This window comes from Vanessa cardui, chromosome 5 (assembly GCF_905220365.1).
Source record: "Vanessa cardui chromosome 5, ilVanCard2.1, whole genome shotgun sequence".
NCBI lineage: Eukaryota > Metazoa > Arthropoda > Insecta > Lepidoptera > Nymphalidae > Vanessa > Vanessa cardui.
In genome coordinates this window covers 4,363,523-4,470,154 of record NC_061127.1, presented here as the reverse complement: position 1 = coordinate 4,470,154, position 106,632 = coordinate 4,363,523, and the positions used below count along the sequence as shown (strand labels likewise).

The window sequence follows — 106,632 nt, the reverse complement described above, 5'->3', positions numbered from 1 at the left end:
TTCAGATTCTCATAAATTTAGCTTTAAAAATTCCCTAAATGAAAACCGACTAGGTTATAATCACTTTTACGTACGGCCATTACAAGCCGGCTTATATTGCGCAAACTGTATGACTGAATTGGGGGATTTATTTTTTAAATATGGCAACATTATTAGTGTTTGTATAGACATCAATCACTTAGCGGGTGGAATATATAGTTTGTCATATAAAAAAAAAAACTAAGACAACTACTAAACACATAAGTCTACGATAAGTATTTAAATAAATATAACCAAATAATAGCTAGCTTCATTTTTACAAAACAAACACTCCAATGTTCAATGTTTTATTATATATAATAGAACACGTTATGATAAGCTACCGAAATTACGTCACCAGCTAACGATAAGAGCGCCATTTTGACGGCATGCCGCCATTTTGTTGACAATCCTAGTTTATAAGTAGAAAAGTGATTTAAATGAAAAATAGCTCAACGGGTTTTGGTCAATAAGGTTAAATGATTAGCTTAAATAAGCTCGTACAAATATTATATTACTATGGATGAACTACATATGTCATTGTTTTTCTACCTTCTTGAAACGAATGAAAAAAAAAAACAATTAATATACGTTTGCTAACGACTGCAAGATATAAATTAAATATTGCTTTTAGATTTCTTGGTACTAGATGTGCTAAGGTGGTAGATTTGACAATTGATAAGGAAGCGTATCGCTCTATATAGAAATTAGCTTTCTGAATTCTTGACATTGATTTTAAAACTAGTTATTTTTTACCAATGTCAGATAGTCGGAAGAAAACGTAAATCAAGCCTTTTTTAATTTAGTTAAATTTTCTTGATGGTAAATGCAGTCTACTCATGAAATTTTACTACCACCAACCAGAAGCAATTACCATTGTTACAGCTAAAGAATAAACATGTCAGTGTCACCACAGGCACAAGGGAGATACCATCTTAACTTCCTACAACAACAGCCTGTAAATTCCCACTGCTGGGCTAAAGGCCTCCTCTCCCTTTGAGGAGAAGGTTTGGAACATATTCCACCACGCTGTTCCAATGCAGGTTGGTGGAATGCACATGTGGCAGAATTTCTATGAAATTTGTCACATGCAGGTTTCATCACGATGTTTTCCTTCACCGCTGAGCACGAGATGAATTAAAAAGACAAATTAAGCACATGAAACAGCGGTGCTTGCCTGGGTTTGAACCCGCAATCATCGGTTAAGATGTACGCGTTCTAACCACTGGGCCTCACGTTGGTGGCTTATCAGCTATATAAGGAATGGTTGATATTTCTTCCAGCGATATTGTCTATGGGCGGTGGTACCACTTTCTATCAGACAGCACATCTACACGTTCTCCTACATAAAAAATATTAAAAAAACCAAAATTTTCAGTTATGTCATTTATTTACCATATTAACTATTAAGGATGTTTTTTGTTAAGTAATTGTAATCATATATGGATTTTTTAAAATCAGTTTAAAAACTTTTCTATAACTTTTGGTTCTATATAACTTAATGAAAAAGTAATTTGTAACATTTAGGAACTTGGTTCTAACTTCTTCTGAATTCACTTACGACATTTCGTGTCTATTACCTTTGCACTAGTGACGTAATCGCATGAGTAATGTTAGCTATATCGATATATTAAAATTACTAATAATCGAGAGCCCACTCGTTCTCCTGTAGAAACGCGTCAACTACCTCCTTCATTGTGAAGTTTGGTATGAGCTGATCTGCTGTCAACTTCACACGAGTAACTGGATCGAAATGCCCAACCCGCTGTAAATATACAAATAAAAATTATGAATTAAAAAATAAACAATAATTGCAGTTGACTCCAATCTATATGAACTAATTAATATTTATTATAACGTTCAGTATAACTAAGAAAAGTAGTCGAGATGTCTAAGTAAATAGAAAATCAAAGATCGCGGTTTCCCAGACACCAGCTAGTTGAACAATTTTCCTCACGTGTAAGAATAATAAAGAAATAAAGAGACTGGGCAAATGCCCAGCAGTGGAATATTTATTAACTACTACTAAACTATTATATGACTAAAAATATACAAGTAAAATATGCATAGCGTAAAACTTACAATGTAAAACTAAAATACTGGTAAAATTGAAATACTCGTACCCGCAAGACAGCCTTGCCTAGTGCGGGACCACTGGATGTTTTGCGACTATGTTTACTTTTCATGTCAAAAAATTTATTTTTATTTTAAAAAAATGTTAAAAAGATTATAACGTACCTCTAAATGTTCCTCGATGTCTTTTTTCTCATACGTTATGCCGCTTGGTGTTATAACCGGCTCGTTGAGAATTTCGAAGCTGATCTTACCGCAAAGATAGTCCGGCACGTCACGTTTCTAAAGAGAAACATCATATTAACGTCAAAATATACTTAACTAACTGAAACCGCGGCTTCCCTTACAGACAATATCTCAAATTCCCTTACAGAAATAAAGTGTTTGTGACGAAAATAATCAAAGAATTTAAATACATTATAAAACCTCACTTGGTGGTAGGGCTTTGTGCACGCCCGTCTGGATAGGTACCACCCACTCATCAGTTATTCTACCGCCAAATAACTGTACTCAGTATTGTTGTGTTCCGGTCTGAATAGTGAGTGAGCCTGTGTAACTACAGGCACAAGGGACATAACATCTTAGTTCCCAAGGTTGGTGGCACATTGACGATTTAAGGAATAGTTAATATTTCTTACACCATCATTGTCTATGGGCGATGGTGACCACTTACCATCAGGTGGCCCATATGCTCGTCCGCCAACCTATACCATAAAAAAACCCCTGCCGAACAATACCTCGCCACCCTCTTTAGGAGGAAAAGTAATGTACATATACCCGTTCTTGGTATTTAAACTTACATCAGAACAAAAGCCTAACAGACATACATAGTTACTTTCGCATTTATAACATTAGTAAATACATTAGTAAAGATTAAAATAAACTCTTGCAAATCCTTTCAAATTCACGTTTCACTGGGTTATGTATGTAAAAATAACACTGATTTAAATAGAATGTATTTAAAAATTATTATACTTGGTAAGTTTGTAAGGGTAAATACAAACCTCTCATCACATATTCAACCACCAAACAACATTGTTGAGTATCGCTGTTTTCTAGTGAGTTCAGAGTGTTTGTTGTTTGTGTGTTCACTATTGGTAGCGTATTGGCGTTGTATGGATGTTTAATATTTCTTACATAACCAATATCTATGAGCGATTTTGACTACATACTATCAGATCATTATTCGATATACGAATAAATCTGCCTGACGTATGTGAAGGGTTCCGTAACAAAATTCATAAAAGTCTCACAAACGACTTAAGCGTAAATCCAACCAGTCGTTTTTAAATTCAAACTCGTTAGTAATGAGTGGATACATATTTATTTCTGCATTGTTGCAATGTTGAATACAAGAGGCTTATATTAGTATTAACGTTGCGACTTGTTGATTGTACTTAATACAATCTATGTTGTGTATTTAAACAGATTAAAAATAAAATATAATTGTTGGAAACTTAATCTTTTTTCTTTGTAAATTATAAAAAGTTTTTATTTATTTATGACATCTAGATGGGCTTGCAAATGAACCACCCAATGGTAAGTGATCATAGTAACTCAAAAACACGTACATATGTAAATCTTGATCATTCTGTATAGAAATAAAAATGGCATTAAAATATCTGTGCCTTCAGACGCCAGAAAACGATTTTATTTTATGCTATGTAAAGCACGCTAGGCATTTAATAGCAATATTTGGTTTTGTATATAAACAGTATTGTAATTTAGGTAATACATAAAAATGTAAATATATATTTTTTTAATTTAATAACTAAACAATAGGTTACTTTCTATAGGTTCTTACTTAAGTTTATTTTTAGAAAACATTTAAAATGTACGGTTTCCTGTATACGTCACGTTAACACGCGCCAAGAGATTTATGAATGTATTTCACAACTTCAAAGTGGGAATATACAATACATAATCCGTTTACTACACGGGGTGTGAACGCGTGAGACCAACGAAATGATCCTATTAGGAGACGTCATGCAACAGAACTGAAATAGAGCCTTATATACTAACGTTATGACGTCAACGCGTTAAAACTAACGCCTTTATCCTTTACAAAATATGAAAAAAAAAATTAACGCTTCTTTTCTTTCTTTTATTAATGAACTGTCATAATATTTTGATAATTTACTGAATCTTAATATGCTTTTAAAGCGCTTTTCGTTTAAATGACTCAAAATTTTAGATTGATTTTTGGAAATTAAGCTCTTGACCTAGAAAATACGATAGTTTTTGTCAAATATGTATAAAATGTCAAATGAAACATCGTGGTTGAGTAAACTTTAAACAGTGTAAAATTTACAGTTGTTATTTTTAATTTTTTTTTTTTTTTACAAATAAAACAGTAGGTGCGGATAATTAATAAAATTCCTATAATTACAACCCATTATCTTTTTCGAGATTGAAAAGTGGATATATGTATGTAGTGAAAGGGAAAATTGTTGTATTATATTTGTAATACGTTACAAACAGTAACGTATTAAAAATCTTCATAATATATAATATATGTAACACTTCAGAAAGTTTAAATTATAATCGTTCTTAGATTAGGGTACGAACGGTCGTTACTTTGTTCGAGAAAAAAAGAGTTTTTCAATTCAGTACCTGAGACCGCCGTCATTTATGAACCGATTTTGAAAAAAATAAGGGTAATATTTTTTGAGGAAAATATTATTATATTTTCTTGAGTATAAAATAAGGGATTTTTGATTGACATATTGTGTTATAATTAATATATAAATCCCCTAAATTTAAATTAACATTAGCAACAATACATATAAAACAATATTCTATAATCTGTACTAAGAGATAAATTGGAATGTAGCTCTATCTGTCTGTTGCTCTTTCACAGCTAAATTAGTATGATTACTGATTACTTTAACTCCAAGGAACTGCACAAATTTGCATCTTAACGCCTTGTACCTGACTACTAACCCATAAAATGACAGCGAAGCCGTGACAACTAGTAATATTATAAAACTGGAGTTTCCTCAGGATCTACCACCGATTTTCGAAAATAAGTAATTATTTTGAATAAGATAGCTATATTTTTAGTGCAGTTACGACTATAACATCACACTTCGACCACGAGGTCGGAACAGTAACTTATAACAGAAATGGAACCATGAAAATAGAAAATTGTAAAACGTTACTATGGTAAACATCGTATAAAAAAGTCGATTTACTTCGAGAAAAAACCAAACAAGGCGATTACTTTTTTTATAATTTAACGACACCCACGAACTCACAGCTACCAGTGACTTTTTTACATTATACTTTAATAAACTTTGGCTTTTTATCTTATAACTGAACATCAGCAGATCTTCACTGGTAAACGCGATACTAATATCTTATTAGTATCTATTAGTAGATTTCAATCAAATAAATTTTATATTAATACTCACCCTCCTTCGTTCGTCCATTTTTGAAAATAGATTATTGAGCTCACTACCATAGTTATTCTGTTGAATAAAAAACATAAATTTTAATTATGGCAACATTTGTATAAAAAGTAAATTAATCGTTTGTAGCTATGACTCTTTGGGGTTATTTTGAAAACTAACGTATTATATATGAAACAAGATTTTTTTTATTGGTAAATTGTTTTAAAAATGAAATCAATATCAATGAATAAGACAATGATCAGTGCAATACCCAATGATATTCTAATAAAGAGATATGTTATACCCATACTAAACAACAGAAAAAAGTGTGCCGCGCCGGGGACCGTTTATTTTACATTTCGTTACAAGTAAAAAGGATAGCTTGATAAAAACAATAAGTAAAAGTGATAACTAGATGTTTTAATTACGCAAAACGTATTACTACGTAATTATGATGTATTATAACGTATTACTACGTAAAAGGACTAAAGGCAAACATCCCAATTAGGACGTTTTCTAGTCTTCACTTTTTGCGCGTTAATAACATATCTGTTTACTACAACATCATTGGCAATACCAAAATATTCCAGCCGACTGTCATTGACTGTCAACATAAAAATGATTTTCACTTCAAATCATAACAAATTCTATTACTATTTATATAGGTTGAAATTTTTGCACAAAACAATCTTATTATGGTTTTCACATACTCACAGTTCTTGTTAATGCAATATAATACTTCAATGCAAATTTGTATAAGTGAATGTAAACTTATGATGAACTTAGATTTATATTATACTAGAGACCGGCCCCAGCTTTGCATGGATGCAATGCTGATATGTGTACTACAGATTTATTCTTATTTCTTTACTTTATTGTCCATTTATTAAATACAAAACTTTCCTCTCGAATCACTCTATCTAATAAAAAAAAACCGCATCAAAGTCCGTTGCGTAATTTTAAAAGATCTAAGGAAACATAGGGACAGATAGCGATAAGCGACTTTGCTTTATACTGTGTAATTATATTATATTCTAAATATAAAGAGCTGAGATGGCCCCGTGGTTAGAACGCGTGCATCTTAACCGATGATTGCGGGTTCAAACCCAGGCAAGCACCACTATATATATGTGCTTAATTGTGTTTATAATTCATCTCGGGCTCGGCGGTGAAGGAAAACATCGTGAAATTCTGCCACATGTGCATTCCACCAACCCGCATTGGAACAGCGTGGTGGAATATGTTCCAAAACCCTCTCCTTAATGGAAGAGGAGGCCTTATCTCAGCAGTGGGAAATTTATAGGCTGTTACTTTACTTTACTTTTTACTTTACTAAATATAAAACACTAATACTCACACATTCCTCTTCAATCTTTGCTACCTTGCTGCCGGTATCCTCTTCATTTATATTCTCTAACTTTATTGATTCTATTCTTCTCTGCATATCTTCATTTATTAACCTGCAATCAAAATAACAATAACTCAAAATAAATATCTATATATCATACTATTTTTCATTCTTGTGTTAGGTCTTCGTCAGGGCCGTATTTAGGGGAGGGCAACCGGGGCAACTGCCCTGGGGCCTCCACATTATTGGGGGCCACATTTTTCAACAAGTTAACAAATACCGAGATATAGTCAAATTATAATAATGTTATTATTTAATATTTTAAAAGTTACCAATACAAGTAAATAAATCATAGCTTAGTGATTGAAATGAAAAAGTAATTGATTCAAGATAATAAAATTATTAGGTTGTTCACGCTTCTGTTTGTCTAGGGCCCCCACTGCTTTGTGGCCCGGGGGCCTCCAGACCTTTAAATCCGACTCTGGTCTTCGTAGGTATTAAAATGGAGCTGGAGGATGAATGGATTCCTCGAGGTTAAAGCTTGCTTTAAACTAAATTTCATCAAATTTAGTTTATTGATTTAGTCGTGAAAGCAAGTTTGCATATATAGTATGAGTATAGCATATGTAACTTCTATATTCATAGGGTAAAAAATAGTAACAAAGTAATTAACAGACTGGTATTTACCAGTTACCTACAAAAGTGAAATAGTTACCGCTAAACAACAGTATCCAGTATTGTTGTGTTCCGGTTTGATGTGTGAGTGAGCCAGTGTAAGTACAGGCACAAGGGATGTAGCATCTTAGTTCCCAAGGTTGATGGTGCATTGACGATGTAAGGAATAGTTAATATTTCTTACAGCGCCATTGTCTATGGGTGATGGTGACCACTTACCATCAGGTGGCCCATATGCTCGTCCACCAAACTTTTCCATAAAAAAAAAATAGTTTAATTAATACATGTTAAATTTGTTTAAATCTCTTCCTTCCTCAATTAGAATAAACTATAACATCGAATATCAATACTTTGAATACCTGCAATCTCAATTACTGTAATCAACGGCACTTCTGAATCAATCTAATAGAAAAATTATTACTTATTAAGTAACATGATGATTCGGTGGCTCAGTAGTCTATCTTGCTAAATTTAAATATATAAAAATAATGCAACATATACTTTTAAACTTCTTTGAATTGAACTTATAAGATATGTCAGGCATAAAACAATAACAAAGGCTTATATTAATAAGGCTTATAACATCGTAGGTCATGTATTATTAACCAACATCTCAACTTGAGGCTTCAATCATGACTTTTAGTGTATTCCTTTTGTTTCTTATAATATTTGTAACTGTTAAATATTTGTAATTTTTTTTAAACCATTTTACAATTTATAAACAGATTATGATATATTACCGTAGTTAAAACTTCAGACAAATTGACTTTAATATATCATTTGAAATCTAATAAAAAAAAATAGTGAAATATGATCTTAATACTATGAGGATTAAACAATAGTTGATAGCTCTAAGCACTCAAGGTTGCTTTGATTTCCAATTTAAATAAGGTTATGAAATTATCACCCGGCAAATTTAAAATATCTCATTAATAATTAATAAGCACTCAAAGACTTGATTTTAAACCGTTATACTTATCTACTTCATTTTATTTTGTTTTCTCAACATCACAACAATGTTATATAATCATTACATTATGCTATTACCTATTTAAATATGTCTGCAATTCAATTTCTTGAGATATTCTCTTTTCCTCCTGAACATTCCATCTCTTCTTCCTAGCAATCCGTATCTGTGCTGCGATGTCATCTCCAAAATTAAGTTTTTGTTCACGAGCGAGATCATTTGCTGGAATTAATATCATAGAAACACTATATATCACCATATAACTACACTCCAACAAATAATTTAACAAAATGTTATCTCTCTTGCCATAAATAAAAGTAAAAAATATCATTACAATAAAGTAAGAGATACAAGAAGCAGCCTTATGACTAAAACAGCAATCTCTTTCGAGCTACTTAAGGCAGAGAAAAGGGTGTCATAATTAAACTAACAATAAGTTAACAGTTTTTCTCATTCATCTGTTCATTTAAATTTACTATCAAATATAATTACTATCAAATAGGTTATTTTTTTATTTTTCCATAAACAATTTTTCTTTCTGTGTATTCTTTGTTCTGTTCTTATAAATTAACTGCCTATAGATATTCTAATATTTTATCATGTTTGTGTTTTTTTTTTGTAACTGTTTTGTTTTTATGTGTAATGAAGTGTTTATTATTTATTTCAAAATATAACTCGAAATATTAATAAACAAAACCCATACTGTAGTAGTTATGTAAATTACCTCTATGTAAATGTTTAATAGCCTCATCATAGCATTCCTGTTCCACCAAAGCCTGGCCGAGGAAAAAATGTCCCTTCACTTGATTGTTATCTATGTCGAGAGCCCTTCGACAATCCTGACATGTAGCCTCCCATCTCTTCATTTTTAAATGGCATAGTGCCCTGTTTGTATAGTATGTTGATACTGAAGGATTTTTTATCTACAATTAAATGAAAAATATTTATAGCCATTTTGGAACAATCCTCATTCCACGATTAGCAAGAATTCTCATACCTATAGTATGAGAATTAATAAATATTAAAAAACATAATCAATATATGTCAATGAAATATCAAACAGTTAAAGGACAAGAATAAAGTTAAACTCAATAAACAAAGGTTCATTAAAATTCAAATATTATTCTTGTTTATGAGAAAAAAATATATATGTTAATGTGTCCAAAACTTACGATGGCCTTAGTATAGCAGTTCATAGCATCTTCAAATCTACGTAAGCTAAACAATCTGTTTCCTTGTTCTTTCAGCTCCTTATCGGTTAAGTTTGCAGTAGAATACATATGCTTACTCATTGTTACAGTTTATTTGATACACTTTTTTACATAAATTAAAACACAGATCTCATCATAACACAATTTGAACGGATTTCCTTAATCCCGACTATTACGCGAGAGAAAAAATAAGAAAATGTTTTTCTCGAATCCAAAACGTTCGCGCAAACCAACAGATAAAATAGAATGCATCATAAACTGACAATGACAAATTCATAAATGTCAACGTCATTATTACACTAAAATTATGTATATAGACTAAAAAAAATTTTTCTTGAACTAGATCTTTCTAGACATTCCAGCCACAGTCGATTCAACAGTTCAAATGAGTCAGCTTAAGAAAGCATTTTATTTATTTAATATATTTATTATTCTTTAAACTTGATTATTATAGATATACATTTTTTATTTTATTTGACTATATTGTTGAATACATTAAGATAAGACATCCAAAACACAATGTGAGCCTTCATGTTTCATGTAATATAGTTTTGTGCTTTAAATAAATTCATCATCATTATCAATGGAGTGTAAACAGTAAATCCGTTTAAGTACCTATAAGCGTGTTTTAAACATGCTATTTAAATTTACGCACTTTTAAAATATGTTCTAAAGTCACTCATATTAATATCAACGAAATAAAAAAAATGGTGAATTTGTTATATAATTGTATTTTTTTATTTGTATACACTACGTTGTAAATTAATTTACCATAATATAATTTAGTTAGTAATATCTTCCAGGGGCTTCAAATAGTTACTGTACCACCGTTGTCTTTTTGATACATAATATTTAATTTTCTCTTTGATCCATCGCCTTACGGTTCCAAGGATCTCTATTTATAAGAATATTATATTGTTAAATATTAGTAATTATCAATTGTAAGTCAATGAGATAGAAAGGAATATATTTTTGTGTGACATTCGATATATTTTAAAATAACCATCATTTAAACACACCTCAGGTCCTTTATTATTTTCATTAATCTTACAAATGTTTTCACACAATTTTCGTATATTCTTATCGGCAGCACCACGTATGACCAAACGATTATTTAAATCTGTCATATTTCTGAACGATGGCTAAAATTTTAGTACATGTTATAAATTTACGATTTAGAAAAACAATAATGTTAAAATGTTTTCAAAGTTATATCGTCTTTATTTTTGCGTTTTGTGAACATGACGTATGCAATTGAGTTAAATTACGATCCTGAAAAAGATAACCACTATTAAATATTCAATTCCTACTAACTTTTGCAATTCTTCGTTGCTTTGCTTTGTTCATTTCTAAAACTAAACAGTAAGGATAAGGTTTATTAAAATATGCATTAGTGTCTTTTATTTTGGCGTGGCTGGTGAGATCCGATTTTATTTTCAATTCAGTCAAATCATTAGGCAAAGCTACACTATCTTCGTGACGTAGCATATTTTCCTAAAATAAAATTATACACATTAATTAGTAAATAATGATAAGATATTATTTATATTAAGTAACAAATTATTTTTAATATTTAATAAATTAGCAACAACATGCCAATTCGTATTTTATAATCTGAAAATGTTTTCAATTGATGACCGTCCTTATGTCTCTACTTTAAGAACAATATAGCATTATTTATTACACCTACATATTAATATTGCAATAAAACAAACCATCTAATATGGTTGTGTATAAACAAAGAAAAGAACAACTTTTTGAAAATAGACTCCTGACTTACTAAAATTAGACTTGTCCAATCACTTTTGATACAAATATTAAGTATATATATTTAATAATGAGTCTTAATACAAAATTGCTAAACACGTAATTAAAAAAAAGTCTCACTCTTAGTTTTTCCAGCTCGATATCAATTTTCTGTCTAGCAATTAATTCTGCACGAAATTCATCAACCAAGTATGCCCAGTACTTATTTACTCGAGCACAGTCACTCAATTGACTCAAAGGTAGATGCAGCAAAATACGTTTACTTAATGCTGATGGCAACAATTGTATCTAAAAATTAAGGGGTTATTATTTTTAATTTCTAATTCGTTTTTGCCATAAGTGCCATAAGTTGGTATCTGCCGATGACCATTCTTCCAGTCTGATGAAGATGCTGGTGTTTCTGAGAAATCTTTTCTTTCCACAACACTCTTTTTGTACACTTCTAGTTCTAGTTGAAATTCTTAGTTTTAAGATCTCTAAGCAAAAAATGCAAAAATCGAAAGTGACATTTGCGGAAGAATATCGAATATAGGACAGAATTTAATGCCACCCAAACGCAAAGGTATCTGAGTATGTTTTCAATGCCAATTGTCTGCTTCTAGCGTTAGACTGTTGACTGATGCATCCCAATGATTACCATTCACTTACAATGACGTATAGTAATATTACTAAGCTGGAGAGTTTTTGTTTGATCGATTAAACTCGCTAATATCAGGACCGACTGATACGGTTTCAAATTTAATCAAACAAATACCAATAATAGTCTAAAATTTTGTACATATCTTAAGAAGTATTTATTATTGGTTTAAAATAAATTCGCAACAAAATAGTTATCAAGTACGAGTAAATCATAGTCACCTACTTAATAAAATTATAAGACCTTTACACAAACTTTACATAGTACTTTCACCTAACGTTCTAAAGATATGGTCTTTATTGTACAAATATTTTCAACGTATACGCGACCGAAGTTGCATGTGATGCCACAAGCATATAGCATATAAGCAAAATAAAAAAATATATTAATTTCCAGCCAATAATCACTCAAATACGTACGAAATCTACAGTCTCAGAATTGTCCGGTTTTAATCGATTTACTTTCCAAATTCTCTTCTGTGTCCCATCATTAAAAGTCATCTCTAACTCTTCCAACTTCAAACTATCCTTCATAGCCTTAATCGTAGTGGCCCACAAAGCTAAATTTGTATCCAACTAAAACCAATTTTATTGATTAAAAGTTTCCTAGTATAAGGATTTTTTTTATAGTTATAAAAAATAGCGTCCCGCCTCAGATTCGTTTGGGTAAAATACTGTCAAAATATATGTACTACAAAAGATGTGTTTATTTAAATCACATACAAAACTTCTAAAATTGTTAGGGTATCTTTACTATAGTATCCATGTATACACAAAAACCTTCCTCTTGAATCAATCTATGTATTAAAAAAACCGCATCCCAATCCGAGCGTAATTTTAAAGATTTCAAAGATCATACATAGGGATACACAGCGGTAAGCCTTTATTTTATACTATGTAATGAAAATGATAACGATGACACAACTATAAAATGTATTTTACCTCTTTTTGTCCATTTATTGTGGGATGTGTGGATGTTTCCAAAATTTGTGTTACAGAACTTTTTCGACGCGGCGTTTGTTCTTTTTTAGGCTGCATAAATAAAATATAAATCAAGCACAACTGTGAGAAGAAATACAATGTAGTTGAAACCAAATTATCTTACTGCTTCAACGATAATGGGCTTTTTTTCCTGAGGTGGTTCATTAACCACGACACATTCTACTAAATTTTCCATCTCTTGTTCTACGTTTTGCTCGTAAATTTTCTCAGCGGTCTTAAATACTTCCCATATAATAGGACCTCCAGCAACCGATAGCAATTCCGCTAAAGCTAGGCATTGTTGAGCCTATTCAAAAAGTTAGAGTCTGTATTTTGTTTATTTTTGTTCTTAGAATATTGTTTCCAAAGTTTTGTAATTTAACAATCAAAATTATATGGTAATCGTTTTCCACCAACATAGGAGAATTTAATTTATTATCATTATTTACACAATCTTTGATAACCTAAATATTTGGCTTAAAAATCTAGTCTTTGGTAATTAATTTGCAGTAAGGAAAATTTATTATCATGAATACAAAAATTAAACATTTAATTTCAATTGATTGTAATACTAACTGAATGAAGAGCACGAAACCATTTGCGATAACTCTTTATAGCATCTTGGATTGAGGACATGAGTACAGTTCGATCGTGATCCAAGGGTACTTGGTCATAGCTGCTCCACGTCTTATACCTAAATGGAGCTTGGTAATTACTTCATTAGGTGGTGACTACTATTACATTTATTTCAACACTAGTTGTGCCCGTGACCTTGTACGCGTTTAAATAAAAAAATTGTAGCCTATAATATCAGCTATCTGCCAGTGAAAGTCCCATCAAAATCGGCACAGCCTTTCCAGAGATTAGCTGGAACAAACAAACAGACAGACAAACAGACTAAAATTGTAAAAAAATGTTATTTTGGTATATTTACCGTGTATACATACATATGCATTGAGTAAGAAAGGTCTATTTTAATATTACCAACAAACACTGCAATTTTATTATATGTATGGATAGTTATCAATTTTTAGTAAGGAATGTGATTAAAATATCGACTTACTCGCTTATAGACAATATAGCGTCTTTAGACCGGGCGTTCCATATTGATTTCAACAATACAGAGAGTGTAAACATACTTGTAATATCATCTAAGAGATCAAGCACAAATCTTTTTTTATTCTTCCAGGAAATACGTATAAACCAACATTTGATTTCATATAAACGTTTGCTAAATTCCAATTCATCGTTTGAATGATCTTGATTAGCTTTAAAAATATATAATGAGAATAATCAATTTAAAGTAACCGAATATCAATCTATATTAAAATTAATATTATAAATGTGAAAGTAACTCTGTGTGTCTGTCGCGCTTTCACGGACAAACCACTGAACTAAATTTGATGAAATTTAATATGAAGCAAACTTGAACTCCAAGAAAGGACATAGACTACTATTTTAGAGTCGAGATGGCCCAGTGGTTAGAACGTGTGCATCTTAACCTGTGATTGCGGGTTCAAACCCAGGCAAGCACCGCTGATTCATGTGCTTAATTTGCCTTTATAATTCATCTCGTGCTCAGCGGTGAAGGAAAACATCGTGAGGAAACCTGCATGTGACAAATTTCATAGAAATTCTGCCATATGTGTATTCCACCAACCCGCATTGGAACAGCGTGGTGGAATATGTTCCAAACCTTCTCCTCAAAGGTAGAGGAGGCCTTTAGCCCAGCAGCGGGAATTTACAGGCTGTTGTTGTTGTTGTACTATTTTACCTGACACATGACAACCAACACCCTAAAACGAGCGAAGTCGCGGGTGACTACTAGTTTATTATAACATATAGTACAGTAAGATACTAGTATTGAGCGTGAAGGTAAGTGAACCAGAGTAATTCCGGGTACAGGAAACATAACGTCGCGTATCTCACGGTTGAGGAGCAATGTCGGGGTACTTCTGCATCAGGGTCACGGACTTGGACCATTCAAGAGCTTATGAATACTAATGAGAGTTAGTTTATTTCGCTTCGGGCCCATGTCTTAAGATTTTCAAATTATTAGCAAGTAATCATATGTATGATGTTACTGATTTGATAAAATTATTATCATGTTTACCGCAACCCATTTTTGACAAAACTAAATCGTGAACCGATTGCACTTTCTTGAATAAATCATCAAAAGACATCATTTTGATTGATAATATTACTTGTTTATGTACCAAGAGTATTCAATCCAAACAATTAATTTGACTTATTGAAAATGACATAATGATTTGTCAGATTTTTTTTTTAAAACAGCCAGTGTTAAACCAGAAAAAAATACCATAACAAATTCAAATATAATTGACAAAGTGGCGTACATGATTGCTCACAATTTTCCCGACGCGTACTCCGATCCCCAGGGTCAACATTACAATGGCCGTTGTATACATAGTTTATATACGATGTTCCAGTTACGAATCTCTAAGGATTTTCTGACACCGGCAGTCAGGAATTGTCATGGCGCGTGTTGACACGCATTACCTCCATGCAATTTCGTTAAAGCCAAAAAGTGCTAATTACTGTAATTTTTTACTTCTTATAGCTGTAACTTCTTTCTTTTCTATTGCGTATTTTGTTTTGAGAAATCCTTTAGATACACTGGGCGACCCGTCGGATCAATTTGTTGTTAAAAATATTCCCAAGAGATATACGAAATTGGAAGGCATAGATCCTGAAGAAAGAGAGGTATTTCAAGGATTTCAGACGTCTTTCCTTCCTCACGAGGAAATAACATTTTCTCAACGAGATACAAATAGTAACAGTGAACTTTATAAGAGTAATGACGGAAGTGACATAATTATATGGAATGATGAGGAAAGGAATCAACGCGTTCCAACAAGGATTAAACGGAAAAGTCAATTTACGTTTACGTCTCAAGATTACGGGTAAGTAGTTAGTAATTATTTTCCGATAGCATATTAAAAATATAATTCCTATACTTTGTTTATAGTTTTACCTTCATCCGATTACAAGGTATAAATACATATAAAAATAATTTCAATTTAAAAAATGATTTCCCTTTAAAAGCCTAACAAAATTAGGTCTGTATAAATTCTAGTTTAGAAAATCCAATTTACAAAAAATCACGAAACGAAGAAAATGAAGAAGAAGACGTAGAAGGAAATGTCGGAGAGTCTGAAATTGATTATGACAGTAAGTCTAACGAACAATATGACGAAGAGGGTAATTTACAAAGGTAGATTATTTTTGCTTACCTTACTTTAAATTACTAGCGACCTGTGCCGGCTTCTCACGGGTAAAATACTGATGTAAATAATAAATATACCTAAAATGTTTATACATTACATTACAAATTCTAAAATTCTAGTGTTTCTTTACTACATTATCAATGTACTATATAAAAATAACCTTCCTCTTGAATCACTCCTATCTATTAAAAAAACCGCATCAAAATCTGTTCCGTAGTTTCAAAGATTTAAGCATACATAGGGATATAGGGACAGAGAAAGCGACTTTGTTTTATGCTATGTAGTGATAGTGATAGTGATGATGTTGTTACAGCGTCGAAAATATATCAAATATAATGTTTAAAATCAATATGTGTTATTGCAAATGGAATTCATATTTTATCTATATTTGTTTCTTAAACTATTATATATTGTCTAAGTATGCTCGTTTCGTAAGTTGATTAATTAAATTTACATGAAAGTGTGGTCCATCCTGAGATATATGTGGACCGTGGTCCACTAGATGACGTAGAACAAGTCCGCCGTCAACCAGAGCTAGAAGAAGCAGAAATGGGCTCTGCTGCACATATGTATAAGCCAGTTAAACCTCACGCAGGTAAATAACAAATTACATTCTAGGTATAAAATAATCAATTTATGTGTAACACATACATAATTGTAAATCTATAACCAAGGGGTGCCATAATAGTGAGCTTTAATAAAATAAACTTAAAAAATATGGACTGTAGAGTACTTACATGACATAAAAAATATATCACCATACAATACACACAACAATAACAACAACAACAAATTATATAATAGTTACGCTTATTTCTTACCATATAATCGTGCTTATTCATTGAATTGGCTAAAAATATTGAAGATATATGTAGAGTAATATAAGAAAGAAAAAGAAAATATAATTTTTCGTGTTCGATAGTCGGATTCCCCACTTACGTAATTATAGTCATATACACACTAAACATATACCCGTAACTACCCATAAATTTATTTGAAATGAACGAAAACTCTTAATTTTTCACGAATATGCAGCTATCCATTCCTTTTGGAAAATACAAGGTGACAGGGAGACGATTCGACACACGCAAGCAAGCATAATGAAACAATATATGGACAAAGAAGCAGATCCTTGTCACGATTTTTATCAATATGCGTGTGGAAACTGGCCAGCACTCAACCCTATTCCAGCCGATAAAGCTGGGTGAGTGAACTTTGATAAACAATTTAATTTAATCACGTCTTATAAACTGTGTATCATTATCTTCTTGCAGTTACGATACGTTTGAGATGTTAAGAGAAAATTTAGATCACGTTCTCAAAGAACTTCTGGAATTCCGAAAAAATGAATACGTACCAACTAATTTTCCAGGTCCACATTTGGATTTAAAGGATAATTTTCTGTCAATAACACAACCTTCAATTTGCTCAAGCAATCTTGATAAAAAGCAAGTTGATGATTTCCTAACGAATTCTAAAGAAATTTCGAAATCAGCTGAAATAAATAGTTTTAATAATAGCAAATCTGAAATAATAAATCGCATTCGTAGATATTTAGATAGAAAATCAAAACAAATGAATAAACCCTTATCTAAAGTAAAACATAAATTACACGATCATCTTATTAAAAATAAATATAATAAGAACAAATACTTACGTAGACATAGGAGATACTATAACACTAAAAGATTCGAGAAACGTACTCGTCACAGATCTCTTGATACCGAAATCAAAATTATTGCCAAACCACTTAAAAGAGTGAAAAGAAAAGAAACTATTGAGGAATTTGTTTCGATATACGACTCCAAAAACAAAAACCCTCTTGACCCGGCTAATGGTGATGCCGCTTTGAAAGCTAGATTTCTTTTCAAATCTTGTATGAATCATGACATATTACATGCAAGAGGACACCAACCTCTTTTAGATCTATTGGATATTCTGGGTGGATGGCCGATTTTAAAAACTAATTGGGATGCGAAAAAATTTGATTGGTTAGAACTCATGGCGAAATTGAGATTGTTCAATAATGACATATTAATATCGGAATGGGTTGGACCAGATATTAAAAACTCTGATGAGTTTGTGATACAATTTGACCAAACAAGCTTAGGTACCTACCACTAAGAGCATTTAAAATCAATAATATAGTATAAATATCACTTAAACCTTGCTTGTCTGTTGTAGGGCTACCCACAAGGGATTATTTTCTGCAAGAAAGTAATAAGGTTTATTTAGACGCTTACAAGACATACTTAATTAAAGTTGCCCTATTACTTGGAGGGCAAGATGATCATGTAAAAGCTGACGCCGATAAACTAATTGATTTTGAAATCAAGTAAGTAATTCTTAAAAATATATATTTTTTTATTTTAATAAATTGGTGGAAATGATCAATTTATTATGTCCCTTAAAATAGTAGAATATTATGAAAATTATCAATTTTTTTTATTAACTTATTAATTGTGTAACAAAAGGTAGCCTAGTAGTAAAATAGCATGCGTTAGCCAGTTTGAACCATTACAAGCATACTTAAGTTTCCTTTGGTTTTTCTGTAGAACAACATGCATACGACCGATACAAATCCACCAAGTTTTCGAAAACTTCAAGAAAACCGGGTTTTACCAACTGGCAGACTTTAAAAGCCTTACACTAACCAATGTAAAATCCATAGATTATTGTTTTGGTAATTACAGATTAGCTAAAATAACTTCCGCACCAGAAGACAGACGCAACGTTTCAGAGCTATATCGTCGTATGACACTTGCAAAGCTCGAAGGGTTAGTTCCTCAGGTCGATTGGAGGAGATACCTATGCATTGTAATGAATAGAACTGTAGAGTCTCAGGAAACCGTCGTCCTATTTGCATTAACCTATGTACGAGTAAGTATATATAACTTTTGTTTTATATTAATTGATATTTAAATAGGATGAAAGTGTCATTTTGTAATCAGACTTAAACATTAATTTTTTTAATATATTTTATGTCCGTGTCGTGTTATTCATGCGACCTTTACATAAGGACCTATTATATAAATTTTATGATATCCTATTATAGGGACAATTATAATGAAAGTACGTTATTGTGGTAGTGTGAGTATTTCAATGGGCTTTCTTAAAAAAATTGCCATTAATTTTTATCAGTGTGATAAATAGCTGTAACCAATCATATTTCGTTCATCGTCATCAGCACTTAGTTCAATTGATAGAGAAGACGGATCCGGACACTTTATCAAATTACCTGCTGTGGCGTTTCGTGAGGCATCGTGTGAATAACCTGGATGATCGCTTCCAATCTGCGAAACAACAGTGTGTACAAAGTTTATTATATTAAAATCAAATCAGTTTGAACAATCTTGCTTTTACAGAACTATGATTTCTACAGAAATACGTTTATTAAGCTACAAGGAGCCTTTTATTTTTTCTTATGGTAAGGCGAATGCTTTTCATCAATCGAATATTTTCCAAGGAATTATAAGTACTCGTAACCTTAATCTTCTGTACCTTGTTTTGAAAAAGTACGAATTCCTGAAAGGTAAATGTCCACGAAAAATATACTGTCATCCCAAACAACTTAAATTAACACATCGAAGAAATAATTTTGCAATGAATCATTATCATAATATTAAATATAATGTACAGTCAGAGTAAGGATACCTTCGTCAGTTTTCAAACTCATTGCTTTATCAAGTCTTAAACTATTAATCAAGTCTAAACCTTTTATACCGAGCATCAAATCATTGCGACGTAATATGTCATTCTCGATCGGTAAAGCATCTTATCGCTCATACTGAGCACACGAAAATAGGTCTTAAAGTGACGAACCATTTCTTACCCCGACTTTACATAATTTAAAAATGTTCAGGTTTTACTACATTCTTTTTGGCCGAGAGCAAGCCCCGCCACGATGGAAAAACTGTATATCCCAAGTCAACTCCAACATGGGAATGGCGTTAGGATCAATGTTTGTGAGAAAACACTTTGACGAAATGAGCAAAAATGACACACTCACGATGACAAGGGAAATACAGCAAGCGTTCAGAGAACTCCTACATATGACAAACTGGATCGATGACGAGACAAAGAAGCTGGCAGGGCATAAAGTTGACACAATGATGCTTAGAATAGGCTATCCAGATTTTATATTGAAAAAGACTGACTTAGATGATCGTTATAAGGAAGTAAAAATACACCCAAATAAATACTTCGAAAACATATTAAATATATTGCGCCATCTGACTAAAATGGAACAATCTCGGTAAATAGCTATTTTATTTTAAATTAATTTAAATATATATTTTATAGAAATAAAATAAAAGTATGCCGCTCCAGTAATTCATCATATTGGACGAAAACCTTTTCTACTTTTAAAGGTACAGTTTGGAAGAAACAATAAATACAAATCAGGCGTATCGAAACTTAGTGCTGTTTTCCGAATTTGTACCGGCGATCTTCTATTTAGATTGATGCAATGACACTGTTCCAAATTTATGCAGTTAATCATTACCTTTTACAGTATCGGTCAGCCAGTTAACAAGACTCTATGGAATACAGCGCCAGCGGTCGTGAACGCATATTATAGTCGTAACAAGAATCAGATAATGTTCCCAGCGGGTATTTTGCAACCACCATTTTACCACAGGCACTTCCCAAGGTCTCTGAATTTCGGTGGTATTGGTGTAGTTATCGGTACGTTTTTTACCCTATTTTTTCTCTTTGTTAAATTTTGATTTAGTTACATTCAAAATACGCTACTTATATTGTATCACATATTAAATTTTGAATCTGTGATTAATAAGTTGGATTGCTGGAACAGTTGCCATTTTTATTTTCTGTTTAATTTAGACTATTAATAGAATTAAATGTAATAAAAAATATTCTTTGAACAATTAATTATACATTTCCAACTACTCTTATATATTTTTTTTATATTAATAATAGCTTACACTCAATAATTCATTGTTTTACAAATTCGTAATTTTACATTTAAAATGGAGCGAAAAATAATTTCTCTATAAGTAAAATGATTATGATCTTATCTGCAGGGCATGAAATAACCCATGGTTTTGACGACAAAGGCCGTTTGTTTGACTGTGAAGGGAATCTTCATCGTTGGTGGTCGGACTCAGCGATAGAAGCTTTCCACCATCGCGCACAGTGTCTCATTGATCAATACGGTCATTACATTGTCCCTGAAGTCAATATGAAATTGGACGGTATTAACACACAAGTAGGTGTTAGGAATATGAAAATTAATAAAATGTAGAATTGTCTATGTCTACATATGTCCGTAGTTAGAAATTAATTATATAGGGCAATCCTCATTAGTCAATTATAACGAATTAAAGAAAGGTGATAGCTTCAAAAATAACTTATATGTGATAGGATATTTGAATCTGAATATTGTAAATATAAAAAAAACAGTCTTGTAAACATCTACCGGAAGTCAGGTGATACTCAAATATCGTATAGTCAAAAATAGCACTTAATTATACTTATTTAGTATTTCTGCTCAAGATGTTGCTTGTTTAATAGATGCAACGTAAGATTAGTAATAATTTAGTAATCGTTCACATATATTTCATAAAACGATGATTTTATTGTAGGGCGAGAATATAGCTGATAATGGCGGTGTAAAACAAGCATTTCACGCTTATCAGCACTGGTTGCGTCACCACGACTCTGCTGATGAGACGCTGCCAGGACTGAACTACACACATACACAGCTCTTCTTCCTGAACTTTGCGCAGGTATAACATATACTTATATTATGTATATATTCCTACCTGATTGTTGCCGTAGCGTTCATGAACGCAAGATAAATTATGAAGACCAAGTACGTAAGGGCGGGTGCAGTCTCATAGCTTCCCGCACTCCCATAGTACAATGGAACAGCAAATCCAATCTACTTAAAGTGATTAACGGGCTACTACTACTAACACTCTACAGGCGGCTACTGCTAATGTATTGACATAAAAACTTGATCTGAAATGCAAAGCTGATGATCTACGATTGTATCAACAAATCACTAGACGATGTATTTTAAAGTAGGAGGATAAAGGATGCAACTTGCATGAACATATCTTCCATTTACTCAAGTTTTGGCATCCGTATTAATTTATTTCAGTGGGATGCTAAATTCTATCTTCACTATGTTCTTTATATTTGCAGGTGTGGTGTGGAGCTATGCGTCCAGAAGCAATGCGTAATAAATTAAAAACAGCTGTTCATTCACCAGGCAGATTCAGAGTGATAGGAACACTTTCGAATTCTCTTGATTTTGCAAGGGAATTTCATTGTCCACCTGGTTCTCCAATGAATCCTGTACACAAGTGTAGTGTTTGGTGATAAAATGAAACTGTCAACATTAATCCCTATTAATCAATGAACAGAATTTAGACTGAGTAAAAGAAATAATACTAGAACTGTTAGAAAAGAGCATTCAAATTAATACGATAACATGACAAAAAAACATCCACCAAAAATTTAAATAAAACTAGTTATAACGGATTTTAATCGCGTATATATTAATTATTTTGGACATTAAAATCCGTTATAACTAGTTTTATTTAAATGTGTAATAATCGCGAAAATTTAAGACAACATTATCCACCAAAAAGTTTTACGAAAATCTTAAAGTAAATAATGTTTCCGAAATGATGGGCAACAATAATAGGTAACAGACGAGAAAGCCGTACATTCACTCTATCATCATCTTTGGCTATTAATTTACTTGGCATTATTTGGCACGGTAGGAATTGTCACTTATCGTGCCAATACTTTTCATGTCATTAACGCTATTAAAAGTTTAACACAGATATCGTCACATCAGTTTTCAAGAATTAAATTCGAATGGACTGTTTTTAATGGAACGTTAGTTTTGGAGTATACATCGATATTTTGACTACTGAATATTGATTGACACGTTCGCTGCACCAGTTATTACGGGTAATTATAATTTATAATGAGGCAATAATCGTATCATACTCGATTTCCTTGGCATAGTCAGACCTAATGTAATTCGTACAGTATCATACAACTTACATGTAGCATTGGCAAAATTCGTAAAACCGATCACATCCGAATGAAGTACGCTATCCCAATATTTACTTGTTATGTGAATATGATCTTTACGCAAACGTAATAACTTGTAATATCATATGACCTTAATATATACGTCAACTCGAAACGTCGACCTACATTGCACTTGCTGTCTCGGGTTGAACTGACGCGGGAATCTATAGCGACGAATAGCGTCGAATGGCGCGATAAGGAACTATTTCTATTGGTTAAGTAAATCGGGAGCAATCGGTTTTATTGAATTTGCCGATGCTACATCTAAGTTGTGCCGTACTATAAGCTAATCTTAAAAACTTTATTTTTCTCTATATCAACGGATCATACATTAATTGTATATGTAGTTACCCAAAAATTTTAAAGTAAAAAGGTATCGTACGAGTTTTATTTTGCCTCATAATCGCAATTAACGTGTTCATCGAATAGTAATTATGAAGGGAATATTTAATAGTTCTCTTGCCATCAAAATAATTGATTGTTACAATAAGTAATAATAATTGTTGTAATAAGCGAAGACGGAAGAAGCGGGCCTGTATAATTTATTTATCGGATATACATAAGTTTTTCATATAATTGATTTATCCTTAGATATACATACTTATCGCTTGTATTTTTAATTATTTTTACTTTTGTAAATAAATTGTAATATAATAAAAATATTTTTAGATTATTTCGTTTTTTATTTACATTTAAATACATTACATAAACTCACATTTTAAAATGCAACGTATATTCGCGTAGCCGTTTCATAAGTGTAAATATTAACACGAACATTATTATTAAAATGATAGCTTGAAGAAAAAAAATCAAGATAACCTTTCCAAGATGTGTACTAGGTATTCCAAACTTTTGCAAACAACTGATAGGTACGAATAATCGTACCTATCAGTTGTTTGCAATTCACATATAAATGTGAATTTATTTTGACAAAATTGCCAAATTAAAATATGATAGCTGAGTTTCATGGGCTATACTTTTATATTGACGACCTCCATGGTCGAGTAGTGTGTACACCGCTTTTCATGGGTACGTCACTCCGATGTCCGATTCCCGGCTGAGTCGATGTAAAAAAATCATTAATTTTCTAAGTTGTCTTGGGTCTGGGTGCTTGTGGTACCGTCGTTACTTCTTTTTTTATTATTTTTAGTGTAATTAATTATCACGGTATCGTGGTTGATTGGATTACGTGTTCAATGCATGTGTTTAACATCAAACTTAGTTGGGTCTACCAGACCAAAAAGCTGAGGCGCTATTCTATTCCTGCGGGCATTGAATAGGGCCAATATTAGTCCTCTTCTACAATTGGTGGTAGTTTGTAGTAAATTACGAAACATTTCTTAACTTTAACATGTCATGAAACTATGTACCTATATGTGTTTAACGTGATGTGTAAATAAAAAATTAAAACGCACTATTTTATCAAAAAAAGTTTATCATATTTTGTTCCGAAACAACAAAAAATGAATTTATTTGCCAGTAGGTTCCATTCCAGTTACAATCAGCCCGGAGTCAGGAGGTTGGTAGTGTGTCCTGTCCCTTGGAAAACGGTGTGATACAAACTACTTTGTCAATAAACATAATTCCCAACTTCAACGCTCTGTACATCTTCGTTACTCCAAAGGGTCTCCACTTCATATGGTATGTTCCGGGACATATCGAGGGTATCACGCCTCTCCCATCGTACGCAGACCATCCGTGCAATTTCGAGCCAGAGTCGTGCTTCTAACACTATCGAATAATAATATAATGAATTCACCATTTTAATTCAACATCTTTCTATGAAACAGACGAGCAAATGGGCAATTTTAATGTAGAGTATTACTACTTCTTTATCTGAAGGTAGAGAAGAAATATAGATCACTAAATCATCGACCGTACTGTGCCGTTGTGTTTTGTAATAATGTAAATACACTAACTCACTGACCATCCAAACCAGAATAGACCAATACAAAGTAGTGTATTGGACCCTAGACTAACTTTCAGCTTCTAGGTTTAAATTCGGGTAAGCAAAACAATTTAGAATTATAAATTTCCGTCTTTCAAAATAAATTCGATAGTTCGCCAATATGTTTATTTATCTTCTACAGTTGTATGGAATTTAAAAATTGAATTATATTCTCAATGTTCTTCACTCAGTAGGTCAGTAGGTATATCTATTTAATGAGCCTCATTGTCACTCAAAGAAACATACTGCTTATCAATCAGGACAAAATTGAACTAAACTTACAAAATAGAAAAGAAAACGCCGTCAGGAACAAAGAATTAACGTTCCCTTCAATAACCGCCACGACGTATAGCAATGCTCCTACAGTTGGCGCTTGACGCAGAAAGAAACCGCGCAGAGTCGCTCCCAACCATGGTAAGAATAGATACTCACTAAGTGGAGAACGCTGAAGATTAAAAGCAATCTTAATACATTATTAAATAAAATTAAAAAGTAAAGTAACAGTCTGTAAATTACCCACTGCTGGGCAAAGGCCTCCTCTCCCATTGAAGAGTGGGTCTGGAACAAATTCCACCACCCTGTTCCAATGCAACCCGCATTGGAAATTGGTGGAAAGCACATGAGCCAGAATTTCGATGAAATTAGATGCAGGTTTCCTCATGATGTTTTCCTTCACCGCCGAGTATGAGATGAATTATAAACACGAATTAAGCACATATATATATGCTAGTGCTTGCATGGGTTTAAAACCTAAATCATCGGTTAAAATGCACGCGTTCTAAGCACTGGGTCATCTCAGCTCAAATTATGAAATACTAGCTATAAATTAAAATTTACCTTTATCACACAAACTGTCACCCCCATTTTACTCGGTCAAGTGGTGAATTAAAACGAGAAGCCTTTTTTCTTTCCTGAGACTGATACTAAAGGCGAGACTAAATTTAATCTGAATCGGTCCAGTGGCTTAAGGGTGAAGAAGTAACAGAAGGAGTTACTTTCGCATTCATTGGTTGTCATTCGTTCTTTTTCAAATTCATAACCAGACAAAAACTAATGAGAATTTTCCATCGCTAATTTTGCGATAATCGTTCTTTAGATGCTTCATTGATTTGACACAAGGAAGCACATAGACTGATAGTAAGTGGTCATCTTCAATCTGGCTTCAACTCTGGCTTAATGGATATATAAATAACAATTCACAGCTCTACGTTCAAACACGAAAAACGAATTCTAAAGTTTGTTATTGGCTCATAAATGAGCAGCTGATCATAAATGACCACCCAGACGAGATTTCACAGGGTTCTTCGATAAGTATGAATGAAGTTTCGAACCGATTGATTTTTAAATTATTATGTATCTACTAGGCCGATATAATTAATTCATTACAATTAAAAATTACCACTTTAGATGAATTCCATATGAGAAGGCAACTGATTAGTAAGAGAAGAGTATCGGATGCTTCAATACACAGCATCACTCCTTGAAGATAAGATAAAAAGTATGTATAGTTAATAATTGAAACATTTGCATTTATCTTAAACTAGACATACGTGAAAGTCCCGTCAAAAATCGGTCCAGCCGTTCCAGAGATTAGCCGGAACAAACAGACAGACAGACCTATAAAAATTGTAATAAATGTTATTTTGGTATATGTACCGTGTATACATACATATGCATTGAGTAAAAAAGTTCTATTTTAATACTACATATTACAAACAGACACTCCAATTTTATTTTATGTATAGATATGCGAGTATAATTATAGTTAGTGTAATGTTTCATACACAATCTAGTGCTATCTAAATTCTATATTCGCTATAGAGATAAAATTTTAAAGACGAGGCTGTGTACATTTCTTAATTTAAGTATATATTTGAGAAAGTTGTCTACTGGATAAATAGAAGGCCACAGATCTCGTGATCGTGGGTTCAAAACCCAAGTTTGACTAACAAAACGTCCTTTTATATCAATACTCAGTATCAGCCCGGAGTCAGGAGGTTGGTAGTGTGTACATTCCTGTCCCTTGGAAAACATGTAAACTAGTAGGTTAGGCGTATAGGGCATTAGGCATATATGACCTGTGTTTGGTCAGAGTTGCCGTTTTATAGATAAGACTTGTGCACTTCAATATGTGCTGCATAGTTCTAGTCTCCCTTGAGATTTTGTGTGACCGAAATTGACCAGGACAACTTTATATGTAATTTTGAATGTGTGTTTGTGTGTGTTATTTTACTATATAAATTATAACGAGTCAATGCAATGCACTCGAATCAATTTCGACAAACTATTTTAAATAAATCGTAAAATATGCGAACTCCGTTTACATATTATTTACATAAAATTTATAGGATTTAGACTATAAGCTGTATATGACTGGTTTTTAAAATCCGTTTTATATTTTTAGTAGAGGTTAAGGAACCTTTAGGAAAAGTTTTATTTTCTTTATTTATAGCACAGCACATACGCGCCGAAAAATATCAAATTAACAATGCATTTTTATTTATGGATGTTTGACTAAATTAACTATTATTTTCAACTTTCGTTAATAAATAACGATTTTTAAACTGATAATATATATACAATTTACAATAAATAACACATTATTTTTCGAATTATCAAATAACCTATTATTATATGCAAAATAGAACTTACTTGAAACGTCTATATCATCAATATAAAGTCTATCGTCTTTACTCATCAAGACAAAATGCAGGTCATTTGCCAAAGGTTCTTCGTCAAAAGTTACTACTTCGAATTTCACGTTGCAAACTAAACCCAATAAGAGACATACTAGTGCCAGAAATGAAGCTGAGAGTTTTGATCCAGAGGTTTTGACATTAAGCGTCTCGTCTCTATCAAACGATTTACACCTCATGTATTGGAAACTTGTCTTCGTGTAATCTATCAGAGCGCCTATAAGAGGTATCCTGAATCCGGAATAAGGAATTCGCTTTGGTTCATTAGGAGAATCACCAGTTGCCATATTAACTATTCTATTGAATTGCTTATTTCAATTAGTTATTGCTTCATAAATAATTTATCAAAAAAAATATTATCACACAGATATTTTGACTATTGATACATTTGAAAATTATTGTGTTATTGATGCAGATTAAAAATGTCTTCTGCAAAGAGTTATATCAACGTACTGTTTTTTCTTAAAGAATACTATAGGCAATAAGGATTTAATAATATTCCTTAATAATCTTTTATTAGGCGATAATAGCTCAAGGGATCAGAATTGACCGTGCGACTTTTGGGTTCATTTATATTTGTTCTTTATATTAAAAAATAAACATACATATATGGCCAAAAATCATTATGGTCCCAGAAACAAAGGTAAACTTTTAATAAAATTCTACCATTACAATTTTTTTTTCATACAACAACAACAAACAACAACAATAACAGCCTGTTTTCCCACTCCTCTCGCTTTGAGGAGAAGGTTTGGAACATATTTCACGACGCTGTTCCAATACGGGTTGGTGGAATACACATGTGACAGAATTTATATGAAATAAGACACATGCAGGTTTCCTCACGATGTTTTCCTTTACTGCCGAGCACGAGATGAATTACAAACACAAACTAAGCATATATATATTCAGTGGTGCTTTCCTGGGCTTGAACCCGCAATCATCGGTTAAGATGCACGCGTTCTAACCACTAGGCCATCTCGACTCTTTTCTTTCATACATCAACCTGATTATTATTTTTTATTAAAGTTAAAATGTAGTTAAAGAACAGTTTAGAAGTCCCTGCTCCTGTTAAGTGTGAATTATTTTAAAAGGTCTTCGATCCTAGCAAAGTCGGCTTTCATAGTGATTGAACTAAGGAGTGTTGTGAATGAACCAAGGATAGTACCTGCTGATGTTTAGACCTCGCGAAATAAAATAACAATCTTTAGATTACTTAATGTTAGACCTCTTTGTAAGCCCACATGGGTAAGTCCCACCCTCTCATGATATATTCTACCGCCCAAAAAAAAAGGGGCCACCAACCTTGGTAACTGAGGTTATGTTCCTGGGCCTGTAAGTTACACTGGCTCACTCGCCCTCACATCCGGAAGACAACCAAAGTAAGTACTGTTGTTTGTCGGTAGAATATATGATGAGTGGGTGGTACCTACCCAGACGGGCTTACACAAAGCCTTATCACAAATATATAATAAATAGTACATTTCCATTCAAAATCAAATAAGTAATCGTAATATTTATCTCGACTTATCGCGTAAAAAGTGAATTAATAAAACGAAAAGGTCATCAACCTTTTCATAATACTAATTCTATACAAAATGAATCATGACACCAAATGTTGAACATCAGACATACCTATTTGAACAGTAGTTATCGCAAAACTTAACGTTAAACCAAGTGTCTAATGGTCGCCTTACGATGTTAAGTACAGTCAGCGTAAGAAAAGGTTCGTCACCTTTAGATCTATTTTCGTGTGATCAGTATGTCGATTATTTGATGTTTAGATTCAAAAGGTACTAAGAGTTTAAAAATCGATAAAGGAATAAATTTGATAATTGACGAAGGTTTTCTTACACTGGCTTGATAATTTTTGATTGAAAAGGAAACTCTTATTTAATCAATACAAAATAACAAGTCATTGTTAAAATATTGCTATTATATATGTATATGTAGCCATTCGTTTTAGAAATCTTTAATGTTAAATTTCACCTACCATCACACCTTAATGTTATCTCGTAATAAGTATTTACTTATAAATACTACTGTATTTTTATATAGTCTGTATTTTTTGTAATACTAGTCTTATTTTTATAATACTAGTCTGTATTTTTTGGTTTAACTTACTTTCAAATGTAATATAAATATTTTTAATTAGGTATTATCGATATCTAAAGAGTACTTAATGAGGTAATTTAATCAACTAGTTTCTTTAGCTGGCGATTGGTATTCAAATAAAATATATTGATATTTTTTATTTTTAATCGAGTGCTCCCGACGCTCGCTAATATAAATATTTTTTTACGGATTTAAATGCATACGCTATCAGACCGACTGAGAGGCCACATGTCTTGTTCATTTTAACGTTTATCTACGAGTCAATTAAAAGGTAAGTACGATTATATGCATACAATAAAACTTTTAAATTATATTTTAAGTATCAATTATTGATAACCACTCTACATCTGTTTAATAGAAGGGGAATTTTGATGAAGCTTTGATCATCCTCTTGATTCTCTATCTGTTTTTTACTAATAGTCTGGTTGAATATCATATACATATTATATAATATTATAAAGACTATTTATCTTTCATGCAATAATAATTTTTCACCGGTCTCAGATGTAGTAATAAAGATTTATAATTCTATTATTATTATACTTGTTTTTCTTGTTTCCATTTATAATTTATTTATAATGCTTACAGTGTTCCCAACATGGTCAAAGCACGAAAGTACGTCGTGGAAAAGTACTTCGACGGAATTCCTAAGATTTCTGACTACAAGATCGTGGAATACGAATTGCCTTCACTAAAGAATGGTGAGATTTTGCTTAAAGCCGAATGGATCAGCATCGACCCGTATCTACGAGCATACAATCGGATGTATGAGGTACCTTACGATCAATTTAGTTTCCAAATCGGGATAGTTCAAGAATCGCTGGACCCAAACTATCCGGTAGGGACTAGAGTTGTCACGCATAAAGGCTGATGTGATTATACTATTGTGAGCGATAAGAAGGCGTCAGTAAAAGACATACCTAATGATATTCTTTATAAATTACAAGATTTGAAAGGACTCTCGCCTTCTTTGGGTATTGGTGCCCTTGGAATGCCTGGAGCGACGGCATATTTGGCTTTCCTTGAAATTTGCAAGCCTAAAAAAGGTGAAACCGTAGTAGTGACTGGTGCTGCAGGTGCTGTAGGCTCCATAGTAGGACAGATCGCTAAAATCAAAGGCTGCAAAGTAATTGGTTTTGCTGGCTCTGACAATAAAGTGAATTGGTTAGAAATAGAACTCGGCTTCGATAAAGCTTTAAATTATAAAACTGTCGACGTTCAAACTGCACTTAAATCAGCTGCTCCTGACGGTGTAGACTGTTATTTCGATAATGTAGGTGGTGAAATAAGCAGCACAATTATGGCTCAAATGAATAAAAAGGGAAGAGTCGCCGTTTGTGGGAGCATCAGCGCATATAACGCGGATCCGTCACAAATGCCCAAAGCAACGATTACACAAATACCTATAATTTTTAATGAACTTAAAATTGAAGGTTTTATGATTTGGGAAAGGTTTGATCGTTGGTCTGAAGCATTTGACCAATTAACTGCCTGGATAAAAAACGGACAGTTGAAAACTCCAGAACATGTAACATATGGTTTCGATAATCTGTTCGAAGCATTTACGAGAATGATGTCTGGAGATAACTTTGGTAAAGCCGTGGTGAAGGTTTAAATAAAGACCAAACAAAATATTTAAATATTGTTTTATTAAATACCAACTTCATAAAAATATATACTTTCCTATATCAAAAACACCATATCACGTTAAATATTAATTACAATTTTTGTTAATTGTAATTACATTTTGTAATTACAATTAATGAACACGATATAACTAAAATTTTCAAAAATAGCCCTTGTATCTCGGTATTTCAATTATGTTATTCCAGTAACTGATTAACTGTTTGATACAAGTACATTAAACATAAAATAATGTATAATAATCATTTAATTATAGTTCATCATATAACGTAAAAATATTTAATTTAAGAAACAAAATTGACCGATGATTTACACCGTCCTGCAATGGTTTGTATACAGTTTGATATTATAAATAAATAAATAAGGTATACGGTAAATATCTAGCATAATTATGTTAAAGTGACGCTCATTTATAACAAATACCTTAAAATACCACCTATACATTGTCACCGCAGGTACTTATAAGTATTACTACGGTCTACGATATGGTAGATTAATAAGGTTCAATATAATCATCTGATTTTATTTTAATTTAAAGTAGATTGTCGAAAATTCTCCAAGGCTTAAAAAAAATATATGTACTTAGACAATATTTCAACTAGGGATGTAACGTGACGAAAAATATCAATAGGAGAACAAGGTATCGATACAGAACATTATTTTTTTAAATCGTAAGATAAATATTTTTTTATTAGTTACGGAAACTACAATTACACTTTATTTTATAAATTTCAACTATAAAAGAGATTTATTGTGGTAGGTTCATTTAAATTTTATAATGTAAAACATATAATATTTCAATTTTAAAATTAGAGTTATATTACCTCAGCGTTTGAATTCATAAGGTATGTACTATTCCATAACTTAAAATTACATTGCATCGCTGGGTTTTAATAATTAATATTATAAGTGTTTGTAATTTGAAGACTAAAACAAATAAGTTACTGAAGACGCCATACTTCTATAAAATATGTATGCTTTAAAACAGCATAGTAGACAACTTTTAAGGATTTTCAAATAATTTTATAATAGAATCGACATTATTTCTGACAAATAAATTGATCTTCATAACTATTTTTTTGATTGGCAATTTTGTGCTTAAGCAAACTAGAAGTACTACGGAGTGTCAACACTGGCTTTAGATACTTCATTCTCAATCCGATACAGAGCAGTTATATACATTCTATAATTTTATATTCACACGGTGACTGTACTCATTTTGTACTTAAAATTACATTCTTTTTAAATTTTCTTAATAGTATATTTGTAATTAAGGTCAAATATTTGAAGCTTTTCATCATATCATTATCAAAATACAGTAAGTACAACAGAAAACTTGTAAAACATCTGTTGATTTCGTGCCACACTTGCAACGTATGACACAAGATCGTTACATTTTGAGTATTTCGCGTATATTTCTTATAATGTATAGGCTTAAAAACATGTTTAGCTCTCGTTTGTAATTAATGAAACATAGAATAAAACTGTAAACGTGCACGTGGCTTCGTATGATTTATTTGTATAAATGTCAAAATGACCGTTAATATAAATTGCCGGTATAGATGCTTTGTTAAAATGTATTTCTTTATAACCAATACTATTTCATTATACTTTTAAAAACGCTTTCCCTTTTTGTTTCATACTACTTACCATATTTTTTAAAACTTGACTTATTTAAATAAATAGAATATTGCTAAATTTCAGTTACATCAGTTCTACTAACGTTTTTATTTACTTTATAAAATACATTAATAACTATAAATAGAATATAGATCAAAGATCTTTATCTATGATATTGTATCAATACAATAACCTGTGATCAGCTAGCCTATAGTTTATAGTAAAATGCAGTATAGACCCGTTTTTGTTATATCCTAGAGTAGCTAGTCAAAAGATAAACTAAATATTTATTTTAAGATGGCTGAGGTACCAGAAGTGACCACATCATCTGCTGAAGAATTATTAGCTGCAGGAAGGCGACACCTGGCTGTGAGAGACTACAATGCAGCAACAGAATCATTAGCGAAGGCCTGTGAACTGCTAGCTAAAACCCATGGGGATGTAGCAGATGAATGTGCTGAAGCTTATTTATGGTGAGACTTGTGATGAAACAGCATAATATTGTATTTATAAATATATTTTAAGAAGAATTTGACATATTGAACAACTTCTAAAGATAAAAAGTACACCAAATAGTATAATATAGACTGAAATATATAACATTACTGTGAACTAAATTTATGATACAAGTAGATTGTATAATAATTATATATTTAATTATTACCAATTCTGTATCTCTTCACAAAAATATTAATCTTCTCAAAATATACCAAAAAATCCATTGCTTGCATATTATTAATTGAATGAATATTATATTTTATAAATAATCCTTTTGTACTCCCATTCTATCTATACATGTCAAATATATAATAAGTAGTGTTTGATTGAAGGGTTCCGTCCAATGACAAATGTTAAATATTATTAATTTAAATGGCGAAAACCTCAGTTCTATATTGACTAAATGTGAACAAGCACATTTCACATTTTTTTTATCTTAATGATAACTACATAAACAACTTAACAATATAGTAAAAGTCATCTGCAATCTTGTCAAAAATGAAAACTTCCTAAATAATGACAATTTGAATATTTAATATTTACATCAAATTGTTTTCACAATAACAATAAATTTAGTTCCACAAGTAGTGTTAAGCGAGACTACCAAATAAAATATTTCAAAAATTTTAATTCAATTATACGTATATAATAATACACCATAAAAATTTTGCAAATTTTAAATAAAAGTAATAATTGCATAGTAATGGTAACTAATCAGTGCCTCCAATAAAATAAAATCACTAAACTTATATTAAGATAAAGATTAAGTGAAGTCCTTTGATTAGATAATAATCTTGCATGATACATCTATGAACCTCTTTTGTTTTAATTAATTTCTGAGATGGCAGTTTCCCATCCTTCTAGCATCCCTTATTCCATGCTGCCTTGAGCTATTCCCACAGGTCTTTTAACACTGCGGTTTCTAGTAATAGAAACTATTGACCAGACCCAAAGACTAAATAATCAAGTACTACTTTTCGTTTAACAAGTGACAACAATTACTCAAATTATATTTAAAAAAGAAAGAAACATAATAATTAAAAAACATAAAAAAAAATATTTATACCTTTTGTATATTGAAGGTACGGCAAAGCCTTGCTTGGTCTGTCAAGGGAAGAAAGTGGAGTTCTCGGAGGCGGTGTTCCAGGAGCTAATAATGAAGAAGAAGAGGAAAATGAAGGTAATGCTGATCTATTTTAACTGATGTAAAAGTTGAAACATGATAATTAAGTCAATGAGTTAATGCTTTAATGTATTTATAATTATGATTAAGTATAATGTTGAATTATAGAAGAAAATGGTGAAAATGGAGAAGAGGCACCAAAAGAAAATGAGCAAGACGTAGAAATGCCAAACGAAAAAGTTGAAAAGATTGAAGCAGAATCAACTACAAAGGATGAAGAAGTTGCAAGTAGTACGGCTGAAATTGAGGAAAAACCGGTATGTTTTTAATATTAGTAGCATCAATCAGCGCTGACAACCAAAGTAGCTATTGAAGGAGACAAAATATATAACATCAACAAAACAATTTCCTTGATATTGCTATTAGTAGTTGCAGCACTGTCACTCTTACTGATTACAACAAATGTGTTAACTATTTTCGATATACATATGCATCACACAAACAACAATAAACATATACTATATTATTACTTCCTTCAACATATAGATATTAGATATACTACATATATATTTTGTCTAAGTTAACTGTCATTTATCTGTTTATCTAGGGTATTTTTTCTCACATATAAGCAATAAATTACTTTCCTTACATTTCTTTTTAGATTTTTTCTTAAATTGTAACAAATTTTATGATAATTCTAACTTAAGACAGTAAAAGAAAAACTATTTATGTTATCAGGGTACATCCAATGGTGACCAAAATGATGAATCAATTGCTAATTTGGATAATGAAGAAGATGTTGACAACTTACAATTGGCCTGGGAAATGCTTGGTATGTAATTATTGTATTTAATAATTATTATTATGTGTTGAGGAAGATTTTAATGAAAACAATTGATAAGGAAAGACATAAAGTATTTTTTGACAACTATACAATTGATAATTCATTCTTGTAAATATGTTTAAATCATATCAAGTGTGTGTAATAATACCTATTAATTATATACATTAGTAAAAGGACTATTAATGGTACATATATTGCATATGAATAGTTAAAATATATTCCAGTGGTTATAAGATAAATATTTTAGTCGATAATTTTTTATCAATATTGAACAACTTAAACATGACGTAAGATGTCCGTATATTTAAATATAAAACCACCCATCTAGATTTTGGGTATATACATACACTGAGATGGCCCAGTGGTTAGAACGCGTGTATCTTAACCGATGATTGCGGGTTCAAACCCAGGCAAGCACCACTATATATATGTGCTTAATTTGTGTTTATAATTCATCTCGTGCTCGGCGGTGAAGGAAAACATCGTAAGGAAACCTGCATGTGTCTAATTTCATCGAAATTCTGCCACATGTGCATTCCACCAACCCGCATTGGAACAGCGTGGTGGAATACGTTCCAAACCCTCTCCTTAATGGAAGAGGAGGCCTTATCTCAGCAGTGGGAAATGAACAGGCTGTTACTTTACTACTTTACTTTACTTTACATACACATAGCAGTTTTCCCTTGCTTTCCCTTACTGAGGATTCCGTGTCATTTCAGAGCTGTCACGCAGCATCCTACAGAAGCGCGGCTCGACGGCGCGTGCGCAGCTGGCAGACGCACATCTCGCACTGGGAGAGGTGGCGCTCGAGAGCGAGACTTACGACAAGGCTGTCTTGGATATGGGTGAGGATTCTTTTTTTAAAAATTAGCAAATTTTTACTTGGTAGTACGACTTTGTGCAATCCAGTCTGGGTAGGATCCACCCACTCAACTGATATTCTACCAAACATACAGTACTTGGTATTGTTGTGTTCCGGGTGGTGCATTGGCGATGAAAGAAATGGTAAATATTTCTTAAAAAGCCATTGTCTATGGTCGTTAGTGACCACTTACTATGAGGTGGCTCAAAGGTCGTCCGCAAACCCAATAGCGAAAAAAAGGAAATTCCTATTTCAAGGTATTCTAATGTTCCTACATACCTCTCCAATTAAGCTTAGAGCTCTAGGAGGATAGTAGCCCAAAGTTTCAGGATGATCCTGCAACTTTTTACAAAGCTAGGCAGCGCTTAAACTATTGAACTATTGATATTCTGTAGCAGAAAAATATGGTATAATTACACTGACTGACTTACAATATTAAAATACTAAGTAATAATGTTTCACCTAAAAATAATGTTGTGGGATGTTGCTTTGGTGATATAAATTACTCACTTACATGAAATATATTAATACCCCAAAACATTTATGTTACCAATGCATGTATTTTACCATTTATAATTTTATTTCAGTCAGCTGTCTTGAAATTCAAAAGGAATTATACCGAAGTGACGACCGGCGTATAGCAGAAACTCATTATCAGATTGGTAAGTTTTGCTATCTATTGACATGTACAAACTATAAACTTTGAAGTCATAGGATTCAAATATATAATTATATATTACTAGCTGTCGAGCTTTCTTATCAAATTTCATTATATTCAGTTCGATTAGGGCTGTGAAAGAGCAAGAGAAACATAAATTAGATAGAAAGAGTTACTTTCGCATTTATAATATTAGCTTACATAATTTACATGTACATTCTTATACATTCAACCTTTAAAAGTGCTTATAAATCTCGTCTTCTGCTTCCTACTTACTTTCTTACAAAGCGTGAAAGAGATTTCCTCAGCAATGTTGCTGCTTCTATTAAATTAAATCAATATAATACAATAACAAAATATAATATACTGTTTTTAAATAAATGAAATATTTTCCAGGCCTCGCCAATTCCCTCGCATCCAATTTCGAGGACGCAATAACGCACTTTAAAAATGCGGCGAACATTCTAGAATCTCGTATCAAAACATTAGAAAACCCGAGTGCAGTGGCCGAAGATGCTACCGTTAAGAAATATTCAATAGCTGATCCGTTCTATTCCGTTGAAGATGAACTAAAGGAATTGAAGGGACTTCTTCCAGAAATACAAGAGAAAATACAAGACATGATGGACTATAAGGCAGAGGTAAGACCGTGTGATTGCGTTGAAGCTACTAGAAATATGCTTAGGAACATGATCTTAAAGGAGAAGAATCAGTGTATTGTTAATGTTGCTTAGTAACGATATATCTAACTCTCAACTAGTGTAGTATATCTTGCCTAGTATTATTTTATATAAAAATGTTGTTCATACACTATACAACATTTTTGGTGACTTGTTGTTGTTTGTTGCAAACAACAACAGCAACAACAACCACAAATAGTCTTTTAACTATGTCTATTAACTTTGCCAATAAGCATGCCCCTTATCGTTAACTATTCTCAAGATTACATCAGATACTTATGTAGTTAAAACAAAATCAATCTCATAGTTTCCAATATATCTATATCAAAGACAAAATGTAATAAGTTACATTTGTAAACAGTAAGCAAACAGGTTTATTACAATGTCTATTTTATCCACGAATATTATCGAATAAAGCAATCAAACTTATTATTATTAATGCATTAACAATTTAATGTATACCATATTAATTGTAGAATTGAGCCATTCCATTAGAATTATTTAGTAATGTCCGGTTCCTATATTAATGAAACAGTATTTTACCTAGTGATATTGTGATTGACATGAGACTAGAAAATAATTAAATAACAATATAGTAACCGGATTTAAAAGAACAACTCTTAGGATAAGTAATCCTAGTTCCTAAATTCAAAAAGCCAAAATGAACCTTAATTAATGGTGATATTAATGTATTTCGACTGTCCATTATCAGTATTGAATAGTTAGTAATTAGTGCCTTAGAATCTCATGTTGCATTTATGATACTCGTAGCGTTTAAGTTTATATTGTATTATGTTTTAATTTTGATAAGCGTTTCTACCACAAGGCCATTTTTGTATCGCTTTACACGATTTTTTAAAAAAAATAAAGATAAATTGAAATTAACTAGTGTGTGTTATTTCATATGTCCTCAGCACATTAATGGCCATGTGGTGAAATTGCTTTGTATAATGGCCATTGATGTTTGTTTTATCATCATCATTTGCTTGATCATATACTATTTTTGTCAGTGTGTCGAAGAGAAAATCTACCATTCATCCACTATCTTTCTTATCCATTAAGTTGTCTAACCTACCTACTATACTATACTACTAATAGTTACCCTTACCTTACTTAATGATTTAGTGATTAATCTGTTGACCTCCCTTTTTGAGGAATAGTTTTGAAGGCTACTAAACCATGATGCTTCAATGCAAATTGGTGATTATATATGAGACAGTGTTTCATTGTAATTAGACACATACAGATTTTACTTCAATGCCGAGTAAGAGATGAAATATAAGTCCATAATGATTCAGCGGGGTTCGAACCCGCAATCATCATTTATGATGCGCGATAGTGCCTAGCAATAAACTATATTGGATCTGTTAGACGAGAGTTATTTGTAGATACAAATGCGTCATACAATATCACTATGCATGTTTTCTTATGATGTTTTCTTTCACTTATATACTGATAAATTATAATCATACGTAAGTGAAATGTCTGTTTATGTATCTTTAATAAACAAACCATACAAATAAGATATCTAATATATGCATATAGATCTAGTTGTGTCAGCAAATGCAATGTTGCTATGCCTCCTTATAAACGAATTCATTAGGCTAATCTCTATGTCATTTGTGGTAAGAAAAATATCACCGATGTTGAAACGTCTCGCTTAATGTGTTTGCAGTAACTAAGATGGCCATCCGCTACATACATACAATTTGTGCTGTAGACAAAGATTAATGTTTGGTTTTAGAACAAGATTACAGAAGCGTTCGAAATAATAACGATTAAAAAAGAAAGTTAATGTACGCATCTAGTGATTTCAAGGAAATTATAAAGAGTATTACACCAAAGTGTAAAATGCCGTTTCGTCGATTTTCGTAGAAATACCATCGGTTTATGTCCATGTGAATAATAATTGCGTTAATTTATAATATAAAAATTATAATTTTAAAATTTAATTAACTGTTAAAATATATGTCTAATATACAAAGGAATTTATTCATACTTGTCACGTATTTTCACAATTAATGATTAGTAGGTATTAGTATAATCCAGCTAAGATTGCCATAAGTCTACATATTACTATAAATATATTTAAAAACTAGTACTCCAGTACAATTAATTAGAAAGTTTTTACAAATAAAAAAAGAACTTAAATAACTTAAAGACAATGATTTAGGCGTAGACAAAATTTACTACTTTTCACTAATTGATATATTTCTAACAGTGTCATGCATATTTGTGACATCACACTGAAGTATAATTGACGATTATTTCAGATGATAAAAAGGGTTCGTGAAACACTCTGCCCGTCAAACGGCGAGGGTTCGTCGAGCGGCGGCCCCGGCGCCGCACCCAGCAAGCCCTCCGCACCAAAGGCGGCGCCCTCCGACATCTCACACCTCATCAAGAGGAAACGAAAGAACAGTGACGAGGACACATCGGCTTCCAAGAGGATCAACACGTGAATGTGATGCCTGTGCGAACTCTGTGACCCCCCCCCCCCCGGTCAGATGTCACGTGTTCTTTGTTGTGTTAAGGGATTGAGCTGTAATAGTTTCTTGTATTGTAATATTATTTATAATATTTTTTTATCAATAAAGAATGTCACGCAAGTATATTAACACTATTGAAGAAATTTCGAGGAACTTTACAAAAATAGCCAGACTTCAAATGACTTCATGTGAATCGCTTTATTTATTGCATTCACAAAAAAAAGTCATTCGGTACAAAAATGCAATTAATAATCTGGAAAAAATAGTTGAAAAAATATAGTGTTGCTGTTTTGGTAAAAGAAGTCCTATTATGTTTTATGATATTAAAATAATACCTGTATGAATTTGCAGAGGACAGTTTTCAGACGATCGGAATAATAATAGTTTCAAAACTCATATTCAAATTCATCAACAAAGTGAGAGATTACTTTATTTTCCATTCTACAACCGTTATACGAATCGTAAGCTCCGGCAAGGGACGAGATTATATCAAAGTTTATAATGTAACAATACAAGCAAATACTGTCAATCAATTGCGACCTATGTCCAGTGTTATTTATTTAAAAAAAAAAACTGAAAAAAGTTCTACCTTTGGATAATAGATTTCGAAAAAAAAAGCGATGGTCTGGTGTCGTATAATATTGTGAGAAATCGAATCGCGTGCTGTTATGTCGCAGAGCTGTTTTGACCTTACATAAAGGGTTAAAGAATTAAATTTTATAATTAAAAACCTTTATTCATCATTTGACGAATATTTTTCCTGTTTGAACGTAATTACATGTTAGTTTTCATGGTCTCTATACTGATGTTAAATGGCGATGTTTTTTTCTTGTTTCTATTTATAATTTTTATTACATAATAATATAATATTATTATTGTTTGACTAATGATACAGCATTAATGGTAAAATAACCTTCAATATCTCACTGGACATATTTTTTGAACTAAATACATTTGTGCTTTAAATTATAATTTGTCTTCAACATTTGTTTCTTTAAACACTCAAGATACATCGATTCAAACAGGGGTCATTGAACTTTTTTCTAACGAATCTTCATAAGTTATTAATTTAAAAATAGTATTTTTAATAAAATTTGTGTTGACTAAAGTTAAAAAGATATATGCACAATTATCTCATGCAGACAAATATCTGAGTATGGCTTAAAGACTTTAATTTAAATTTTATTGTTAGAATGTTGTATTTATAGACTGGTATGATTATTATCTTCCATATGATGCCTTATCAACTGTTCTGTGAAATGTTTTTGTAACTAACGATCATAGGAGTTTCTTGTGGTTCCTATCCTAGTTGTTCTTTGAGAGCATAAGACATTCATTTTATTGCGATTACAGTAAATAGTATTTTTCTATATTTCTCCTTAAAAATATTGTTTAGTGGATGTTGAGTTACATTTTATCTCTTTCTAACAATAGTAATTTTAATTAATTAAAACAAGATAACATTATTAAACTTATCAACCGCTCATCAATATCTATAGGTAAAGCCTCAAAATAATTGAAATTATTCTAGTGTAAAAAACAAAAACATGACCTTTTTGTATCAGTTTAATAAAACATCTCAATGTGGAAATAAAATCGTATAAAATAAGTTAGTGATCTAGTAACTAGTGTTTCATTTTATGTAATCATAGGTTAAGTTTTAATTAAGAAATCAATAATTATTTTGTTTAATTAAATCCACCATTTATTTGGTAATTAATTGTTTGTTTTATTTATATTCTTGTACATTTAACACACAAAATTCTAAACTAGTCAACTAGCTTGCAGATATTATAATGAATACATATACATCATATGTCTATTGAATTCTCACCATAAAAAAATCGATGATTAATTAAAAATCCATTGAATAGTATTTTTTGGTTACTGATGGTAAGATGATGATGATGATGCTGTGATGCTCCATCGGTTATAAGTGACGTAACGAGCAAACTTCGATCCAAACTTCAAACCCTCTTTTCAAAAGGGAGAAGGGACCATTTGCCCAGTGGAACATTAACAGGCTTTTACTGTTTTGTTACTGATTAAATGGATAGTATGGATAAATAATAAAATATCTTGTAAAATAATTAAATACCTAACTTTAATAATACAAGCGAAGATATATAAATAAAACCTTGTATATTAATGATAAAATATAGCTTAATTATATTATGTAATGATCGTCTTTTTTTTAAATGTATTTAACTCAATCTTATTGTTTTTCCTTAGTTATATTTAAATTAGAAGCGTGTCTAAATTATGTTGCTTTGGCGTAATAATAAGGTATACATATATTGAATAATACTTATTGTGGACTTATAAACTTAATAGTAGTAATAATATAGATAATAAGTTATAGAAACTATTTGGACATGTAATAGTAAATCATCTTTATTTACTTTCTATGTAATTGTGTTTAACAGTAGTGTACTGATAATGTGTGTTGACTGTGTAATGTCCCTTACATTAAGTGTAATGTCCCTTACATTAAGTTGATGAAATAAATACGAAATATTTCAATTAAAAATATATTTATTTGAATTAACATGCATAACTGATATTAAAATACTTTTATATATGTTACTTTTAATACCATTGTAAAATACCTTAAACTTTAACGACAGCCTTTCCAGTGTTTTCTCCAGCTAACATTCCAACGAATGCGTCGAAAATTTTGTCAAAACCGACTGTCACATGCTCCGCTGGTTTTAATTGACCCATCTTTATCCAGGTAATCAGCTGTGTGATAGCCTCAGGCCAACGGTTGAGCCATCTACTGACAATAAATCCTTCTATCTTAAGCTCTTTAAAAACGATAGATGGTTGTAAAATCGTAGCTTTTGGTGTTTGTGTTGGATCCGCATTGTATGCGCTAATGCTGCCGCAAACAGATACCCTTCCTCCTTTATTCATCTGACCTATAATTAAACTGCTAATTTCACCGCCAACGTTATCAAAGTAACAATCCACTCCCTTAGGCGCAGCAGCCTTAAGCTCCTTCTGGACATCGGCGGTCTTATAATTAATGGCTTTGTCGAATCCGAGTTCCTTCTCCAACCATTCTACTTTATCGTCCGATCCAGCGAAACCGATGACTTTACATCCTTTGATTTTAGCAATTTGTCCGACTATAGAACCTACTGCTCCTGCTGCACCGGTTACAACTACAGTTTCTCCAGCTTTGGGCTGGCAAATTTCCAAAAATCCAAAATAAGCCGTAATTCCAGGCATTCCAACTGCACCAATACCTATCGACGGGGACAAGCCTTGTAAATCTGGTAACTTATAAGTGACTTCTAAAAAATTATCCGGTAAACTTTTTGCGGTATTTACAACTGTATAGTCACACCACCCTTTATGGGTTACAATTCTGGTTCCTACGGGATAGTTAGAGTCATTGGATTGTTCAACAATACCAACTTGAAAACTAAATTGGTCGTACGGCACCGGGTTATTCCGATTGTAGGCACGCAAGTACGGGTCCACGCTGACCCATTCTGTTTTTACCAAAACTTCGCCATCTTTCAGAGGTGGCAGTTCGTATTCTACTAATTCATAATCAGACCTTTTTGGTACGCCTTCGAAGTATTTTTTAACAACATATTTTCTTGCTTTCACCATGATGATATGATTTTTAATTTAATCAGCACTGAAAAAAAAGTAAAAGTTATTGATTAGACATTTTTCACATGACTATGTTAACATAATTAAGACATAATTAATGATTAGTTTTAATGTAGTTAAATGTAACCTAACGAGAGGGATTAAAATAATTATAATTACATTAATAGTAATGTACCTACATTATTTATTTTGATTATTTTAAATTCAACATTGATATTGGGCCGAAATATATCGATAAAGAGAGAAATATATTGGGCCAATGTGTTCAGTGTTCACCCAACAGTACAACAATTTACATCCTGTAAATAAGCGGTGTGTCGTCATTGGTCACATTACTTATTTTGATTATTTTTAATTCAACATTGGTATATTGGGCCAACATATATCAAAGGCAGTATATATTGGGCCAAGGTGTTCACCTGACAGTAGAACAATTTACATCCTGTAAATAATTGGTCTGTCGTCATTGGTAATTATCACAATAAAACCACTGTTTAGACGTTGGCGTGTTGTTCGAATTTCATTACATGGATCTAGAATTCTACTTATCGTAACTTCGATTATATAGTTATAGTTAAATGTATAGTTACGTGTAATCTATTATTATTAATTATAATTTAATGTACCAACTCTCAAAACCATAATGAACAGAATAGATTATTCGAGTTCCCTGACCAATGTTATGACAAGAATTCGATTTCGAAGTTGTTTATTGGTCTCTCGTCTCTCGTGTTTGGCTAATAAATTATTGATATATTATAGAATGACCCAAAGAACTTTCTGGAAAAATCACGAAATTCTAGAAGTTCGTTGGTTACAAATTTATAATTTAATTGTACCTAACGAAAATACAGGCTACACGGTGTACTAGTACCATGTTAGTTTTTAAAATGAAAACTATTAATGTTACTTAGGTATATGTACCTCTTGACAACCACTTAAATGATAATCAGCTTCGTTTATTACAACACAATACGATACACACTTGTGGTAAGGCAAGTAAAGTATCTACCTTACAAGTGGATAACAATACCTACCTATATATTTTTAAAGTGTAATATAAAATAAAAATAATTGTTTTACTAGTTTCAATTATATTAACTTCTTAGACATCAAGTTATTATTAGTTATGTAAATAATATTATGTTGTATAGATCTAAAACTAACACCACACACCGAAAAAATAAACAAGATCCGTCAAGGTCAAAGTTAAAACCAAATATTTTCCCACTGTGTGATATCTAAATACGCCGGCCGCCGGGTATTACAAAGTCACAAAATACAAACCGGGATTATAGATTAAGATAAAAGATACTAATACAATTAGATTTTACACAAATTAATGATATTGTGTATATTTGCTGTCTTATAACTCTATTATTAAATGATTCAAAATTATTTAATAAATATTATTCATTTACCTTTTTAGACGTTCAACTATCACGTTATATACACGAGTCACTGATTCCGCGATCTGGCTCAGACTGACCATTTGTCCGATGCGGTCTTTTTTATGTGTGAAATAATGCCGTTGGCCCTACTGGCCTTTAAAACGTCGCCAGTCGTTTCCGATGCGCTCACAATTTTGTACCATTTTATATCATCTGTGTCATTTAAAATGTAGTATGTAAATTCTCATAGTGACTTCTCGTTTCCGACAGTAAAATGAATGATAGTCGTAGAAGTAAAAAAATAGCTACATGATTAGTTACGTGTGTAAATATTTTTACTTCTACAATATATATGTAATTATTTAAATATTACGGAGTCAACTTTTGTATTTAATCATTAAGAAATAGTTGAGAACATACCGACATTGGGTACCGACATTCACAGATATTATTATAAATTAGTCGTTACTAAAATTATATACATACCATATAAGTATATTATAAAAATATCGTGTGTTTTAGAGAATCAATAAATGTCCTTAAAAATGCGAAGAAAACCGCACGAAGAAGAAAAACCTTTAAATTAACAAAATAATCACATTAAAACGGCTGAACATTGTTTTTTTTCGCGATGCCTGATTTGTGTTGAACAAAAATAGCGTTATTAAGAGAAATACCTAAGGTTTTTGTAATCTTTCTTTTATGTAGTTTAAAATTACTAGATATTCATTGATTTTGCTTAATTTTTTTTTCATCTACTATGCTTATGATTTCTGGAAGACTTGGTGTTTTGAGTTAGCCTAAAGATTAATCTATAGTCTATTCCAATGCGAATAGGAGAAAAGATAAATAAACAACTTTTACCTTGAATTGACATGATATTTGAGTTACGCTAGTGAGGAGAAAATTATTGAGTAACTGGATAATGAATGCTAAGGAACAATATATATTTTTTTTAGGTTTTAAGTGTAATTATATATTATTTTTTAAATATTTTTTATATAAATTGCAAATAAGGTACATATTCAAATTTTTAGATAGCAGTATTTTTGGTCTTAAATAAAAATTGTTTCGTTAGTTTTGATTTGGATTCTCATTATTCGCAAATAACCTTATTAACTTGTAAACAGGCAGTTATTTTCAGTGATAAGTCAAAGAAACATGCTTATAATTTTATTAAATATTAAAAAATATAAAATAATATCATTTTTATCAAACATTAGTTAACTTTTTAAATTATTTCACAACTATTTAATATTCCATATTATAACCAAGTAAATAAATATACATTAAAATGTATGTCTAAAATGTAGGTTAAAACTATAATAATTTATTTTTTATCTGTATAAATTTATTCATTCTCCATCGTTTAGCGAACATCCTTAAACGAGGCCGCCATTTTAACTGTTCGTTCACCGAAAAATGGCGATTTGAATGTCGGCAAATCTGTTACGTTATTTTGGAAGTAAAATTAAAGTGGATTTACGTAGTTAAGTGAAATATTATTGTATTACAAATGAAGATATATTAATGAAGAACTGTTTGTAGTAAATCATATAGTGGACTTATCAACAAAACACTTGTAATATTGAAAATTACGGTATGTTTTAGTTGTTTCCTATTTTCATTGGAATAGAGTACCTATACATTAATTTTAATTCATTAAAAGTAGACAACATAGATAAACTTATTAACAATTGAGCAATGTTTATAGGTAAAGCCCAATGATATTCTAATAAACAGATATGTTATATCCATACTTTACAATAGAAAAAAGTGTGCCGCGCCGGGGACCGTTTATTTTTACATTTCGTTAAAAGTAAAAAGGATAGCTTGATAAAAACAATAAGTAAAAGGGATAACTAGATGTTTTAATTACGCAAAACGTATTACTACGTAATTATGATGTATTATAACGTATTACTACGTAAAACGACTAAAGGCAAACGTCCCAATTAGGACGTTTTCTAGTCTTCACTTTTTGCGCGTTAATAACATATCTGTTTACTACAACATCATTGGGTAAAGCCATAATATAATTAAAATTATTCTTGTGTATAAAATCAAAAACATGACCTTTTTATTTCAATTAAATAAAACATCGTCTGAATGTGTTAATAAAATTGTATAAAATAAGTTAGTAATCTCAAACTCAAACTCCTTTATTCAATTTAATAGCATTAAACTTACTTTTTTATTTTCTATTTAAGCCTCTTTAATTCCATAGTGTAAATAATAGTAATATAAAAATTTTAACAAAAAGAAAAACCGACTTCAAACAAAACACTACTTTAAAACAAATGAATATGCACTAAAAAGTAACAAAAATAATTGCGTATTCAACATATTTTTTAGAGTATTATATAGAGCTAAGTAAAATGAAATGAAAAATATTAGGCTACTTAAAATTCGATTTACGATCATATAACGTAATTATTTTTATATTTGGAGCCGGTTCTTTTCGTTAAATTTTTTATTTATTATTTGATTTTAAGTGAAGCCGATGTAGACTAACAAATTTTTCTTAATATGGATAGATTAAGCGTGCCGTTTATATATGTAAGTCAAAAACTTGAAAGTATTAAATACGCCAGTAGAAAGTATAATATTTATTTTTTCAGGTTTTTCACTTACGAAAACGGATACACTAAAAAAATATGAGTTTATTAATTATATAATTATAATATAAATGTATTAGCATAAAGAATTATTTCTAACATTCGGCCATATATATATATATATATATATATATATATATATATATATATATATATATATATTTAATATTTAATTTCATACTCCGTAACATTATGAATGTTCTTACACGCGTCAAATTAATATATAAAAATAAAAAATTTAAATTATTTTTTACAAACCAGATAAATAAAATATAATCTGTTACAATTTGTGTTGGGTTTACATTCGTTAAAATTATACAAATTCATATTTATTAAGTTCAGCCATAATTTAATAATATAATATTTAATTAAGACTAAGTTCACTACCAGAACTACCTTCATTATCATCATCATCATCGTCATTATAAGTCGATGACGTCATGTTTATCCAAGGCTGTATACGATCAGCTGACCAAACATTACTATACCGGCCTTTAGTGATATTTGAACCTGGAATACTAGAAACCTCGTATCGATCATGGTCTAACACTTTTGATATACGAAATGGTCCTGTAAATTTTGGTAATAGTTTTCTACTTTTACCGTCATTAGATAGATTAATTTTTAAAATTTTAACTAAACCACCTATTTTGTAAACCTTAGCCTTCTTTCTTGTCTTATTAAATCTCAAACTTTGTTTTTCTTGATCTTTTTCAATATAATTATTTATTTCCTTCGTTATAGTTTCTAAACCTTTGTCATTTTGTCTCGTATCGGAAACTGTATAACCTAGATTACCTTCTCCCTGTCCTAACAAACGTTTACCAAATAGTGCTTCTGCCGGAGTTTTTCCTATTCCCTTATTAATCGTATTATTTAATCCCCATTGTATTTTATTTACTACTTGGTCCCACTTATTCTCTCCTAGCCCATTACTTTACGTTCTAACCGAATCTAAAACGGTCCGATTATATCGCTCCAATTGGCCGTTGGCCCTTGGAACTGAAACCGCGTTAAGTATGTGAGAAACTTCGTATTCTGTGCAGAACCTTTTAAATTCGGATGAAGTAAAACACGTACCTCGATCGGAAATAATTCTGACAGGGTATCCAAATAAACTAAAAACATCTTTTAGTGCTAAAACCGTTGGTGCGGTTTTTGTATTGCGAAGAGCTTTAAGAATGCAATACTTTGTAAAACCATCTACAATTAGTAAAAGATATTGATTTCCCTTAGAACTTTTTATAAACGGGCCTAAATGGTCTATATGGACCGTATGGCAATTTTTGGAATACTATGAAGAAAACCCTCTTTTGGACCCGCCGGTTCCTTACTAAACGCGCAATTGTTTACATTGCCTTTACGTATTTAAAGACAAATTTTTTCATTCGTGGAAACCAGAAATCATTCAGATTGCGACTGAGTGCATCAACATGTTGCATCGAATGCCCCGGTCTATACTCTATAGAGCAATCATATTCCTGAAAAGCTATCCACCAACGGGCAACTCAGGGAATGAGATCTCGTTTTAAGAACGTAGATCGTAAGGCATTGCAGTCTGTAAGGATTTTAAAAGATTTACCTATAAGGTATGGACGAAAACGGTTAAGCGAGGCAACAACTGCAAGGGTTTCTAACTCGTAGGCATGTAATTTTTCCTCGTCAATTGTAGTCTTAGACTAAAATAAGCTATAACATTGAGTTTAGAATTATCATTTTCCTTTTGTAATAAAATTCCCTCCTAAACCTAATTTAGATGCATCACAATGTAGTTCAGTAACATAGTCAGGATTGAAAATACTTAATATTGGTCGTTGTACCAACATTTGCTTTAATGTTAAGATAGATTCTTTTTGCTGTTGCTCCCATTTCCATTTAACATTTTGTTTAGTAAGATCTGTCAATGGCTTAGCGAGAATAGCAAAATTTTTGATAAACTTTCGAAAATAACTTGCTAAGCCTATGAACTACGGACTTCATGTACATTCTTTGGTTCTGGAAAAGATTCTACGGCTGTGATTTTTGACTTACCAGGTTTTATTCCATCTACGGATATTTCTAATCCCAAATAATCTATTACTGTCTCAAAAAATCTACATTTTTTTAATATTTAAAGTAAGCCCAGCTTCACGAATGAGTTCAAAAGTTTGTTTAAAAAACAGTCTTCAAACTGTGTACCTGTTATTAATAAATCATCCATGTAAGCAATTGCACATTTATTTGGAGATTTATTAAGTATTTTGTTAACTGTACGTTGAAAAATTGCAGGACAATTAACTAATCCAAAGGGAGCTTTACGAAATTGATATAAACCATCAGGAGTAATAAATGCTGTAAGATGTCTACAGTCTTTTTGAACAGGAATCTGATAATAACCACTTGCCATGTCTAAACTAGTATAAAAATTATTTCCACTAAGGAGGTCTATCTGGTCATCTATCCAAGGCAATGGAAAGTGATCCTTTAAAATTTTTCTATTCAGTGCTCTATAATCCACACATAATCTATATCCACCTGTCTTTTTTGATACCAGCAGTATTGGACTCGCGTATGATGAATCAGACTCTTCAATTATATCATTTTCTTCGAGCTCTCTAACCAGCGTTCTAACTATTTCTTTTTCTGCTTGACTCAGTCGATAAGGACAATAAACTACCGGAGTTTCATCAGTAAGTTTTATGGTCAACTCTGTTACGTTAGTACAACCAAGCTCAGAGAGGTCTTGAGCGAAACAATCCCTATATCTATCTATAAGTGAATATATTTTCGTTTTTTTTCGTGAGTTAAATTAGAGTTTATAGTTATTTCTTCACGAGGAATGGGTGTCAAATTCGCTCCTATTTTAAAACACTTTACACTTGACAAATATCTATAATTTTTATCTTGTTCTATCAAATAAAATCTGGTTATAACAACGTTGCTCGTAAAGTATAATGGACAATGTGAAAAATTTATTACACTGATTTGACATTTACCATCTTTTAACGTATGTAAACCCTCTTGGATACAATATTCTTTATCATTAACGTTTCGATAACCACCTTTTATATAAATTGTTGCCTCTACTATTTCATTACTACAACACTTAACTAAATTTATTTTATCTACTTCACAATCAAATTACACATACAATCTATATTTTACATTAGGTTCTGGTTCTAAGCAAGTTAAATCGTCATTATTATTCTTTGACAAAATATTTAATGTGGTTTCTGTCTTTGTAATAATCACATTAGGTAACTCAGTAAAGTTTTGCCCTACTAACATCTGCGTGTGTAGAATATTGTTAGCAACCACATATGCCATAATGTTTGCTTCAACAGAGTCTAAACGTAATAAAAAATGTGTTTTCCCTAAAGGTTGAACTCCAACACTTGCTATCCCACGTATAATTGGTAAATTATCAGTAGAAATATGAAACCCAAATTCAATAGTAGTTTCTAGTCGTATGAGCCTGCAGTCACTTCCCAAGTCAACAAAACATTCAATTGTAAATGAAGAATTTATTACTGCCTGCTTATTATATTTAGAATTTTTTACGCTCGTACTTTCTGACAATAATACAAGTTTTTCGTTGTTCAATACATTGTTAGTTTTTTGTGAACAGTTTGCAATAATATGACCGAATTTATTACACCTATCGCATTTTAAAATTGGTTTGGAGCATTGGTAAACCCTATGCCCTTTTGCGCTACAATTAAAGCATAATTGTGAAAAACTATCAGGATCAAAATTTAACCTCGAATTTTTGGCACGACATTGTACTGTGCGATGCCCAGGTTCATTACATTTATTACAGAATAAATGATTATTTAGCTTATTTCTATTTAAATTAGAATAACGATAAATATCTTTATGTTCTTTACAAACGTCTTTAAGAAATTTTAAGAGATCTTCAGGTTCTGTAAAACGAGCGGATGACGCTACCGCACGTATTGTACGATCATCTATACCGTGTATAATAAATACAATCTACAGCCTTTTTGCCAAATATATCACACGCATTTAATAAATTATTTTTTTTCAATGAAAAAATCAACTAAGCTATCTCCTATCCTCATTCGTTTTTCAAGTATTTCTGTTAAAACGACTCCGAAGTTAGTTTCGGATGGAAAAGCTTTTCGAAGTAATATTTGCCACTCTGACCAGGTATGTAAGGCAGTATTTTGACTATTATACCATTTTTTAGCATTACCAGACAACTTCGGTAAAGCAAAATCTACAATATGAGATTCACTCCATCCATATATTTTTGCACACTCATTTACCTTTGATAGCCATAAATCGATACGATGATTCTTTAAAGATGGATCTAATTCCGGTAATAAATTATTATTATGCGGTAAACTAGGCCTTATTAATGTTTGAACAAATTTAGCTAAATCACCAAAGTTAAGTATTGCTCTCGATGAATTTAAATCTGACTCACCTAATGTATTAAATGGCATGTGCTTTGGCACGGTCGATGATCTCGGAGAAAAAATTGTCTCAGTGTCATCATTGATCGCTTGTTCCCGAACCGGACGAAAATCTCCAGCCTGGAACTCACCTTCACCGTTCACAATATCTAGTCTGGTGGCAGAATACTCTCTTGAAGTCGCAATATCTCGTCCGGTCGCAGAACAAACTCTTGAAGGCGCAATATCTCGTCCGGTCGCGGAACAAACTCTTAAAGGCGCAATATCTCGTTCAGTCGCAGAACAAACTCTTGAAGGCGCAATATCTCGTCCGGTCGCAGAACAAACTCTTGAAGGCGTAATATCTCGTCCGGTCGCAGAACAACTCCTTCTTCTTGTAACGCCATCGTGTCCCATCGCATAACTGTTTTCAGTTAAATTCATGTAATCTTGACTAGTCGCCAAGTTTTTGCTGTATTTCTTTGTATGGGACTTGGTGTTCTAGTTCTATTTCCTCTAATGAGCATATTAATATTTTTTGTAGTACGGTTTCTCTTCTTAGCGTTATCGACGACCTCCGTGGTCGAGTGGTGTGTACACCGGTTTTCATGGGTACGCCACTCTGAGGTCCCAGGTTCGATTCCCGGCCGAGTCGATGTAGATTACCATTAGTTTTCTATGTTGTCTTGGGTCTGGGTGTTTGTGGTACCGTCGTTACTTCTGATTTCCATAACACAAGTGCTTCAGCTACTTACAGTGGGATCAGAGTAATGTATGTGATGTTGTCTCATATTTATTTTATATTTATTTATCTTTATTTTTTTTTTGAGTTTTCTCTTTTGTTATGAGATGTATCATCGTCTTCAACAGATTGTCTTTTTCGCTTATCAAAACCATCGCGTGTTCCTGAGCGTGGTCGTTTATAACGGGGCATTTTTGAAACGAAATTTATCCCGCTTCTGATATTGAATACGCCAGTAGAAAGTATAATATTTATTTATTTCAGGTTTTATTTTTATATTAATTGCCCCGAAGTTTACAAATCAAATCTTTTAAAATAATTTAAAAAAAAATGTCGTTCCATGCGCGACTTTCTCTTGTTTTTTTAATAATCCGTTTTCGCGGGAAAACATCTTGTATTATTTTATACCGCCATACCAGTTCTAAAATCGATTACACTCACGAAAACGGATACACTAAAAAAATATGAGTTTATTAAATATATAATATATAATTATAATATAAATGTACGCATAAATAAATGTAATGTATGCATAAAGAATTATTTCTAACAAAAGAGATGTAATCGACCTTAGTAAAAAATCTTTGCTAGAGCTAATATAATTATGTCGTACATCATATGAAATCACGTTACATACACAAAATTTGATTAAAGACTGTAAGAAATAGGCTATTTGACTGGTTTTTAAAATCCATTTTATATTATTTAGTAGAGATTAAGGAACCCAGTAAAAGTTGATTTTTTTATTTCTAGTACATATTAGCCGAAAAATATCATATTAAACGCGGAAACGCTACTTGGACAATTTGGCGTTGCAATGGGGTCGATGACGTCACTTTGCTCTATTTTAATCTGTGGTACATACAGAAAAAAAGCAAGGTTTACAAGAAAGCGACTTCATCATAAGCCCGGCCAATCAGGAGCGTTTTGTGTCACGTGACAAACGTTTGAAAAATGCATTTTTATTTATTGATTTTTGAATAAATTAAGTATTATTTTCAAGTTTCGTTAGTAAATAACCATTTTTAAACTCATAATATACACTGATAACAATAATTCACAATTTATTTTTCGCATTGTCAAGTAGCCTATTCTGCCCTATATCGCAACCTAACTGTGAACCGTCATCACTACATAATGTAAAACAAAGTCGCATTCTCTATCCCTACATCTTTAAAACTACGCAACGGATTTTGATGCGGTTTTTTAATAGATAGTGTAATTGAACGGGGAAGGTTTGTGTATATAATACATAAGCAATATAGTAAAGAAACACTGACAATTTTAAAAGTTTGCAATGTGATGTAGTATATAAACAAAATCTGTAGTATATTTAGTATCAGTATTGCACCCGTGCGAAGCCGGGGCGGGTCGCTAGTTGATTATAATATTCGACTATGACAATTAAATGAACGTAACTACGTTCCAAAAGGTGATTTTAATATGCAAGTAACCCAAAAATAAAAGATTCGGCCGAGTATCGCCAACGTGCTTCTTAGAATTGTTCCGTTCCCTTCCGTTCCGTTACTTTGTCATGGACCCTATACTCAGAATCTTACCAAACTTTCACCAAAGTACCCTTGAAGTATATCATTTATAATAAAAAAAGAATAATTAAAATTGGTTGGCACAATTTTCAGATATTCACCTATTTATCGCACATATACATAATGCAAATTTAAGACTTATATCGTTTTCATTGGGATACCATCATCGTAACAGGTTAAAATTAAAATGGGACCCAACGGGAAACACTATCTTTCAAACAAAAAAAAAATATCAAAATTGGTCCATCCAGTGATAAGTTATGAGGATACTCGGCCGAATCTTTTATTTATAGGATACTTGGATATTTGAGTCACCTTCCGTAACGTGTTTGTGTTCATGTAATTGTCATATTCGAATAATATAATCAACTAGCGACCCGCCCCAGCTTCGCTCGGGTGCAATACTGATACTAAATATACTACAGAATTTATTTATTTACGACATCACATTGCAAACTTCTAAAATTATCAATGTTTCTTTACTATATTTTTCATGTATTAATAAAAATAATTGCCTATTCAACATATTTTTTAGAGTCCTAAGTAAAATGAAATGAAAAATATTAGACTACCTAAAAGTCGATTTACGATTATATAATGTAGTTATAATTATTGCTATATTTGGAGACGGTGTCAGACAAGAAAACGCTACAATATATCTATCAAAAAACAATACGAGAATACAAGAAGAAATATGTTTTTTACAAATACCTTTTAAGATAGGCGCACACCTAGACGGGCCGCAAAGCATAACAAAAATGCTCCTGAATCAGTTTCATACATTTTGTATGGGCTATCGCACACCTCAGGCTGGCCGCAACGGGCCGCATCGCAACGCATTGGCGCATCACTCAGCCAGGCGTATTTTTGCGGCGATGTTATGCGTGTCTCAGTGTGCGTTAGCAGACGCAACAATTCGACGAAATTAGTTCGCGAATTACCATAATTAATTAATAAAAATAATTAATAAAACAGAAACCGAATCATCAACAATATTTATTCAGGTATTTTTTATAGTACTAAAGTTTATTATTTTCTTTAGTAGAACAGTACAAGGAATTGTACGACCTACAACATCCCAAATATGATGATGTACAGAGAAGGAATAATATGGGAAGAGATAGGCGGAATCATAAAACAACATATTAAAAAAAAAAAGCTCTTCGTCAGAACTATCCATCTTCTTCGATTGCCAAAACCTGACTGATTATAAGATATTGGGTTGCGGTGCGACCCTATGCGTCTGCTATATGCTTTGGCGCAATTTTGCAATGCGATGCGTTGAGGCCCGCCACGGTTATAGTTTGCGCGAGCCTTTATACGATAATTTACTGTGTCAATCAAGGGACTCGTATCGCTTCTTTCTTTTGATTGTTGAGGCTCGTCTCCGTGGCTGACACCGGCTCCAAATATAACAATAACTATAACTACGTTATATCGTAAATCGACTTTTAGGTTGTCTAATATTTTTCATTTAATTTTATTTAGGAAGACTCTAAAAAATATGTTGTTTTGGCATCAAGGTCGTTGTCGACGGTGCATGCTCTGACCTAAAATGCGTCAATCGTGGTGTTCCACAAGTTTGCGTCATGTCACCGACTCTGTTTCTTCTGCATATCAATGTTGCACATCCATAAGTTTCACAAGTTTGCGCGTTAACCGCTAAAAAATCACCATTTATCGTATCTCCTCCTCACTTTTCAGTATGGTGTGGGTGGAGGGATACTTGAATAATGGATTAAACGTAGCCTATTCCAATTGAAGTATAAATAAAAATAAACAAAAAATAGATGTACGTATTTCAATTTGCTCATATTCAGCTATTATTGTGCACTACTAAGATTTTTTAATTAATATATTATCTTTATTTTATAGTCCAGCACCACTACACTTAACTACTTATACCCACTTTAATTCTACTTCTGAAATTCTGACAACTAAGCTTCTTCGACGTTCAAAAATGTTTCCGCAAATCCATCGTGAATATCATAGATTAATTTGACCTACTTTGATATTACGATAATTTGTTGTTATATATTGTTTTCTCCTCTTTTGGTTGGAATAGAATACAATTACGTATATATTGAATAATATTTATACTAGATTTATAAAGTTAATAACGGTAACAGTACATTTTTACATAATAAATCATAGAAAGTAATTGAACATGTGTGATTGTGTGAAACAGTAGTATACAAGGGAAAATAATAAAATAAATACGAAATATTTCAAACACATATATTTATTTGAAATAACACGCGTAACTGATATTAAAATACGTTTATACATGTTAGTTTTAATACCACTGTAAAATCTCTTAAACTTTAACAACAGCCTTTCCAGCATTTTCTCCAGCTAACATTCCAACGAATGCGTCGAAAATCTTGTCGAAACCGACTGTCACATGCTCCGTTGGTTTTAATTGACCATTCTTTATCCAGGTAATCAGCTGTTCGATGGCCTCAGGCCAACGGTCGAGCCAACTTCTTGCAACGAATCCCTCTATTCTAAGCTCATTTAAAACGATAGATGGGTGTAAAATCGTAGCTTTTGGTTGTTCGGTTAGTTCCTCATTGTATGAGCCAACATAGCCGCAAACGGCTACCCTTCCTTTTCTATTCATCTGACCTACAATTATACTGCACATTTCACCACCCACGTTATCAAAGAAACAATCCACTCCATTAGGTGCAGCAGCTTTAAGAGCCTTCTGGATATCGGTGGTCTTATAATTAAAGGCTTTGTCGAATCCGAGTTCCTTCTCCAACCATTTTACTTTATCGTCCGATCCAGCGAAACCGATGACATTACATCCTTTGATTTTAGCAATTTGTCCGACTATAGAACCTACTGCTCCTGCTGCACCAGTTACGACTACAGTTTCTCCAGCTTTGGGTTGGCAAAGTTCCAAAAATGCAAAATAAGCCGAAACTCCAGGCATTCCAGCTGTACCAAGACCTATCGAAGGGGACATGCCTTTTAGATCTGGTAACTTATATTTTACATCTAAGTAATCTTCCGGTTCAACTTTTGCGGTATTTATCACTGCATAGTCACACCACCCTTTATGGGATACAATTCTGGTTCCTACGGGATAATTAGGGTCTTTGGATTGTTCAACAATACCAACTTGATTACTAAATTGGTCGTAAGGCAACTGGTGAACCTTATGGTAGATACGCAAGTACGGATCCACGCTGACCCATTCTGTTTTTACTAAAACTTCGCCAACTTTCAGAGGTGGTAGTTCGTATTCTACTATTTCGTAATCAGACCTTTTTGGTACGCCTTCGAAGTATTTTTTAACAACATATTTTCTTGCCTTCACCATGATGGTATGATTTTTGATTTAATTAGCACTGAAAAAAAGTAAAAGTAATATGATTAGAATTTTTTTTGTTGATATTTTTTATTTCAACTTAAATGAATCTCTTGAGAAATACTTAAACAATACACACTTTTGGTAAGGCAAGTTTAGTATCTATTGTACAAGTAGATCACTAGATCAGTAGATGTAACTTCAAGTTACAATTTATTATTAGTTATGTAAAGAATATTATGTGGTACTTATGGAACAAAAACTAACATCGAAAAATAAACAAGGCACATAGAATCAAAGTTAAAACCAAATATTTTCCTACTGTGTCATATATAAATAAGGCTGGTATTACGAAATTACAAAATAGTAACCGAGATTATAGATACATAACATGTACACAAATTATTGATATAATATCTCTAGATTTGCTATCTAATCATTTCATTATCAAATGATTCGACATTATTTAATAAATATTATTGATTTACCTGTTTATTAGAGGTTCGAGTATCACACGAGTCACTGACTCCGCTAGCTATCTCAGACTGACAATTTTTCCGATGCGCTCACAATTTTGTACCATTTTATATTATAATATGTGTCATCGTAGTAAGTTCTACGCTCCACGCCTCATCGTGACTTCTCGCTTTCGGCAATAAATGCGTAATTTTGAATCATGTAAGTGCCTGATAAAGTGAACGATGACGCAAAAGCACGCATTATATTATTATACATAAAAAATGGGTTAATATGTATTAATATTTAATACATTTAAAAATATATTTTACGTAAATACGTCGGAACGATACGACGGTACGGAACCCTGTAGGTTATTGGTAATTCGATGTATTTCCGTTAGGAGGTAATAGGTGCGAATGACTATTTGCAATAATTTTAACCTCCATATGCTTGGTGCCAAAATGAACTATTTTTGAGTTATCACATTTTTTTAGCTTTTTTCAAAATTTGTCAAAATGCAACATACAAAATGTATTAAAAAAAGTATCAATAAAAATAGTTATTTTTCTGATTTTTAAAATGAATAAACACTAGATATTTTGCAATATTTAAACAATAATTATCGGCCCAAATTTGAAAAAGGCGAGACGGAAAACGATATTATTTCAATATATTTTTATTTTTTTCCTCAAAAATGCCTTAAAAAGTAAAAAAAGCATCATCTACAGTAACTCAAGCAGGATTCTATCTTTCCTATTATTCTCACGAAGAGTTCTCTGAAAGGAAAGTTATTTTTTGTAAATTCGTGCTTAATATTGATTCAGGTATCAGGAGCGAAAAATAACGCATTAAATTAAAGTAATATTTTACGGTTCACAATATTTCAACAGTTTACAATCTGACAAGATAGATTATAATCTAACGAATTTTGTAATGTTAAGGTCAAAGATACACTATTCTTCTATGCCGGAGTCACATAGGTCCACATAGTGTTATTGTTTGGATAAATAATTTTATACTTATTATGTAATTTGACTATATCTTTTTTAAAAAATAAATGTATTTATTCAAATATGTCAAAAGATTGTAGATTTATGTTTGATTAAGTAAGTTATAAAATTGCAAGTAATTACGATATATATTGTACAAATTATGATTACTTGCAACTTGATTTGATTTATGATATGCTCGTGATATACGTATGGAGTTTAGATTGCGTATCTGCCAAGCGAATGATTTATAAAATGCTAGCTGACACGTAACGAACAACTGTTCACGCACAGTATTGTTGGTGACAAAGATTCTAGAAATTATACCACAGTGGTACTGAAATAGTGAGAAATATCCAATAGACTTCATACCGAGGAGAAGGATTTTTGAATGGGATACGTACATTCGCTATTCTTTAAGAATAAAGAAATCCAAATTCGATGAATACACGTTCAAACCCAGGTAAGCACCACTGAATATTCATGTGCTTAATTTGTATTTATAATTCTCGTGCTCGGCGGTGAAGGAAAACATCACGAGGAAACCTGCATGTGTCAAATTTCATAGAAAATCTGCCACATTTGTAATCCATCAAACCGCATAACGCATTGTAACTAATCTAAAACTCGAATATGTTTCAAACCTTCTCCTCAAAGGGAGACAATAGCCCAGCAGTGGGAAACGTAGAAGCTGTCTTGATGTTGTTGTTGTTGTTATTTTTACAAACACTTTTTTTAGAAAGCTGATATTTCGGTAGTTTACAGAATATTTATATACTAGGAGTTAGAGGTTTTAATACTAGGAGTTAGAGGTTTTATTAAATTCTTGCTGTTATCCGCAGTTTTTCTCGCGTAGAATATGAGTACATTTACAAATTATCTTAAAATAATATGTTCATGACCTTTGTGTATCGCAATGACGTGTATTTCAGCCCTTAGAGTAGAATATCTACTCATTATTAATCAGTAGCCCAAAAAGTTTCATACTTCTTACTTCAAAAATGACAGTCTTCCAAACTATGTTTTATACGAAAAAATGTCTACCCCTACTTCCCTCCTTAAACGTAAAGTATCCAGAAACGCCTTATTACGTGTCAACCAATTTTTTTTTTCGGTATCCCAAAAATAAAATTTTTAGCTCCTTACTTCACAAATAACGGATTTCCAGACTAACCTATACAAAATTGCCAACCCATACTAAATCCCTTATATGTAGAATTTTATGAATAATATTTATAGGTAACAATACATTAGTACATAATAAATTATTATAGAAAGTATTTGAACATGTATTAGTAAATCATCTTGACTCTCGTTCTATATGATTGTAAGTAACAGTAGCATACAAAAGACATTTAATGAAATAAATACGAAATATTCTAATTAAAATATATATTTATTATAAATGACACGTATAAGTGATATTAAAATACTTTTATAAATTTTTGTTTTAATAGGTACCATTGTAAAATACCTTACACTTTAACGACAGCTTTTCCAATGTTTTCTCCAGCTAACATTCCAACGAATGCGTCGAAAATCTTGTCAAAACCGACTGTCACATGCTCCGTTGGTTTTAATTGGCCATTCTTTATCCAGGTAATCAGCTGTTTGATGCCCTCAGGCCAGCGGTCGATGTAACTTGGTATAAGGAATCCTTCTATTCTAAGCTCATTTCCAAGGATAGATGGTTGTAAAATCGTAGCTTTTGGTAGTTTCGTTTGATCCTCATTGTATGAGCTAATACTGCCGCAAACAACTACCCTTCCTCTTTTATTCATCTGACCTATAATTATACTGCTTATTTCACCGCCCACGTTATCAAAGTAAGAATCCACTCCATTAGGTGCAGCAGCTTTAAGCTCCTTCTGGACATCGGCGGTCTTATAATTAAAGGCTTTGTCGAATCCGAGTTCCTTCTCCAACCATTCTACTTTATCGTCCGATCCAGCGAAACCGATGACTTTACATCCTTTGATTTTAGCAATTTGTCCGACAACAGAACCTACAGCTCCTGCTGCACCGGTTACAACTACAGTTTCTCCAGCTTTGGGCTGGCAAACTTCCAAAAATGCAAAATAAGCCGAAAGTCCAGGCATTCCAACTGTACCAATAGCTATCGACGGGGACATGCCTTTTAAATCTGGTAACTTATAAGTTACATCTAAATAGTAATTCCGGACATCTTTTGCTACATTTATCACTGCATAGTCACACCACCCTTTATGGGATACAATTCGGCTTCCTACAGGAAAATTAGGGTCTTTGGATTGTTCAACTATACCAACTTGAAAACTAAATTGGTCGTACGGCACCGGGTGAACCCGATGGTAAGAACGCAAGTACGGGTCCACGCTGACCCATTCAGTTTTGACCAAAACGTCGCCATCTTTGAGAGGTGGTATTTCGTATTCTACTATTTCGTAATCAGACCTTTTCGGTACGCCTTCGAAGTATTTTTTAACAACATATTTTCTTGCCTTCACCATGATAGTATGATTTTTGATCAGCTCTGAAAAAAAGTAAAAGGAATTAATTAGTAATTTTTCACATGACTGTCGTGAATTATTATTTATTGAATTTATTTAAACTCTAATGTTCTCAAAACCACAATGAACATAATAGACTATTCGAGTTCTCTAACCAATGTCATCACGACAATTCGATCTCGAAGTTTATATGTCTTTACGCCTCTTGTGCTCGGATAATAGGTTATTGGTATATCATAGAATGAACCAAATAACTGTCTAGGAAAGTCACGAAATTCTAGAGGTTTGTTGGTTATAAATTTATAATTTAATAAACTTTTAACAAATATATGAAATACACGGTAAACTAGTAGTTACATAGTTTTTAAAGTGAAAACTGAAAAACATTAATGTTACTCAAATTAATCTCTTGAAAAACACTTAAATGATAATCAGCTTCGTTTATTACATTACTTTTTATTTATACATTATTATTTATGGTAAGGCAAGTAAAGTCAGGTTACCACGGCTACCTTAGAGCACGTATATATATATAACTACTACTACTCATTTACCTTTTTATTAGAAGTTCGAGTATCACACGAGTCGCTGCTTCCGCGAGCTATCTCGAGACTGACGATTTTTCCGATGCGCTCACAGTTTTGTACCAGTTTATATTATAGTCTGTGTCATCGTTGTAAGTGCTACGCTCCACACCTCATCGTGACTTCTTGCTTTCGGCAATGAATTCGAAACTTTGAATGTATCAAGTAAGTACCCGATATAATCTACTTATCAAAAAAATGAATGATGATTGATATGAAAAAATAATTAACATGTATTCATATTTAATACATTTAATAATATATTCTATATATTAACAAACAGAAAAATGTTAAATCTACATATAATAAAATCAGAGTGTCTGTTTGTAATAAGTACTAAAATAGCCCTTTTTTACCCAATCCATATGTATTTATATACAGTACATATACCAGAAAAACTTTTTTTACAATTTTTGTCGGTCTGTCTGTCTGTTAGCTCCGGCTAATTTCGTGAACGGCTGGACCGATTTTGACGGGACATTTACTGGCAGATAACTGATATAATAGGGAGTAACTTAGGCTACAATAATATATATTTTTTTTATATTCAAATTCGTAAAAGGTTGCGGGCACAGCGAGTATAATATACATTCGTAACTAGTTATGTAGATACTTTTACTTCTACAAAATATAATAATGTAATTATTAAAATACTAGCAACCCGTCCCGGCTTCGCACGGGTACAATGCTGATATTAAATCAATTACAGAGTTCTTTTTGTTTCTTCTATGCAAAACCTTCTTCTCAATTACTCTATCCTTAAAAAAATCGCATAAAAATCCGTTGCGTAATTTTAAAAATCTGAAGCAGCCATCCGTAAACGACTTTGTTTGATACTATGTAATGACTACGGAATCAAGTTTTTGTAATCAATCATAAAGAATAGTGGGTAGTGGTACAAAGAGCTTCATCAAAAGTATAACACCTCGCCTCATTGCCTCCACTGGTGACAGGAAGGCTGGTTCGTTTTTTGCCCAGGGGATCGGAATTGCGATTCAACGGGGAAATGCTGCTAGCATTCTTGCCACCATTCCATGCGGTCAAGATTTATACAGTAACTAGTTTTAGTTCATATTTGTATATATTTTACCATTTAATGTTGTTAATTCTTATAATAAAGTTAATTCTACAGATTAAAAAAAAGAATGGGTGAGGACATAGTGGCACTGAATAATAATTGATAGATATTATAAATTAGTCGGTACTAAAATTATATACAAAATATAACTACTACTACTATAAAACTACTAATGTACTACTATAAAAAAATTGTGTTATAAGTAAAGAATATAAACTGTAGTCTAGCTTACGTGCAAAGAACTTTGCAACCATAATTGAATCAATAATTGGCAGATTCGTACTATCTGTTTTTTCAAATCCGTTGACATTGTAATAAATAAATACGAGGTAACTAAATTAATTTTGATTTTTTAAAATTTAAACTTAAAGTAAATCCTTGAAGTTAAAGTTGATAGATATAATTTAGCAGTTAATAACTTAAAACTGAACTGACCGTATTAGCCGGTCTTACGTCACACAATGGCGGCTCATGTTTTAAGTCACGTTCTATATAGATGAAAAATGACGACTTTTAAATTTAGTATAATAAAATAGTAATGTGCAAAACCAGAATATAAACAACGCACAACCACGCACGCACACACTCATACGTACACACGCACACACACCCACACACACACGCACACGCACTCACACACACACACACACACTCATCCCACTAAACTGAATGTTTATACCGATATAAGTTATACCAACAACCCGTGCGAAGCCGGGGCGGGTCGCTAGATCTCAATGAGGATGGATGCACTATTCTTCAATGCCGGAGCGGAGCCACATACAGTGTTAATTTTGTGTCAAAATATTTTATTTTAATTAATTTTATTTCATTACAACTTATTCACAAAATAATTATGTTTATTTTATATATATACAATAAACATGACAATAGATCGTAGATTTAGGTTTAATTAAGTAAATAATACGATTGCAAGTAATTAAGATATATATTGTACAAATTTATGATTACTTGCAATTTGATTTGATTTGCGATATGCTCGTGGTCAAGAACGCTAGCCGAAACCTAACAAACATATGTTCAGTTAGGTATCAGCGAGATTGTTGGTGACAAATATCCTGAAAAATATATATATTTTTTGCAACGCTTCGGGCAATTTATAGACATGACTCTTGCATTATTAAATATCTCGTAAAAAGCGTTGTCATCTACCTAGATAAACAAAAATATATTAACAAAATGAATTGTAAATCGATGTCACAGTTATCTTTATAGAATAGTGGAATCACAAACTTACTGCTAAATTTTACTCCAAAAATTCATTTCACTATACCTATGAGGTATTAGTCAGATTGTTTTATTGTTTTAAAGGCTCTTTATCGTTTTTTTTTTACTTCGTAGATGTTTTATGATTTTTCAGTTATATTTACCATCGGTAGTAGTACATCTCTAATAGTCAGAAATATGCAATAGACTTCATACCGAGGAGAACGATGATAAATAAAAATTTTAACAAAAAGTAAAACCGACTTCAAACATAACACACTTTTAAAACAAATGAATATGCACTAAAAAGTATTAAAAATAATTGCGTATTTAACATATTTTTTAGAGTCCTCTTAAGTAAAATGAAATGAAAAATATTAGACCACTTAAAAGTCGATTTACGATTATATAACGTAGTTATAGTTATTGGTATATTTGGAGCCGGTGTCAGCAACGGTGCCCTAGCCCCAACAATCAAAAGAAAGAAGCGATACGAGCCCCTTGATTGATCCAGTATATTATTGTATAAAAGGTAATTTGTAAAAAACATATTTGTTAAAGTATTCTCGTATTGTTTTTTGATAGATATACTGTAGATATACCAAATATAGCAATAATTATAACTACATTATATAATCGTAAATCGACTTTTAAGTAGTCTAATATTTTTCATTTCATTCTACTTAGGAGGACTCTAAAAATATGTTGAATACGCAATTATTTTCAATACTTTTAGATAGATAGGTAGTTAAAGTAGTTAGCAATTAAATAAATAAATAAATAAATAATAAATATGAGACAACATCACATACATTACTCTGATCCCAAAGTAAGTAGCTGAAGCACTTGTGTTATGGAAATCAGAAGTAACGACGGTACCACAAACACCCAGACCCGAGACAACATAGAAAACTAATGGTAATCTACATCGACTCGGCCGGGAATCGAACCCGGGACCTCAGAGTGGCGTACCCATGAAAACCGGTGTACACACCACTCGACCATGGAGGTCGTCTAAATTCAATTTGTTTGGAATGTTAAAATTTTTATTTTTTTTTATTTATTTATTTAAGATTCACCAGTGGTAAATACATCAACACGTACAAAGGTATACAATTTTAATACAACTTAAAACTAAATGCATTACCTATTAAGGTGAATACCACTTGCAAAGATACAGTTGGAGATGACAAACTTACAAATAATTAATTGTTAGTAAATCAAGGTTAATTAAAAATGACAAGAATTAACTATAATAGTAAAATAATAACATACAAACTTAAAAAAAAAAATTAGCTGACAATTTTGACAATATTTTTTGTGAAACTTGTTTGATGAGTCTCCAAAAGGGTCTAAAATAGCACTGTGCTCATTCAAAATTTTACATAAGCGAGATACAGGTGAATAGCTTCCTAAATCAGTTTTGCGGAAAGGTCTTACTAATGGTGTTATTGGTTTACGTGGATATCTAATGGGAACATTCAATTTAATTTTTGATATAAAAAACGAGTTATCATAGTTGTTGTTAAATGTTTTATATAGAAATTTTAAATCCAACAAATCCCTCCGATCACTTAGTGAAAGAATTTTGAAAAATTCCAATCTTTTTTTGTAAGAAGGAAGCATTTTCCCTTTACCTAACGAGACAGTATAATATGATAAGTAATATGATAAAGAAAACGTTTCTGTATCCTCTCAAGTCTTAGGCAGTGTGTTGCATAATGTGGCCTCCAAACAACGCTTCCGTATTCCAGTATACTCCTGACTAAGCTATTAAATAAAATAATTTTTGTTCTAGGATTTCGAAATAATCTTCCATTTCTTATTACAAAACCCAATATTTTCGAGGCACGGCTAATTACACCATCAATATGAGGTATGAAAGTTAGTTTTTTGTCGAAGATTACTCCCAGATCTGAAATTCTGTCCACAGATTTAATAGGGGCACCAGCTATGTAATAATTCGTTTGAAATTCTTTTAAACTCCTGGTGAATGATATCCATGAACATTTTACTGAATTAAGTCTCATGCCGTTATCATTACACCAATGGTATAATCTTGTCAGATCATCTTGTAAAAGAATAGTGTCATTTGGTTCTTCAATTATTTTAAGAAGTTTGACATCGTCAGCATACAGAAATGGTGTAGAATATTTAAAACAATTAGGCAGATCGTTTATGAATATATTGAAGAGCAGTGGACCCAGGCGTGACCCTTGTGGGACTCCAGATTTTACATCGCATTCAACCGATTCATAACCGCTGGCAACAACATAAAAATGTCTTTCTGTGAGATATGATCCTAGAAATCTCAGTAAAGATCCGACAATACAATAATTGGACACCTTCAAGACTAGAACTGAACACGGAACCAAGTAAAATGCTTTACTTAAGTCTGTGTAGATAACAGCCACTCTCTTGTTCCTATCAACAGATTCAAATAAGATTTCGGAGTAATTTACTAAATTTGTGCATGTAGATCGGTCGGTAGACCGGCTATGAAGCCATGCTGGTGGGTACTAAGAAAACATTTAACATGACTGTAAATATATGGATATATTAGAGACTCCAACACCTCACCAAAGATAGAAAGGATTGAAATAGGCCTATAGTTTTTTACATAATTTTTTTCTCCACTTTTGAAAATAGGAACTACTTTCGCAGTTTTCCACTTAGAAGGAAATATTCGGGTGACTAATGCTTTTTTAAAAATAATTGTTAGTGGTACAGCAAGACTTTGGGCACAGTTTATAATAAAATTAGGCGGAATATTGTCAGATCCAGCACCCTTATTCATATCTAAATTCATTAATTTTTTTAATGACTTTGGATTCATCAAGCTGGATCAAAGGTAGGCTATTATTGCAACTGACTGTAGCATCCATGGTTCGCAGTATTTTATCAATATCGTACTTGCTCTCGTTTTCTTCATACAGCGAAGAGAACTGTGACGCAAATAGGTTACAAATTGCTAAGCCATCAGACGCTACACTTTCATCATTTTTCATTAATTTTAGATAGGTGTTAACATTTTTATCGCGTTTACTTTTCATATATGACCAGTAAAAATTACTGTTGGATATAATCTTTTCTTCTGCAAAGTTAAGATAAGAATTATAACACTCAATAGATAGTCTATCGCATCGTTTTTCTAAGAGCGTAAGTGACAAACCATCCAAAGCATTTTTGTATTTTTTAAATTTCAACCTTAGTTTTTCCTTTTCTCTTATTCTCCTTATTAGAGTTTTGTTGAACCAAGGTGGATATTTTAATGATTTTGTTCTTTTGTTCTTGAAATTCGGCGTGTAAAGTTCTATAAAATGATATATCTTCGTATATAGGTAATCAACCATTGTGTTAATATCATGAAGCTCGGCAAATTTTTCACTCCAGTCTATACTTTTAAGAAATTCATTTATAGCTACAAAATTGGCCTTAGCGAAATTATATTCTTTGATATCTTGATTAATCCTCAAGTTTTCCTGCAAATTGTGTGTTACGACAATATCAATTTTTAAGGGGTGGGTGTAGTGGATCAATCAATTACAAACACTTCTTTTTAAACCTAGTGATATTTGGTAGTTTCCAGGATCATATTTATATGGACTAGGAGGTTTTATTAAATTCTAGCTGGTATCCGCGGCTTCGCGTAGACACCGACTACAAATATATCAATAATTGTAACAACATTATATAATCGTAAATCGACTTTTAAGTAGTCTAATATTTTTCATTTCATTTTACCTAGGAGCACTGTAAAAAATATGTTAAATATGCAATTATTTTATTCCTTTTTAGTTTATTTTTAAAAGTGTTTTGTTTGAAGTCAGTTTTTCTTTTTGTAATTGTTTTTATTTATTTTTTTATTTTAAGTGAAGCTGATGAAGACTAACAATTTTTTCTTAACATGGATAGATTAAGCGTGCCGTTTATATGAATCAGAAACTACTTCGAGGACAATTTCAAAAGAAACTTGCGAATAAAGCAAAAATAGACTTTCGAAAATGCGGCTTTAATACGTCATGCGGCATAAAGTACACGGTACCACCCTCGAAAGATCTGTAATTGATCTCAGTAAAAAAACTTTGCAACAGAGCTAATATATGTCGGACATCATATGTTATCACATCATATACACAAAATTTGATCAACGGCAGTAAGAAAAACTGCCCCCTAAATCGCACCCTAACTGTAAGCTGTTTAGGAGTTCCATCACTACGTAGTATAAAACAAAGTCGCTTTCTCTGATAAACATAAACAAATTCTGTAGTATATTTAGTATCAGTATTGCACCCGTGCGAAGTCGGGGTGGGTCGCTAGTTGATTATAATATTCGACTATGATAATTATATCAACATAACCACGTTACGGAAGGTGACTCAAATATCCAAATAACATAAAAATAAAAGATTCGGCCGAGGATCGCCAACGTGCTCCTCAGAATTGTTCCGTTCCCTTCAGTTCCGTTATTTTGTCATTGATTCTATGCTCAGAACCGGTAAACAAAAGTTCGGTAAACTTTCACCAAACTGTCCTTGAAGTATATTCTTTATAATAAAAAAAGAATCATCAAAATTGGTTGGCACAATTTTGAGTTATTCACCTATTTATCGCGCACATAGATAATGCAAATTTAAGAGTTATATCGTTTTCATAGGGATATCGTCATCGGAAAAAGATAAAATTAAAATGGGACTCAACGGGAAGCACTACCTTTCAAGCAAAGAAAAATCAAAATCGGTCTACCCAGTGAAAAGTTATGAGGTAACAAACATAAAAAAATATAGACTAATTGATAACCTCCTCCTTTTTGAAGTCAGTTGAAAACATTAAATTAATTAAATAAATACGAAATGTTCCAATTAAAAATATATTTATTATGAATCACACGTGTAAGTGATATTAAAATACTTTAATAGATGTTAGTTTAATACCATTATAAAATACCTTACACTTTAACGACAGCTTTTCCAATGTTTTCTCCAGCTAACATTCCAACGAATGCGTCGAAAATCTTGTCAAAACCGACTGTCACATGCTCCGTTGGCTTTAATTGGCCATTCTTTATCCAGGTAATCAGCTGTTCGATGCCCTCAGGCCAGCGGTCGATATAACTTGGTATAAGGAATCCTTCTATTCTAAGCTCATTTCCAAGGATAGATGGTTGTAAGATCGTAGCTTTTGGTAGTTTCGTTTGATCCTCATTGTATGAGCTAATACTGCCGCAAACAACTACCCTACCTCTTTTATTCATCTGACCTATAATTATACTGCTTATTTCACCGCCCACGTTATCAAAGTAAGAATCCACTCCATTAGGTGCTGCAGCTTTGAGCGCCTTCTGGACATCGGCAGTCTTATAATTAAAGGCTTTGTCGAATCCGAGTTCCTTCTCCAACCATTCTACTTTATCGTCCGATCCAGCGAAACCGATGACTTTACATCCTTTGATTTTAGCAATTTGTCCGACAACAGAACCTACAGCTCCTGCTGCACCGGTTACAACTACAGTTTCTCCAGCTTTGGGCTGGCAAACTTCCAAAAATGCAAAATAAGCCGAAAGTCCAGGCATTCCAACTGTACCAATAGCTATCGACGGGGACATGCCTTTTAAATCTGGTAACTTATAAGTTACATCTAAATAGTAATTCCGGACATCTTTTGCTATATTTATCACTGCATAGTCACACCACCCTTTATGGGATACAATTCGGCTTCCTACAGGAAAATTAGGGTCTTTGGATTGTTGAACTATACCAACTTGAAAACTAAATTGGTCGTACGGCACCGGGTGAACCCGATGGTAAGAACGCAAGTACGGGTCCACGCTGACCCATTCAGTTTTGACCAAAACGTCGCCATCTTTCAGAGGTGGTATTTCGTATTCTACTATTTCGTAATCAGACCTTTTCGGTACGCCTTCGAAATACTTTTTAACAACATATTTTCTTGCCTTCACCATGATAGTATGATTTTTGATCAGCGCTGAAAAAAGTAAAAGGAATTAATTACTAATTTTTCACATGACTGTTATGAATTATTATTTATTTAAGTTCTAATGTTCTCAAAACCATAATGAACATAATAGATTATTCGAGTTCTCTAACCAATGTCATCACGACAATTCGATCTCGAAATTTATATGTCATTGTTGTCACACGCCTCTTGTGCTCGGATAATAGGTTATTGGTATATTATAGAATGAACCAAATAACTTTCTAGGAAAGTCACGAAATTCTAGAGGTTTATTGATTATAAATTTATAATTTAACAAACTTTTAACAAAAATATAAAATACACGGTAAACTAGTAGTTACATAGTCTTTAAAATGAAAACTGAAAAACATTAATGTTACACAAATTAATCTCTTGAAAAACACTTAAATGATAATCAGCTTCGTTTATTACATTACTTTTTATTTATACATTATTATTTATGGTAAGGCAAGTAAAGTCAGGTTACCACGGCTACCTTAGAGCACGTATATATATATAACTACTACTATTCATTTACCTGTTTATTAGAAGTTCGAGTATCACACGAGTCGCTGCTTCCGCGAGCTATCTCGAGACTGACGATTTTCCCGATGCGCTCACAATTTTGTACCAGTTTATATTATAGTCTGTGTCATCGTTGTAAGTGCTACGCTCCACACCTCATCGTGACTTCTTGCTTTCGGCAATGAATTCGAAACTTTGAATGTATCAAGTAAGTACCCGATATAATCTACTTATCAAAAAAATTAATGATGATTGATATAAAAAAATAATTAACGTGTATTCATATTTAATAATATATTCTATATATTAACAAACAGAAAAATGTTAAATCTACATAAAAAAAATTAGAGTGTCTGTTTGTAATAAGTACTAAAATAGCCCTTTTTTACTCAATCCATATGTATTTATATACGGTACATATACCAGAAAAACATTTTTTACAATTTCTGTCGGTCTGTCTGTCTGTTAGCTCCGGCTTATTTCTGGAACGGCTGGACCGATTTTGACGGGACATTAACTGGCAGATAACTGATATAATAAGGAGTAACTTAGTCTACAATAATATATTTTTTGTTATATTCAAAGGCGTAAAAGGTCGCGGGCACAGCTAGTATAATATACTTTCGTAACTAGGTATGTAGATACTTTTACTTCTACAAAATAAAATAATGTAATTATTAAAATACTAGTGTCCCGCCCCAGTTTTGCACGGGTACAATGCTGATACTAAATCAAGTGTTCTTCTTGTTTATTCTTCTATGCAAAAACCTTCTTTTCAATTACTCTATCCTTAAAAAAAATCGCATAAAAATCCGTTGCGTAATTTTAAAAATCTAAAACAGTCATCGGTAAACGAATATGTTTGATACTATGTAATGACTACGGAATCAAGTTTTTGTAATCAATCATAAAGAATGGGTGAAGACATAGTGGTACTGAATAATAATTCAGAGATATTATAAATTAGTCGGTACTAAAATTATATACAAACTATATGTGCAACCATCTAAAATCTTATTAGAAATTCTCGTAAGAAACAATAATTTCTAGACTTCTGGCATAAAAATAAAAGAGTCAGTAAGAATTAAAAAGAAAGTGCAAATGAATGTTATAAGGGCCGGAACAAATTATTTACAATACACTAAATTATTAAAATATATCTAGCATATTGTTTTAGGGGTAATAACCCAGACGTTCATGAACCTAGTTAACTTTGGAGCGGCCTAACTAGGTTCAAAATGAACGAAAACAAAAAAAATCCTAGCGAAAAATAAAAAGGAGAATGTTTTCTACAAAATAGTACTCAGCTATTTTTTCGCTAAATTTAATAGAAAAAAAGTTATTTAGCAAAAAAGTTAATTTTTGACAAAAAAATTCACTTTTTTGCTTGTAACTGTTTAAATATTGGTTTTAGAATAAAAAGTCATATAGACATAATTGTATTTCAAGCGATTTGCTACAAATTATGTTTTACAAATTTTCTGTAGGACAAATAGTCTCTACGTTATATTAAAAAATACGCTCTCACCCCCTTTTCCAATATGGTGGACGGGGGACAAGGGCGCCAACCCCACAAACTTGGCTTTCAGCTTATATTGACCCCCCCTACAGGTTTATGAAATAAAATTGCCTCCCCAAAAAAATGTTCATGAGGGCCTATATTTTGTAGCATTTCAATGGACTAGTGGTCAAGAACGCTAGCCGAAACCTAACAAACATCTGTTCAGTTAGGTTTCAGCGAGATTGTTGGTGACAAATATCCTAGAAAATATACCATCGAGCCATCGAAATTTTGGTTAGTCCTCAGATATTATTACTATTAATCACATTAGATTATCGCTATTTTTTGCAACGCTTCGGGCAATTTAGAGATATGACTCTTGCATTATTATATATCTCGTAAAAAGCGTTGTCATCTACCTAGATAAACAAAAATAAATTACCAAAATGAATAGTTAATCGATGTCATAGTTATCTTTAAAAAATTGTGGAATCACAAACCTACTGCATAATTTTACTCCAACAATACATTTCACTATACCCATGAGGGATGAAATTAAAAAAAAAACCTTTGCCAAAAAATTTACACTGTACAGAATATCATAACAAAGTGGAAAGTTTTAGTCAGATTGTTTAATTCAGTTTTAAAGGCTCTTTATTTTTTTTCCTTCGTTATATTTACCATCGGTAGTAGTACATCTGTATTAGTGAGAAATATGCAATAGACTTCATATCGAGTAGAACGATGAAAAGATTGATGATTGGGATACGTTCATTCGCTATTTTTTAAGAAAAAAAAAAACTTAAACACTGCAGAAGAAATAGTTAAAAAGAATTGGTCTACATACTTACATTTACCTTTACATGTGAGCAGACAGAGAGTTAATTTCTCAACATAATGAAGTTCACATACATGAAATAAATCCATATTAATAATATACTAGAAGAAAACCCGGCTTCGCTCGGGTGAAATTAAACTAAAAAAAACATATCTAGGAGCAAAATGTAGGTAGATTATTTCTGTAGTCATAGGTTCCCAAATAATATTAAATATAGATTCGTATATTCGTTGTGTTTAATAAATATAGTAAACAAACACTGCAAAAGATTTTACATAAATGATTTTTATTTTAAATCAACTTTCAAAATAAACTAAGACAAATTAAGAAATCATATTTTTGTCTATGTTGACATCTTTGTTTTAAGCACTCAGTCTTTTTCTCCACTTTAGACAGGTAGATAAGTACTTACTAAATCAAAAAATAAAAATATAAATAGTAATTTTACAATGAGTACCTATCCGAGAATTTGGCAAAAGTAATTATAAAGAAATATTTTCTATTATACATCACAGTTTGATTATCAAAAAATTTCTTTATTTACAACATTTTTCGATAAATATTTTTGTCCCTGTAAACCTCTTTGTTTTAAGCACTCAGGTCTTTTTCTCTACTTAGACAGGTAGATAAGTACATACTAATATTTAAAAAATAAAAAAATAAATGTGCTTCTTTATTGAAATCGGCTAAACCAAAAATAATATTAGGAAGTATTTAAATAGTAATTTTACAATGAATACCTATCCGAGAATATGACAAAAGTATAAAAAAATATTATCTATTCTATAGATTATATAGATACATCACAGATTGATTAACATAAAATTTCTTTATAAACAACATTTTTCGATAAATATTTATCACCTTTCAAGCCTTGTTCAGTACTATTGATAATTTGAATTTTTACATCATCGAATCTTCGAACTCGAGAGAAGGCAACATAGAGCTGTCCATGGGTGAACACAGGATTAGGTAAAAATATACCGATTTTGTCGTAGGTTTGTCCCTGGCTTTTGTTTATTGTCATAGCGAATGCTATGCGTATGGGAAACTGAAGCCGACTGAATTTAAAAGGCAGTTAACTATTAGATTGCTGGAGCCGAATTCGAGGAATGAAAACTCTGGTTCCTATATGGCTACCACAAATAATTTCGGCATCAAAGACACGTGAAGCTAATGCTCTAACAATAAGACGGGTTCCGTTGCACAACCCAACAGTCGGGTTCAAATTTCTCAATAGCATTACTATACAACCAACTTTTAATTTTAGAATGTGTGGTGGTAATCCTGCAGGCGTTATAGAATTTAGAAATTCTACAGGATAGTTTAAAACATCATTATGATCGTCCTCAACCACAGCGTCAGAACTTTCATAAATTTTAAGCAGGCCGGGAATTTTCTCGACAACTTGGTCGTTCAATTGAAAACAATCATCGTTTTTGAGAATAAGGATAGATTTCATTGAATGGAAGCACCAAAAATATGGTCTACAATTGAATTATCTACAATGCATCGCTGAGGCAGTTCGATGCGGTCATTACTATCTTCATTAGCTGATCCATCGCCTACATTTGCTACCCATTGAGCAAACTCTAAATCATCGTGAGCTCTCATATTATGAGCTAACTGGAGTTGAGTGAAGTTTGGTCACATTGAAAAGTGCTTAATTGAAGCTTTTATAATATTATTTTGTGACCCATTAACTACAACCGGTAAAATCTGACGAAAATCTCCTGCGAATAACATAATTTTGCCTCCAAAAGGTAATTTATTTTTCGTTATATCTTGAAAGAGTCGATCAACTACAACAATATCATGATATTTAGTCATGGGTGCTTCATCCCAAATGACTAAATGAGTTTGCTTCAATAACTCAGCTTCTGGTGACCCTAACGACATATGAGACGTAGAATCTACATCTGAATTAATTGGAATTTTAAACCGCGTGTGAGCTGTTCTGTCACCATCTAACAGAGTTGCCGCAAGACCAGAAAACGCTATAGGTAGGGATAATTTGTTTTCAGATCTTAAAATGTGTAAAATAGTTGTAAATACAAAAGTCTTACCAGTTCCTCCTGGGCCGTCAAGGTAAAACAGATTTCTCTCTTTGGGATTATTCACAGCATTTAGTATTGTATTGACCACATATTTTTGTTCAGTGTTCAATTTTTGTTATTTTTCATAGCCATTTGCTTTTTCAAGGTCACAGTCATAAACGGGATTAGATAAGAAAATATTTTCATCAATATCTCGATAAATATGCGACACATTTCTCGATAAATATCCGACATTTTTCTCTTTATTGGAAATGTGTCGGAATTTCAGTGTTAAGATATTGTCGAGCACTTTCTTCTATTCTATTAAGTTCAAAAAATGCTAATAATGTTGATTTTTCAGCTGATCTAGCTGCTGCTTCATGAACAGTCTGTTCAAGAGATTTATGTTTATAAAACTGCATTGATACCGAATATTTGGGTCGCTTTTCTAGGGCCGCATTTAATTCCTCTTCAGCTAAGATAGAAGCCACCTTTTTGTATATTTTGACAAAAGGGTTGGATTCATTGAGTATTGTTTGTAAGTACCTCATTATATTGCTTCTACATGAGTTATTTCTAGAATCAAATAATCGTTCATTTAATGTTGTTTTATCTTCAATTATACAAATATTACAATTGGTTGTATTGAGGTTTATGACCTTGCAATGGAACCAAAGATCCAGTTTTTATATAAATTTGCCCTTGTATCCTATAAGTGAAAAATCCTGGAGGGAGTGTGTTCAAGTTTGAATTTATGGATGCCATTGCAAATGCTGAATTATATTGTCGTATATTAGTCTTAAAATGATTAGCATCAGACGTATTGCCTTTGTATAAATCTAAGAATATATCTGGAATTGGCTTTAATGCTCTATCTGGGTCTATGTATACCTTCCCATTATGACAACAATTTTTAAAAAGAAATTTTAATTTTTTTACCTAAAAAATGAAGTGCTTCACATTGAACACATTCATAAATCATAGAACCAACTGAATGTACTGATACTTGAATGGTGTTATTTGTAAGTGCTAAATATATACATAGTTAACCCTGGGCGGTTGATTTTCTGTATTAAACCTGCTTGGAAATTACCGTTTCTTCGGGGGTCTGCCTGCCACTTGATATGCTTTCTTTCTCTTCTTCTAAAGAAATAAAATTACTGCTGACTGACAGCAGCTGTTTTTCCTTGCTATTTGAAGAAACATCATCAGTCATCAGTGAATCTTCGATTAGCGTCAACTCTTCGTTATCAACCTTAAAGGAGAAAATATATTAGACAAATATTCAAATAATAATAATAAATATTGTGAATGTATGTAGTTGCAGATATATCCTCCCACCTCTATCTGGTAATAAGTATTACATTTTCCTTTACTCACTGACCTACACCATTAACTTACCTGAAAGTCATCAAATAAATCTTGGGAATTAATTGTAGTAATTCGAACACATTTGTGTTCGAATTACTACAATCAATTAATCAATCAATGTATTTTAAATAAAAAAAAAAATCTTGGGAATTATCAGGTTGTATTGAAGAGGCAGTTGGTGATTTAGGATGATGCAAATGGAGCAGTTTCAATTTTTGGATAAAGGTTTGAAAGTGCCTTAGCCTTATTTATTCGTAACTGCCTTATTGTTTGTAGGCTACAACACTCGCAATTATTGAAATTATCTGGAAAAATATATTATACAATTAATAATGTCTAATTATAATATAAGAACCAGCCAAGTTCAAGTTAAACTTGGGAATAAATCGTGAAATTTAAAAAATCGTGTCTATTTCTGCATGTGTTCACGACAGCACAACACACGCTATGCCTTCGGTCATTTATTGTTATTATTCGAACACAAATGTGTTCGAATTACTACAATCAATTAATCAATCAATGTATTTTAAATAAAAAAAAAAATCTTGGGAATTATCAGGTTGTATTGAAGAGGCAGTTGGTGATTTAGGATGATGCAAATGGAGCAGTTTCAATTTTTGGATAAAGGTTTGAAAGTGCCTTAGCCTTATTTATTCGTAACTGCCTTATTGTTTGTAGGCTACAACACTCGCAATTATTGAAATTATCTGGAAAAATATATTATACAATTAATAATGTCTAATTATAATATAAGAACCAGCCAAGTTCAAGTTAAACTTGGGAATAAATCGTGAAATTTAAAAAATCGTGTCTATTTCTGTATGTGTTCACGACAGCACAACACACGCTATGCCTTCGGTCATTTATTGTTATTATTTGTCGGGTTATAGAAAAAAATTATTGAACCGCTTACCGAGTACAGTGTTGTCGCATTCCACACAACGACTGCATATTGGCATTTGCTTGCAGTGTCTTATAAATATTTCTCCATTACAAAAATTACATGTCACTGAAAGTAAATTAGTAATTATTTTATTTAAATGCACAAAGTCCTACATACCTACTAAAATACTACTCACCATCTTTACGAAGAGCCCTTCGCTGCATCCACTTTCCACAATTGTGCCAATGTTTACCAAATGCAAGGAGATCCGGCTTTTAACAAAATGACATAGGTATCATCAAACAAATAATAATAAATGAAGACGGAGACACGACCAACGAAACAGTTTATGAAATACTTACGATTTTAGGCATGATGTTTGAAATTAGAAGTAAAACTTCAACTTTGAGTATGGTTAGTGTTCTTTTTTCGTTTTTTCTATCGTTGTCGGCCAATCGCATTTTAATTCTAAAAATTACTAATAATAAATTATTTATTAATATCACTTATTTAATATTTTCTTCAATAATCCAAAGGCATTTTACAGATATGTAAATTACAGAAAAGACAGTAAGGTGTCGTCAATACCGCAGTCTGTCACATATGGAAACCTATCGTCAAACACAGGTGAACAGATGTGTGAACTTTTCGCGAAATTTTTTGGCTCTGTTTTCGACAATACTAATATTGGCATAAAATCGGTACCTGCTCTTGGCTTTCGTCACAACTGCTCATTGAGTACTATTAACATTTCCGTTAAAGATATACTTTGTAAGATTAAACATCTTGATGTAAATAAGGGGGCAGGTCCTGATAATATACCACCTATTGTCATAAAATCATGTGCCAGTGAATTGTGTTATCCTTTATTTTTGATTTTCAACATGTCCCTCGCGAATGGAATCTTTCCTAAATATTGGAAAAATGCCTACGTCCTTCCAGTACTAAAATCCGGTGATCGCTCCCAATGTGAAAATTACAGGCCAATAAGTATACTTTCCAGCTTTATAAAAATATTTGAATCACTGGTATACGATGTTATCTATCACCACGTGGCCCCGGTATTGACAAACAGACAACATGGTTTTGTTAGACATCGTTCCACAACATCGAATTTATTAGTATATAAAAACTACATCTGCAACACTTTTGCAAAACAGGGACAAACGGATTCCATATACACAGATTTTTCCAAGGCATTTGACAGAGTTAAGCATACCATCTTGTGTCACAAACTAGAAACTTATGGTGTTTGTGGAAATCTTTTGAGATGGATCGAATCCTACCTAAGCAGAAGAACGCAGTTGGTTGCAATCAAAGGATTTATATCATCACCCTCTATTATTACATCTGGTGTTCCCCAAGGATCCCATCTGGGTCCGCTTTTCTTTATAATCTTTATTAATGACCTTGCTGAATGCTTGTCTTGTCCTTCTTCATTTTATGCTGACGATCTTAAAATTTATAACACGATCCGTAACACCAATGATGCTTTGGCTCTACAACACGATCTTGATACTGTTGAAAAATGGTGCGATTTAAATCACATGCAACTTAATACAAGCAAATGCTTTGTGATAAGTTTCACACTCAAAAAACAGAGCAAGATTGTCTTTGATTATAGCCTTAAAGGTCAAAATCTAATGCGTAAGACCTCTGTCAAGGACTTAGGAGTAATTTTTGATGAGAAATTAACCTTTAGAGATCATTATGATAGCATTATAACCAAAAGTTACAAACTGCTTGGCTTCATCACTCGATCCACTAATGACTTTAAGAAGCCCACTAGTATTATACAATTATATTACTCTATGGTTCGGAGTATACTCGAATATAATTCAGTAGTTTGGTCACCCTATTATGGTGTTCATCGCGACCGTATAGAAAAAGTCCAGAGGAAATTTATGAGGATACTCTCCTACAAACATCTGAAGTATCAGCAGTTGCTGCACTATTCTGAGAGATTAAAATACTTCCACATGCAATGCCTTGAATCTCGCAGAACATATTTCGATGTTTCATTTCTACATAAAACCATCCACGGTTGTATTGATAGTCAAGATTTATTGTCCACTATCAATTTTAACATAAACTACAGATTTAGAAATCCTAAAACATTCAATATTAATCCGTATTTAAATAATGTATCCCATAATAAACCCATTGCGAGAATGTGTCGTACTTACAATGATATTGCCGCTAATAATTACTACATTGACATTTTTGAGAGTAAGTTTCGTATATTTAGAAGGTGTTTGACGAATTCAATCTTTAAGACTTAGTATGTAATATATTTGACATTGTTATGTAATATTATTTATAAAAAAAAAATTCTGCTATTTTCTAAACTTATTGCCTAATTTCTCAAAAAATTTAATATTCGTGTGATTTTTTTTTTCTTTAATTTTTACTTGTAATAGCTTCAGCCTTTGTTAACTGTGAATTAACGTATTCTTGCTTGATGTGAACACAAATATTAGGGTGTAACTAATCTTCGAAATTTGTAATTTATTTTCTAGATATTTATCAGTTATTACCTGTCTTGTGTGCCATATGTAATAAATAAATAAATAAATAGATATAATTTTATTGCATATGTTTTAAATCACAATTAAATGATTATATTAAAATTAGAGATAAAAATAATCGATAACAAAAAGATTGTATAAAGAATCTCGATAAGTACACCTCTAGTCGTCACCGCCGCTTTTGATTCGTAAAAACTTTAAGGTCCGAATTCACGACAGCGACTTCAGTCGACGGCGACTTTTCTGCGACTAATGGTCGGTATTCACGGCAGCGACTTCAGTCGACGGCGACTTTTCTGCGACTAATGGTCGGTATTCACGGCAGCGACTTCAGTCGACGGCGACTTTTCTGCGACTAATGGTCGGTATTCACGGCAGCGACTTCAGTCGACGGCGACTTTTCTGCGACTAATGGTCGGTATTCACGGCAGCTACTTTAGTCGACAGCGACTTCTCTGCGACTTAAATGTCATGCAGCGACTTATTAGTACTTATTTCATATTGATATTAAGGTATACTTCGTATTTAATATCTTGAAAAAATAAATGAATATAATATTAGACTTAACAGCTGATAAAGCTAAAAAATACTATAAAATATTGGACAAAGTCGTTAGTCGCCAGCGACATAACAGATTTGCAGCGACTAAAGTCGTTGTATCGCCAGCGATTGTCTAGAAGTGACTTTTTACAGTGACTTGAGTCGCCATCGACTAAAGTCGCTGTCGTGAATACCGACCTTCAGTGCGTACTGCGCAATGACTTGCGTGAACTTCGCTACCGTCGTGATTTTTTGATACAACAATATATCGTATAATAAAAAAGTGTCAAAAACAATATTTTCACGAAACGTCAACGACTGATGATGAGTATTAAGTTTTTTATCTTGACGAAAACTCCCAGAAGAATAAGATTAAGTTTTTTTTTTTTTGTTTATTAAAAGTGAGTATTTGGGTACTTGGATTTTTTTATTTTTTTTTTTTTGTTATGGTATAGATTGGCGGACGAGCATATGGGCCACCTGATTGTATGTAGTCACCATCACCCATAGACAATGACGCTGTAAGAAATATTAAATATTCCTTACATCGTCAATGTGCCACCAACGTTGGGAACTAAGATGTTACGTCCCTTGTGCCTGTGTTACACTGGCTCACTCACCCTTCAAACCGGAACACAACAATACTGAGTACTGTTATTTGGCGGTAGAATAACTGATGAGTGGAGTGGTACCTACTCAGACTCGCTTACACAAAGCCCTACCACCAAGTAATTAATTATTAGTAGTTTGTTTATGTTTGTGTTGTTTTAGGTTAAGGTATAACTTGTCAAAATTGTCGACGTTTCCTCGACCGCACCGAACAATCTCCTTCGTGATTTCTCCATCCTACGTGACATTTATGATTCACTGAATGTTTCCGAGCGACATCTTTGTTTGTTTTTTGATATATATACTGTAGGGTTTTCTTGGCTGACACCGACTACAAATATAGCAATAATTATAACTACATTATATAATCGTAAATCGAATCGATAGCAAATTTAAGACTTCTATCGTTTTCATAGGGATACCGTCATCGGAAAAGGATAAAATTAAAATGGGCCTCCACGAGAAGCACGACCTTTCAAGCAAAAAAATCAAAATCGGTCTACCCAGTGAAAAGTTATGAGGTAACAAACATAAAAAAAAAATAGACTAATTGATAACCTCCTCCTTTTTGAAGTCGGTTGAAAAGACATTAAATTAATGAAATAAATACGAAATATTCCAATTAAAAATATATTTATTAAAAATCACACGTGTAAGTGATATTAAAATACTTTTATAGATGTTAGTTTAATACCATTGTAAAAAACCTTACACTTTAACTACAGCTTTTCCAATGTTTTCTCCAGCTAACATTCCAACGAATGCGTCGAAAATCTTGTCAAAACCGACTGTCACATGCTCCGTTGGTTTTAATTGGCCATTCTTTATCCAGGTAATCAGCTGTTCGATGCCTTCAGGCCAGCGGTCGATGTAACTTGGTATAAGGAATCCTTCTATTCTAAGCTCATTTCCAAGGATAGATGGTTGTAAGATCGTAGCTTTTGGTAGTTTCGTTTGATCCTCATTGTATGAGCTAATACTGCCGCAAACAACTACCCTTCCTCTTTTATTCATCTGACCTATAATTATACTGCTTATTTCACCGCCCACGTTATCAAAGTAAGAATCCACTCCATTAGGTGCAGCAGCTTTAAGCTCCTTCTGGACATCGGCGGTCTTATAATTAAAGGCTTTGTCGAATCCGAGTTCCTTCTCCAACCATTCTACTTTATCGTCCGATCCAGCGAAACCGATGACTTTACATCCTTTGATTTTAGCAATTTGTCCGACAACAGAACCTACAGCTCCTGCTGCACCGGTTACAACTACAGTTTCTCCAGCTTTGGGCTGGCAAACTTCCAAAAATGCAAAATAAGCCGAAAGTCCAGGCATTCCAACTGTACCAATAGCTATCGACGGGGACATGCCTTTTAAATCTGGTAACTTATAAGTTACATCTAAATAGTAATTCCGGACATCTTTTGCTATATTTATCACTGCATAGTCACACCACCCTTTATGGGATACAATTCGGCTTCCTACAGGAAAATTAGGGTCTTTGGATTGTTGAACTACACCAACTTGAAAACTAAATTGGTCGTACGGCACCGGGTGAACCCGATGGTAAGAACGCAAGTACGGGTCCACGCTGACCCATTCAGTTTTGACCAAAACGTCGCCATCTTTCAGAGGTGGTATTTCGTATTCTACTATTTCGTAATCAGACCTTTTCGGTACGCCTTCGAAGTATTTTTTAACAACATATTTTCTTGCCTTCACCATGATAGTATGATTTTTGATCAGCTCTGAAAAAAAGTAAAAGGAATTAATTAGTAATTATTCACATGACTGTCATGAATTATTATTTATTGAATTTATTTAAGTTCTAATGTTCTCAAAACCATAATGAACATAATAGACTATTCGAGTTCTCTAACCAATGTCATCACGACAATTCGATCTCGAAATTTATATGTCATTGTTGTCACACGCCTCTTGTGCTCGGATAATAGGTTATTGGTATATTATAGAATGAACCAAATAACTTTCTAGGAAAGTCACGAAATTCTAGAGGTTTGTTGGTTATAAATTTATAATTTAACAAACTTTTAACAAATATATGAAATACACGGTAAACTAGTAGTTATATAGTTTGTAAAATGAAAACTGAAAACATTAATATTACTCAAATTAATCTCTTGAAAAACACTTAAATGATAATCAGTTTCGTTTATTACATTACTTTTTATTTATACATTATTATTTATGGTAAGGCAAGTAAAGTCAGGTTACCAAGGCTACCTTAGAACACGTATATATATAACTACTACTATTCATTTACCTGTTTATTAGAAGTTCGAGTATCACACGAGTCGCTGCTTCCGCGAGCTATCTCGAGACTGACGATTTTTCCGATGCGCTCACAATTTTGTACCATTTTATATTATAGTCTGTGTCATCGTTGTAAGTGCTACGCTCCACACCTCATCGTGACTTCTTGCTTTCGGCAATGAATTCGGAACTTTGAATCGATCATGTAAGTACCTGATAATTTTTTTGATACTACTTATCAAAAAAATGAATGATGATTTATAAAAAAAAAATAAGTAACATGATTTCATATTTAATACATTTAATACTATTTTCTATATATTAACAAACAGAAAAATGTTAAATCTACATATAATAAAATCAGAGTGTCTGTTTGTAATAAGTACTAAAATAGCCCTTTTTTTACTCAATCCATATGTATTTATATACAGTACATATACCAGAAAAACTTTTTTTACAATTTTTGTCGGTCTGTCTGTCTGTTAGCTCCGGCTAATTTCGTGAACGGCTGGACCGATTTTGACGGGACATTTACTGGCAGATAACTGATATAATAGGGAGTAACTTAGGCTACAATAATATATATTTTTTTATATTCAAATTCGTAAAAGGTTGCGGGCACAGCTAGTATAATATACATTCGTAACTAGTTATGTAGATACTTTTACTTCTACAAAATATAATAATGTAATTATTAAAATACTAGCAACCCGCCCCGGCTTCGCACGGGTACAATGCTGATACTTAATCAATTACAGAGTTCTTTTTGTTTCTTCACTCAAAACCTCCTTCACAATTACTCTATCCTTAAAAAATCTCATAAAAATCCGTTGCGTAATTTTAAAAATCTAAAGCAGCCATCGGTAAACGACTTTGTTTGATACTATGTAATGACTACGGAATCAACTTTTTGTAATCAATCATAAAGAATGGGTAGTGGTGCAAAAAGCTTCATCAAAAGTATAACACCTCGCCTCATTGCCTCCACTGGTGACAGGAAGGCTGGTTCGTTTTTTGCCCAAGGGATCGGAATTGCGATTCAACGGGGAAATGCTGCTAGTATTCTTGCCACTATTCCACGCGGTCAAGATTTATACAGTAACTAGTTCATATTTGTATATATTTTAGCATTTAATGTTGTTAATTCTTATAATAAAGTTAATTCTACAGATTAAAAAAAAGAATGGGTGAGGACATAGTGGCACTGAATAATAATTCATAGATATTATAAATTAGTCGGTACTAAAATTATATACAAAATATAACTACTACTACTATAAAACTACTAATGTACTACTATAAAAAAATTGTGTTATAAGTAAAGAATATAAACTGTAGTCTAGCTTACGTGCAAAGAACTTTGTAACCATCATCAATCAATAATTGGCAGATTCGTACTATTTGTTTTTTCAAATCCGTTGACATTGTAATAAATAAATACGTACTAACTAAATTCATTTTGATTTTTAAAATTTAAACTTAAAGTAAATCCTTGAAGTTAAAGTTGATAGATATAATTTAGCAGTTAATAACTTAAAACTGAACTGACCGTAGTAGCCGGTCTTACGTCACACAATGGCGGCTCATGTTTTAAGTCACGTTCTATATAGATTAAAAATGACGACTTTTCAATTTAGTATAATAAATAAATAAAATAGTAATGTGCTTTTATGACTCAAAATCAGAATATAAACAACGCACACGCACACGGGCGCACACGCGCCCACGCACACACACACACACACACACACACACACACACACTCACACACACACACTCACAGGCACATGCACACGCACACACACTCACACACACACACGCGTTCACACTCATCCTACTAAACTGAATGTTTATACCGATATAAACTATACCAAGAACCCGTGCGAAGCCGGGGCTGGTCGCTAGATCTCAATGAGGATGGATACACTATTCTTCAATGCCGGAGCGGAGCCACATACAGTGTTAATTTTGTGTCAAAGTATTTTATTTTAATTAATTTTATTTCATTACAACTTATTCACAAAATAATTATGTTTATTTTATATATATACAATAAACATGACAATAGATCGTAGATTTTAGTTTAATTAAGTAAATAATACGATTGCAAGTAATTAAGATATATATTGTACAAATTTATGATTACTTGCAATTTGATTTGATTTGTGATATGCTCGTGGTCAAGAACGCTAGCCGAAACCTAACAAACATCTGTTCAGTTAGGTATCAGCGAGATTGTTGGTGACAAATATCCTAGAAAATATCCCATCGCGCCATCGAAATTTCGGTTAGTCCTCAGATATTATTAGTATTAATTACATTAGATTATCGTTATTTTTTGCAACGCTTCGGGCAATTTAGAGATATGACTCTTGCATTATTATACATCTCGTAAAAAGCGTTGTCATCTACCTAGATGAACAAAATATATTAACATGAATTGTTAATCGATGTCATAGTTATCTTTATAAAATAGTGGAATCACAAACTTACTGCAAAATTTTACTCCAAAAATTCATTTCACCATACCTATGAGGTATTAGTCAGATTTTTTTATTGTTTTAAAGGCTCTTTATAGTTTTTTTTTTTCTTCGTGGATGTTTTATGATTTTTCAATTATATTTACCATCGGTAGTAGTACATCTCTAATAGTCAGAAATATGCAATAGACTTCATATCGAGGAGAACGATGAAAAGATTGATGATTAGGACACGTTCATTCGCTATTCTTTAAGAAAAAAAAAACTTAAATTAAACACTGCAGAACAAATACTTAAAAAGAATTTGTCTACATACTTATATTTACCTTTACATGCGGGCAAACAGAGAGTTAATTTCTCAAAATAACGAAGTTCACATACATTAAATAAATAAATACTTATTAATATTATAAATGCGAAAGTAACTCTGTTTATTTCTCGTTTTATCACGGTCACACCGCTTCACCAACTTTGGTGAAATATGGTATGAAGCAAACTTGAACTCCAAGAAAGGACATTGGCTAGCTCTTTGCCTAACACATGACGACCGACCTACAACGCGAACGAAGCTGCGGGCGTCAACTAGTCTAATATAGTTAGAGTACAATATTGTAAGATTCATCATTGAAGGAATCGTCGTTAAAGACGTTTGTTAATGCACAATAACTGAACTCTAACTGCGTAATGATACGTAGATACCATGATACGTAGTTAAAGTAGTTAGCAATTCAATTTTGTATTTGTTTGGAATGTTAAAATTATTACAAACACTTTTTTTTAAAAACCTAGTGATATTTGGTAGTTTTCAGGATCATATTTATAGGATTTAGAGGTTTAATTAAATCCCAGCTGGTATCCGCGGCTTTTCTCGCGTAGAATATGTGTACATTTAAAAATTATCTTAAACTAATATGTTCATGACCTTTGTATATCACAATGACGTATTTTTCAGCCCTTAGTGTAGAATTCTACTTTCATACTTCTGACTTCAAAAATGACAGTCTTCCAAACTATGTTTTATACGAAAAAATGTCAATCTCTATTTTCCTCCTTAAGTGTAAAGTATCCAGAAACTCCTTAATACGTCTCAACCAATTTTTTTTCGGTATCCCAAAAATAAAATTTCTAGCTCCTTACTTCACAAATAACGGATTTCTAGACTAACCTATACAAAAACATGCCAACCCATACTAAATTCCTTATAGGTAGAATTTAATAGTGGTAACAATACATTAGTACGTAATAAATTATTATAGAAAGTATTTGAACATGTAATTGTAAATCATCTTGACTCTCGTTCTATATAATTGTGAGTAACAGTAGCATACAAAAGACATTTAATGAAATAAATACGAAATATTCCAATTAAAAATATATTTATTATAAATAACACGTGAAGTGATATTAAAATACTTTTATAAATTTTTGGTTTAATACCATTGTAAAATACCTTACACTTTAACGACAGCTTTTCCAATGTTTTCTCCAGCTAACATTCCAACGAATGCGTCGAAAATCTTGTCAAAACCGACTGTCACATGCTCCGTTGGTTTTAATTGGCCATTCTTTATCCAGGTAATCAGCTGTTCGATGCCCTCAGGCCAGCGGTCGATGTAACTTGGTATAAGGAATCCTTCTATTCTAAGCTCATTTCCAAGGATAGATGGTTGTAAAATCGTAGCTTTTGGTAGTTTCGTTTGATCCTCATTGTATGAGCTAATACTGCCGCAAACAACTACCCTTCCTCTTTTATTCATCTGACCTATAATTATACTGCTTATTTCACCGCCCACGTTATCAAAGTAAGAATCCACTCCATTAGGTGCGGCAGCTTTAAGCTCCTTCTGGACATCGGCAGTCTTATAATTAAAGGCTTTGTCGAATCCGAGTTCCTTCTCCAACCATTCTACTTTATCGTCCGATCCAGCGAAACCGATGACTTTACATCCTTTGATTTTAGCAATTTGTCCGACAACAGAACCTACTGCTCCTGCTGCACCGGTTACAACTACAGTTTCTCCAGCTTTGGGCTGGCAAACTTCCAAAAATGCAAAATAAGCCGAAAGTCCAGGCATTCCAACTGTACCAATAGCTATCGACGGGGACATGCCTTTTAAATCTGGTAACTTATAAGTTACATCTAAATAGTAATTCCGGACATCTTTTGCTATATTTATCACTGCATAGTCACACCACCCTTTATGGGATACAATTCGGCTTCCTACAGGAAAATTAGGGTCTTTGGATTGTTGAACTATACCAACTTGAAAACTAAATTGGTCGTACGGCACCGGGTGAACCCGATGGTAAGAACGCAAGTACGGGTCCACGCTGACCCATTCAGTTTTGACCAAAACGTCGCCATCTTTCAGAGGTGGTATTTCATATTCTACTATTTCGTAATCAGACCTTTTCGGTACGCCTTCGAAATATTTTTTAACAACATATTTTCTTGCCTTCACCATGATAGTATGATTTTTGATCAGCTCTGAAAAAAAGTAAAAGGAATTAATTAGTAATTTTTCACATGACTGTCATGAATTATTATTTATTGAATTTATTTAAGTTCTAATGTTCTCACAACCACAATGAACATAATAGATTATTCGAGTTCTCTAACCAATGTCATCACGACAACTCGATCTCGAAGTTTATATGTCTTTACGCCTCTTGTGCTCGGATAATAGGTTATTGGTATATTATAGAATGAACGAAATAACTTTCTTGGAAAGTCACGAAATTCTAGAGGTTTGTTGGTTATAAATTTATAATTTAACAAACTTTTAACAAATATATGAAATACACGGTAAACTAGTAGTTATATAGTTTGTAAAATGAAAACTGAAAACATTAATATTACTCAAATTAATCTCTTGAAAAACACTTAAATGATAATCAGTTTCGTTTATTACATTACTTTTTATTTATACATTATTATTTATGGTAAGGCAAGTAAAGTCAGGTTACCAAGGCTACCTTAGAACACGTATATATATAACTACTACTACTCATTTACCTTTTTATTAGAAGTTCGAGTATCACACGAGTCGCTGCTTCCGCGAGCTATCTCGAGACTGACGATTTTCCCGATGCGCTTACAATTTTGTACCATTTTATATTATAGTCTGTGTCATCGTTGTAAGTGCTACGCTCCACACCTCATCGTGACTTCTTGCTTTCGGCAATGAATTCGGAACTTTGAATCGATCATGTAAGTACCTGATAATTTTTTTGATACTACTTATCACAAAAATGAATGATGATTTATAAAAAAAAAATAAGTAACATGTATTCGTATTTAATAATTTAATACTATATTCTATATATTATTAACAAACAGAAAAATGTTAAATCTACATATAATAATAAAATCAATTACAGAGTTCTTTTTGTTTCTTATATGCAAAACCTTCTTCTCAATTACTCTATCCTTAAAAAAATCGCATAAAAATCCGTTGCGTAATTTTAAAAATCTAAAGCAGCCATCGGTAAACGACTTTGTTTGATACTATGTAATGACTACGGAATCAAGTTTTTGTAATCAATCATAAAGAATAGTGGGTAGTGGTGCAAAAAGCTTCATCAAAAGTATAACACCTCGCCTCATTGCCTCCACTGGTGACAGGAAGGCTGGTTCGTTTTTTGCCCAGGGGATCGGAATTGCGATTCAACGGGGAAATGCTGCTAGCATTCTTGCCACCATTCCATGCGGTCAAGATTTATACAGTAACTAGTTTTAGTTCATATTTGTATATATTTTACCATTTAATGTTGTTAATTCTTATAATAAAGTTAATTCTACAGATTAAAAAAAAGAATGGGTGAGGACATAGTGGCACTGAATAATAATTGATAGATATTATAAATTAGTCGGTACTAAAATTATATACAAAATATAACTACTACTACTATAAAACTACTAATGTACTACTATAAAAAAATTGTGTTATAAGTAAAGAATATAAACTGTAGTCTAGCTTACGTGCAAAGAACTTTGCAACCATAATTGAATCAATAATTGGCAGATTCGTACTATCTGTTTTTTCAAATCCGTTGACATTGTAATAAATAAATACGAGGTAACTAAATTAATTTTGATTTTTTAAAATTTAAACTTAAAGTAAATCCTTGAAGTTAAAGTTGATAGATATAATTTAGCAGTTAATAACTTAAAACTGAACTGACCGTATTAGCCGGTCTTACGTCACACAATGGCGGCTCATGTTTTAAGTCACGTTCTATATAGATGAAAAATTACGACTTTTAAATTTAGTATAATAAAATAGTAATGTGCAAAACCAGAATATAAACAACGCACAACCACGCACGCACACACTCATACGTACACACGCACACACACACACACACACACGAACTCATACACACACACACTCATCCCACTAAACTGAATGTTTATACCGATATAAATTATACCAAGAACCCGTGCGATATGCTCGTGGTCAAGAACGCTAGCCGAAACCTAACAAACATATGTTCAGTTAGGTATCAGCGAGATTGTTGGTGACAAATATCCTAGAAAATATCCCATCGAGCCATCGAAATTTCGGTTAGTCCTCAGATATTACTGGTATTAATTACATTAGATCATCGTTATTTTTTGCAACGCTTCGGGCAATTTAGAGATATGACTCTTGCATTATTATACATCTCGTAAAAAGCGTTGTCATCTACCTAGATGAACAAAATATATTAACATGAATTGTTAATCGATGTCATAGTTATCTTTATAAAATAGTGGAATCACAAACTTACTGCAAAATTTTACTCCAAAAATTCATTTCACTATACCTATGAGGTATTAGTCAGATTGTTTTATTGTTTTAAAGGCGCTTTATAGTTTTTTTTTTCTTCGTGGATGTTTTATGATTTTTCAGTTATATTTGCCATCGGTAGTAGTACATCTCTTATAGTCAGAAATATGCAATAGACTTCATATCGAGTAGAACGATGAAAAGATTGATGATTGGGATACGTTCATTCGCTATTATTTAAGAAAAAAAAAACTTAAATTAAACACTGCAGAACAAATACTTAAAAAGAATTTGTCTACATACTTATATTTACCTTTACATGCGGGCAAACAGAGAGTTAATTTCTCAAAATAACGAAGTTCACATACATTAAATAAATAAATATTAATATTATAAATGCGAAAGTAACTCTGTTTATTTCTCGTTTTATCACGGTCACACCGCTTCACCAACTATGATGAAATATGGTATGAAGCAAACTTGAACTCCAAGAAAGGACATTGGCTAGCTCTTTGCCTCACACATGACGACCGACCTACAACGCGAACGAAGCTGCAGGCGGCTACTAGTCTAATATAGTTAGAGTACAATATTGTAAGATTCATCATTGAAGGAATCGTCGTTAAAGACGTTTGTTAATGCACAATAACTGAACTGTAACTGCGTAATTTAAGTACCATGATATGTAGTAAAGTAGTTAGCAATTCAACTTTGTATTTGTTTGGAATGTTAAAATTATTACAAACACTTTTTTTAAAAACCTAGTGATATTTGGTAGTTTCCAGGATCATATTTATATGGACTAGGATTTAGAGGTTTAATTAAATTCTAGCTGGTATCCGCGGCTTTTCTCGCGTAGAATATGTGTACATTTAAAAATAATCTTAAACTAATATGTTCATGACCTTTGTATATCACAATGACGTATTTTTCAGCACTTAGAGTAGAATTCTACTTTCATACTTCTGACTTCAAAAATGACAGTCTTCCAAACTATGTTTTATACGAAAAAATGTCAATCTCTATTTTCCTCCTTAAGTGTAAAGTATCCAGAAACTCCTTAATACGTCTCAACCAATTTTTTTTTTCGGTATCCCAAAAATAAAATTTCTAGCTCCTTACTTCACAAATAACGGATTTACAGACTAACCTATACAAAAACATGCCAACCCATACTAAATCCCTTATAGGTAGAATTTGATGAATAATATTTATTCTAGACTTATAAACTTAATAGTGGTAACAATACATTAGTACGTAATAAATTATTATAGAAAGTATTGCCCTTTGATTGACCCAGTATGTTATCATATAAAAGATAATTAGTAAAAACATATTTCTTAAAGTATTCTCGTGTTGTTTTTTGATAGATATACTGTAGGGTTTTCTTGGCTGACACCGCCTACAAATATAGCAATAATTATAACTAACTACATTATATAATCATAAATTGAATCGATAGCAAATTTAAGACTTCTATCGTTTTCATAGGGATACCGTCATCGGAAAAGGCTAAAATTAAAATGGGACTCCACGAGAAGCACTACCTTTCAAGCAAAAATATCAAAATCGGTCTACCCATTGAAAAGTTATGAGGTAACAAACATAAAAAAAAATATAGACTAATTGATAACCTCCTCCTTTTTGAAGTCAGTTGAAAAGACATTAAATTAATGAAATAAATACGAAATATTCCAATTAAAAATATATTTATTATAATTAAAATACTTTATAAATTTTTGTTTTACTACCATTGTAAAAATCCTTACACTTTAACTACAGCTTTTCCAATGTTTTCTCCAGCTAACATTCCAACGAATGCGTCGAAAATCTTGTCAAAACCGACTGTCACATGCTCCGTTGGTTTTAATTGGCCATTCTTTATCCAGGTAATCAACTGTTCGATGCCCTCAGGCCAGCGGTCGATGTAACTTGGTATAAGGAATCCTTCTATTCTAAGCTCATTTCCAAGGATAGATGGTTGTAAGATCGTAGCTTTTGGTAGTTTCGTTTGATCCTCATTGTATGAGCTAATACTGCCGCAAACAACTACCCTTCCTCTTTTATTCATCTGACCTATAATTATACTGCTTATTTCACCGCCCACGTTATCAAAGTAAGAATCCACTCCATTAGGTGCGGCAGCTTTAAGCTCCTTCTGGACATCGGCGGTCTTATAATTAAAGGCTTTGTCGAATCCGAGTTCCTTCTCCAACCATTCTACTTTATCGTCCGATCCAGCGAAACCGATGACTTTACATCCTTTGATTTTAGCAATTTGTCCGACAACAGAACCTACTGCTCCTGCTGCACCGGTTACAACTACAGTTTCTCCAGCTTTGGGCTGGCAAACTTCCAAAAATGCAAAATAAGCCGAAAGTCCAGGCATTCCAACTGTACCAATAGCTATCGACGGGGACATGCCTTTTAAATCTGGTAACTTATAAGTTACATCTAAATAGTAATTCCGGACATCTTTTGCTATATTTATCACTGCATAGTCACACCACCCTTTATGGGATACAATTCGGCTTCCTACAGGAAAATTAGGGTCTTTGGATTGTTCAACTATACCAACTTGAAAACTAAATTGGTCGTACGGCACCGGGTGAACCCGATGGTAAGAACGCAAGTACGGGTCCACGCTGACCCATTCAGTTTTGACCAAAACGTCGCCATCTTTCAGAGGTGGTATTTCATATTCTACTATTTCGTAATCAGACCTTTTCGGTACGCCTTCGAAATATTTTTTAACAACATATTTTCTTGCCTTCACCATGATAGTATGATTTTTGATCAGCGCTGAAAAAAGTAAAAGGAATTAATTAGTAATTTTTCACATGACTGTTATGAATTATTATTTATTGAATTTATTTAAGTTCTAATGTTCTCAAAACCATAATGAACATAATAGACTATTCTAGTTCTCTAACCAATGTCATCACGACAACTCGATCTCGAAGTTTATATCTCTTTACGCCTCTTGTGCTCGGATAATAGGTTATTGGTATATTATAGAATGAACCAAATAACTGTCTAGGAAAGTCACGAAATTCTAGAGGTTTGTTGGTCATAAATTTATAATTTAATAAACTTTTAACAAAAATATAAAATACACGGTAAACTAGTAGTAACATAGTTTTTAAAATGAAAACTGAAAAACATTAATGTTACTCAAATTAATCTCTTGAAAAACACTTAAATGATAATCAGCTTCGTTTATTACATTACTTTTTATTTATACATTATTATTTATGGTAAGGCAAGTAAAGTCAGGTTACCAAGGCTACCTTAGAACACGTATATATATATAACTACTACTATTCATTTACCTGTTTATTAGAAGTTCGAGTATCACACGAGTCGCTGCTTCCGCGAGCTATCTCGAGACTGACGATTTTCCCGATGCGCTCACAGTTTTGTACCATTTTATATTATAGTCTGTGTCATCGTTGTAAGTGCTACGCTCCACACCTCATCGTGACTTCTTGCTTTCGGCAATGAATTCGAAACTTTAAATGTATCAAGTAAGTACCCGATATAATCTACTTATCAAAAAAATGAATGATGATTGATATAAAAAAATAAGTAACATGTATTCATATTTAATACATTTAATAATATATTCTATATATTAACAAACAGAAAAATGTTAAATCTACATAAAAAAAATTAGAGTGTCTGTTTGTAAAAAGTACTAAAATAGCCCTTTTTTACTCAATCCATATGTATTTATATACGGTACATATACCAGAAAAACATTTTTTACAATTTCTGTCGGTCTGTCTGTCTGTTAGCTCCGGCTTATTTCTGGAACGGCTGGACCGATTTTGACGGGACATTCACTGGCAGATAACTGATATAATAAGGAGTAACTTAGTCTACAATAATATATTTTTTGTTATATTCAAATGCGTAAAAGGTCGCGGGCACAGCTAGCATAATATACTTTCGTAACTAGGTATGTAGATACTTTTACTTCTACAAAATAAAATAATGTAATTATTAAAATACTAGTGTCCCGCCCCGGCTTTGCACGGGTACAATGCTGATACTAAATCAAGTGTTCTTCTTGTTTCTTCTTCTATGCAAAAACCTTCTTTTCAAATAATCTATCCTTAAAAAAAATCGCATAAAAATCCGTTGCGTAATTATAAAAATCTAAAACAGTCATCGGTAAACGACTATGTTTGATACTATGTAATGATTACGGAATCAAGTTTTTGTAATCAATCATATAGAATGGGTGAAGACATAGTGGTACTGAATAATAATTCAGAGATATTATAAATTAGTCGGTACTAAAATTATATACAAACTATATTTGCAACCATCTAAAATCTTATTAGAAATTCTCGTAAAAAACAATAATTTCTAGACTTCTGGCATAAAAATAAAAGAGTCAGTAAGAATTAAAAAGAAAGTGCAAATGAATGTTATAAGTGCCGGAACAAATAATTTACAATACACTAAATTATTAAAATATATCTAGCATATTGTTTTAGGGGTAATAACCCAGACGTTCATGAACCTAGTTAACTTTGGAGCGGCCTAACTAGGTTCAAATTGAACGAAAACAAAAAAAATCCTAGCGAAAAATAAAAATGAGAATGTTCTCTACAAAATAGTACTCAGCTATTTTTTCGCTAAATTTAATAGAAAAAAAGTTATTTAGCAAAAAAGTTAATTTTTGACAAAAAAATTCACTTTTTTGCTTGTAACTGTTTAAATATTGGTTTTAGAATAAAAAGTCATATAGACATAATTGTATTTCAAGCGATTTGCTACAAATTATGTTTTACAAATTTTCTGTAGGACAAATAGTTTCTACGTTATATTAAAAAAATACGCTCTCACCCCCTTTTCCAATATGGCGGGCGGGGGACAAGGGCGCCAACCCCACAAACTTGGCTTTTAGCTTATATTGACCCCCCTCCCCCTACAGGTTTATGAAATAAAATGGCCTCCTCAAAAAAATGTTCATGAGCCTATATTATATATATGCAGGCCTATATTTTGTAGCATTTCAATGGACTAGTGGTCAAGAACGCTAGCCGAAACCTAACAAACATCGGTTCAGTTAGGTTTCTGCGACATTGTTGGTGACAAATATCCTAGAAAATATACCATCGAGCAATCGAAATTTTGGTTAGTCCTCAGATATTATTACTATTAATCACATTAGATTATTGCTATTTTTTGCAACGCTTCGGGCTATTTAGAGATATGACTCTTGCATTATTAAATACCTCGTAAAAAGCGTTGTCATCTACCTAGATAAACAAAAATAAATTACCAAAATGAATTGTTAATCGATGTCATAGTTATCTTTAAAAAATAGTGGAATCACAAACCTAATGCAAAATTTTACTCCAACAATTCATTTCACTATACCTATGAGGGATGAAATTAAAAAAAAAAACATTTGCAAGTTTTAGTCACATTGTTTTATTCAGTTTTAAAGGCTCTTTATTTATTTTTTCCTTCGTAGATATTTTATGATTTTTCAGTTATATTTACCATCGGTAGTAGTACATCTGTATTACTGAGAAATATGCAATAGACTTCATACCGAGTAGAACGATGAAAAGATTGGTGATTGGGATACGTTCATTCGCTATTTTTTAAGAAAAAAAAAACTTAAACACTGCAGAACAAATAGTTAAAAAGAATTTGGCTACATACTTATATTTACCTTTACATGTGAGCAAACAGAGAGTTAATTTCTCCAAATAACGAAGTTCACATACATGAAATAAATCCATATTAATAATATACTAGATGAAAACCCGGCTTCGCTCGGGTCAAATTTAACTAATAAAACATATCTAGGAGCAAAATGTAAGTAGATTATTTCTGTAGTCATAGGTTCTCAAATAATATTAAATATAGTAAACAAACACTGCAAAAGTTTTTACATAAATGATTTTTATTTTAAATCAACTTTCAAAATAAACTAAGACAAATTAACAAATCATATTTTTGTCTATGTTAACATCTTTGTTTTAAGCACTCAGTCTTTTTCTCCACTTTAGACAGGTAGATAAGTACTTACTAAATTAAAAAATAAAAATATAAATAGTAATTTTACAATGAGTACCTATCCGAGAATTTGGCAAAAGTAATTATAAAGAAATATTTTCTATTATACATCACAGTTTGATTATCAAAAAATTTCTTTATTTACAACATTTTTCGATAAATATTTTTGTCCCTGTAAACCTCTTTGTTTTAAGCACTCAGGTCTTTTTCTCTACTTAGACAGGTAGATAAGTACATACTAATATTTAAAAAATAAAAAAATAAATGTGCTTCTTTATTGAAATCGGCTAAACCAAAAATAATATTAGGAAGTATTTAAATAGTAATTTTACAATGAATACCTATTTTTTATACTAAAAAAATATTATCTATTCCATAGATTATATAGATACATCACAGATTGATTAACATAAAATTTCTTTATATACAACATTTTTCGATAAATATTTATCACCTTTCAAGCCTTGTTCAGTACTATTGATAATTTGAATTTTTACATCATCGAATCTTCGAACTCGAGAGAAGGCAACATAGAGCTGTCCATGGGTGAACACAGGATTAGGTAAAAATATACCGATTTTGTCGTAGGTTTGTCCCTGGCTTTTGTTTATTGTCATAGCGAATGCTATGCGTATGGGAAACTGAAGCCGACTGAATTTAAAAGGCAGTTAACTATTAGATTGCTGGAGCCGAATTCGAGGAATGAAAACTCTGGTTCCTATATGGCTACCACAAATAATTTCGGCATCAAAGACACGTGAAGCTAATGCTCTAACAATAAGACGGGTTCCGTTGCACAACCCAACAGTCGGGTTCAAATTTCTCAATAGCATTACTATACAACCAACTTTTAATTTTAGAATGTGTGGTGGTAATCCTGCAGGCGTTATAGAATTTAGAAATTCTACAGGATAGTTTAAAACATCATTATGATCGTCCTCAACCACAGCGTCAGAACTTTCATAAATTTTAAGCAGGCCGGGAATTTTCTCGACAACTTGGTCGTTCAATTGAAAACAATCATCGTATTTGAGAATAAGGATAGATTTCATTGAATGGAAGCACCAAAAATATGGTCTACAATTGAATTATCTTACAATGCATCGCTGAGGCAGTTCGATGTGGTCATTACTATCTTCATTAGCTGATCCATCACCTACATTTGCTACCCATTGAGCAAACTCTAAATCATCGTGAGCTCTCATATTATGAGCTAACTGGAGTTGAGTAAAGTTTGGCCACATTGAAAAGCTAAAAATCTAGATCTGTCGGAAGAACACCTACATAAACTTAATCGTCTCCTTAACACTGGCATTCGGTTTATCTTTAGCTTACACAAATTCGACCACGTTTCTCGTTTTAAGAAACAGTTACACTGGCTTCCTATACGAGAACGTAGATATACTCGGCTTCTATGTCTTCTCTACTCTATTCTTACTGACCCTAATGCTCCCACTTACTTATCCTCTAAATTTTCTCTTCTTTCCTCTACTCATAATAAGCCCCTACGATCCTCTCAATTCCTTCCGCGATTCCTTCAAGCGCCAAGTAAAACAATTTTATCTGTCGTCTGTCAACACTGTGTGATGTCTTTTCATCAATATTATTATCATAATTGGATTATATATATATATGTGTAAATACACATAGTATTTATGTATATATGTTAAATAATTATGTACTTATATATTATGTATCTGTTTGTGTATATTTATGTATATTATGTATATGTATATTTATGTATAACATCGCAATGTATTGTATTATCATTATATATATTTATTATTATTATAAGCATCTATTGCTATGTATATATTTTAAAATTTTCTTTTACTTCTGTGCACACCTTACTGACTACTCTCCTACACTATTCTGGATTGGCTGGCAGAAAATGCTGTTATAGCGTTAAGTCCGCCCTTTGTACTTGTTTTTGTGCAATAAAGAATAATAAAAAAAAGTGCTTAATTGAAGCTTTTATAATATTATTTTGTGACCCATTAACTACAACCGGTAAAATCTGACGAAAATCTCCTGCGAATAACATAATTTTGCCTCCAAAAGGTAATTTATTTTTCATTATATCTTGAAAGAGTCAATCAACTACAACAATATCATGATATTTAGTCATGGGTGCTTCATCCCAAATGACTAAATGAGTTTGCTTCAATAACTCAGCTTCTGGTGACCCTAACGACATATGAGACGTAGAATCCTCATCTGAATTAATTGGAATTTTAAACCGCGTGTGAGCTGTTCTGCCACCATCTAACAGAGTTGCTGCAATACCAGAAAACGCTATAGGGATAATTTGTTTTCAGATCTTAAAATGTGTAAAATAGTTGTAAATACAAAAGTCTTACCAGTTCCTCCTGGGCCGTCAAGGTAAAATAGATTTCTCTCTTTGGGATTATTCACAGCATTTAGTATTGTATTGACCACATATTTTTGTTCAGTGTTCAATTTTTGATATTTTTTATAGCCATTTGCTTTTTCAAGGTCACAGTCATAAACGGGATCAGATAAGAAAATATTTGCATCAATATCGGGCATTCGAAGTCCAAAACCTGTTAGTCTCTTTCCGTGGAGTTTTAATATTTCATCAATTTCTTGTAAAGCTAACTGCTTGGCTAATATTTCAGGGCGTGATCTTGTAAAGTCTTCGATAAAATATGATGCAAACTTTTCCCAAAGAGCATAAGGATCAGTTACTTCACAAAATACGCAAATTAACGCAAAGAGTTGTCGTAATTGCCGAGGAAGTTGGAAATTAATTGCCTCATCCAAACATCTTTCCCATTCTTGATCGTCAAAAAGGAGCCCCCTGGTTGAGCAGCTCCTCGAAATGATTTATAAATAATATTTTCATAAGTTCTAACATCCGTGAAGCAAGTCGGCCCTTTGACGTGCAGAAGTAATAGTCGAAGATAATATCGTTCCCGATCAGAAAAGGAATAATTATACATTCTAGCAATTACTTTATCAGCCGCTGACTGAGATATTCGTGGTTGCAATTGTCCATGGATAAATCTGAAATGTTTCGGAATTTCAGTGTAAAGATACTGTCGAGCCCTTTATTCTGTTCTATTAAGTACAAAAAATGCTAATAATGTTGATTTTTCAGCTGATCTAGCTACTGCTTCATGAACATTCTGATCTGTAAATACGACAGTTTGTTGGTTTTCCAAATGAACACCTAACTGTATAATTGTGTGATTCATTTTGTATTGAAAATTCAAATATTCGCCAAACTGCTTCAGGGGCCGAAACATACCTCGTATCAATATAAGTCTTAATTTCATTATGGTGTTCATTGCTTAATGTCAAGTAATCACTAGACTCTTGTGGTGCTACTGTAATTTGTATCTTTGCTCGGTACTGACCTTTATAAATATACTTATTTATATATTTCACACTTTTGACACTTGAACAAATTGCAACATTTATGTGAGTATTAAATTTTTTACATAGATAGGGATTGTAGGGCACCCATCTGTTATCACACTCGAAATCCTTCTTTTTTTGTTCTTCCATCGTCTCTTCTTCTTATTATAGTATAACCTCCATTTTGGGTTATAATTATCAGCTCTGAGCTGTTTTTGATTCATTCGAAAAAACAATAATCTTTGAGATTCAATCCTAACATAGGCTAAGTCACAATATTCATGAAAAAGTTTTTCGGCGTAAAATAATGGGCTAAAATGTTTACGAACAGCAAGTTTATACTGAAAAAATTGTAACATTGTAAAACGGCTTCGAGCAGTTCGTCTCTCTTCTCTGTGTTTAAGATTTTCATGCCATCCGAGTTCTCCATTAGGAAAAAGTAGAGGAAACGCTAGAGGGTCAATATTAGGACTGGTAAATTTGAGTGTAGTTAAATGCTGAAAATATTCTTGTACATAGAAGTCTATATTTAATAGAGGTTCGCCATTTTCTTTTACAAAGACGGCCGCTACCTCATTATTTGATGGTGTATTATACCGACGCAAATCAAGAAATTTATATTTATAAAACTGCATTGATACCGAATATTTGGGTCGCTTTTCTAAGGCCGCATTTAATTCCTCTTCAGCTAAGATAGAAGCCACCTTTTTGTATATTTTGACAATACGGGTTGGATTCATTGAGTATTGTTTGTAAGTACCTCATTATATTGCTTCTACATGAGTTATTTCTAGAATCAGATAATCATTTAATGCTGTTTTATCTTCAATTATACAAATATTACAATTGGTTGTATTGAGTTTTATGACCTTGCAATGGAACCAAAGATCCAGTTTTTATATAAATTTGCCCTTGTATCCTATAAGTGAAATATCCTGGAGGGAGTGTGTTCAAGTTTGAAATTATGGATGCCATTGCAAATGCTGAATTATAATGTCGTATATTAGTCTTAAAATGATTAGCATCAGACGTATTGCCTTTGTATAAATCTAATAATATATCTGGAATTGGCTTTAATGCTCTATCTGGGTCTATGTATTTATTTTGTCTATATATTTTATTTTAGTCTGCACTACATTGCCCGCTGATTGACTCTTATCACTCACCTCCATAGGTTGACTGGAAGAGATCTCTTTTAGAGATAAGTCCGCCTTTGCTCATGTTTTTTCTATTTTATTATTTTCTGTAATGTCTTTTTAGTGCAATAAAGAATATATATATATATATATATATATATATATATATATATATATATATATATATATATATATATATATATATATATATATATATATATATATATATATATGTATACCTTCCTATTAAGACAACAATTTTTAAAATGGATTTTAATTTTTTCACCTAAAAAATGGAGTGCTTCACATTAAACACATTCATAAATCATAGAACCAACTGAATGTACTGATGATACATGAATGGTGTTATTTGTAAGTGCTAAATATATACATAGTTAACCCTGGGCGGTTGATTTTCTGTATTAAACCTGCTTGGAAATTTCCGTTTCTTCGGGGGTCTGCCTGCCACTTGATATGCTTTCTTTCTCTTCTTCTAAAGAAATAAAATTACTGCTGACTGACAGCAGCTGTTTTTCCTTGCTGTTTGAAGAAACATCATCAGTCATCAGTGAATCTTCGATTAGCGTCAACTCTTCGTTATCAACCTTAAAGGAGAAAATATATTAGACAAATATTCAAATAATAATAATAAGTATTGTGAATTTATGTAGGTGTAGATATATCTCCCACCTCTATCTGGTAATAAGTATTACATTTTACTTTACTCAGTAACCTACACCATTAACTTACCTGAAAGTCATCAAATAAATCTTGGGAATTATCAGGTTGTATTGAAGAGGCAGTTGGTGATTTAGGAGATGCAAATGGAGCAGTTTCAATTTTTGGATAAAGGTTTGAAAGTGCCTTAGCCTTATTTATTCTTAACTGCCTTATTGTTTGTAGGCTACAACACTCGCAATTATTGAAATTATCTGGAAAAATATATTATACAATTAATAATGTCTAATTATAATATAAGAACCAGCCAAGTTCAAGTTAAACTTGGGCATAAATCGTGAAATTGAAAAAATCGTGTCTATTTCTGTATGTGTTCACGACAGCATAACACACGCTTTGCCTTCGGTCATTTATTATTATTATTTGTCGGGTTATAGAAAAAAATATTGAGTCGCTTACCGAGTATAATGCTGTCGCATTCCATACAACGACTGCATATTTGCATTTGTTTGCAGTGTCTTATAAAATTACATGTCACTGAAAGTAAATTAGTAATTATTTTATTTAAATGCAGAAAGTCCTACATACCTACTAAAATACTACTCACCATCTTTACGAAGAGCCCTTCGCTGCATCCACTTTCCACAATTGTGGCAATGTTTACCAAATGCAAGGAGATCCGGCTTTTAACAAAATGACATAGGTATCATCAAACAAATAATAATAAATGAAGACGGAGACACGACCAACGAAACAGTTTATGAAATACTTACGATTTTCGGCATGATGTTTGAAATTAGAAGTAAAACTTCAACTTTGAGTATGGTTAGTGTTCTTTTTTCGTTTTTTCTATTGCTGTCGGCCAATCGCATTTTAATTCTAAAAATTACTAACAATAAATTATTTATTAATATCACTTATTAAATAGATATAATTTTATTGCATTTTAAATTGCGTTTTAAATCACAATTAAATGATTATATTAAAATTAGAGATAAAAATAATCGATAACAAAACGATTGTATAAAGAATCTCGATAAGTACACCTCTAGTCGTCATCGCCACTTTTGATTCGTAAAAACGTTAAGGTCCGAATTCACTGCAGCGACTTCAGTCGACGGCGACTTGTCTGCGACTTAAGGTCGGTACTGACCGCAACGATTTCAGTCGCCTGCGACTTCTCTGCGACTAATGGTCGGTATTCACGGCAGCTACTTTAGTCGACAGCGACTTCTCTGCGACTTAAATGTCATGCGTCCATATTACAGCGACTTATTAGTACTTATTTCATATTGATATTAAGGTATACTTCGTATTTAATATCTTGAAAAAATAAATGAATATAATATTCTTAATAGCTGATGAAGCTAAAAAATACTATAAAATATTGGACAAAGTCGTTAGTCGCCAGCGACATTACAGATTTGCAGCGACTAAAGTCGTTGTATCGCCAGCGATTGTCTAGAAGTGACTTTATACAGCGACTTGAGTCGCCATCGACTAAAGTCGCTGTCGTGAATACCGACCTTCAGTGCGTACTGCGCAATGACTTGCGTGAACTTCGCTACCGTCGTGATTTTTTGATACAACAATATATCGTGTAATAAAAAAGTGTCAAAAACAATATTTTCACGAAACGTCAACGACTGATGATGAGTATTAAGTTTTTTATCTTGACGAAAAGTCCCAGAAGAATAAGATTAAGTTTTTTTTTTGTTTATTAAAAGTGAGTATTTGGGTACTTGGATTTTTTTATTTATTTTTTTTGTTATGGTATAGATTGGCGGACGAGCATATGGGCCACCTGATGGTATGTAGTCACCATCACCCATAGACAATGACGCTGTAAGAAATATTAAATATTCCTTACATCGTCAATGTGCCACCAACGTTGGGAACTAAGATGTTACGTCCCTTGTGCCTGTGTTACACTGGCTCACTCACCCTTCAAACCGGAACACAACAATACTGAGTACTGTTATTTGGCGGTAGAATAACTGATGAGTGGAGTGGTACCTACTCAGACTCGCTTACACAAAGCCCTACCATCAAGTAATTAATTATTAGTTTACTTTTTTTTTAGTTTGTTTATGTTTGTGTTGTTTTAGGTTAAGGTATAACTTGTCAAAATTGTCGACGTTTCCTCGACCGCACCGAACAATCTCCTTCGTGATTTCTCCATCCTACGTGACATTTATAATTCACTGAATGTTTCCGAGCGACATCTTTGTTTGTCAGTGCTCGGTGACTGTCATCGGAATATAACCGTATATTAATTATTTAATTTCTCCATAATCCGAATTTTGCAGATATACATATGTTATCGACTCAAAATCAATGACGACCGACCTATAACGCGAACGAAGCTGCGGGCGACTACTAGTCCAATATAGTTAGAGTACAATATTGTAAGATTCATCATTGAAGGAATCGTCGTTAAAGACGTTTGTATTAAATACGCCAGTAGAAAGTATAATATTTATTTATTTCAGGTTTTATTTTTATATTATTGCCCCGAAGTTTACAAATCAAATCTTTTACAATAATTTTTAAAAATGTCGTTCCATGCGCGACTTTCTCTTGTTTTTTCAACCGACTTCAAAAAGGAGGAGGTTATCAATTCGTCTGTATTTTTTTTTTTTTTTTTTTTTTATGTTTGTTACCTCATAACTTTTTACGGGGGGACCGATTTTGATAATTTTTTTTTTGTTTGAAAGGTAGTGCTTCCCGTGGGGTCCCATTTTTTTTTAATTTTTTTCCGATGATGGTATCCGTATGAAAACGACATAAGTCTTAAATTTGCATTATGTATATGCGCGACAAATAGGTGAATAACTGAAAATCACGTTAACCAATTTTGATAATTCTTTTTTTATTATAAAATATATACTTCAAGGGTAATTTGGTGAAAGTTTGGTAAGGTTCTGAGCACAGGATCCATGACAAAGTAACGGAACGGAAGGGAACGGAACAATTCTGAGGAGCACGTTAGCGATATTCAGTCGAATCTTTTATTTATAGGTTATTTGGATATTTGAGTCACCTTCCGTAATGTGGTTATGTTTATGTAATTATCATAGTCGAATATTATAGTCAACTAGCTACCCACCCCGGCTTCGCACGGGTGCAATACTGATACTAAATATTCTACAGAATTTGTTTATTTACGACATCACATCGCAAACTTCTAAAATTATCAGTGTTTCTTTACTATATTGTTCATGTATTATATACACAAACCTTCCTCTTGAATCACACTATATTTTAAAAAAAACCGCATCAAAATCCGTTTCGTAGATTTAAAGATATAGAGACAGAGAAAGCGACTTTGTTTATACTATGTATTGACGGAACTCCTATACGGCTTACAGTTAGGGTGCGATATGGGGCAGAATTTCTTACTATCTTTAATCAATTTTTGTGTATGTAATGTGATATCATATGATGTACGAAATATAGTTGGTCTTTTTCAAAGTTTTTTTGCTGTGGTCGATTACAGCTCTTTCGAGGGATCCTTGTAGTTTACGCCGCATGACGTATGAAATCCGCATTTTCGAAAGACTATTTTTGCTTTATTCGCAAGTTTCCTTTGAAATTATCCTCGAAGTAGTTTCTGACTTATATAAACGAAACGCTTAATCTATCCATATTAAAAAAAAATTTTTGTTAGTCAACATCAGTTTCACTTAAAATCAAAAAATAAATAAAAATTTTAACAAAAAGAAAAACCGACTTCAAACAAAACACTATTTTAAAACAAATGAATATGCACGAAAAAGTAATAAAAATAATTGCGTATTCAACATATTTTTTAGAGTCCTCCTAAGTAAAATGAAATGAAAAATATTAGACTACTTAAAAGTCGATTTATGATTATATAATGTAGTTATAATTATTGTTATATTTGGAGTCGGTGTCAGCCAATAAAACCGTACAGTATATCTATCAAAAACAATACGAGAATACTTTAACAAATATGTTTTTTACAAATTACCTTTTACACAATAATATACTGGATCAATCAAGGGGCTCGTATC

At 32.2% G+C, this 106,632-nt stretch overlaps 12 protein-coding genes and 1 pseudogene across 12 annotated transcripts; 3 read left to right on the top strand and 10 right to left on the bottom strand.

Moving 5' to 3' along the window:
• Window positions 1–1,254: 1,254 nt before the first annotated feature.
• LOC124529983 (E3 ubiquitin-protein ligase CHIP) lies at window positions 1,255–9,945 on the bottom strand. The gene is made up of 7 exons (XM_047103950.1): window positions 9,646–9,945; window positions 9,198–9,396; window positions 8,554–8,695; window positions 6,841–6,943; window positions 5,505–5,561; window positions 2,257–2,373; window positions 1,255–1,783 (listed from the first exon to the last, which is right to left on the bottom strand). Exons 1-7 carry the CDS (start codon window positions 9,763–9,765, stop codon window positions 1,658–1,660), a joined length of 864 nt encoding a protein of 287 aa, XP_046959906.1. The 5' UTR covers window positions 9,766–9,945; the 3' UTR covers window positions 1,255–1,657.
• A 346-nt stretch (window positions 9,946–10,291) lies between these two features.
• LOC124529789 lies at window positions 10,292–15,566 on the bottom strand. Its single transcript, XM_047103701.1, has 10 exons — window positions 15,545–15,566; window positions 15,182–15,271; window positions 14,132–14,336; window positions 13,645–13,762; window positions 13,193–13,375; window positions 12,508–12,663; window positions 11,572–11,739; window positions 10,993–11,178; window positions 10,688–10,826; window positions 10,292–10,299 (listed from the first exon to the last, which is right to left on the bottom strand). The coding sequence occupies exons 1-10, from the start codon at window positions 15,564–15,566 to the stop codon at window positions 10,292–10,294; spliced, it is 1,275 nt and encodes a 424-aa protein (XP_046959657.1).
• Window positions 15,509–22,795, top strand: LOC124544546 (neprilysin-4-like). The gene is made up of 13 exons (XM_047123130.1): window positions 15,509–15,992; window positions 16,166–16,303; window positions 16,778–16,911; window positions 17,352–17,520; window positions 17,591–18,426; window positions 18,501–18,651; window positions 19,010–19,196; window positions 19,504–19,622; window positions 20,179–20,571; window positions 20,830–21,002; window positions 21,359–21,543; window positions 21,920–22,063; window positions 22,485–22,795. Exons 1-13 carry the CDS (start codon window positions 15,565–15,567, stop codon window positions 22,659–22,661), a joined length of 3,234 nt encoding a protein of 1,077 aa, XP_046979086.1. The 5' UTR covers window positions 15,509–15,564; the 3' UTR covers window positions 22,662–22,795.
• Window positions 22,796–24,872: 2,077 nt separating this feature from the next.
• LOC124530108 lies at window positions 24,873–28,407 on the bottom strand. Its single transcript, XM_047104109.1, has 4 exons — window positions 27,988–28,407; window positions 26,735–26,814; window positions 25,618–25,780; window positions 24,873–25,118 (listed from the first exon to the last, which is right to left on the bottom strand). Exons 1-4 carry the CDS (start codon window positions 28,316–28,318, stop codon window positions 24,958–24,960), a joined length of 735 nt encoding a protein of 244 aa, XP_046960065.1. The 5' UTR covers window positions 28,319–28,407; the 3' UTR covers window positions 24,873–24,957.
• Window positions 28,408–30,305: 1,898 nt separating this feature from the next.
• On the top strand, window positions 30,306–31,786 carry LOC124529728 (annotated as a pseudogene).
• Window positions 31,787–32,921: 1,135 nt separating this feature from the next.
• On the top strand, window positions 32,922–40,605 carry LOC124529745 (protein HGV2). Its single transcript, XM_047103647.1, has 9 exons — window positions 32,922–33,108; window positions 33,708–33,883; window positions 34,991–35,088; window positions 35,200–35,348; window positions 35,770–35,863; window positions 36,595–36,720; window positions 37,325–37,399; window positions 37,792–38,036; window positions 40,349–40,605. Exons 2-9 carry the CDS (start codon window positions 33,708–33,710, stop codon window positions 40,535–40,537), a joined length of 1,152 nt encoding a protein of 383 aa, XP_046959603.1. The 5' UTR covers window positions 32,922–33,108; the 3' UTR covers window positions 40,538–40,605.
• Window positions 40,606–43,081: 2,476 nt separating this feature from the next.
• On the bottom strand, window positions 43,082–45,756 carry LOC124529967 (prostaglandin reductase 1-like). Its single transcript, XM_047103930.1, has 2 exons — window positions 45,613–45,756; window positions 43,082–44,216 (listed from the first exon to the last, which is right to left on the bottom strand). The coding sequence occupies exon 2, from the start codon at window positions 44,186–44,188 to the stop codon at window positions 43,175–43,177; it is 1,014 nt and encodes a 337-aa protein (XP_046959886.1). The 5' UTR covers window positions 44,189–44,216; window positions 45,613–45,756; the 3' UTR covers window positions 43,082–43,174.
• An 11,419-nt stretch (window positions 45,757–57,175) lies between these two features.
• LOC124530095 (prostaglandin reductase 1-like) lies at window positions 57,176–62,157 on the bottom strand. Its single transcript, XM_047104093.1, has 2 exons — window positions 61,124–62,157; window positions 57,176–57,198 (listed from the first exon to the last, which is right to left on the bottom strand). Exon 1 carries the CDS (start codon window positions 62,140–62,142, stop codon window positions 61,129–61,131), a length of 1,014 nt encoding a protein of 337 aa, XP_046960049.1. The 5' UTR covers window positions 62,143–62,157; the 3' UTR covers window positions 57,176–57,198; window positions 61,124–61,128.
• LOC124530096 (prostaglandin reductase 1-like) lies at window positions 57,189–58,229 on the bottom strand. Its single transcript, XM_047104094.1, has one exon. The coding sequence runs from the start codon at window positions 58,215–58,217 to the stop codon at window positions 57,204–57,206; it is 1,014 nt and encodes a 337-aa protein (XP_046960050.1). The 5' UTR covers window positions 58,218–58,229; the 3' UTR covers window positions 57,189–57,203.
• Window positions 62,158–69,973: 7,816 nt separating the features above from the next.
• LOC124530094 (prostaglandin reductase 1-like) lies at window positions 69,974–71,582 on the bottom strand. Its single transcript, XM_047104092.1, has 2 exons — window positions 71,543–71,582; window positions 69,974–71,013 (listed from the first exon to the last, which is right to left on the bottom strand). Exon 2 carries the CDS (start codon window positions 70,988–70,990, stop codon window positions 69,977–69,979), a length of 1,014 nt encoding a protein of 337 aa, XP_046960048.1. The 5' UTR covers window positions 70,991–71,013; window positions 71,543–71,582; the 3' UTR covers window positions 69,974–69,976.
• Window positions 71,583–82,543: 10,961 nt separating this feature from the next.
• LOC124529903 (prostaglandin reductase 1-like) lies at window positions 82,544–84,267 on the bottom strand. The gene is made up of 2 exons (XM_047103840.1): window positions 84,117–84,267; window positions 82,544–83,580 (listed from the first exon to the last, which is right to left on the bottom strand). The coding sequence occupies exon 2, from the start codon at window positions 83,555–83,557 to the stop codon at window positions 82,544–82,546; it is 1,014 nt and encodes a 337-aa protein (XP_046959796.1). The 5' UTR covers window positions 83,558–83,580; window positions 84,117–84,267.
• A 3,761-nt stretch (window positions 84,268–88,028) lies between these two features.
• LOC124529884 (prostaglandin reductase 1-like) lies at window positions 88,029–89,051 on the bottom strand. The gene has a single exon (XM_047103819.1). It carries the CDS (start codon window positions 89,049–89,051, stop codon window positions 88,038–88,040), a length of 1,014 nt encoding a protein of 337 aa, XP_046959775.1. The 3' UTR covers window positions 88,029–88,037.
• Window positions 89,052–93,123: 4,072 nt separating this feature from the next.
• On the bottom strand, window positions 93,124–94,152 carry LOC124530024 (prostaglandin reductase 1-like). The gene has a single exon (XM_047103996.1). The coding sequence runs from the start codon at window positions 94,135–94,137 to the stop codon at window positions 93,124–93,126; it is 1,014 nt and encodes a 337-aa protein (XP_046959952.1). The 5' UTR covers window positions 94,138–94,152.
• Window positions 94,153–106,632: the final 12,480 nt, after the last annotated feature.

Coding starts and splice junctions, on each gene's coding strand:
- LOC124529983 (XM_047103950.1), bottom strand. CDS start 9,765: ATGAGTAAGCATATGTATTCTACTGCAAACTTAACCGATAAGGAGCTG. Junction 6,944..8,553: donor TTGCAGACATATTTAAATAG/GTAATAGCATAA, acceptor TTTTGATTGCAG/GTTAATAAATGAAGATATGC. Junction 1,784..2,256: donor ACATCGAGGAACATTTAGAG/GTACGTTATAAT, acceptor GTATATTTACAG/CGGGTTGGGCATTTCGATCC.
- LOC124544546 (XM_047123130.1), top strand. CDS start 15,565: ATGGCGCGTGTTGACACGCATTACCTCCATGCAATTTCGTTAAAGCCA. Junction 18,652..19,009: donor CTAATTGATTTTGAAATCAA/GTAAGTAATTCT, acceptor TGGTAATTACAG/ATTAGCTAAAATAACTTCCG. Junction 21,003..21,358: donor TGGTATTGGTGTAGTTATCG/GTACGTTTTTTA, acceptor TCTTATCTGCAG/GGCATGAAATAACCCATGGT.
- LOC124529789 (XM_047103701.1), bottom strand. CDS start 15,566: ATGACAATTCCTGACTGCCGGT. Junction 13,763..14,131: donor GCTATATTGTCTATAAGCGA/GTAAGTCGATAT, acceptor AGCTCCATTTAG/GTATAAGACGTGGAGCAGCT. Junction 12,664..13,192: donor AGCCCATTATCGTTGAAGCA/GTAAGATAATTT, acceptor AATTGGTTTTAG/TTGGATACAAATTTAGCTTT.
- LOC124530108 (XM_047104109.1), bottom strand. CDS start 28,318: ATGGCAACTGGTGATTCTCCTAATGAACCAAAGCGAATTCCTTATTCC. Junction 26,815..27,987: donor TGATGATATAGACGTTTCAA/GTAAGTTCTATT, acceptor CTTATCTTCAAG/GAGTGATGCTGTGTATTGAA. Junction 25,781..26,734: donor TATGGAATTCATCTAAAGTG/GTAATTTTTAAT, acceptor TTTAATCTTCAG/CGTTCTCCACTTAGTGAGTA.
- LOC124529745 (XM_047103647.1), top strand. CDS start 33,708: ATGGCTGAGGTACCAGAAGTGACCACATCATCTGCTGAAGAATTATTA. Junction 35,089..35,199: donor AGAAGAAGAGGAAAATGAAG/GTAATGCTGATC, acceptor GTTGAATTATAG/AAGAAAATGGTGAAAATGGA. Junction 35,349..35,769: donor CTGAAATTGAGGAAAAACCG/GTATGTTTTTAA, acceptor TTATGTTATCAG/GGTACATCCAATGGTGACCA.
- LOC124529967 (XM_047103930.1), bottom strand. CDS start 44,188: ATGGTGAAAGCAAGAAAATATGTTGTTAAAAAATACTTCGAAGGCGTA.
- LOC124530096 (XM_047104094.1), bottom strand. CDS start 58,217: ATGGTGAAGGCAAGAAAATATGTTGTTAAAAAATACTTCGAAGGCGTA.
- LOC124530095 (XM_047104093.1), bottom strand. CDS start 62,142: ATGGTGAAGGCAAGAAAATATGTTGTTAAAAAATACTTCGAAGGCGTA.
- LOC124530094 (XM_047104092.1), bottom strand. CDS start 70,990: ATGGTGAAGGCAAGAAAATATGTTGTTAAAAAGTATTTCGAAGGCGTA.
- LOC124529903 (XM_047103840.1), bottom strand. CDS start 83,557: ATGGTGAAGGCAAGAAAATATGTTGTTAAAAAATACTTCGAAGGCGTA.
- LOC124529884 (XM_047103819.1), bottom strand. CDS start 89,051: ATGGTGAAGGCAAGAAAATATGTTGTTAAAAAATATTTCGAAGGCGTA.
- LOC124530024 (XM_047103996.1), bottom strand. CDS start 94,137: ATGGTGAAGGCAAGAAAATATGTTGTTAAAAAATATTTCGAAGGCGTA.